This window comes from Alnus glutinosa, chromosome 3 (genome assembly GCF_958979055.1).
Source record: "Alnus glutinosa chromosome 3, dhAlnGlut1.1, whole genome shotgun sequence".
Lineage (NCBI taxonomy): Eukaryota > Viridiplantae > Streptophyta > Magnoliopsida > Fagales > Betulaceae > Alnus > Alnus glutinosa.
The window spans coordinates 6,516,446-6,659,201 of NC_084888.1; the positions used below are offsets into that span (position 1 = coordinate 6,516,446).

General features: G+C 36.6%; 15 protein-coding genes and 1 pseudogene across 18 annotated transcripts; 11 read left to right on the forward strand and 5 right to left on the reverse strand.

The window, feature by feature from the left end:
- Positions 1-5,168: 5,168 nt before the first annotated feature.
- LOC133864295 (WRKY transcription factor 22) lies at positions 5,169-6,898 on the forward strand. Its single transcript, XM_062300579.1, has 3 exons — positions 5,169-5,788; positions 5,900-6,010; positions 6,148-6,898. The coding sequence occupies exons 1-3, from the start codon at positions 5,373-5,375 to the stop codon at positions 6,617-6,619; spliced, it is 999 nt and encodes a 332-aa protein (XP_062156563.1). The 5' UTR covers positions 5,169-5,372; the 3' UTR covers positions 6,620-6,898.
- An 8,109-nt stretch (positions 6,899-15,007) lies between these two features.
- Positions 15,008-17,904, reverse strand: LOC133862239 (pentatricopeptide repeat-containing protein At3g61520, mitochondrial). The gene has a single exon (XM_062298013.1). The coding sequence runs from the start codon at positions 17,811-17,813 to the stop codon at positions 15,519-15,521; it is 2,295 nt and encodes a 764-aa protein (XP_062153997.1). The 5' UTR covers positions 17,814-17,904; the 3' UTR covers positions 15,008-15,518.
- Positions 17,905-19,382: 1,478 nt separating this feature from the next.
- Positions 19,383-22,902, reverse strand: LOC133864063 (3-methyl-2-oxobutanoate hydroxymethyltransferase 1, mitochondrial-like; annotated as a pseudogene).
- Positions 22,903-33,831: 10,929 nt separating this feature from the next.
- LOC133864907 (uncharacterized) lies at positions 33,832-41,632 on the forward strand. Its single transcript, XM_062301349.1, has 10 exons — positions 33,832-34,194; positions 35,469-35,605; positions 35,693-35,866; positions 36,266-36,502; positions 36,645-36,745; positions 36,835-36,907; positions 36,998-37,066; positions 37,168-37,272; positions 40,708-40,833; positions 41,032-41,632. Exons 1-10 carry the CDS (start codon positions 33,864-33,866, stop codon positions 41,224-41,226), a joined length of 1,548 nt encoding a protein of 515 aa, XP_062157333.1. The 5' UTR covers positions 33,832-33,863; the 3' UTR covers positions 41,227-41,632.
- A 728-nt stretch (positions 41,633-42,360) lies between these two features.
- Positions 42,361-46,147, forward strand: LOC133863898 (uncharacterized). 2 transcript variants are annotated; one of them, XM_062300036.1, is made up of 7 exons: positions 42,361-42,426; positions 42,575-42,736; positions 42,985-43,050; positions 44,503-44,577; positions 45,270-45,399; positions 45,464-45,589; positions 45,737-46,147. In XM_062300036.1, exons 2-7 carry the CDS (start codon positions 42,582-42,584, stop codon positions 45,878-45,880), a joined length of 696 nt encoding a protein of 231 aa, XP_062156020.1. In that variant the 5' UTR covers positions 42,361-42,426; positions 42,575-42,581; the 3' UTR covers positions 45,881-46,147. The 2 variants fall into 2 exon arrangements, with proteins under 2 accessions (XP_062156020.1, XP_062156021.1); XM_062300037.1 differs by having other exon boundaries at positions 42,362-42,426; positions 42,515-42,736.
- A 1,780-nt stretch (positions 46,148-47,927) lies between these two features.
- On the forward strand, positions 47,928-50,294 carry LOC133864500 (probable WRKY transcription factor 43). Its single transcript, XM_062300849.1, has 2 exons — positions 47,928-48,385; positions 49,952-50,294. Exons 1-2 carry the CDS (start codon positions 48,039-48,041, stop codon positions 50,127-50,129), a joined length of 525 nt encoding a protein of 174 aa, XP_062156833.1. The 5' UTR covers positions 47,928-48,038; the 3' UTR covers positions 50,130-50,294.
- Positions 50,295-53,381: 3,087 nt separating this feature from the next.
- LOC133862617 (E4 SUMO-protein ligase PIAL2-like) lies at positions 53,382-64,352 on the reverse strand. Of its 2 annotated transcripts, XM_062298460.1 has the most exons (17): positions 64,117-64,352; positions 62,862-62,934; positions 62,107-62,172; positions 60,004-60,069; positions 59,781-59,863; positions 59,171-59,222; positions 58,910-58,981; positions 58,291-58,358; positions 58,129-58,177; positions 57,893-57,977; positions 57,700-57,804; positions 57,508-57,559; positions 56,675-56,726; positions 55,806-55,922; positions 54,797-55,732; positions 53,874-54,405; positions 53,382-53,756 (listed from the first exon to the last, which is right to left on the reverse strand). In XM_062298460.1, the coding sequence occupies exons 1-17, from the start codon at positions 64,290-64,292 to the stop codon at positions 53,707-53,709; spliced, it is 2,634 nt and encodes an 877-aa protein (XP_062154444.1). In that variant the 5' UTR covers positions 64,293-64,352; the 3' UTR covers positions 53,382-53,706. The 2 variants fall into 2 exon arrangements, with proteins under 2 accessions (XP_062154444.1, XP_062154443.1); XM_062298459.1 differs by having other exon boundaries at positions 53,382-54,405.
- A 3,668-nt stretch (positions 64,353-68,020) lies between these two features.
- Positions 68,021-68,649, forward strand: LOC133863797 (desiccation protectant protein Lea14 homolog). The gene has a single exon (XM_062299896.1). The coding sequence runs from the start codon at positions 68,073-68,075 to the stop codon at positions 68,526-68,528; it is 456 nt and encodes a 151-aa protein (XP_062155880.1). The 5' UTR covers positions 68,021-68,072; the 3' UTR covers positions 68,529-68,649.
- Positions 68,650-76,099: 7,450 nt separating this feature from the next.
- LOC133864004 (desiccation protectant protein Lea14 homolog) lies at positions 76,100-77,398 on the forward strand. Its single transcript, XM_062300186.1, has 2 exons — positions 76,100-76,415; positions 77,021-77,398. Exons 1-2 carry the CDS (start codon positions 76,210-76,212, stop codon positions 77,268-77,270), a joined length of 456 nt encoding a protein of 151 aa, XP_062156170.1. The 5' UTR covers positions 76,100-76,209; the 3' UTR covers positions 77,271-77,398.
- Positions 77,399-84,551: 7,153 nt separating this feature from the next.
- Positions 84,552-85,320, forward strand: LOC133864646 (uncharacterized). Its single transcript, XM_062301045.1, has one exon. It carries the CDS (start codon positions 84,612-84,614, stop codon positions 85,266-85,268), a length of 657 nt encoding a protein of 218 aa, XP_062157029.1. The 5' UTR covers positions 84,552-84,611; the 3' UTR covers positions 85,269-85,320.
- Positions 85,321-97,659: 12,339 nt separating this feature from the next.
- Positions 97,660-98,514, forward strand: LOC133864309 (uncharacterized). The gene has a single exon (XM_062300596.1). The coding sequence runs from the start codon at positions 97,730-97,732 to the stop codon at positions 98,390-98,392; it is 663 nt and encodes a 220-aa protein (XP_062156580.1). The 5' UTR covers positions 97,660-97,729; the 3' UTR covers positions 98,393-98,514.
- A 6,303-nt stretch (positions 98,515-104,817) lies between these two features.
- LOC133863103 (uncharacterized) lies at positions 104,818-108,886 on the reverse strand. Its single transcript, XM_062299098.1, has 8 exons — positions 108,824-108,886; positions 108,320-108,601; positions 108,161-108,226; positions 107,530-108,000; positions 106,339-106,956; positions 105,965-106,117; positions 105,682-105,907; positions 104,818-105,404 (listed from the first exon to the last, which is right to left on the reverse strand). The coding sequence occupies exons 1-8, from the start codon at positions 108,884-108,886 to the stop codon at positions 104,818-104,820; spliced, it is 2,466 nt and encodes an 821-aa protein (XP_062155082.1).
- Positions 108,887-111,855: 2,969 nt separating this feature from the next.
- LOC133864755 (RING-H2 finger protein ATL67-like) lies at positions 111,856-112,856 on the forward strand. Its single transcript, XM_062301168.1, has one exon. It carries the CDS (start codon positions 111,968-111,970, stop codon positions 112,553-112,555), a length of 588 nt encoding a protein of 195 aa, XP_062157152.1. The 5' UTR covers positions 111,856-111,967; the 3' UTR covers positions 112,556-112,856.
- Positions 112,857-114,770: 1,914 nt separating this feature from the next.
- On the forward strand, positions 114,771-117,257 carry LOC133864754 (probable methyltransferase At1g29790). Its single transcript, XM_062301167.1, is given in 3 exon segments — positions 114,771-115,656; positions 115,658-116,306; positions 116,395-117,257. Coding segments are annotated over 3 exon segments (1,422 nt in total). The 5' UTR covers positions 114,771-115,365; the 3' UTR covers positions 116,877-117,257.
- A 2,977-nt stretch (positions 117,258-120,234) lies between these two features.
- LOC133864537 (reticulon-like protein B5) lies at positions 120,235-122,610 on the forward strand. Its single transcript, XM_062300907.1, has 5 exons — positions 120,235-120,548; positions 121,204-121,384; positions 121,517-121,658; positions 122,013-122,082; positions 122,176-122,610. The coding sequence occupies exons 1-5, from the start codon at positions 120,347-120,349 to the stop codon at positions 122,340-122,342; spliced, it is 762 nt and encodes a 253-aa protein (XP_062156891.1). The 5' UTR covers positions 120,235-120,346; the 3' UTR covers positions 122,343-122,610.
- Positions 122,611-125,748: 3,138 nt separating this feature from the next.
- On the reverse strand, positions 125,749-137,455 carry LOC133863687 (golgin candidate 3). Of its 2 annotated transcripts, none has more exons than XM_062299735.1 (15): positions 136,988-137,455; positions 135,863-135,961; positions 135,625-135,753; positions 132,197-132,394; positions 131,707-131,839; positions 131,557-131,621; positions 130,627-130,794; positions 130,383-130,496; positions 130,052-130,195; positions 128,713-129,009; positions 128,522-128,587; positions 127,765-127,967; positions 127,470-127,524; positions 126,518-126,703; positions 125,749-126,199 (listed from the first exon to the last, which is right to left on the reverse strand). In XM_062299735.1, exons 1-15 carry the CDS (start codon positions 137,213-137,215, stop codon positions 125,861-125,863), a joined length of 2,424 nt encoding a protein of 807 aa, XP_062155719.1. In that variant the 5' UTR covers positions 137,216-137,455; the 3' UTR covers positions 125,749-125,860. The 2 variants fall into 2 exon arrangements, with proteins under 2 accessions (XP_062155719.1, XP_062155718.1); XM_062299734.1 differs by having other exon boundaries at positions 130,052-130,198; positions 136,988-137,454.
- Between the last annotated feature and the right edge of the window lie 5,301 nt (positions 137,456-142,756).

Genomic DNA, 142,756 nt, shown 5'->3' on the forward strand with positions numbered 1-142,756 from the left:
ACTCTCCATCAATGTCAATACGTTACAAAGTGCAAAGCAAAAAGAGAACCCCAAAAAACAAAAGGGCATGATGGCCGGCTGGTGGTCACAACTCCTCTACAAGTGCTCTTTTTTATTTTTATTTTCCATCTGCATGCTTCATCAACAAGAACTCCTCCTTCGTTAACTTCCTTGCCTCAACTGAAAAGATGGTATGATTGGTACGACTAATTAGGCCTAGCTACTGGTTTTGCACCCAACTTAACACGCAAAAAGACCAGATTTTTGTAATGATCATAACATGCAAATCTAGGCAGTACTGTTCATATAAATTGTTAAACATATTTTTGTTGGTGTTTTCAAATGTAGCGACCGGCCACCTTGAGAAAAACGCATTTGTATTATCATTTTAAAAAGACGAGTCAATTTAAAGCTTTTTTAGAATCTCTTATAAATCTCAGTTTCACTTAATAAATAAAGTAATGTGAGACTTAGCACTCATGACTATTTTTATAAACTACCCACTCTGTGTGGGCTACTCTTCATCTTCCTAATGTGGGACAATGGTGTTACAAACCCCCACCCTTAAACACCTGACGTCATTGTCAGGACTACGTCATGCAGTATTTCTAGTACCACAGAGTATGATTAAATAGCTCTGATATCATTTATAACGACTAAGTCATTTTGGAGTGATAGCGCAGATATGACTAGCTAGCATTTTTTCCTGGATCATTACATAAAATTTCTTATAAAAAGAAAAAAAGAGCAATATATTATTGAACATGAGATTCATCTATGTATTATATTTTGGTTAATTTACTCATGTTTGATCTTTTATATATTGGATCTCCCCAAGGGGTAGCTCAATTGGCTGAGAACCATGCCTCATGAAGCAGAGACTACTAGTTCGAATCCTCTCTCCCCTTTTTGTGTGGACATGCCAAAAAAAAAGAAAAAAAAGAAAAGAAAAGATCTTTTATATATTGGACTAATCCCTGACCTCTTCTTTTATTATTTTCCTTTTTTAGGGGTGGATCATGACATGCTTTACTGCTATCACACCACGCCTTCATCCAAGAACAGAAATTTGATAGTATTTTATTCTCAAAATATTAAATTAACAGCTTATGCCTTCATCCATGAAACAAGATTTTTGCCATTTTTTATTCTAAGAATATTGAAGTTGTAATATCTTAGTAGCAACTTGCATGAAGAAATATCAATTGGGCAGGAGTCAGCACAAACAAATTGCTTAAATAACGAGCAATCCGACGGCCGAGCCAAAAAAAAGAAACAAATAAAATAATTAATTAATTTTTTTTAAAAAAAAAAAAAATTAAAAAAAAAAAAAAAAATTAAAAAAAAAAAAAAAAAAGAAGAAGAAGAAGAAGAAGAAAAACTCAGCTTTAAGAAGCATTTGGCTGAGTCAACACGACCAAATTGTAGACTTGCACCCATGACACCGTCCCCACACGCTCGCATCAAAGCCTCGTGCAACCCACTTATATGGACTCGAGATTAGCATTCTATTTGTACTGCTTAATTATTTCCTGGCATTTTCATTTTAGCCTCTCTACTTTTACTTCTTTTTTTTTTCTTTTTTTCTTTTTTTTTTTTTTTTTTTCTTTTTTTTTTTATCTTTTTTTCTCCAAGCAAATAATACAACAACAAAACGAAGCAAAAACAACTTAACAGAAAAGAAGAGGGAGGCTTACAACTCTTTTATAATTTATTCATACGTGTCGACGTGTGATTGAAACCACGTTAGCCATAAAAAATAAAAAAAATAATAATTTAACACCTTTTAATGACATGCTGGACCGCTGGTGTAGACCAAATGTAGGTTTACAATTTTTCACATCATTGATAAGTACAACAACAATAAGAGAGGGTGGAATAAGTCCTAAGCCTCAACACCTTCCCCGGTTAAAAAAAGAAAAGAAAGAAAAGGCCCTATAACCCTTTTAAAATCAAATTTTACCCTTTAATTTTTTTTTTCTTTTTTAGTTTTGCTCTCACACTTAAAATTCTAGTTCTGTGTTTCTGAATAAGAAGAAGAAACGAAATAAGAGTCTGCTTGGATTTGCGATTTCAAAAAGTACATTTAAAATAACGATTTTAAAATGTGTGATTTAAAAAAATGATTTTTCAAAACGCATTTAAGCGTTTGGCAAAATCTCAAATTAGCCTTTAAAATTTTACATTTTTAAAAAAATACATTCTTACCTGAGATTTGAAAATGCAGATTTTATGCGTTTTCAAATTACAATTTTTAAAAATGCAGTTTTCAAATAATTTATATTCTGTGATTTAATTTAAAATCGCACTTATTATTTACAAAATTACAATTTCAAATACACTCTAAAAATATTTTTGTTAAAGACCGATAACAGCCGTCAATCTAACAAGATTGTGTACGAGTCAATTGAGACGGCAATGAACTTTTCGAAAGAAGTATAAAATTAATTAGTGAATTAAAAACTCTAATTGTAACGTAGAGATGTAAAGCATGGAATTAGGGAGGTTTGATAAATTTGTGTAAAAAAAAAAAGAAAAAAAGAAAAAAAGAAAACCGTAACCATAGGATTCGAAGTGAGAGAGAATCAGAGAACACGGTTTGGCATTTAAGTCACAAGCCACGCGATGCTGGTAACTCTCAGACTCTTTTCTTAAAGATGTGGGCCCCACAAAATCTGCAAGCTGTCACGCGACCTCACCTTATCTCGTGCACCCCTCAATCCACGCGCTCGATCAGGTCAAGGTATGAACTGTATTTCAGCCGTTGATCACTGCTCAAAATTGGACCAACACTTTTCTGGACCAACTACTACTTGCTCGAGTGGAGAAAGGTGCACAACTCGCCGCCTGGAATAAACACGTGGCAGTAGGTTAAATAGCTCCTTATTAAAGGGGAGCAAATTAATCCCTCCAAGTGTATATATACAAGTTTTTTTCTTTTTTTTTTCTTTCTTTTTAGTTTTGTGGTGATGGTCAATTAAATCCATTACATAAATTAGATTGATTATATTTCCATAGAGGTTTGATTTCATAAATAGTTTTGTTCTTGCATTCAATTGAAAGATTCCCATGTTAGATTAGGTTGATTCAAGATCTTATCCAAAAATAAAACATCTTAATATATTGATAAACATTTTTTTTTCCATTAATTCATTATGAATACAATCCTTCATTAATGTAAGTTCACAAAGAGATTGTCTTTACAAATTAAATGATTGGTCATGCCTAAAATATACAAGTAATGCTACATCAGCTTTGAGGGTACACAATAGGAACTCTAATTCCACTACTGGTCCTGATATATGTCATAATTACGAATTACTTAGTTTAAAAAGTTCATAGAAAGTCCTGATAGTAAACTATAATTACAAATCGATTCATAGAGTCAAATTCCGTTAAAATTTTTGATAGATTCTATTAAATACCACGTCCGCGCCACATTAAACCAATAAGATGGCGACATGTGTCCATCTGAATAAAAAAATATAAATTTATTAAAAAAAAACAAAAATGAAAGGGGTGGCCTAATTGCCACCCCAGCCTCTGTGTAGGCCGCGACCACCCCCAGAGGGGGGGGGGGGGGGGGGGGTGGCTGCGTGCTACCCCTTCCTTTTTTGTTTTAAAAGAATAACTTTATTTATTTTAATTTTTAATAATTTTTTTTTATTCAAATGGACACGTGTCATCATCTTATTAATTTAATGTGGGGCTGACCTGACATTTAACAGAATTTGTCAAAAAATTTAACGGAATTTGACTCTAGGGATCGATTTGTAATTATAGTTTACCACAAAGATTTTCCATGAACTTTTTAAACCATATGGAATGATTCGTATTATGCCGTACCTTAGGGACCAGTGATGTAATTGTCCCTTAAAATTAGCTACAAAACCATGTAAATGGGTTGGAGTCTAGTTTTGAGGTTTTTTAGTTTTTTTTTTTATATTTTTAAAAAAATAAATTAAAAGAGAAAAATATGGTCAATAGTTGTGTCATATGGGTTGGCAAAATATCATTTTTCTTAGAATTATTTGAAATATATAGAGGTGAAAACGATTTTTTCCTTTATATTTTGTAATAACAACCATTAAAATATTTTAAATGAACTTCATTGAGGAATTCCCAATTGGGGTTGATTCGAGATTTTAAGTAATTTGATTGACAGATTTTTTGAGTTATTTATTGTAATAAAATCCTAGCCTTCGTCAATGTAGTTTTTATTAAAAAATATATATATATATTACCTTGCAACTTGAATGGTTTACAATCAAATATCTAAAATAAAATTCAGTTTTTAGTATGAACGAACCTCATTTTTTTGTTTCTTTTATATTACAATAAATTTGGCAATGAAAATGGCACTTGATTATAATAAAAATAGATTAGTCAATCACTCAATTTTATTTTATTTTAAAAAAAAATGCTATCTTTATTTGAATAATGATTAAAAATTAAATAATCAAGATTGAGACAAGTTTAGAATAAGTCAGATTTAGGAATTGATTTCACTATGTTTATTGTTTTATTTGTTCGAAAATATAAATGAACTTAAAAATGTTGATTTATACATTCAAATACTAAAAGAAAATAAGAATAAATTTGATCTAATTCTCACAAAAACATAGATAAAGCACTTATTATGGAACTTCCTTCTAATCAAGTGGATATGGGAGGCAATTGATTGGATTTCAAATGAGATATTTATTACTTGTATAATAAAATGAATCATTTTCATCCCAAACTCATCTTATTATTATTGCCGTCTTTAACTCCTAATATGATGAAAGGGAAAATAATTGCAGCACGTTGCAGGGGGCGCGTGAGGAACGCGGTCTTACCAACCCACTAACCCAGAATCGAAATTTTTTTTGATGAGGGCACCCGAATTCAATTCACTGGCCTCCACTTTTTCCACTCCCCTCTCTTTTCGTATTCTTTTCCACTTTGTCGGTATAACTCACGAGACGCACTTTGGTAAAGCGCGTGTGGGACGACAATTTTTTAGTCATTCGAAAATCTAGAGCCCAAAACACCCCTTTGACATTTTCCCAAGTCAAACCCCCTTGCCCCAAAACTTGTTTTCAATAGCAAAGAAAGCAGAAAAGATAAGCATAGAGTCATAGAGATGCCAAATTGCCTTCTCTCTCTCTCTCTCTCTCTAGACCTGTGAACACCCACTTTCTCTCTCTATATATACATGGCTTTATGTAATTCTTTTCCTCTCATTACACTCTTATCGCCTCACTTTTTTTCTCTCTTCTCTCTCTCCCACCAAAAGTCAGCGCCTTCTTTTGTCCCTCTCTCTATCTCTCTCTTTCCTCGAACAGTGGTAGCAGAGACAAAGGTACAGATTCACAGGAATTGTCCAGGCCATGGAAGAAGATTGGGATCTGCAAGCTGTGGTCAGAGGTTGTGCCTCCACCGCCACCTCCTCCACCACCACCGCCAACAACAACAACAACAACAGCGCTTCTTTTCTGGCAAATTTTCATCCAAACTCTTGCTTTTCTGCTTTTGGTGGCGAACAAGGAGGCCAGCTTTTCTCATTTCCAGATCCTTTTGAAGAAAGAAATGTTTTTGAGGAATTGCATGAGCTTTACAAGCCCTTCTTCCCCAAATCCGAGCCTCTCTCTCCACAAGCCTCGCCCATCTCGCCCATCTCGCCCTTCTCTTCCCTGTCCTCTCTCGCTGCATCCAAAGCCCAAACACAAAGACAGCAGCAACATCAGCAGCAGCAGCCTAAGCAGTCTCAAGCAGGCTCTGTGACCAACCCGAGGTCCAAAAGAAGGTAAATTAGCCTTACTTTCGATCTTAGTAAGCAAAAAAGCAGAGATTTGAAAAATACCCATTTCGTAAAATACGATCTTTGGTTGATAATTTCTTGATTTTTCCATTTCAGGAAGAATCTTCTTAAGAAAGTTTGTCAAGTACCAGCTGAGGGTCTCTCTTCTGACATATGGGCTTGGCGTAAATATGGCCAAAAACCCATCAAAGGCTCCCCATATCCACGGTTGGTATCTCAATCTCACCCATATTTTTTTATATAATTCATCATTAGAAAGATTAGCTATAATCATGTTTGTTTGGTACACTAAAATCATTTTTTCTTCTTCTTTGTTAATAATTTTGTTCTTCTTTGAATAATAGGGGCTACTATAGATGTAGCAGCTCGAAGGGGTGCTTGGCCCGGAAACAGGTGGAGCGGAACAAATCCGACCCGGGAATGTTCATAGTGACATACACAGCTGAGCACAACCACCCTGCCCCCACGCATCGAAACTCACTCGCTGGGTCCACGCGCCAGAAGCCCCTCACGCCCCAAACGGCGACAGCCGATGACTCCAAGAAACTCAACTCGACCAAGCCCTCTTCCCCGGCAACCTCCATGGAGGAAGAGCTTGTTGTACCCCAGATTACAACCACTGACAGCAAGGAAGAGAGAGAAGATATGGTGGAAGACGAGGAAGAAGACGAGTTTGGGATATCGGATGTGGCTCTGAGCGATGATTTCTTTGTGGGTTTGGACGGCTTCGCCAGCCCGGCCGCCGGAGACTACTTTCCCGATCACTTCCCGGCGACCTTTGCTCTTCCTAACTGGGTTGCCAACAATGCTGGCTGACCCTCAGCAATGTCAAATGCTGACGTGGATTAAGCTTTTTGTGACACAAACTTCTTAGCAAGAGAGAGAGAGAGGTGAATTGTGTAACGTTCTAGTGGAATCTAAAATTTAACGATGCTGAGTGAGTGTTGTAGATCGAGTAGGGAAAAAAGGAGTTATTCTCTGTGAAATGCAGAAGTAACGAGGTAGATAAATCATCATTTATCCTTTTTACCTCTTGTTTTGGTGAGAGTAAATTGAAGCTAGTGATTAATTCATTTCCTTTGTATACATTATTAATTTCTTGTGTTCTTGATTTTTGTGTATGCTTTAATTTGGTTTTGATTGATTTTCAATTTGCAAACAAGAATCTGTGGAAATGGTATACAACCATATGCCCCATTGAATAGCTAGATGAATTGCTGCGAGTGCCACACGACCGAGTGCCCATTTCCTACACTTTTCCATGATGGGTTTACATCTTTTTGGAGTATAGAGTAATGCTACCCATATCGTGCGTTTTATGTGTGGCTAGGTAAGCACGTATAGGAAAAGAAATTGTACACTCCCTTCTTGTTGGTGCTACTCTTGACAATTATGCAATAGCGGTTGGGATCGTCAGACCTGGTGGTCATGACCACTAGATTCGCGAGGTCCGATGGTCGTGACCATTATATCTTACGAACACCAAACTTGGTAGTTGTGACAAATTTTGATGGCTCAAAGGGTATTTTCAAAGGTGGTACTTGCGACACCTTAAAAGTTTGGTTGGAGGTGACCGAATGTTACGATCCTTATGTCCCATATGAGTTAAAATATATACATATATAAAAGTTCTTGGACGCCTTTCTCTTGCAAGTTGAATTTCAATAATGAATTCTACCCAAAAGTCTGTATTACTGAATAGCCCTAGCCGATCATGATAGAAATCAGACAATTTTTTTTTTTTAGACATGATAGTGCCAAAAAAAAATGAGCACAAAAGCTAACCACAAGTAGGTACATATGGCTAGCATTGCTCTTTGAATTATGTAGTTCAGTCAATTTTCACCACTAAATGCAAAATTCAACATTTGGGATCGTGGCCCACTGGCCCATGTTGGTAAACATATAAAAAAGGAGTAAATTTTAATGGAAAAGAAATGGTGTGCTTTTTGGATGATTTGGCATGATTTTGATTGTTGAATTTTTGGGCAGACGGGTGGCCAAATTCTAGGCTAAAGGGATCCGGACCCCTCATTGGACATGGTTATGGACACAAGAGGGGTCCAATGGAAACCCTCTGGCTCGTCAACAAATTGCTAGCAAGAAGTGAATGTTGTCATGTCAGCATCTTTCCAACATGAATTCTACAGCCTTTTTATTTATCCTCATATATAGTTGACGATGCCTTGCTACCATTGTCAAGAGACGAGCTACCAGAGATCGCGAGACTAGATGGGAATTTAAAGTCACCTACTGTTATTCCACCTTTTGTCAAGGACAAATAGCTGACATCCATAAAAAGGCCAACTATTTATTCTCTATTGATTTGAAGTTTTTTTTTTTTCCTTTTTTTTTTAAAAAAAAAAACAAAAAAAAAAAAGGTAATCATGCACGTAAAAATCTTATGCATTCTAAACATATATCAGCTTATTCACTATCGATATTCAATAATGATCTATTATAAATCAAATGACAATTTGAAAATTACATCATTTTTGGAAGATACAAATGAAATTTTTTAGGGTTACTCAATTTAATAGACTAAATTTAAAAAATAATAATAATAATAATAATAAATTTGTTATATCAGCATGGTACTAAACTAAGGCATGAACTATTGATTTGGTTAAAAATGTCATACCATTATTATAAAGATGTAAATAAAGCGTGAGTATGTTGGATTTTAGGGTTCCACAATTATCATCGGCTTCAAAAACCAAAATAAAGTTGATTTGACTAAACTAAACTCTAAACACTGTCCTCTACTGCTAACACATGAAAAGATGCACAGAAAAGTTTTGGCTCTTTTCTGTTTTGTTTATTCTCGGTGAAATGACAATAAATATATGAGCCACATGACACTTTTGAGGCCATTAATATAAGTTAATTTTACTTATTTAATTAAAATGGTTAGACTTTTCAACCATGGCTTACTAATTTTGTGTCGAGTATACAGTTTGTATCAAAAAATTATTAACTATAAATGTCACGTGTCATGTTTGAGTTATATTGAGACATAAATATACAACTATATAGATCAATCATAACCTGACTTATTTAATTAAACAAATTAGACTTCTCAATACTAGCTTTCTAATTTAGTGTTGAATTCACGGATCATATAAAAAATTAACGGTCCTAACCATTCCTAAATATTAGTTTACATCCAATATGTTTATATATTCTCGATCTTTTATCACTTCTAATTCTTTTAATTATTCTATTACAATGATTTTCAAGAATTTTCCAAAAGCTCCACTTTTTTATTTTTATTTTCTAATAGATAAGAATAAGTGTATTTAAAAAATCATCCATAAAACCTGATAAAATAACTATTTCCTCCGCATGTTCAATTTCTTTCAAATTCACAAAGATCAGTGTTGTGTAATAATTTGGTATTTACTTCAATACTTTCATAGGTGATAGGTCTCTTTATAATTTTTGTTTGACTACATGAATCGTATTTTTTTAAAAAAAAATGTTTTGTTAATTTTTAGAATTAATATTAAACTATTTATGAGATTCCCACATATTAAATATTAATATGAAGCAGGCGATATATAATATAATAAACATATAACAATAAACCGGCCTTGTTGATTAGAAAACTCGTTCCTCAAGAATAAGCACAAAGAGAGCATCTTCCAAAGTCAACACCACCTCTAAAGGTGAATTTTGGTTCAATCTCACCACTCCCAAGTGTCTTTAAGTTTTGCCGGTGAGCAACATTAAATTAATCAATACCATATTAATTAGATAGGTTTAGTTTGGATCCAAAGTTCTGAAATTGGAACTGTTGGGATTATAAGATACCATTCCCGTAATAGGATACAAAAGACACGTGTTCTAATTTCAACAAATTTAGTTCCAACTCGAACCATGCCCAATTCGAATTCATCCCGTCATTTTTCTCCATATTAGACTATGTAATAAATGTTTGTAATCTTCATCACAAGTGACTTTTTGGCAATATATCATTTAAAGAAAATTGTAGCTTAGTGGTGGATATTAAGATGTTTGGGTGTGCGATTTTTTTTTTTTTGATTTTTTTTTTCAAAATTTAAAATACCGAGAAAAGAAAAGAGTAAAAATTATGTTTGGGTAACAATTGTTTTTGTATTATATTTTATTATTTTTTAAAATCATGTTTGGGTTGTTTTTAAGAATTCAAATTCTACTCATATTTTATTCAACTTCTTATAATTTTGTCTCAGGTTTTCTAAATCATCCAAATATAATTTTAAAAAATAAGTTCTCTCGATATTCATAATTTTAAATATAATTAAAAAAAAGTCGCACACCCAAACAAAGGTCGCGACAAAAATTAGAGTTGAAGTCTTATTAGGGTTGCCTCTTCATGTGATATTTGCTCTATAATGCTTTTCGATTTTTTTTTTTTTTAATATTTTTGTTTTGGGTAAGGAAGAAGTAATATCATAATAATCATAAAATAAAGGGCGTGGGTGTTGTACACGCACGTGTGTGTGATATCATGTCCCATCCTTTTTTCCCTCTCCCACGTGTGTGGATTGATGAATATTATTATTGTCGGAATTAATTATTTAAAAATAATATTAATTTCTCATTAGTAACCTCATTAAGCCATGAAACCCTCACTTTTAATCAACTAATTTATTATTTGTCATAAATATCAAATTTAGTAATTATTTATTTATTTTGTTCAAAAAAAAAATTCATTATTTATTTATCAATTTTAGTATTAAAATACTGTTGTAGTTGGAAAATCAGTCATGTCAATTTCACAGTCCACACCAGTACGAGCCAATATATATATATATATATGATATGGAATAACTTTTTTAATTTCCCAAAATGTCCCAACAAAATGGCAAAGAGTTGAGTTGAAGAACTCGCAAAAAAAATAGACGTTATTTCAACAAGTAAAATGGTTGGCTCCGGAACCACCCTCTCATGTGGTGGACACACAGCCATTCATTTTTTGAATATTCCCAAAACTTAACTATTACTTTTTCTTTTTCAAAAAAAAGAAAAAGAAAAAAAAAACTATTACCTTTTCTTCCTTACACCATCTCCAACATATGCTCTAGCTACAACCACGTATTAGTATTAGCCGACCAAGGCTCTTATAGATCAATGAAATCTATTTTCTCAAAAAAAAAAAAAAAAAAAAAAAAAAAAAAAAAAAAAAAATACAACCAACCACGTATTAGCTAAATATAATTAAGGGAGAATTTTATTTATAATTTCTAAACTTTTACCCATTTTGAAAGAATGTATCTAAACTTTAAAACGTCTTAATTTTGGGTATTCATTTTAGAAAGTTTCAATCTCAGTCTTTGTTAGAATTTTTCGTTAAATTTTGTCAAAATTTTTAAAATACCCATTTAAGAAAGAAAAAAAAAAATGCAAGGATGTAAGTATTTGTTAGAATTTAAAGGAATTCGTAAAAATACCTATGCCTGAATCTTTGAAAATTTTTATACATTTAAAAAAATAATAATAAACACAGGAATATTTTAAAAATTTTGATAGGATATAACGGAAAATTATAACAGAGGACTGAGATAGAAACTTTATGAAAAATGAATATCCTAAATTAAGATGTTTTAAAGTTTAGGTACCTTCTTTCAAAAAATAAGAAAATTCAAGAGTTATAAGTAAAGTTTTATGTATAATTAATTTGCGAGCTATTTTTCTTCTTCAACAAATTAGTTTCACAGCATGTAAAATAGATTTTGCGCTACTGTAAATAGCTAGAGGTTGTTAATTACTGTAGCACACCAGTTGAATAAAATATCCATTCTTATTCTTTCTCTTCTTCTCCAATGGAAGTCCCCTACCCTCCCCTCTCCTGTTGAGTCTTCAACGTACACTCCAATCAACACAATCTTCCAGCTGAGCTCCAATGGCGAAGTCAAACCCCTCCCGGCCCCACCAATTAAAACCCTGATCGCGGCCAAGTCCCTGGCCCGCTTCAGCGTGCATGGACAACACGTTCTGCCGGCTTATGGAGTATGGGCCTCCCACATGTGCATGTATTTACTTGAACTCGTTGAAAACTCGTTCTCAGGTCAAATTGCGAAGACAATTGCCGGAGCAACAAATCTTTCACTTTTAATCATGTCGATTGTCGAACAAGAAGTTTTCTCTCAACTTGAGTTGGAAGGATTAACACGTGTCTTTAGAGTATGTGATTCTCACATATAATTTTTCTCATATGCTCGAATGACACACGTCAATTTAATAGTTTGGATGAAAACTTTTATCTTTTAATGTTTTTTGTTGAGAATAATCTTACTCCAAGTCGAATTGGGGTAGTAGTGTCCCAATTCGAGTCTAATTAGGACTCTTTAAAGAATTTGGTTAACAGTCCAATTTCCAGTTGAATGAAGATAGGACTTTCAAAACAAATCAAACTCCAGACACTCATATTTTATGCATAGAGTATACTTTTCCTATAAATAGGCTCATACCTCAGGTATAAACGACCGACTAAATATTTTATGTATAGAGTATACTTTTCTCTCGGAAGCTAATTTAAGCATTAAAATGAGACTTCCGAAAGGGTGAGACGTCTCTTAACACGCAGTTCACACCGTACCGAAAACTACGTAAAAGAATACGATTTAAGTAGGGTAGGATTTAAGGATTCAAGCAGTACCATGAGACCAGAAAATGGCAGTTGTCTTTTCTTTTGTGTGTTTGGTTTAATGAATTGTCAACACTATCCACCAATGGTTGCCCCTATACGTGTATGATAATAATTAGGCAAATCTTCTGTTGTCAATATTATGAACAAGACGCGGAATCTCGTCTAAAATGACTCATGCCGTGTCCTTACGTAATGTTAAGAGTTCACAGAACAGTAAGATGCCATCCCTCGGATGCCTTTTTGGTTAATTGAATGATTGACCATTGTAGATCAAGGACTTACCACCATCTTTCAAAGATTAATTTATCATGTTTTAGCTCTTCTAATGTCTACTACAATTAGCGAACAAACATTTTATTAGAGATACCTAACTTTTTTTTTTCTTTTTTGTCAATTTCAAGTTTAATAACTACATTTTGTGTTCATAATATATACATAAGTATGAAAAAATAAAAAATAAAAATTGGAAAACTTTACTTATAATGCTTGATCTTTTATCACTCTTGCAATTAAGGTATCCATCTTTCAATTTTTTCAAATTTCAACCCTCCGTTAAAATTTTTCGCTAAATTTTATCAAAATTTCCAAAATACCCCTATTTTTTTTTTTAAAAAAAAAGAATCAAAGATTCAAGTATGAGTATTTTTGTAAATTTTGACCAACACATAAATCATTGTAATTTTTTCTTTCTTTCTTTTTTTTTTTCCCTAAAAAAATGGAGGTATTTTGAGAATTTTGACAGGATTTAATGAAAAATTCTAACGGAATGTTGAAATTGAAAAAAATTGAAAGATCGATACCCTAAATTGACACTTTTTAAAGATGTAAAACCTAATTGCAAAAGTGATGAAAGATCGAGAGTTATAAGTGAAGTTTTTCCTAAAAAAAAATTAGAAAAATCATCACAATCTTAATTTGCCCTCTAAAGAAAATGATGCCTCCGCAGTTGTAGTTCTTACTAGTTTGTTCCTATAAAGCTTCACTGTTGTCGACAGTTTAGTATGGTTGTTTGTGTTCTGCTTCTGTAGTTCCCCTGTTTTTTGCAGCCATTCTTGTATCTTCTACGGGTTTTAAACAATAGTCCTAATTAATTAGTTTTTATCAAATTCGTATGATTTAATGATCCCCACATCAACCCCTTACCCAGTTAGTGAAATAGTTTTGTGTATATTTTCTACCTGAAGTCTCAATTAATCCTTTAAAATAGCAGGGGTACAGATTTTTTTTTTTTTTTTTGGTTTCAATGGTCAATTATGTTGCTCAAATGGCACAATAGATGCTTAAGAAGCCTTGATCTCCTTATAATTTCCCATTAAGAGACCATTTGCTTTTAATGCCTTATTTTGTCTTGTAACCTAACATGTGATAAGGGGACAAGAATTCTCTCTATTTTGTTTGAAATTGATAGCATTTATTTTATGATCAGAATTTAAAGTTTGAGCGTTTAACAGTGTACATGATGTCACATTATTTAAATTTTTTAAAAAGTGTGCTAACATTGACATCATGTATACTGTGTTACCGTTAAATAAACAAACTTTAAATCATAACTATAAAATAAACTACTATCTATTTTATTTGAAATGAAGTGGATAAAGATGGTTTATGTATATTTAAGTAACGGAATTTCATTAAAAAGCTCAAATACGCAACTTTTTTTTTTTTGAGATCTGCTGAAATGCACAACTTAAGTACACATGATGTATGTAAGATTAATACAATAATAAAATGTCAAGAAAGAGAATATGTGAATGTGGTGTGATCCAAGAGTTCCAACTCTTTCCAGTGAACCTTAAACTGACTGTACTAACTAACAAAACAAATGATGGAGGAAAAAGATAATAAAGAAAACTAGAAGGATCTGCCTTTTTACTATGGATCTGGCTTCCATGCGGTAAATGAAAGTACCGCACATCTGCGGTCATAAAAATTGAGGGTCCAGATTTTTTAAGGCAAACGACGTCGTGGAAGTGAAGAGGCAAACGGTGAAAACAGACTTTATTTCTCCTAGGTGTGCAGAACTTCCACAAAAGTAGCAATAGGAAGAAGAAGAAGACGAGGAAGAATCAGAGAGCTACGTATTTTAACTCTCTTTCTATATTTTTCTTTGATAATATATGGGATTGTATGGTGGAAACTCGATTTTTGTGCCCTGCATCTTGCTTTATTTTCACGATTAGCTCAAGATTTTTCTCCTGGGTCCCAATCTTTGTTCTGAGTCATTTTGCTTGCGACCCAAAAGGGGCTAACGTTGGGGGTCTTTGTTTAGTGGGAGAGAATTGGGCGTGGAGATACTCAGAAAACAGAGTAGGTTGAGGAAAACCCAAATGCACGTCAAAACGTAAACGAATTGAGAGTACCGTTTTCTTTCAATTGCCTTGAAACAGTTAAACGCTTGTTTTCACCGTTTGCCTTAAACACTTAAAACACAGTTAAATACTTTTATTTACCGCATGGAAGCCGGATCCCTTTACTATATGCTAACACCTGGTAAATTTGATGGCGACGTCCATTTCAGCATAATAAAGATGAAAATTAAAGAGGGAAAAAAAGTTCTTTAGGCAAAAAAAGAAGAAGAAAATAAGCCACATTCATAACATAATTTCTAGTCACGCAGACCACCAAAAAGGAAAGAGTGCGCTATACGATGAAATGGCTACCAAATCAAGCATGTTTAGATATTTCATAGGTAAGGTCAGAGAATGAAGCTTCAATAGTAGCCCTATAATCAAGCATTAAATGGCATGTACCTCGCAACATGGAGATGTCTCGACTGCATATAAATTATTAGCAACACGCAATGGAATACACCTACCTCCTTGTTGGTTAGTCCAACATGAAAGGATGGAACCCACCATGGACATGCATGGATACTGCAGCAACGATGTGCTCAGATAGACCCCCATGAGAAACTGAGGTTCTTCAAACAATGTTCTGTGTGAAGCCCAACAGACGTTCCAACCAGAACACAACAATAAGCCCAGAAGATCGAACAAGATAGTGCTTCCTTCTGAGTATGGCCAACTCATAAATGCAACGGAAAACTTTAAATAATCCCATCCCCCAGCTGCTAAAGCCATCCTATCCAGAAGAAACAGAAACCTCATATCCTTCAACAAATTTTTTCAACTTTCCTGTTTCACCAACTGCAGAAAGCCATTCAGTAAGCACCTCCATGGTTATATAATCAGGATTGCACGCCTGTTCAACCATTCTGTCCATAAGTTCAAATGCTTTCTCTAATAAATTTTTCTCCCTAAGGCCTTTGAACATAGCATTGTATGTGGTAATATTGGGCCTCACCCCCTTAACTTTCATGTCGTCCATCAGAGAAAGAGCAAGTTCTACGTCATTGTTCTTGCAGAGAGAATCTATTAGAATATTATATATTACAGTGTTGGGAGCAACTTTTGACGCAGAACTCAAATCTCTGAAAATTTTCATGGCTTCGTCAATTTTGTTGTTTAAGCAATACGCATGTATCAGTGCTCCATAAGTGACAACAGTGGGTACTAGACCCTCCTTAATCATCTTTCTCATCACTGTATGGGCTGTTGTGAAACTCCCAGTTTTGCTCAAATAGGAAATCAAAATGTTATATGTGACGCTATCAGGCTTAACTCCAGCTTGCTCCATTTCCTTGAGCATCTCATAAGCTTTATCCAACTTCCTCCTCTTGCAGAACCCACCAATGAGAACATTGTAGCAGACAGTGTCAAGGCAGAATCCAGCTTCTTTCAACTTTGATACGACACAGCTGGCATCATCCATCCTTCCAGCTTGGCTCAAACCCGAAATCAAGGTATAATAAACAATTGCATCTGGGGTGCATCCAGCTTTTAACATTTGATTGAAAAATTCCATTGCTTTATCAATATTGTTGACATTACAAAATGCATTAATCACGGTTGTATACGTGACTGCATTACCTTTCAGACCTTTACTTTGCCTGTCATTGAAGAACTCAACTGCACTATTGATCCTCCCATGTCTGCACATACCATCAACCAAAGTATTAAGGGTGATCACATTGGGAAACACTCTTTCCCTGTTCATCTGATCAAATAGCTCATGTGCCCTCTCAATTTCACCAGCTTTGCAGAACCCGTCAATCAAGCAATTATAGGTAACAGTATTTGGCACACATTTATTCGATCTCATCTGGTCCATCAAACTCAACCCTTCTTCTTGCCTCCCAACTTTACAAAGTCCATCAATCAGAGTATTGTACATGATTACATCAGGTTCAACAGACACCCCCCCACTCCCTCCTTTCATTTTCTCCAAAACCTCCAATGCCTCATCAACCAACCGAGACTTGCACATCCGATTAATAAGAATCCCAAAAGTTACCACATTGGGTTGAATATCCATCTGTTTCATCTCCGCAGTAAGCTTATTCATCCTCTCAAAATCCTCATCCCTTGCCAAGCCTGTCAAAAGCGCATTGCAAGAAACAGCTTCCACCGCACCACCAGATTTCATCACATGATGTAAAACATCCCAAGCATGACCTATGTTTCTATTCCTACACAATTTAGTAATCAACTGCGTTAGTTTAAAGCTATCCGGAAGCACACCACGTTCACCAAATTTCGACACCAACCCAACAATCTCCTCGCTATTGAAAGTCCTCCCCGGCCACTCCCTCCTCGACAACGCGGCAAAAACAATATCACCCGTAATATCATTGGGCGGACACTCTGCATTTGGTTGAAGCATTTCGTCAACCATACTATGTGCATAATCTGCGCACCCCAATCTGAATAGCACATCAATCACCACATTGCAAAAATGCGTATTTTTCAAAGACGGGTCTAGTTCGTTAACCACACCAAGCACCTCGTCCACCATCCTGGCCCTTCCCCAGCACCGAACAAGAAGTGTTGCGCCATTGATGGTAAGCGGCACGTTCCGCTCTTTGGACGTCCTATACAGCTCTAACAGCTTCTCCTGCCAATCGGGTTCGCGGCTCGCGAGCTCGAAAATGGCCTGGAAGGTCGAGGACAATGCATGTAAGTCTTGCGAAGGTGCATTCGACTGAATGTAGTCGAAGAACTTGAGCGCTTGGGAGGAAGAGGCCAAGCGGCGAGCGATTTGGCGAAAAAGGCCAGCAGAGGAAGAAGAAGAAGAAGAGGAAAAGAGGAGCTGGTGGAGTTGGGTGGAGCCAGAGTTCTCATTCTCTGGGGCTTGGAGGAGTTGGACTGCTTTGGTTATCAGCGAGTCTTCGTCTTGTGGTGGTGGTGGTGGTGGTGGGTTGGGTTCGGTGCAGAGGCGGCGGAAGAGGGGGTACGAAGGAACTTTGGGGGTTCGAGATTCGAGAAGGCGGAGGAGGAGGAGTTGGGATTGTTTTGATGAAGAGAGTGATCCGTTCATTTTGTTGGGAGAGACAATCAGGATTTTGCTATTTCGCCTTTTGTTGCTTCACTCTTCGCTGCTTAGAAGACTGGGAAAGAGTGTTTGAATATGGAATAATTTTTTTTCAAATTTCAATAATTATTTCTAAATTAAATCATAAAAAACTAATCATATTGTTTGTAAGTGATAAAAAATTAAAAAATAAATAAAAAATAAAAAATAAAAACTATCTTCTCAAAAGTATTAGCAAACGAGTCCATATCGTATTAACATTAACCTGATCTGAAAGTAGGCATTCAAATCAATACCTCTATTACTTTTCCATGTTAAAGAGAGATGAGCAGTGTAATTTTATTTTTCTACAACAGCAGATGTGACATCAGAGACACTATTTTGCTTAAAATTAATTTTTTTAAGCAAAAGAGGTGGACAAAGAAGGGATGAGGAGAGAATTTTTAGCATTTCCCATTTATTATTATTGTTCTCTTGAAATTCTCGGCAAAGAATTTGGGCAGGCAATGAGAAATGGAGGTGTAGGGTACGGGAGGTGAGCCATGCATCTCGAGTTGCTTAAAGACCCACCAGGGGCACCCCAGTGCCCAGTCCCACACCCTCTCTCTCATTTCAGGAGAACAGGATCCAGCACAGGCATTGTTAAGGTTTTCATTGATGTGATGGGACTCGTTACAAGGAAAAATCCCAAAAGAAAATGGGACCAACAATAACCGATTTTCCAGGTATCCAAAAACATGCACTAAAACGAAGCCATGGCCCGACGACTTTTGAGATTATGACCAGGACACAATCATCCGGTCAAGCTGTGTGCACATGATTCTTGTGATGCGCATAAGCATTGCAATCTGTGCGTTTTACCTCATGCAATCATTTCATCAGTGGAGCCATTATTATAATATTCTCTATAGTGAAACGAGCAGGTCGGCCACTAAACTTTTTTGGCCTACCTCAACTTGTAAACAATGGCAGTGCAACTGGAATAGGTATCGGGTCCAAATCTAATGCACAAAAAGAGAACATCACAATTTCGCTTCAGAATTATATATGTATATAGCTTTCTGAATATTGCAATTTCTACAGTTTATTTTTGCACAGAAGATTCACCGGAGACAAGCCAAACTCCAGAAGAATAATCTGGAGAGAAACCATATCAAATCCATGCTTCTAGATGCTATGACTTTGGAATACTTGACATAATAAATCACATTCCATGACAGTAGGTTACAGATCAGCACTGGTCAATGAAAGTAGTAACAGAAGGAACAAAACAAAAAGGAGATCCTATCTACCTGTTTGATGGCAAAACGTTTTGGCGTTAAATACTCACTTGGGCTACTCGTATTGCTCAGTTATGAAATCATAATAGATATCATCTCGTAATCACCTTTTAAGCCTTTTTCCAACTACTTTAAGCAAGAATAACTTTTTGATCATGCCTAAAAGTTGGTTTCCAACGGCACATTTTCGACGCCTTTCTTCACCATTACAAAAGGAGAAAAAAGGAACTGGTAAAGGGTGGGAGCACTGACACTTCTTTAATTCCAACTGCTAAACATTAAGAAGACAAGAGCCTGAGTATCCACAGCTTTTATTGAGAATTTATATTTGACATGTTCTTCGAATCATAAACATGACAAAAAAGGGGAAATCATTTAACTGCTGCAAAAATAATTTTACTCACTCTTCATTTTCATCAGTTAAAGAAATGGCAAAACATAAAAAAAGTGAATCAAATTAAAACCCCACCACCGAAGAAGGCTGCCAGTAGAATTGCCTGAAAAAGTGAAAATTACTTGCTGGGCTTTTTACCAACACAGGATTAAGCAGTGCCAATCTTCTCAGCTGCTGCAAATGCTGCTTTGTCCAAACCTAACTTCTGGAGCTCATTTAAGAAACCATCGACATAACTGGCACTGATTTTATACGGGCCCAGGAAATGAACCATTTGTGACTTCTTCCTTATATTAATTCCAAGAGAGCTTTGTTGATGACATCTCCCACATGTGCATACTGCTTACAGAACTTCGGTGTAACCTGCAAAAGGAACAGTCTCTCTTGATGGAACATTCAAATGAAATGGGAAGGAGAGAAAATTTAGCCACAGTTGCAGTTCTGGAGGTAAACCTTGGCATGATGGGGATGCTGAAGCATTCCAAGCAAATCATGGTAAACTAGAACCTGTATCAATGATGAAGTTTCATTATAGTTGAACATAAAAATGTAGTGGAGGTACACCATTGTTATGGCAGGAAATAATTTGGATTTGGGAATTATCCAATGCCCACTATTATTTGCACATCAGAATGGGAAGCTAGGTCGCTTCTACCCCGATCTTGATAGTTACACAGAAAACAGTGAGCGATCATAACATCAATGAAACCAAAGTAAAGAAATTCATCACTAGCTAAATCACAACCAGGATGAATCTTCCAAGTGAATAAAAGGAAAAGAAACAAATGTGCCTAAAGTTCACTCTCTACTTTGCTTTCAAAACCAACTAGAACACTAAAAAGATTAATCACTTCTAAACTCTAACAATAGCTAGAGTAATCTAAACTCTAAAGGCCGCCCTTTGACACCTACTCTACTGTTTTCTTTTTCTTTTTCTTGCTTTAAGAGAAGGAGATCTTTCTTTTTATTTTTATTTTTTGGAATCTACGTCACTATTGGCATCATCTCAGTCAATGGACTAAAAAACTTTCTTTTAAGCACAAAGGAAAATCTTCCAATTATTGCAGGAGTTGCCAATTTAAGTTACTGCAAAAGCTACAACCCAAAGAAGCAAAAGGCCAAAACGCCAATGTAATTAACTTGAACAGACTTCTTACCAAACTCAAGGCCTCAAAGGACTGATTCACTTCTACCAGAAAGTAGGCTGCGACGTCTTCTCAAAGAACTTTCTAGACAATTTTCAATTGTTTTCATAATAATCTAATATACACATTATCATAATGTTTAAGCAGAGGCTGTTTCTTATAAAAGATGGTTCAAACACAGCTTAAAATATATCCAACAAATAAGTAAACAAAGAATAGCAACAACAGAAAAAGAAAGCCAAAATTATTATGGGCTCTACAAACAACTAGTAAGCTCTATACTAAAAGTTTAAATAAACTGATGGAGGCTTGAAAAAAATCAATGCCTATGCTCTATTTGATACAATCAAAAGTTTTTATAAACTGAAAACTTTTATTTGACCTTCTTGTATAAATAGAAACTCTTTGTAAAGTTGGACACCAGTATTAAAGGTACCATGACAGTCCCCTATTAACCATCAAGAGCCCTGCTATTACACTGTATTGCACAATGATTTTCTAAAGAACTTTGTCACAATCTTCACAATTAAAACCATATTTGATCTCTCTCCTCAAAACCACTTAGTAATAATCAGAAAATTCCAAATGCAAATACATATAAAATCAACATCTTTACTAACAAAATATAGGTAGAACCACATCTTGTTAAATAAACTTACTCAATTAGCCTACTATCTATTCAACACCTAAACAGAATAAATATATAGACATCTCAAGCATACATATACCAACCAAGAGTTATAGAGCTCGATCAATGATCTAACCTGCCCGCTGCAAAAAGGTCCAGCCCCAATACCAATGTTAGGAATTCGAAGAGCTGATGTGGCTGCAGCAGCCACCGGTGGAGGCATGCACTCTAAACAACAGAAAAACACCCCGCTTCCTGCAAAGCCAGCGCAGTCTCCACAACCTGCAGAGAACAACATCTTTCATCATAACAACAAAATGCACAAAACACAGTTCAAGTGGGAAGCATAGCCTCGATAAGCACATCGCATAGTGTAGGTTGAGAGTTTAAAATCCCATGGTCTGGTAATTGGCCGGTGCGTGTGGAACGGGGAATTACACGTGTGGGAGAATTAGTAGGGGCAGAGCCCCGACACACTCGTCCTAAAAAAGAAAAAAAAGAAAAAAAATACCAACACAACAAAACAAACAAATACGTAGGCGCGCACACACAAGTGAGAAAGTGAGTTAAGAGACCTTGACAACACTAGCAAGATTCTTGCCCCTGAGGCCTGAATGGCTTAATCCCCCAAGAACGCTAATGGCCTGAGGGGTGAGTACCACATGCCCCATCACTGCAATTCCAGCTTCAACAATAGCTCTCGCTGCAGTGATTCTCGAAGGCGACCCTCCTTCCAATTTTATCACATCCATGCCTCCTTCCTTCAAAACCTCACCGCCGTATCAACTGCCTGCCCACAATCCAAACTGCAACAATCACCAATCATTGCACACTTAAAATGGAAATCCCAAATCATAATCGTTAGGACTAAATGATTAAATTTCACCATTTCGTTTCAGCTTGAGGTTTTGGACAACTCTTCAAAAAACGAAAAGAAACAAACACGTCCTTATATCCTTAGTCATCCATTATTCTCAGCAACCAAACCGAAGCAATAACAACTTGGAAAAACAAAAACCCTTGAAAATTTTGGTTTCGTTACATTGATTCCCCCACTACCTGATTGGTGCTGGATTCGTAGGTCCCAAACGGCAAGTCCCTGATGAGAAGCGGGCGGGTGGCGCTACGCGCCACGGCGCGGCAATGAACAAGCATCTCGTCGAGCGAGATAGTGAGGGTGGTGTCGTGGCCGTGCACGACCATGGACGCCGAGTCACCGACAAGGCACACGTCGATGCCTGCGGAGTCTAGGTGCACTGCTGACGGGTAATCGTAGGCGGTCACGACAGTTATGGGCTCGCCCTTGCGGTGCTTTCGCTTCAAGTGAATCAAGTGGGTCAGCGTCACTCTTTGGTTGGGATTCTGGGCTTCGGGCCGCTGTAGACGGTGCTCTTGGGGACATTGCTCATGCGCGGAGAATGGCGTGGGGCTTCACAGCTGACTTGGCTCTAGAGAGGGCGGCGATGAGGCCCATTATCTATCTATTCCCTGAGGCTGAGAGTCTGAGACACTGTCAGAGAGGTGAGTGTGTGGGGGAGCTGTATTTTGTTTGGTTGAATTGATCGTCTAACATATATTTGCAAATAATTGGGGGGGGCAGGGCCGGCAGGCGTTTTGGGTGCGCCGCCTTCGCCAACTTGAATCGGTGGGAAGCTGCATTTTCTAACTACCTCTTTTGTTTTCAGTGCGGAACGCTATCCACGCGCTCTGTTGAAGCCTGCGAACGTCACTATTGGAAACCGTGACGGCGTGACTCTAATTCGAGTCAACGAATAACAAGTCAAATAAATAAATAGTATTGTTTGCCAGTGTTAATAACAAGAGGGAGCTAAAATTTGGAACATATATATATATACATGAATTTCTTTGAAATTTTCTACAACCTTTTATATATATATATATATATAAATAAATGATATGTGTGTTAGAATGTTAGCACAGTTTCTGATATGGTAGTTGATGAACCAGTTGAGCCTATCTTCGCTATCCTGCAAATGAAACAAACTACGTCGGGGGGAATCCGACAATCCCACTCCGATGCCTTTGTCAGTTTTTATCTTAAGTGTATATCACTCTTATATCACAATGAGCAATCTGAATTACCTGTCCCGTAGTGAGGTATTTATACATGTCGTGTTGCAAGCGATCTGGTTCCTTTATTGGACCACGTGTCAGGTTTGGAGTGGGATCAGGGCACACGCTTAACAATCGTGGCCAGGTTGGTTTTTTAACCGTCTGGAGATCGTGGAGAATAATGCTTTACGACCACTACTGGAATCTGTTCTCAACCGCCGACGCGATCGTGGTCTAGTCGGTCTTCAACCGCTCTTAGATCGTGGGGACACCTTCCTAAGTAGTAGCGGTCGTGCAGGTAGTGGGGTTTCCTCCCTTGCTGGTATAAGGTCGGTAATTTACCGTCCTTAGCCTTATCGTGGCAGTCGGCAAATTACCGACTTTAAATACGCATACTCGGCTAATTAGCCTCAGTCGCCGAGAGGCACTTTAATAATGGGAGTGAATAACCTCGGCGATATAGAATGTTGGCACACAAGGCTGTACGAGCAGGCTACTATTGGCCGACGATGAATCAAGAGTCAATGGAAAGGGTCCGAAGGTGTGACAAGTGCCAAAGGTTCGCCAAGTTACAAACAAAACCACCAGCAGAACTTAGCTCAGTTTCTTCACCGTGGCCGTTTGCCCAATGGGGGGTTGACATTGTAGGGCCCATGCCCACGGGAAAGGGGAATTGCAGGTTCCTGGTGGTTGCAGTAGATTACTTCACCAAATGGGCAGAAGCGGAACCTTTAATGACTATCACGACCGGGGCAATTAAACATTTCCTCTGGAAGGCAATCATATGCAGATTTGGGATACCTTACGCCCTAATAACTGACAATGGAACGCAATTCAACTGCAAGCCATTCCAGGAGTGGTGCGATGAGCTCAAGATTCGGCATTTTTTCTCGTCGGTATATTATCCACAGTCAAATGGGCAGGTCGAAGCAACAAACAAAACTCTGGTGACGATATTGAAGAAAAAACTCCCGAAGCGTAAGGGAGGATGGGTAGAATACCTACCAGAGGTTATGTGGTCATACCGGACGACAGTTAGCTCAGCAACTTCCGAAACTCCTTATTCACTAGCCTTCGGGGTCGAAGCAGTAATACCAGTCGAAATTGGTTCCCCAAGCTTCCGCATCCAACACTATAATCCCGGATTCAACAACACAGGATTAAAGCTACACCTAGATCTTCTGGAAGAAAAACGAGGAGATGCGAAAGTCAGAACTTCAGCTTATCAAGAAAGGGCAGCTCGGTATTATAATAAAAGGGTGAGGCCCCGCTCGTTCAATGATGGCGATTGGGTGTTACGGAGGATCACTGCGGCAGCTAAAGACCCCACGGAAGGGAAACTAGGGCCGGTCTGGGAAGGGCCATTCCGAGTTATTAAAAGCAATCCAAAAGGAGCGTACCATCTTGAAGATACAAATGGGAAAAAGCTGCAGAGACCGTGGAATGCCGAGCATCTCCGGAAATATTATATGTAATTCCGCTTATATTATATGTAATCTGTTTATTTTTAGACTTAATGTTTATCAATAAAATGCAGATTCAGACAGCATATTATATCCGAGTACAACATTCGCGATACCGAGACTTGAATCACGTTGAGGGGATTCAAGTCGGTCAAGCTCCGAGTTTTGAATCACGTTGAGGGGATTCAAACCGGACCAATTCCGAGACTTGAATCACGTTGAGGGGATTCAAGTCGGTCAAGCTCCGAGTTTTGAATCACGTTGAGGGGATTCAAACCGGACCAATGCCGAGACTTGAATCACGTTGAGGGGATTCAAGTCGGTCAAGCTCCGAGTTTTGAATCACGTTGAGGGGATTCAAACCGGACCAATGCCGAGACTTGAATCACGTTGAGGGGATTTAAGTCGGTCAAGCTCCGAGTTTTGAATCACGTTGAGGGGATTCAAACCGGACCAATGCCGAGACTTGAATCACGTTGAGGGGATTCAAGTCGGTCAAGTTCCGAGTTTTGAATCACGTTGAGGGGATTCAAACCGGACCAATGCCGAGACTTGAATCACGTTGAGGGGATTCAAGTCGGTCAAGCTCCGAGTTTTGAATCACGTTGAGGGGATTCAAACCAGACCAATGCCGAGACTTGAATCACGTTGAGGGGATTCAAGTCGGTCAAGCTCCGAGTTTTGAATCACGTTGAGGGGATTCAAACCAGACCAATGCCGAGACTTGAATCACGTTGAGGGGATTTAAGTCGGTCAAGCTCCGAGTTTTGAATCACGTTGAGGGGATTCAAACCGGACCAATGCCGAGACTTGAATCACGTTGAGGGGATTCAAGTCGGTCAAGCTCCGAGTTTTGAATCACGTTGAGGGGATTCAAACCGGACCAATGCCGAGACTTGAATCACGTTGAGGGGATTCAAGTCGGTCAAGCTCCGAGTTTTGAATCACCTTGAGGGGATTCAAACCGGTCAAAGTCTTAGATCCGAATCAAATTTGAGAATTGTCTAAGTATGAAATCTAAGAACAGTATGAGTATGCTGGAAAATAGAGTAAAACATATACAACACTAATATAGAATTTCCGAATGTTATTAATATGGAAAAGTAAAGGTCAACAAAAACGCCGAAACAAAAGGCGCCGAAACCAAAAGCGTGCTAAGTCCTATCTGTATTCGGTTCCCTAGAAGCTGGGCTATCAGGAGCCTCAATTTCAGCGGCCTTAGTCGAAGCACCCAAGTCTGCCGGCTCAGTCACCTCATCAGCTGTTCCGACGTCTTCACCAACCCAGTCCGGGACATCAGGAATCAAGTCTCGGCCAATTTCCCGTAACTCCAAGATAGCCTGCTCAGGGACATCCATAAAGTCGGTATAATTCAGCCCGGCAAAATTCGGGGAAGGCGTCGGAGGGTTAAGCACGAATTCTTTAAGGGAATCGAAACCCCAGCTAAACCCATTGACCCAGGTTCGATCTCGAACTCGGGTGAAAGCAAGGATCTGACTATGAAACCGATCGGCCTTTGCTTTATAATGAGCAGCCTTCGACTTGTAGTGCTTGGACTTCTTCCGCAGCTCGCTGGACTTCAGTTTAGCCTTTTGCAAGTCGGCCTGAGCAGCCTGCAAGCCCGATTCGGCCTCCTTCAATTTTTCTTCAAGCGCCTCCAACTTTTCCCCCGCAGTGCTCCTAGCCTCTTCAGCTTCCCGCCGAGCATCTTCGGCGATTCTTCTCTGCGCCTTCGCCGCACTCAGATCCGCTCGCAACGCAGTATTGCTACACGATGTGGCCGAGTATCTTGTCTCGACAGCATCCGTATGAGCCTTAAGCGCAAACAGTTCGCGAGTCCGCGCATCGAGCTGGGCGGATAGACCATGATTGGCTACCTCGGCCACATTTCGCCTGAGCTCGGCGTCAGCAATCAGCGCGTCATAACTAGCAAGCTCCGATTCCCGCTCAGCAAGAAGCTTACTCAACCGAGCCACTTCGGATTCCAAGGATAACTTCCGGGCTAATTCAAGCTCAAGCTCAGAAATCCGTTGTCGAAGTCCGGCCATAACCGGGACCTGATTTCGGTGGAAATCCCTATGCTGGTCATAAAGAGCAAGGGTATCCACCAATTGCTGCCGAGCAAAGAAGAAACTTAGAAAACAGAATATCAAAAGCCAAACACAAAAAGAAAAGGGAAAAGCAATTTACCATGGTTTGCAGACGGACTAACGAAGCAATCATGTCTTCGGTCGGTATGCAACCAACGGTACTTAACCCCAAATAGTCGGCTGGAGTCAAAGCCCGAACCGCGTCCATAATTGGCCCAGCTAAACGCTCTTCCAAAGAAGCCTCGTCAAATTCATACTCCTGGGCCGGCCTAAAAAACCCAACAGAATCACGAGTGGGTTCCCTCACTGGCCCGTCTTCTCCAAGTCGAGGCTCGACGAAAGGCGTGCTAGAACTCGGCCCTGCCCCGTCCGCGACGGGCTGAACTATAGGTCCAACACTTGGCCCTATGGCTGTGTTCTCGGCCTCTATTTGCGCAGAGCCCGTGTCTTCACCAACCTCAACGCCCATTCTTGGTGGCGATATTTGACAAGGCTCGGTATCGGTTTCCACTCGTGCATTCAACAACTCGGGTAAAGCCGAATCTGTTTCAGAAAGGGCGGTCTGGAACACCTCTTCCCTAACCACAGGCGGAAGGATCGCGTCTTGGCTTACGGGTTCCGTGCTGACCACGTCCTCGTTATGAAGGGCCGGTACTTCCCCTCTTGTTGAATGTTAAGGCTCAGCCTCCTCCTCGGTACTTCGGGGTGGGCACTCAGAGGCATTCAGGGCGGCCACTGGATCCGAGTTGGGAATGGCCTCATCACGAAGTACTAACACTTCGCCTAGGGATGGGCACTGAGGCGCTCCCTCCTTCTCGGTACTCCGATGTGTGCCCTCAGAAGCAACTATTGCTGAAGGATCGACGCGAAGGGAAATACCCTTAACCGCCGAACCAATCGACTTGAGGTATGACCGGGCCTCCTCGATCCTCGGTCTTTTCCTAACAGATTCCCTTTCTGCCTCTTCATCTGGTTGAGGCCTTTCTTGCAAAGCCTTTGATTTTTCAGCCGGCTTCTCAACGACCTTCTTCTCGGCCATTTTCTTCTTTTCTGCGGCCTTTTTGGCTTTAGCTTCCTGTTCAGCCCCTATCCGTTGGGCATCGGCGAGAAGCTTCTTTACAGTTTTTGGAACCTCTTTTGGCTCCTTTGACTTCTTCGGTCCGTCAGAGACCTTCTCTTTACCCTTGAGAGTGGTAGGCATAGGATCTTCTCTCGGTTTCTGGGCCTTACCTTTCCTCTCCTTCAGAAAAGGAAGGTCGGAAATCGGGATTTCGTACCCGAGCATGTTCCGCATATTTTCATTCGTGACAAGGTGGTCGAAATCCAACACCACCTTAGCATCCTCGGCTGATGTAGCCTTCACAAAGGCAAGTATGGTGTCGACATTGTCGATTTGCTCATCATTTAGATCAGGGGCTTCCGACGCCCCGACTCTCATGCGACCCCAATCTCGGGGAACCCTCTGATCCTCTGACAATAATAACTGTTCCGGCTTTTCCCACTGGCCAGAAACTCGAAATGTTTGCTCCTTCCACTCTCTATTGTTTGAATATCTCCAGGCTAGATGGATGATAGACGGCTTCTTGTGAACGGTAAATTCTACCGTACCGTCTCGGCGGAAACCAGCTCGGTAGATTGTGAAAAACTCGTCTATGGTCATCCTCTTCTGGAGCTTAGTCATCCAGAGAACAAAAGAGCCGAACAGGTACCTCCATCCGTTCGGCTTTACTTGGGAGGGAGCCACCCCAAGCCGTACTAATAATTCCCGAGCTATATCGGGAAGAGGAAACCGACATCCGGCCATCAGCATTCGCTCTGTAATGGTTACATCGCCGCCGACGATGGACAGTTGATCGGAATGCTGGAAATGAAGACTTACGGAAGACGGAATACTATAACTCCGGCGGAGGCGTCTCTCCTCAGAGGCCAGAATCAAAGACCTGTATCTGTTCTCATGAGGAACGAGAGTAGGGTCGCCCCCGACTTGAGCACTGTCAGACTCAGAATCAGAACCCATGGCGTGACTAAGGGTTCGAAGGAAGTCGGTAAAATATTCGAGGAAAGTCGGTAAAATGTTTGAAGGAAGTCGGTGAAATGTTTGAAGGAAGTCGGTAAAACGTTTGAAGCAACTCGGAAAGCCGCTTGAAGATAATCGGGGAATAGAAAATTTCGCCGGAAAGAAGAATTCTCGCCGGAAAACTCAGAGACGTTTTACGGAATAGTAAATGGTCAAATGGGAGAATGAGGGGTGTATATATATATACTCCTCCTGAGAGTAGCTGAAAAGACGCTAATTAAATGCGCCGGGATAAAAGATTTTATTACCGTCGGGTCTACAGCTGGCCTCGGAAGACAAGCCAACGCGCATCTGGCGCGTGAATCAGTTGTCACGGCGAAAAAACCAGCAAGTGTCGACACGCGCAGCATAGCAACCCAAATCAACCTAATCATAACCCTGCGATTCAAGGATATGAACCGACTTGACAGCAGGTTTCGAATCTCATGATGACCAAGTCCATTATTTGGGATGGCTCGGATTTCGAAAAAAAAAAAAAAAAATTCTTTTAAATGTCCCGATATTCTAACGGCTTCCAGCTTACTTCAAATTTTGAACTAGGCAAAAATGTACAGAAAAATTCCTTTTACCGAAACTACGTCGTGCAAAAGGAATTGGGGGGTAACTGTTGGGAAATAATCCCGATCTTGCCCAATGGGCCAGATTCACGGCCCATCAGAATCATACTCGGCTAATTAGCCCATTGGGCAAGATCGGGATTATTTCCCAACAATGTGTTCTTTAAACATATGAGAAACACACATTATTTTATAAATCATATTAAAAAGGCATATAAGAAGTACATATTATTTAAGTAACATGTGTTTATCACATGTTAAGAGACACATGTCAATCTTATATGTAGATTGTAAAAAATTTTCAACAAACCGGGTTATAAGAAATTTCTGTCTTATATATATATATGTCGGGGTGGGCACAAGTCAGGGGTTGGGTTTCAACCTTTCCTTGAACCCGCCCCGTGATGGGCAAGTTCCAGAAAATGGTTCCGAGCCCATTTAAAAATATAAATAAATAAATTCTTTTTCGTCTAGGTATCGAGTTCTCGGGGTGGCCCGGAAATTGGCTATTTCCGTACGGGTTAGGGCATTGCGGGTATCTACTTAGAAACCAATCCAAATCCCAGAAAATCAAGAGACAAACTAAGAAAAATATAAAATCTTGAACATCCCATTTAAATCGAAGAACAAATTACTATACTTTTTTTTTTTTTTTTCTACGTACCTTTTAATGGATTTTAAAACCAAAGAACAAAATACCAAGCATATTACAAACTTACAAGAAATATCGAATACTAGTTATTGTAGAATATAAACTTGAGTCGGCTGTACTAGTAACAGAGAGAGAGAGAGAGAGAGAGAGAGAGAGGGGATTGTTATGAAGAACCCATTTCAACCGTATAAGGAGTTTCTAAAACCGGAAGGCAGAGGGTTAGAATTGGAAAAGACCGTATGAAGACAAGTTGGAAGGTTGGAATTAGAAAGTCAAGCTCCTTCTACGAGTGGGGGTGCGCCGTTTGGAGTCTTGGAGAAGGATTTTCAAATTCTATAGAATGTGAGATGTAATATATTGCCACTCTAAGGTGTAATTTTTGACCGTCTCTGCTCACATGACGATTTTTATTTTGACTTTTTTTTAGAAAAAAAAAACCCTAAAACTAATTAGGAGACTATCTTGTTACATAGACAATATAATCAAGAGTTGTGTTTTGAGAGACAAAATATCATATCTCCAAGAATGCATAAGATCAAGGTTTGAGAAAAATAAGTAGAAACGCTAGCCTCGGGGCGGGGTGGGTTTACGGGTAGGGGTGGGCATAACCCGCCTGAACCCGCATACCGGCCCCGCCCCGCACCACACCAATATATATATAGAGGAATGCTACATATCATCCCCTTGTCCTCTTTTTGTCCTCCCAAAATTGATGTGGCTCTTAAAATCACCATTGAATTTATGATAGATCATTGTTGGATTTTGATCCAATGGTGATTTTAAGAGCCACATCAATTTTGGGATGACAAAAGGAGGACAAGGGGATGATATGTAGCATTCCTCATATATATATATATATATTAAAGAACCCAGTCTTTTTTAAAAAAAATTAGAAACAAAATTAAATATTCACGTTAATTTTGGAAGAAAATAGGAAAAAGTCCACATAATCTTTTTCAAACTACCACCTAATTGACAATATCCTTCAAAATTATTAAAAATTTGTCAATGTACCCTAAAGCCAAGAAAAAGATAAAAATGACCTTAGATTTTTGTTCAATAAAACAAAAATACCCCTATGAATTTTAAAAAAGAAAAAAAATATATAATTTTTATTTTGAAAAAAAAAAGAAAAATATTATTTGAAAAAAAAATATAAAAAAAGGAAAAACTTTTTTTATTTTAATTTTAATTTTTTAAATTTTGCCACCTTTGGTTGTTTATATATATGTTTTTAGTTTTAGTTTCTTTTATTTTTTATTTTTTTGAATTTTTAGTATTTTTGAATTTTATTAATGATATTTTTGTCATTTAGTAGAACATTGACAATTTTTGATAGTTTGGGAAAAACATCATTTATATTGAAAGTTTTTGAAATATTATTAATTGGTGATAGTTTGAGGAGAGTATGTGAACTTTATCCAAGATAATATCATAGTTATATATTTGAATTGTTATTATTAATTTTTTTTTTTATTTTTTTTTTATTTTTGTCAATAACACAATTTTCATCGATCAAAACGTACAGTCATACATTTAGACTCCGTTTCCTGACAAAAGTCCCAGGGCATTGTATATACCAAAGTTAATCAAAGAATTTTGCTCAATATGAATGGTATAAGCTATTTTTCGAATTGATTTTGGAACTGAAATGAGATCAATTGCATAATACTAGATCCTTGTCCTTCACTAGGATTTAATGAAGGACTAGGATTTCAGTTCCAAAATCAATTCGAAAAATAGCTTATACCATTCATATTGAGCAAAGTTCTTTGATTCCCAGTCCTTCACTATATTCTTCTATTCCATGTGCTCCTTTAATTATGTATGATAAAACTTTTTTTTTTTTTAAAATTTTTTTTTTTCTTCTTTTCAATTGCCAAAAGCTTTAAGACAAAGGAGTCTCCATTGATCATAAAGAAAATCTTGATATCTATTTAAGTGTTTTGTTTTTCAACCTATACTCCGTTTGTTTTGACGAAAAATGTTTTTCGTCGTAAAATATTTTTAACAAAATTATTTTTCAGGAAAAAAATAAATTTTTTGAAAATATTTTTCGACGTTTGGCTTGTACAAAAAAATACCAATAGCGTAAAACGGAATCAGGTGACGTCCGGTCGCTGTCTCCTGATTTCGGCAAACCAAATTCCGACCATTTTCACTGGAACTTAGTGGAAATTTCTGAATTCCGACCAGCGCCACTGGATTCCGGCAATCGGATACAAAAATTCGGGGATTTTTCGGCGATAGAGTTGGGCTACCAACAAACTCTAATGCTCAGCGATGACGGATTCCATAAACGTGTGTGAAAAAATGAAAAGTTTAAATCCATAAAACAATTTACGGTTTTCAAAATCGTAAATGAAAACCGTAAATCGTTTTATAAATATTAAAGATGCTGTAACGGTCAATCTAAAAATGATTTATGTTGACCATTATTTTTTGCCCTCACAAAGCACCGAAAATTATTGAAAACATTTTACACCGAAACAAACAAAATAGAGCATTAGTGAATACATAAATAACCAAAATTAAAAGAAACTATGTAGCGCCACAATTTAGGTTGTTATAAAAACTCTTAATAGTTAATATCTTATGCTTATTTGTATTATGCGACAACTTAAAAGGTCAATTCTACGTTGGACGAGTAGATTATAAAAGTGTTTATTAGTGTATAGTCTCACATTGATTTTTTATTATGTGAAATTAGACTTTATAAATAGTTATAAATAATTTCAATTGTAATTTGACTAATCATTTTAAAATAATAGTATAATGTGTGCTAACATTTTTCATGAGTGAGCAAGACCACTGAAATTTAAAACCTACCTTAAGTAATACAATACGAAAAATATATCATATTAGAGATCTTTCTCCACACTCTAGCAAAAGTATAAAACTTTTGAATTTTAATATTCAGATCAAATTGTTGTTTTAATATTTCTAGTTTTTTAATGAGACATAGTACAAACGTTAGTTTCTTAAGGGTGTTGACATAAATTTCAGTCAATTTTTAGACAGATGTATTATATCTTTTTTAGCCATAAACAAAATATTATTAATAATACAAAATAAAGCAAATGAAGCTAAAAATAAAATTATTTTAACCACAAACGATATACTACCTATAATACAAAATCAAACATAAAAATAAAAAATAAAATTGTTAAACAGAGTCGGACAAAAAAGTATTTAACCTTAAAATTGTTACTCATATGCTAAGTACAGAATCTACAGATAACGCTTGAGACTTATTTCAAGAAAATTCCTCCACCCGTGAAGGAGAGCTTTGTCCATATATATATATATATATATATGATTTTTTATTTTTTAAGTGATATATATATATATATATATATATTTTAACAGTTTTTAAGTGATATATATGAACTCTATATATGATTATTTGATTACTGTTACTTTGCGCTTGTCACGTGCTCTCTGCAAGCACTGAGCTACGTTCATTTCCGCAGCTTACTAACAAAATTTGACCCGCAACTTAATAACGTTTGCGCTTATTAGAACAAAATAAATAAAAAGCGTATGCATTTGACGATCAAAAGTCTTCATATTTAATGACTCAGGCTATCTCACATCATCTCATCTCAAGCCCCAATCGCTCAGATCTACCCACGTGTCCTCATCTATTCAAAGTTAAGCGCCCGCATAGCGCTATTACACTCTCCCCATTACCAAAATGTTCGCGACTCTGACTCACGCGCCACCCTCCTTGATAAACTCACTCCACCTCTCTCGCACATATTCTTTGTCCGCTCGCAGTGTTTTGCTGGTTGCAGCCACCAGATTTCTCTGCTTCCAGTACCGCCGAATTAGAGCCCGTACGGTCACCTCCATGGCCGGAGATAACTCGAACGACGGCGAATCCTCGCTTGACCACGTCGCTGGAAGCTGGTACTCAGTGCCGGAGCTCCGGCTCCGAGACCATCGCTTCATTGTGCCCCTCGACTACGCTCTCGATCGTCGCGCTTCCCCTAAGATCTCCATTTTCGCTCGCGAAGTAGTCGCAGGTATGTACGCCAACCAAATCGTTGAAGCGAAGCTTTATTCGTATTACTATCTGTTAATTACTATTTGATAAGTGTGCTAGAACGTAATTATTAGACTGAGATCTATTCTATCTTTGAGCTTTTATATTTGGTTGCTGATAAAGGAAAGTAAAAGAGAACGAAGGTTCGATTTCTGTAGTTGTTTTGAATTCAAATAAGGAATGGTTAAGAAAAATCCAACGAATTGCGGTGATTATATTAGGATTTAGTTGAGTGAAATTTTGTTTATGGAACATGCTATGATTTATAGTTCTTTGTGTTTTTTTTCGGTTACATTTTGTTTCAGCAATCAAATGTGCATGATTTTTGGTCGTAAATGAACCAAAATTGTCAAATTGCGTGGACCCCACTTAAAGGAAAGTCAAATTCTCTTGATTTTTAAATTCAGACTTCTTCTAAAACTGCTTTTGTCAATGTTTGATATGCCTAGGTGCAAAGCTATTAGCTTTGGTTTGTGAAGTAACTGAACTGCTTGCTTTATCTCTATAACTGTCTTAGACCAAAAACTTCCAAAGCATATTGACTCCATAACTTTCCATCAAATTAGTGAACTTTTTGTGCTATTAGCAGGTTATTTTCTGTTGAATGTGTGGAATTATAGATATTATTAAGGAAATTAGTGGGGCAAGTTCAACAGTGTTGCTCTCATTTTGCTCCATTTTCCTTCTCTCTCTCTCTCTCTCTCTCTCTCTCTCTCTCTCTTTTTAATCTAATTTTTACAAGGTGTATATCTGGGAAGCAACATTTATATGAGTCGGCAGGCAGTTAATGCATTTTATCACTGGACAGGCAGTTAAATTCATTTTATCGCTGGTATTCATACGAAGATGTGATATACTGGTCTTAGTTATTTTGCAAACTGAACTAAGAAAGCTACACTGTTGCATACTGGCAACTGCAGCAGGAATGCATACCTGTGAAATTCGAGATGAATGGATATCTTTTGCATAAGCGTGCAAGCAGTAACTGCCTATGGATTACATATATGTGAAGCTGCCATTTTATGAACTTCACTGACTATTTTCTCTGTTTTACTTATCTAATCCGTTTCTTCTTGAATGGTGGATATAGATGTGTCATTGTCAAGGAAACTGTTTTTGTAGATTATAATTCCATAAAATGCTTATATGGATGATTATTTGGTTTCTACATGAACAGTATTTTTAAATTATTTTAATAATTTAATCACTAATGTATGTATATTGTCTGTTGCTAATTTAGAATCTTTATTCCAGCTGGGAAAGAAGATCAACCACTGCCATACTTATTATTCCTACAAGGTGGACCTGGATTTGAGTGCCCTCGACCAACCGAAGCTAGTGGATGGATACAAAAAGCTTGTGAAGAATTTCGTCTAATATTGATGGATCAAGCACGGTTTTCTGGATGCTTTTTTGTATTTCATAACAATGTATAGTATGGTTTTCTCCTGCTGAGTGCTGATGATATTTTTTTGCAGCGAGGAACAGGCTTATCGACTCCTTTGACAGCATCATCTATGTTACAATTTAAGTCCGCAGAGGATTTGGCTGACTACTTAAAACATTTTCGAGCTGACAATATAGTAAATGATGCTGAGTTTATTCGAGTACGTCTGGTTCCTGATGCTGGACCTTGGACAGTTTTGGGTCAGGTATAAAGATTACTATTGCCTTCTGGTGTTTGTGAATGTGTGTGATCTTTCAGGATACGACCATGGTTCTGTCCCTCTGCAGGGGCTTCAATCTGCTTGCTAGTGTTAGACTGAGAAAGGAGAAAAATATACTAGCAAGTAGCAAGAATGTTTTATTATGTGTATACATATCTATACTATACATATATGTATTTGTATAAATGCAAAGATCTATGTACATGTGTAAGTATATGCGCGTTTATACATATGTGTATGTGTATTAGGATTTCTCCTTTTAAGCTAATATATTCCTATTGCCCTCATTCCTAGCTTTTTGTCATTGTCACAATTTTGCTTGTAGTTCATTGAAGCCAATCTGACTTATTAATTAGATGACAGCTCATTCTTTTTCTTGTGCAGAGTTATGGTGGTTTTTGTGCAGTTACCTATTTGAGTTTTGCACCACAAGGACTAAAACGAGTCCTTCTAACTGGAGGAATCCCTCCAATTGGAAATGGATGCACAGCAGATACCGTGTATAGGGCATGCTTTGAACAGGTTATGCATCAGAATGAGAAGTACTACAAGAGGTATCCTCAGGATATTGAAATTGTTCGCGAAGTTGTTAACTATTTAGCAGAGTCTGAAGGAGGCGGGGTAAGGATCTGCCATATATGATTTTTTTTATTTTTCCTAATGCGGAAAGCTCATGCTAAATCTTTTGAATGTCCCCCCTCCGTTCTCCCACTTCCTTGGTTTTTTTTTTTTTTTTTTTTTTTCGTCTTCTCTTCTTGTATAGGTGCTTCTTCCATCTGGGGGTATCTTAACCCCAAGGGGACTGCAAATTCTTGGTCTCTATTGTTTAGGATCTTCTGCTGGTTTTGAGCGGTTGCACTATATGTAAGGCACCATGAATACCGACACAGATATTATGAATTTACAATTTTACAATATTTTCAACTCAACTCTATTTTTACTATGACACATAGGCTTGAGGGGGTCTGGGATCCTGTAATAGTTCCGGGAGCACCAAAGCAAATGAATTACTACTTTTTGAATGCTGTAAGAGAATTACTGCTTTCTTATTGATCTGGAATCCTAGGCTTTTACTCTCATTCTTAGAATCAACCTTAAGTCATTCTGTTTATGCAGTTTGAGAAGTGCTTAGCTTTTGATACAAATCCACTATATGCGCTTCTGCATGAGTCTATCTACTGTCAGGTAAAACCTATTTATTATCTTTAATTCTCCAAATCAAATTATGTTTTACAAAAAAAAATTATTGACAATGTCTAATTCCTCTCCGCTCTACTCTTTATAAGGGTGCTTCATCAAGGTGGTCTGCTCAAAAAATAAGGAGTGAATACGAGGAGAAATTTGATGCAATCAAGGCTTCAAAAGGTTGCCCTGTACTTTTCACGGGAGAGGTACACACCACAATAACGTTTTACTTTAGAACTGACAAGCAACCATAAATTTCCCTGCAGTTATTGGAGTCGGTTGTACAGAAAAAATGTGTTTGGTAAATGTTAGATGTTGTATGGATGGTGATACAGGTCAGATTACGAGTAGACTAGTCATAGTAAAACAACCCTATCTTGTGATTCAAATATCGATTGAAGACAATATTGGTGGCGCTGAAAACCTTATTCAAATGGCTACAAATTTATATTTTATGAAGATTTTCAAATTTCGATGTTTACTAGGTCAAAATTGCCTGTCAATAGAGACAAGAAAGTCTGTTTCAGTAAATTCGGTAGATGCTTTGGTTGAATCTCGATCAACTGAGATGATCAGGTCCCTTTAGTATTAATTCCCGAGAGCCTCAGTCGAAGTTCGAATGAGCGAGGATGTTTCTCTAGGTTTTTTGTCGTGCGATGTCAAAGTTCATTAGACCGAGGTTAAGGTTTGATTGATCGAAATTGTGGCAGGTTATTTGTCCTCTTCTTTTTTTCTTTATTTTTTTTAGTAAGTTTTTCTATAAGAAACTTTCTTGGAGTGATTTTTCTTCTGTTTCCCTATAAGTTCTTGAATTTTCTTGGTTTTGTGGAAGAATTGTGAGATGTGTGTTTATTAATTTTGCGACCCACTACACAGGGGCGTGGCTAGCCTCCCCAACTTTGGGGGGGGGGGGGGGGGGGGCAAATTGAAAAAAATAAATAAATTGGAGGGGCCAAAATTAGAAAAAATAAAAAAATTAGGTAAATTTTTTTTTTTTTTTTTAGAATTATTATTATTTTTTTTGGGGGGGGAGAACCTTGGGGCTTGGGGGGGCCAGGCCCCCCCAAGCTCCTTAGTGGCTCTGCCACTGCCACTACACTACGCTGTATCAATTGGTATCAGAGCTTAGGTTTTCTTTCCTACCATGGCACGCGGAGGACCATGTGGAGGTGGAAACAAACATGCAAGCCTTGGTGAAGTGCGTGAGCATGAAGAGATAGCACGTGATAAACAATTGACAGCATGTTTGCAACGATTGGAGGAGCAAGTTGATCGGTTTGGAGATCAAATTGGTGCACAAATTAAGGCATTAACCGAACAATTTGCCGCCATGGGTGATGGTAATGGGCGTCCTTGTCAACTAAATCCGCATTATGTGGAGGAGGATAATGCGTTTAGCGTTGAGGATGCACGATTTCGACGGAGGGAGGCAAGGATTCGCTGCTTGCTGCCTTGACTGTTATTAACAAACCTCAAATCCATCTACTAAATCCATCTCATGTGGAGGAGGAAGATGAATTTGTTGAGGGAAATTCTTTAGTAGATTGGGACTCCCCATCGATCTATGACACCTATAATGACGAAGAAGATCTATTGGAGGAGGTAAGTTTTTAGGTTGATACCGAAGAAATTTTTGAAGATAACGATGCCTATCATGTGCTCGAGGAAAGCTCAAAGACGGAAGAATCTCAATGGGGTCTTGAGAAAATTAATTATGTTGATTTTCTTGGAGTTAAAAATTTTCTGTCAAGTTTTCCCGATCAAAATCTTGATGTTAGAGGAAAATTGTTTTTTAGTGGGCAAGAAATAATTGGTCATTTTTGAGAAAATTTTATGGAGAGTGAGTTGGAGAGAATAAATAAAAGAAAATTGATTATTTCAAGTTGTTGTGAAGAATTTCAAAACTACTATTCATAGTCATGTTGTGGTTAGTTGCAAACTATTTCTGTTTTAGTATCAAGTTGTTTTGCTATTGAGAAAGAAGGGATGAAAGGAATTGATGGGACATCCAAAAGATCGAGGTAAAGATGATTCGAATTTGAGGATTTTGGCTAGATTACGAGCAGGCCAGTCATAATAAAATGACACTGTATTACTTATCAAAAAAAACAAAACAAAAGTATATTGTAATTCCAATGTCGGTTTAAAAAAATATTGGTGTCGTAGGAAAGCTTATTTCAAAAGGGCTACAAATTCATATTTCATGAAGATTTTCGAATTCCAAAGTTTATTAGGCAAAAAATGCCGTCACTAGAAACAAGAAAGTCTATTTCAAAAAGTTCGGTTGATGTCTCGGTCGAATCTCGATCGACTGAGATGATCAAGTCCCTTTAGTCTTAATTCCCGAGAGCCTCAGTTGAAGTTCGATTGACCGAGGATGTTTCTCTAGGTTTTTGGTTGTGCAATGTCAAAGTTCATTAGCCCGAGCTTGAGGCTCGATCGACCGAGATTGCAGTAGGTTATTTTTGTCTTTTGATTTTCTCATGGCTGCGATCCTATTTCTATTTAAAGCCTCGTAAGGATGGCTTGGCCACCAATTTATGTTTTATTTTATTATTTTATTTTTTATAATATCAATTTTTCAATAAGATACACTCTAGGAGTGATTTTTCTTCGGTTTTCCAGCAAATCCTTGAATATTTTTGGTTGTGGAAGAATTGTGAATTGTGTGTTTGTTAATTCTTTTACTCACTACACTACATGAAGGATTTCAGGGAATCATAAACTCAGAAACTTATATAGGAAACCATGAACTGAAATTTTATTCACATATCCGAGATATGGATATGCTTACCTCTTTGTTTGGATGCACCAATAAAAAAGGGATCTTTTGCACCTAATCCATGTACTTCACCACTACCTCTGTCTTATCTTATAGCAGAGTGGGATGTCTTTATGCTCTTTGTACTGCTGCGATTTTTCTGTCTTGCGTTGCTGATGGGAGTGGGAAAGTTCTCTTTATCTTATATTGGTTATCTTATTTAGAGACGGGAAACAGTTGTAAATATTGTTATTTAAAACTTCTGTCGAGTTAAGATTTGCTTGCTCTGATGCATCCAATATTTTTACAACTGTAGAGACTAGAACTGGTTTATGGGTGGATCTGCTCGCTATGACCAAATACATTGAGAGTGTTTCTTTCTGCCTGTAACCTTTCCCTTTCATTCTTAACTTAGAAATTCTTTTGGAAGAAAAGAATTTGCATAAAAAAAACAGCACACACAAAGATAAACTGATTACATGGTGCACAACCCATGCTAATATTATGGAACCCAAGGGCGATGAGTTTTCTTTTTCCCTTTTCCTTTTTTTTGGTCTACCTTGTGAGCATCTGCTGATTTTTCTTGACCATTATTCATGATATGGATATTGTTGTGCACTTTGAGACTTTGAACATGTTAACATTCTGTTGCATCCAATATTTTAGTCATGGGTTTTTAATTTGGTTGCTGTAAATGGGCGTGTCTTTGTGTAGGTATTAGTGATTCTAGTCAGTGGTATGCCTTATAATAGGAAACAAATTGCTAAAGTTAATTTTTACGGTGCAAAATCTGAAGTTCATTGGATTTGGCCTTTGCCATGGTATTGCTTGTGGCGTTTGATTATTACCTGAATGCATACTTTCCTGGGTTGTTCTGCAGATGATCTTCCCCTGGATGTTCGATGAGATTCATGCTTTGAGGCAATTCAAAGATGTTGCTCATATATTGGCTGAGAAGAAGGATTGGCCTCCACTATATGACGCCACTGTGCTGAATAATAATAAGGTGGGCAGTCTTGATATTCTAGTCATTTCTTCTTAAATTGTTTTTGGCTGTAGGAATTTCCAGTGGAGATTCGAAATTTCGAGCAGGCCAATTTTTTTTGTTTATTATATGCCCCCTTTAATGATGGAGAAATAAGGTATTTGCATTACTTGGGTTTTGTCTGTTGGTTAATCAAATTATTTCTTTCCATGGTGACAGGTACCTGTTGCAGCTGCTGTTTATTTTGATGATATGTTTGTCAACTTCAAGCTGGCCATGGAAACAGCTTCTCAGATAGCAGGGATTAGGCTGTGGATCACCAATGAGTACATGCATTCTGGTCTGCGCGACGCAGGGGGCCGGGTTTTTGAGCACTTGATGGGAATGTTAAATGGAAAGAAGCCTTTGTTCTGATCCCCATTTCCGCTCCTAAATTACTACTATTATTCGAGTTAAATTTACCCGGTAGCCTATTTCCCTCAATAAATTAAATTAACATGTTCCAATCGGTGGATCAAAAATCATGTCTTTGAGGCACTCTCTTAAACTGATCAGAGTTCAAGATGAAGCTTGTATATTGTCTTGGAATATCGTTTCAAGATATTGAATTGGCAACCATTGTATATATGGATGCTCTTTATAAGGTACATTCACAATTTGCAGCTGGACTAGCAAGCAAAGTATCAGAATGTTTAAAGCTGTTGGGCTGTGAGTGTGCTACATTTGAACATATTGAAATATGACAAATGCTACACAAACTTGAGTATTTCAAGAGAAATACTTTTGAGAGACTACTGCAGGCTTGTGTATTCTTTTTTCATTGCATGAGATCTCGAAAACGTTGCTTAAAGAATGGAAGAATTTTATTTTTGTATCACGTAGAATTTAGATATGTAGTACTAGTATTTTTAATGCTGAAAGCAAGAATGAGTAATGCTAGCCATATTCTCATTTTACTCCCACCTCCAACCACAATGCGGGAGTTGTTGCGACTACCTCCAATGTCTGTCTCTAGGGTGGTACGGTTGACATTAAAGGTTTGCTTCGGATGGTTTCATTGGAGAGACGGGACAATTTTTTTTTAGGTTGACACAACATTGTCACATCACACTAAGATATTAATAATTTTTGTTGGGGCTGACATGAGAGTAAAGGGTGGGAGCATGCGACACACAATTTCACTACTACACTCTAAATTGCAAATTCCTTGACGTGGCAGAGAAAATCACAATTAGATTTTGATGGATCACTCTTGAATTTTGGATTGAGTGGACCGCCACATTAAAGAGCGTGAACTTGAGAGTGTAGGAGTGGGAATAAGAGTGTGTCACTGTGTGTGTAGCATTTCTTCTAGTTCTAGTTCTAGTGCAAATGGCTTCACAATAGCCTTTAGACCTTTAATCCTACCCATAGAAAACGGGCCAAACCCATTACTTTAGACCACCCAAAATTCCAAAACCCCCCTCCCAAAAAGTCTCAATGGGCCAAGCCCAGTAGTCGAAAGGTAACCAGCAAGCCCGGTTTCTTTGGAAAAAAAAAAGAAAAAAACAGATCCAAGAGGAAAACCCTCGCTCCCAGTCCTCGCCATTGCCAGTCACTGGCAACCCCTTGCAGGTAGTAAAACCTCTACGCCTCTTTCTTCTTCCTCCATTTCGCTTTATTATTATTACTCTTTTAAGCTCACCTTAGGGCAATCACACAGCTTCAAGTAAAACAAGAACAAAAATCAAATTACAACCAACCTTGTGCTTTCCTCAAACAGATCGAGAATGCAGAGATCGCTAGCGTCGTTCGCTAGGCCGCTCGTAAGAGCGCGAGGGTTCTGCACGAAGCCCGAGAAAATCGTGGCGTCCGTACTGTTCGAGCGCTTGCCCGTTGTCATCCCGAAAATCGACCCTGTGGTTTACGCGTTTCAGGAGTTCTCGTAAGTCTCTTTCTGGTCATTTTCAATCTTAGTTTTTTGAGCATAGGGACTCTCATATTGGGACTATTTGAGCCTAGCTTGACATGTTAGGAAGACTTAATAACACGATGTGGCCACAAGTGTTGGGTTAATTTACTTTGTTTCTTCCATTTAGCTGACAAACAGAGGTTTCGGACAGAGAAATGAGAGATTTTGTTCCTTTAACAGTAGCTCATAATGGGATTTGCTTTTTCTTCTCTTGGGTTTAGGTTTCGTTGGGGACAGCAATATCGACGGAGATATCCAGATGAACTCTTAGACAAGGCTAATTCTAGGTAAGATTTATTTTATTTTTTAATACGTGGGTTATTAAAATGTACTGCATATTCTTAATGGTGTTCTGATTTGGACACTTGACCATATATCTCAATGATTTGTTGTTTGCTGGTTCTAGCAATTCTTAAAAGTGTACTCATCGTAGTTCTGTTCCTGAGTGTCTTGTCTCTCTCTCTCTCTCTCTCTCTCTTTTTTGAAAGAATGAGTAGAACTATATATTGACAAAAAGAATCAACTGTACATCAAGAGGTTTACCAACCAAAACAACAAAACACATATCAACCAGAGAAAAACTCTAGGAAAACCCACACTTCACTCAAGAACCTAACCAACACACCCCAAAATACCCTGCCAACAAAGGAACAAACTAAATCAGAATACAGACATCAATGTTCCATTTGTGACAAAGGATAACATTCTCCATAGTCTTTGGGAACTTGCCCTTTCCAGAGATTCTACACCGAACTTCCCAAAAAATTTGCTTTAGAACCTGCTCTTCAGTGAGAGGCTGCCCACCAAATTTTAACTCATTTCGGACTCGCCATAAACAGTACACAGCAGAGCTCAAAATTAGTCTACAAATTGTCCCCATCAAGCTTTAATTCTTCCAGTTTCGGCAACCTTCATCAATCAGATCACTCCAACTGGTAGATAGATTCAACAAACCACACCGCTACAAGCAAGTTTTCCAAACCCGGGAGCTAAAACCACAAGAAAAGAAAATGTGATCTCGGCTCTCGATTCCAGCCCTGCAAAAACCACAGCTTGCATCCCCTTTATAGCCCCAAGCAAGCAACCGGTCCCCAGTAGTTAGCGTATTATTAGTAGCTAACCATAGGATGAAAGCCTGTTTGGGAATATCAAAAGAATGCCAAACCAGTGGCCACCAACTCACAGCCATCTTTTTCTTCCTAAGGCGATTCCAAGTATTTGCACAAGTGAACAAACCAGACCTAGCAAGAGTCCATACAGGCTTGTCTACTTCACCAATCGGCACATCCATCAATCTACTTTGAATAGCAACAAGATCTTCAGAACGCGCCGGCCTCCAGCACCATTCACCCTGCTTAAGGACAGTATCTAGTTTAGCATCCAGTCTTCTATTTGAGTCATATATAACTCTAAAGCCAAAACTGTCAAAAATTGCTCCAAAGCTGAGGGTATAAGTAAAGCACATTCTTGACTGACTTTGTTAACATTAGCATGTGAATGTGACTTGGGTATCAAAATCCATTTAGTCTGTTACTTCTTGGAAAGTACTCGTTTAAGAATTTGCTGGTAAGTCATAATTTACCTATGGAAGACTCTCTCTATATCTCTCACTCCCTCCCTCTCCTCTTTCTTCTCATATAAAGATATACAGAGACAGATGCTGGTAGGATTTTTTTTCTTCCCTTTTTTTTTTTCTCCCTCTTGACAACTTTATATGTGACACTGAATTTCATCGACAGGGGCAAAGGTGACTACCAAATGGATTTTGAACCAGCTCCACGGATCACTGAAGCTGACAAAAAGAATGATAAGAAGTACGAAGCAGATTTATTACGAATAGATCTCTTTCCATTTTTTCTGGTAATAGAGCATGAAAATGTGATGTGACGTGAAGCAATCTTACTTCTTTTGGACTCTCTATATTCACTTTAAAGAGACACATGATTCTTTTCATCCTCCTCTGCCTTGGTCCCAATGCTACATCGTTTCATCAACAGTAGAACATACTTTTGTTTATGAGATAGCAGGCATTCGAGTAACAACTATATGCTTATGAGATAGCAGGCATTCGTGTGACAATTTCTGTGGTATTGCAAATGGAGTTTGTTTTTGGTTGTTGCTTTAGCTTTTACCTTTCAGTGAAGCAGCATCATCTGTTAGTGTGACATGTATAAGGCCTTGTTAGATGGATTTGTGTCTGTATGTGATTGATGAGAAGTTTTGTATAGTTTTACTCTTGATGCCTCCTAGCTCATTTGGACTATGAATAAGCATTGTAAAAGCTGACATATTTCCTTGATGTAGCCAAGTTAAAACAGAAAAATCATTTTGTGTGTATATCTTTAAACAAAAATTTACTTCAATGCATGAGGATGGTGGTGAAGGACACAACCAATCTCTTTCTGGCTGATTGTTAAGCTAGCATGTCACATTCTCTCCCCCATTTTCTACTAAAGGGGTTTCTAGAGGCCATATATGTTGCTAATATCTGTCTTTTTTGCCTTAGGTCATTACAGAGAGCACTTGACAGAAGACTTTATCTCCTTCTCTATAGCAAAGCGTATGGAGCTCCTAGCGAGAAGCCTGTCTGGCATTTTCCAGAAAAAGTTTATGAATCTGAGAAGACATTGCGCCAGGTGAGTTGTAATTTGTTTATTTTCTTCTTCTTCTTCTTCCCAATATAAATTCATAATTTTGCAGTGTGCAGAGTCTGCATTAGAATCTGTGATTGGAGACCTTTCCCACACATATTTTGTTGGAAATGCTCCAATGGGTCATATGGTTATACAACCAAAAGAGAATGAGTCAGACTTTCCATCTTTTAAGGTACATTTTTTAAGATTAGTTTTACTTTGCTCTGGTGTTTGCTAATGTGTGTATGGCGTTATTCTTGATATCTGTGTAGATCATTGAATATTGATAATGGTTGCAACTGTTTATCTTAAGCCCTTGCTTGCCTTTTCTTTTTGTCAGCGATTCTTCTTCAAGTCCCAAGTGATTGCAACCAACAAGTTCGAAATTGGGAAGTGTGAGGATTTTGTTTGGGTGAACAAGGATGAACTTTTGGAGTATTTTCCGGAGCAAGCTGATTATCTTAACAAGATGATCATCAGCTGACGCAGCAATCCTATTCAATTTCCAATCCACACAAAGGGTTTTTTTAGACGATAGTAATGATCAAGATGTATCTGTTGTGGCTTAAAAATTTTTGCAATACAGGCTAACATAGGATGAGGCTGCTGGATGCAGTTGAGATTTGCTAGGCCAACAAATGGGATCTTATACTAATTCAAATCGGATGCATGAACTCCGTAGTTTCCATGTGCTGTTTTTGTATGTACTTCACTCCCCTCTACTGCAATAAGAAAATGATCAATTTCAGCAGTCTTATGTGGGTTCATAGACATTGTCAAGTAGTCTCATTCTGCGATTGTGTATCAACAACTAGGAAAGTGGGCTTTTAAGGACTCATATTTTGTTTATTTTCATCATCAGATTGCCCATTAGGCCATAGTAGAGTACGAGGTCAACTTTGATGGTTAGGTTAGAAGTCCTTGTGGGTGACCTAATCACCATCCCATAAAGAGCATTAGGAACCCGCTCACTAACACGGATGAAGAATAAAAGCCTTCGGATTTTGTTTATTTTTAACTTTTAGTATTCTTTTAATTTTCGAGAAAATATTAATTAAGTTCTGTTGCACACTTTCATCGTCAGAATCAAATGAGTTAACGTTGTGGTTACGAGCCTTTGATAGCTAAGGGACAGGAACACACTTGTTCCTGCTATCCAAACCAAGATTGGAGATATTGGCTTGGGTGGATAAGGATCTTCTCCATATCGTGGTCCAGATTGAATTTTACAGATTTAATATTATATATGTTGTTATATCATTTTAAATTAAATATAACAAAATAAAATTTTGACCGGAGGAAGGGAGGATCCTATTCTGGCTTGGGTGCACATCTCTTTAGTTCCAGCACCATCCATAAATCTAGGTTACCAAACACGCTTGACCTTCCCAACATCCGACTCCAATGGACAAAAGTAGGAAGAAATAAATAAATCCCTTAAAATGATACAAAAGAAAAAGGCGAAAAAATAAATAAATATATCCCTAAAAAATGTTTAATTTACGGTTAGTTGCGTTATAGAGGCACCAAGAAGACTGGCAGATGTCTGGATTTTGATTTGCAAATGCATGTAGATGCTATTAGATTTTATCCAACTTTTTCTAAACCATCCAATTTAATATATAATTTCAAAAAATAAATTCTTTCGCTATTCGGAATTTTTTAAAAATTCACACACCCAAACTAAGCCCTAAACATTTATCACCCATATTATATTATAGGGCTCGCTTTGTCCAATGTAGTCCTAATACTATTAACGTTAATTCTTTTTTTTCTTAGCCTAATACTATATATACATTCACAAAGCAATATCTATTTCGGCTTAAGTAGGAACAGTCCATCCAAATATGGTGAAAGTACTGTGACCATAATTGGGGCGAGGGATGGGAAGATTTTGCTTCTCTTTTGAAAGAAAATTGGAAACTGAAAAAGAAAAAAAACCAAGCAACTCAGTACGGTTTTTGGATTATTTATGAATGAAAATATGCCAATCGTCATGACATATGACACCTCAATTATGAGTTTTCAATAATTCTGAAAGTAGTTAAAAAAAAAAATAAAGAAAGAAAGAAGGGAAAAGAAAAGGTGCTGCAGATGATCCCAAATATTCGTCAGGATAACCTTAATAGTCCGGTTTGAAATAAGTTAGTAAAACAGTAACTAATTAACGAAGCTAAAATTTGTGTCTTTTCGAACATGTGTCGTAGTCGTATAGTTCCACAATTAACGTTAAACCTAACGTACGCACACCATATATATTATACTTTTTGTAAATATAAAACGTGTCCCAATTATCCCGGAGAGAGAGAGAGAGAGAGAGAGAGAGAGAGAGCATGCAAATGCATGCATTGATGATAACGATATACATGTTGGGGCACGTCTCCTTCCGTTTGCAGTAGTGGCAGTTGAACAGAAGTAGTTGAAATGTTGTTGGCTTTACGTTGGTTGCAAGGCATAGGGAATTACAGAGAGAAAGACCACCCTAGCTAGCCTCCTTTTTAACCCTACGCATCTATCTCTCTCTTTGTGGGTCAGTCCAACCCCTTCTCACCTTCCACCAGCTTTTCTCTTTATAAATTAAACCTTCGATTCTTCTCCAACCTCTTCATTTCCTCTATCATCATCATCATCGATCAATCTCAATGGAAGGCCAAATTCCTCCCTTCCTCTTCACGCCCTCCCTTACATCCTCCTCGTTGCACCCTCCTTTAGACCCAGAAATAGACTGGGTCAGCCTTCTCTCTGCGGGTCAAGCCGGGCACATGACTGAGAATATGCTGATGATGGAAAGTTCTTCCACGGTGTCTGAAAATGCGAGTTTGGAAGAAAAGGGTAATAATAAGGCCGATAAGAGAAGAGGTGGTAGAATGAAAAGAGCAACACGGCCAAGGTTCGCGTTTCAGACTCGGAGTGCCGACGACATACTCGATGATGGCTACCGGTGGAGAAAGTACGGCCAGAAAGCTGTGAAGAACAGCATTTATCCTAGGTATATATATATATAGTGTGCTTGCTACTCATTCTTAAAGATTCTCATGCCTTTTATATATCGTTTTTACGTTGCATGGCTTCGTTTATATATATGTAGCGCTTCTATATATAAGCTTTAATTTGTCATCCTGCTTAATTTATCTCTTACTAGAAAAGTAGATCATCTCACCAAAACAACAATCTAATATCATTTTGTACTAGGAAACTGAAAAAGAATCACTTCTCACAATTGAAAATACACAAATCTCGTTGCTTTTAGCAGTCTTTGGATCGTCAAGAAAATTCAAGGGATCAAACCAATACTAATATGATTCAGGGACATGGGTTACTCGAGCGTTAGGTGATTTAGGCGGTCGTCTAAAGCCCCCCATTAATAATTATATAATAAATTTATATATTCTTTTAAAAAAAATTAAGGCTTAAAAAAGCATTTTAAAGCTTTAATACGGTAAAAAGTTAATAAAATACTCTTTAATTAAGGCCCGAACTTAATAATTGTATAATAAATGTTAGTTTCAAAACACATTTTAAGACTATTATGATAAAAATTTAATAAATAATTTTTAAATAAGATCATCAATCATGGTAAAAGTAATTACGAATTGAAAGTTTCATTATTCTCATTCAGAAAAAAAAAAAAAAATAATAATAATAATCCATCAATTCTTGAAAAGTTCAACTTATTTTCTCTTTTTAAAAGCCCAATTTTTACGTTCATGAAATTAGTTCAACGTGCATAATTTTTTCTCCAACGTTTATTTGAATTGAATGTTTAGAAAAATATGAAAAGTATTTAATGTGCATAAATTCTCATTGTTTGCATTGTGCATAATAGATAGAATTACACCATCGGTGAGTCTTCAATGTCCATCAATTTTTTCTGCATTATGTTTTATTACACATCAATCTTTATATAACTTATTTTCATTTTTCTCTTTATTTTTCTTTAAATCTTAGTATTTCATGTCTTTGAATCAAGTGATAAGTTATTCTATATCTAATAAGTTACTAAAAAAAAAAAAATACATTTTATAAATAGAAGAAAGTGCTCTAATTGACATATTAAATTAAAATATATAATAAAATAAATTTAATTTAATTAATATTTAAATATAAGAAAATTGTCTCATTTAAACTTGTCGTCTTATGCCTCAAAATTTATCAAGCCGGCCATGTTTAGGGATCAAGTAAAAGATGCCTTAATTTTCGTTCAAATTTACTTACTATGATTGTTAGAATTAATTAATTTTATTAACATTTTCTAATCATGTTGTATTATTTGCTGAAACCATATATAGGGAGTTGTCATGAAATTATATATCCATATTAATGAAGCGATATATATATATATCATGAACTTGCAACAAATTAATAAAACGACTTGAGACAACTTTCGATCAATTATAATTAATAAGAGAATATATACTGCATGAGTTCTATAACTAGAATTCAACCAGCTGTATAAATATGAAAAATGTGCATGATGTATATTATATATATGCATGTATTGGTTAATTTGAAAATAAAAAATGTTAATTAATGTGACTTTAATTTGGTTATTAAGGAGCTACTATCGGTGCACGCATCACACATGCAATGTGAAGAAACAGGTTCAAAGGCTATCCAAGGACACGAGCATTGTGGTGACCACATATGAGGGCATTCACAATCATCCCTGCGAGAAGCTGATGGAAACCCTAACTCCTCTTTTGAAGCAAATGCAGTTCCTCTCTAGGTTCTGAGATCAGCAGATCGATCGATCAACTGTCTTTGTTCTTGGCAATATTTCAAAGTTAATTATAACCCCAATACTACTTGTGACATTGTGTAAATTAAGGAACTGTAATCTAGCTCTCTGCCGTGTCAAATATCATCAAGTAATTAAACCTTTGTATGTTAGTTTGCCACCTACCATCTTTATCTTCCATCTTTATCTTTTACGATAAATCTGATGATCATGCCAAAACATGTGACGCAGCACCAGGGGAATTGAAGCATATATGTGCAGCAAACAAATAAACCAAATAAAATTTCCATAGGAGTCTCACCAATGACTAGAGAAGTCTCCTATATGAGGATTGAGTATTAGTCATGTCAAAATATTGATTAAATAATTAAATTTATCTCTTTCAATCAGTTTAAGCTTTTAGGACAATGGTGATTTAAAATAATATCAGAGCAGAAGTCTTGAATTCGAATCATGTCTCCTTCATTTACCTCACATTTCAATTAAATATTTCACGTGTTAAGCCTCGGCTATTAAAATGGAGTTTGAGCCCACAATGATCTCTTCCTATCAGCTTAAGCTTTTAAGATATATAAATGATGATTCAACATAGTATCAGAGCAAACAGAGGCGGAGCTAGGATTTGGGATTTAGGGGGGCCAATTTTATTTTTATTTTTTAAAAAAAAAAAAAAATAGGGGGGGCCAAAAATAAAAAAAATTAGGGGTAAAATTAATTTTTTTTTTTTTTTTTTTTGGGGAAACCCCGGGCCTTAGGACAGGGGTAGCTCCGCCTCTGAGAGCAGAGGTCCTGAGTTCGAACCTTGTCTCTTTTATTTACCTCCCATTTTAATTAAATATTTTACATGTTGAGTCTCACCTATTAAAAGAGAGTTTGAGCTTACACGTGAGGAGGAGTGTTAAAATATTGATTAACAAGCCAAATCTGTCGATCATATCATCATTTTTTTAGTACATCTCCATATAAAGACAAATAAATGGATAAATGCAAAATTGGTCCATGTGATTTTAATTTAGGATTTTGACAAATAGGCAAATAGCTAGCTTCCTAGGTTTGTGGTTTGTTATTTTTTGTGGGACGAAATGGGTACATTGAAAATTTTTATAGTTTGGAGGGATATTGCAATTTGAGTATTAGTTTTTTTTTTTTTTTTTTTTTTGGAGGTACTATGTGTATTTTTCCCTAACTTAATGTATACAATGCATTGCATAGGCTAGATAATTATTATTATTATTATTATTATTATTATTTTAAGTTTTCAAACTTTCAAGATATACAAAATCCTAGTACGGAAAATTGGAAAGCAATTGGTAGTCTTTGGGTACCTTAAAAGAACTATTGGATTAGGGCTGTATTATATCAGTTTTCTATTAGTACGTACTAGAAGGATACACTGATACTAGTTGGATCACTAGTGCAAGTGATAACAAGGCTATACATGGTTGGGTGCTTACCCTTGGTGGTGGAGCGGATTCATGGGCTTCTAAGAAACAAACATGTATTTCACATTCTACAATGGAATCTAAATTTATAGCATTGGTAGAAGCGGACAAAGAGACAAAATGGTTGTAAATGTTGTTATTGGATATAAAGTTGTGGCCACAACTGATGCTAACCATTTCCTTTGTGTTGTGATAGTACTAAAGCTACCATGTTTAGGGCATATAGCAAAGTTTATAATGAAAAATCTAGACATATTAGCTTGAGACATGAATATAACAAACAATTGAGAATAGATGATATTATCACTATTGTGTATGTATGATCAAGTAAAACCTTAGCAGATCCATTTATTAAAAGACTCTCAATAGATTTAGTGAAAAGTACATCTAGTAGAATGAGTTTGAAACATTTTTTTCTAAAAATAACTAATAATCGGAACCCAAATCTTATACTATGTATAAATAATTTAAGGTTTAAAAGATAATAATAAGTTACAGTTAAGTGGCTAATATAGCACTGAGATTTTTTATTTTATTTGTCGTGATAAACCTATTTTATGATGTTTTGCCTACGATAAATGAATGATGAGTCTTATCCTCTTTTTGACCTAAAATAAAAGAGATAGTTAAGGAACTTTACCGATATAAACATAAGAAGTGAGACAACTTCTAGCAAAGTTTAAGGTTGACTTTTGCAAATGTTCATGAGAAAAAAACCAAGATGAAGCACGTGGCTTAGTACAAATAAATTTGTGAGTTTTTTTTTTCTTTTTGGCTAAAATTGGATGGAATCATGTGTAAATTTCCATTCCAAATATATAAAGTATTGGTTTAAGTTGGCCACCACTAACTTTGTTAGGAATTTGAAATGCTTACACTAAGAAAATTAGAATAATGTCACTCTTCTTCACACTCTTTTTCAAGTTAATTGCCTTTTATTTAGTTATTTTAAAATGATTGACATAAGAAGTTATTTAAAATACGTCAAGTAAGCCGGTATGAAAAGTAGCATTACTTTTACACTAATTAAAGATTGAAATCGAAAGATACGTAAGTATTTAATTATACATAAGGAAACATGTTACTTTTTTAAGGCATGAGACGTGGACTTCCGTCAATTTTTGGACGGAAGTTAGACGCCATAATTCAAGTACTATATACAATACGAAATAAACCATAAAGGACAAAAAATAAAGGCGTTAAACTATAAGGGGGATTAGTCGTATTTAATCCTTAAATAAATTTGTCCCACGTAGAAAGACTTCAAAACTTTCCTTTAATTTTAGCGAGTTTGAACCAATGTCTTCTAGTTGGAAGAGCTATGCCTTAACCGTTAGGCCAACTGCACACTTCATATTAGCCGATGTGACTTTTAATATCTTAACCGTTCGTTACAATTGAAAGGTTGTGACTCTTCATAAGTGCTCCTTCAAAATCTAAAAATAAGGAATTCCTCTTACAAATCTCTAAACTGAATTTCTCTCATTATTTTTTATCAAATACACAATTTCTTAGAAGAAACTCCTAACAATGAACCTCAAAATTGTTGTTTGCAGTTAGTGACTTTTGTATTATGGAGGTGACTTACTTGTAACTTATAGCCACAATCTCTATCGATTGGAGGCCACTATCACCTTAAAAATAATGTACACTTTTCTAATTTCTGTTTTGGCACAACTTCCTCAACAAGGATTTGATGAAAAAGGCCATGAATTTTAGATGGTTGCTTCCTGATTGACATATAGCATCTCTTTAATACCGAAAAATGAAGACTACTAAGATCTAATTTAACTTACAAAAGATGTAAAGCCACATAAAGTTCATAATCATTAATTTCTTCTTATATAGTGACTAGAGACGAAGAGTAAAATTCTCTTGAATATTGGATAACCCCTATAAAACTACAAGTACGAAGTACCCCTCCAATTCTGTGACCTTTTAACAAGATATACTCGTATAACATGTAAGTACACTATAACTTTAACTTCACAAGATGTTTGCATGCACCTTGGAAACTTGGCATGCAGACCAAAATTTTGATTACAGGAAAGCCCCCAACTACCGTGTGAAAATTAGCTAATCAACGCGTCCCTATACACCGTTCAGGTAAAGCAGCCCAACCTCCCAGCCTTACTGTGCCTGAAGATTAATTCGAGCGTTGGTGCTGCTTGAGACAAGCCCTTCCATTTGCAATGCACCGTGCGGGGTTGACATCAAGTCAGATGAAGTTTGGGAAAATTGAGCAGACTGGATAGGTTGAAGCATGAATTGGTTAAAAGCAGCAGCATAAGTCTCACCTGTCAGGCTTCCCCTCATTCTGCCCGAGGGCTGCCAGCTCTGTGCTGATGCCAACGTTTCTGAGCTATTGGCTGGTAAGACCGGATGTATTGTCTTACCCACACTCCCCGTCCACTCGCTAGTTGTCCTCAGCCGCTTCCCAGCCATCGAAAGAGGCAATGATGAGTCCTTCCTAGATTGTTGGAGTTGAACTTGCACAAATGGTGGTGTTCTTGACATCTGGGGCATTGGTTGAGAAGCAGCCCCGTGATAAGTTTGAGTGCTATCATCATTTTGCATGCCATGACCACTACCATGTCCTTGCTGAAATTGCACTACTGGTTGTACATGAAAAGATGGACGGACAATATTTTGTGACTGAGTCATAGCAGAATTTATCCTCGGGTGAGAAGCGCTAGATTGCAATAGGTTTTTATGCCCAGAGGAGGATCTAGAGGAGATGTGGTAAGCACCTGGACCTTGGGCAGGAAAGCTAGCAGCCTGTTGGACTGCTTGACCAGAAATGCAATGGTGCTTGTTAACATCCCAGTTCTGTGATGAAAATAAAAAAAGATGTCAAAGGAAAAAGAGTCTATATAAATGAACACATCTTTCCTCTCTGATCAACTGATTTCCACATAGAATGCAAGGAAAGAAAGAGTCTCCTTAACAGTTCCATTTACACTAACCAAAACAACGTATTTCCCTTTTAACTAAATCCCCTCTCTTTTTTCTTTTTTATTATTATTTTTTTATTTAATATGAATCCTTTTAACTAAATCCATATTGAAAGGGCTAGCCAAAGAAAAAAAAACATTTGAAAGAATAGAAACATCAAGCTATTAATTTGAAATGAAGAAAGCTATTTATACATGGATGTGCCAAGTTGACAGAGCAAAAGAAAGTCTGGCAGGCTACAAAACAAAGTAAAATCGAATCAAACCTGTGTCGAGGAATGATCTCGCATGGAAGGTGAAGCCATGTCTGAGAATGATAAAGAATTCACAAGTGGCCTGAGTAATTGCTGACTGCTATCCATGCCCCCATGAAATGCATAATATCCATTCATATTGGGTACCATAAAAGGTGTGCTCTGATAATTAGCAGAAGAGTTACCGTTGGGCATCAATGAATTCAAAGGCATTTGTTCAAATGAACTCCTAAATGAAGCCTGGGCTTTGAGGCCCTGGGGTGCAGTTGAAGTTCGGCCAGCATTTATAGCTGTAGATGGCAACATCCCATTTTCATTTCTTGTAATCGATCTTGCAAAGCCAAACTGCTGTGACTGCAAGTTACTGGGACCTAAAAGTTGGGTTTGCAGTAATGAGAGCGGTACAGTTTTCCCATTTACATACACTGATCCATTCAGTGCAGGAGAAACAGCATTTGTTAGGACAGGGGAAGGCATTGAATTGCAAGAAGAAAATTCAGAAATGGCAGCAGTTACATGGCCAGGCCTAAGTGTGCCATCTGGACATTGTGGAGCAGCAGAAACGGACAATGGAATTCTTGAGCAGATATTTTCCTCTATTTGAGTAGAACCATTTTGGTCCACTATATCTGAATTCCTGACTTCTGTTTGCACAAGATTTCTTGAAACAGAAAAACATGGAGGATCATCCAGGAAATGTTGCTTGCCAGTACATTCAGATTCACGGATGGCATCGCTAGCATTGGCCCCTTTCATGGTATGATCAACAACTTCAATTGGCACAATTGACAAACCATTGCACTCACGCTGCCGAGGTCTTTCTTGCTGACAACTTTTTGTCTCATAACCTGTTTGGTCAGTATGATCTTCATTTTCCAAAATAGCCACCCAGGATCCATCTGCTGATATTATCACATCAACAACAGTCTCTGAAACCTCTCCCAAGATCTGAACAAGAAACAAGGGGTTCACTTAAGTGGTGATATTGTTGGATGAAAACATTACATCCAAAACTACTTGCCTTAGCTATATCCTGATCAATGCGTATGTCTGGGTGGCAGATGGACTGGTTACAAAGAGGGCAACGCCATGATGGCCTTCTTGAGTTCATTTCCATGAAGTTCTCATAATCAAAGCACTGCATTTTGCCAAGAAAAAAAAGAAAAAACAGATGATACAGAATTTAAACAAAGAAACAGAAGACCATTAACTATGAGAATATCTAAGGCACTAGCATCAATCAAGTCTGGCAATCTACGAAGGCATAGAGAAAAGGGATTTTTTTTTTCCCAAAGGTTGGACCTTTTGAGCAGTTGCACCAGTGTCCCCACACTAGCCACATGAATACACATGGGTGCTTTTGGACTTTGGAACAAGCAAAATTAGAATACTAAGCAAGTATAGAGCAAGAAAACAAGGAAGAATATGAACATTTCTTATTTGCATAAGGCCTCTAGCGCTCCAGTGCAAGCATGTGCATAATAATGAATAGGTATATAATGTTGTGTTTTCCATATGTTAGATATAACTCCAAAGTTCCTTAAGCATAAATGGAAAATTGTTGTTTGTTTATTAGTAATGAGCCGATTGTCTTGCAGTGGCAGTTTGATGGAGAGGCTTGAATTAGTGCTTTATATCCTGTGATAGCAACAAAGAATTTGCAATTGAGAAGGATGCTTTGATTTTGACACATCAAAAGTTGAAATAGCAGGCTGATTTCTGGTAGACCATATAAAAGAAAGAGTCGGGTTCAGGGTATATCATTTTCAACCTGATCCTAACTTAAAATCGAGCCAACAGTTGTAAAACATAAACTATTTCTGGCTGTATTCAAGCGCACCTCAGAAGAACAAGAAATTTCCTCTAATCTTTTACACATCACACTCTCACCTGATAATGCTTGCAGAGATGTCCTTTTACGGGAGTTTTAATACGTTTGTGGCTGTTAAAAATCAAAATAAAAACGAAATCATTAAAGACAGCAACCGCAGAAGCCAATATTAATGCTAAATTCTTATGGTTTACCAAGGATAAAACACGTTGTTCAGAAAGAAATCATGAGAAAATAAACCACATAGTCAGAAGCGCGCACATTTTTTCTTGAGAAAGAAATCATGAGAAAATAAACCACATAGTCAGAAGCGCGCACATTTTTTCTTGATCCTGGCAATTGACATGATTTGTACAATTGTTTAAATTTTTTCTTTGATCTTAATTCATTGTCTTGTGGTTCATTGATACAGAAAATGAAGAGTACGAATAAGTATCAATTCATAATATACGTTAACTTATCATCCAATCAATAATAAGGAACAGATATCCAGTGCCTTCTGTCTAGAAGGATATATTGCCCAACCAAGTAGTCCTTTTCTCAATGCCATTGCTCTGATATGCAATAAAAAGCAACTTCAACTAAATTCCACATAGCAGTATTAGAAGAAGGTTCTAGTTTATCCAGAACACAGGAGCAGTCTTATCTAAGTAATTATAAACTTTATGTTGACATAACAGATGACTCTTCAAATTGAACACCTAGCTGCTCAAATGGGATAACCAAACACTTAACCTTGATATTTTTCTTAGGTCTAAGACACTAATCAAGCTCGTACAAGTCATTAACTATTCCAGCCTCTGTAAAATACAAACAAGAAGAAGAGGCGAAGAACAAATCCCACAGACCAGTATGAGTAGTTAGTAACAGCAAGAATAGTATAACAGTATACCTTATTGGGCAATTTAATGAAACACGTGATGGCCCCTCGATTATCTCAGAATCTGATATTTTCAATGTTAGTAATACAATGTCTTAGTTATGTGTCTAAACTTCCAAGAAAGAATGTAAAATATAGTAATTCTAAGCATCAGAAAACAAGATAACAAACAAGGATAGCGCTTTTTTTTTTCATTTGTCTTACTAGAATCAAGGGAAGCAACAACAGGCTGAACATAATGTTGAAGTGTTGGAATTTCAGAAGTTGATGACATCACACTCATGAAAGCTATAACAATGAGATAATCACCTATAAAATTTCAAAACTCACTGTATTAACAGAGGACATTGAAACAAACAGGTGTGCTTTAACAAAGGAAGCTTTTGGTTGGGCATACCGTTAAACTGCCCCACAGCTTGAAAAAGATTGATTCCATATTTGAGCATTGCAGTAATATTTGTTGGCAGCTGTGGTCCAGTGTCCTGATACAGGTATGGAAAACATGATAACATTACTAAATTTTACTGCATCAGGCTTTACACATTAAAACACCATGCTTTGAATATAAATAAATAAAATATATATATATATATATATATATATATATATCACTCCAAGTAGAACTAAACAAACCATGGAAACATTATTCCTTCCTCGTACACCTTTCCCATTGAATAGAAAGCTACAGAAGACGGACAAAAAAGAAAGAAAAGAAAAAAAAAAAAAAAAGGATTCTGATTAAGTTCATTCCTTGGATTAAAAAGGAGAAAATAAACCAAACCAAACCAAACATACTTTGCTTGAGGTGGAGTCACAATGCAAGAGGATGTGTCCATATTGTCCCTTTGAGCAACAAACAGACCCTACATGAAAATAAAGAGAAAAATATGAAAGGAAGAGAGAGATCATAATGTTTAACAGAGCCAGCCCTTCTAAATATGCATCTTCTCCTAACCTAAAACAAGCAAGTATTTATCTTCAAACCTGGCACAAGCCACTTGGAACTACCATCAGGCAAATTTGACCAGTAAGAAAAAAACTATGGCAAGTAATACATAAACTAGACTATAGGACATACCAGAAAATCCTGCATATAAACTGTACAGATAAAGTAAAAATGAATAATAACTGGAAGCTACAGAATAAGGTAATAAGGTTATAATGAATAGAGCAAGAGCAACGCATTGAATTAAATATGAAAAATTGGTAGAAAGTAGAGGTCAAGATGCCATCCTAATAAATGAAGATGAGTACCAATTAACCCTGACTAGGGGTTGACCAGGCAAATACAAAAGGACAATGTTTGATTTAAATGACAAATATAATCATATACTTCACCGGTGAGCTATGCCAGTAAGTAAAGTGTATTGGACTCGATACTTATTATGGACAATACACTTAAGGACATGCTTACTATCTGTTTTTGCAAAGAAACCACCGTATTCTTCAAGATCTGGAAGTCAGAGACAATGGTCCTGTACCCAGCCTAGCAAAAAGATCAGATAAGTAAAATGTCAGAAATTTAAACTATAGAATGTGTGTTTGTGAAGTATGTGTAGCTAAATACACTAAACCTACCTTTTTTTTAATAAGTCACAATACCAATCTCATTGCTAAGTACACATGAAGTATACAAAAGGAACAACCTAACAAAAAAGAGCAACACGAAACCTACCTTGACCTCAAATGAAGCTAGTATGTGGCCCATCTTTATGGATGGATAGAATCTGACAGATATGAAAAGATAAAGAATATATTAATAAGCTACTGAGACTTGAATTGGATAATAAACTCAGTTTCCGGAAGAAAGGTCATAATTTCCAAGTAACCTCTAACTAACTATTCAGGGGGGAAAAGCCTCTACTTGTTTCGGTATCTAGGTAAACCTAGAACTTCCATGTCCAATAGATGGGAAAAAAATAAACCCTTAATTTCAAATAATCATGTACATACAAGTTAGGAAGGAACTACAGCTTGTGTAAGTTGGCTTAACAACTGTTAATCAAGCTTCAACTACTATGTTCTATTCTAAAAGGTCCATAAATACTGGAAACATCTGTTACATGGATTCTGCCACAATGAGGAAGTCATTTACTTGGGAAAAAAATCAACAACACCCAATAAAGAAGACAAATAAAGTAGAATTGGATTTGATTTTAATCCCCAAAAACTACAGATGTCTTGACAATAGTGGCCTTTAAGTAGAGCAGTGATAACACCAACTCAACAACACATTAACACTGTAAAGACTATTCAAGAAGAGCAAAGTATTGAGAAGTTTATACCTAGACATGATTTTTGAAATGCTGGGGAGAGCATCGCTTGGTTCAATGCAAAAATCCTCAGTATTACTGAAAATTTTACCTATCTAAGTATGCACAAAAACCTGGTGTAAGGGACAGGCATGAAAAATTAAAGCCAAAAAGAAAAGGGGAAAAGAACAAAAAAAAAAAAACCAAATTTCCCAACCAGAAAGGAACAAAAACTTCAAAGATTAATTCTACTAACCTCCTTAGCCAATGTAAGAAGATCATCTGCATCTTTGTTTTGAAACCATCCAATCATACAAGCATTCTATGTCAGACATCAACATATCGAACAAAATATTCGTTCAATATTCTTTGTAAATGAAGAATATATCTTCTAGGAATAATAAAATTAGAGAAGGCAATATATCTTTTGGAATGAACTTCACAGAGTAAACTTATTCAGATCCTCTCAAGCATGCTACCCTATTCCTGAACTAGGCTTCATAACATATGTGCTTCAAAGATGGTTGTGCAGTCACTTAGGTCTTTCACATAACTATCCTAGCTGCCAGGTGGGTAAGGCAAGATCTTTAAATACATGGCTTGGCTCTTGACTCTAAGCAAATAGTAACCAATGGTGAAGCCACGTGGGGTATGGCAAATTATGAGAAGCCAAAGCCATTGCATCCCCAATCATAGCAAAAAACAAATATTTCAAAGAAAAAAATCTGGGCATTGTTTGGCAAAATTTTAGAAAACCGTTTTTGCTTTTCAAACGCTAAAAACTCTTATCAAACATGAGTTATCTAAACGGGTTTTCAGATATGGCCCTACCAGTAAAACACTTTTCAAAACAAACTACAAAACTCTTTTTAGAAAGCAAAACATTTTTCACAAAACACTTCTCAAAAAATAACCGAACACATGCTCATTTTTTCATGTGTGGAGGCTGCCTTGTCACACACACACACACACACACACACATATATAAAATAAAAAAGAAATTGAGGCTATCTATTTTTTTAGGAGCTGTCAGCCCAAGTGTGACTAGGGTTTAGTTCTCTAGTCTATTTAAACATATTTTTGTACTGTTGTCAGCACACTTTAAAGAATAAAAAAAATTTGAACAGCTATTTTTCCCCCTCTGCCTTCTTCCTCTTCCCCGATCCCTTACTTCTTTTCCCTCTTTCCCCCTTTCCCCTTCTCACTTCAACTTTCTTCTTTGCTTCTACTGACCATATGGCATCATCAAGTCATTCATTCAGTCAACTGATTTTGAGAAGTGAGGTAGATGGTTCTCTTGTTCCCCTTAAAATGAACACAGTATGATGAAGATGTGACCGCCATTTTTTGTTTGGGAGGAGAGCCCACTCATGCTGAATGTGCAAGGGATAATACATTCGAACCCCATTAAGGGCCCAACGAGGAACCTACTTCAAAGCCAAACCACTAATTTTATACTGTAACACAGTTTTCCATCCATTATCTGCAGCATCTTATTAGTTATGACAAACTATAAGCGGTCACCATCATGAACCTTGTTCCTCCACTTCATTCCCTTTCTTCAAATCTCAAGAAGCAATTTGATAATCCATTAGTAAACCTACCAACAACTGAAGTGAGAAGACAATAATTCTAATAGCGACCGCTAAGTTCCAATGAAAACTAACATGTTTCCATTTTTGTTAAAAATTCTCTCTTAAAAGGGTAAAATAGTACAGTACATAAGCATTGGTGAATATATTGGTGCAGAAAGAGGAAGAGAGCAGCCTGTCTTCTTCTTGTCATTTCGAAGAAGTGGGAAGAAGTGGGACTCCCATGAACAAGGCCAAAGGAGACTGTCATGCCTGACAATTTGACAAGAGTGCACTATTGATTGTGTCCACTGCCCCCTTTTTTCTAAAGACCAGAAAAAGAAAATCACTGTTCTTCCAATTACATACAATAAAAGTGGACCTCTCATCCTTTCTAAGATTGATAAGAGGGTACAATTATTGTAATGCGAGTAGTGTATGTATATTTGTCAATTGTTGGCTAATCCAAGATGTTCTTCCTACTATTTTTAACCGTGAATTTCTGGAGCAACTCATGTTGCATGCTCAATAAATTAATCATAAAAAAGTATCAAACATAATGAATTTCAAGGGTAACTCAACATTTCACTGAAGGAGAAAACAAGGAGCATATAACACATATTTCTCATAACTCCACTTGGCAATGCACTATTTTAGCTTTTATGACAAAGCTAACAAACAGAAATTATTGAATAGCTATCAACAGTCAATTATCTGAAATCAATTCAAGATCCTTACTTGTTACAAGCAACAATAGATTCAATCAAACGACTCAAGTGACTGAATACCTTGACAGAAATCATAAGTGCCATTACAGCTGCTTGAAGGGGAGAATTATTTTGATGCTTATATACCTATGTGATGTAAAACGAAGTAGAGATATTAGTTGTTTCAGAATATAATTCAAGAACAAAATTTACAAACTGTTTTCTTATTCACACAGTAAGATCTCAATGATTAATAAGAAAATAATTCCAAGAAGTAAGCAACTGTGCAAACTTTGAAGGGGTAAGTTTTTTATATGCAATCAAATATAGGAATCTTATATACCACTTTTAACTAGTCAACCAGAAGCATTAACATCAACATCACACGACAAGCATGCACATATAATATCTGTATTATGCATGTGATAAATCGCAGGGGGGCGGATTAGATGGAAAAGGAAACATCTCAGTTTAATTGTAAATAAAATCAATGGTTCAAAGTACTGTGTTCAATTATCAGGCAAATTCATGTGATTCCAGACAGATTGACACTATAGAGCCGGATTGATCTGATTCCTAAAAAGACCCACAACTTTGAATTATATTGTGAACCATGTAAAATAAGAAAAGATTCATAACCATCATTGATCCTTTGCAGGTAAAGTTCTGAATTATATGGTGTCATTATGTGTATCAATTGTCGACAACAAATTTCAAAAACTCATTTTGGAGCATTTACGTCAAAATCTCATAATAGACTAAAATGCAAACAAAATATAGAAAGAGGTCCACATGTCAAGTTACCATCACACACCTGCACGAAAAGGAAAAGTTACCTGTTTAACCAATATAGGCAAATCCTGTGCTTTTAGTGGAACCTCGTTACTCGCAACTGCATAATCAATCGCTCTGTATATGTTAAAGCAATAACTTGTCAAGCAAGTTAGAACAAAACCAGTGTTTATAAACACAAATTGAGACAATTAGGAGTAAGTAGAGAGTGTTAAAATACAATGACATAACTGTTAGAACATTAATTAAATGATTAAATCAATAATTTCTTATCAGCTTAAGCTTTTGAGATAGATGGTAATTTAATATCGTATCAGAGCAAAGATCTTGAGTTCAAACCTTATCAACATCATTCACCTCCCATTTTAATTAAATATTCCATGTGTTGGACTTCACTTATTAGAAAGAGTATGAATCCACACATGAAGAGAGTGTTAGAACAATAATTAAATAATAAAATCAACAATTTCCTATCAATTTATACTTTTAGGATAAGTGGTGATTTAACAATAACCAAAATGAAACCTAAAAGTGATATACTAAATCAAAACCAAAGTTCAAATGCAAGTACTATTTGAGAGAGATAGAATTAATAATACCCTCGACCCTGTTTCTAGTCAAGGTGCCAAAATTCCTTGAGTTGCAACCTTTTCTTTGTTACAGACACAGGCACTAACCCACAGTTTTGCAGAAAACTTGACAATTCTCAATTTAATCGTAAAATTCTCGATCAGAAGATACGCTCAATATATAAATGTTTGCTGACATGTTTCTGCCCTGAATATCAGTCCTTAATTTTTCCACATGCATATCAAGGCATACTTTCAAGATGAACTCCTGAAGTTTGATCTATATGGCTCCTAATCAAGAACTATATCACGAAGTTGGCACTACTGCCACTACACTGCAATGGTATTCACCACATTTTGTTATCTAGAGTTTAATACCTCTCATAACTCGTCAGCTTCAACTCCATACTACTCACGCTTCCAGTTCCAAATGATAACCCATAATAAATACCAACCCCAGTTACCATTCTAGGCCATTAGCACTTTAACGATTCCAATAACACAAGTTCAACAATCATACCCATTTCCCCCCCCCCCCAAAAAAAAAGTGTATGACATATAACTTGAAACTTCAAAATCAAAAAAAAAAATTAAAAAATAAAGAAAGAATCATTAAGACATTAACCAACAGCGAAGGAGCTCAGAAATCTTATTCAAACAGGAAAAATAGAGAAGGCCCATAACGTGGTTTTGGGCTTTGAATGTAAAAGATAAAAGGTGAGGAAGAGACTTGGCCAGGGAGAAACAAATATCGGAGAACGCAGAGGGATCACTGAGATGGCCGGACCGAATGTGCATGGCGAGTAAGCCCGCTAGCCTACCCACCAAAACCGACGCCGTCGAGCACTGCTCGCTTGGGCCACCACCAAGTGATGCACCGACGGGCCCCTTCGTATGGCTTTGCATTGCCCCCACTTTCTTCTACTTTCTCTCTCTCTCTCTCTCTCTCTGTGGTTACTTGGTGCCGAAGCTTTTGTTGAGCTTAAGAACAGGGACCTTTTGTAAAGAAAGCTGCTTTACTTTTTGAATAAAGTAGGGTAGGGCACATTTCGAACACGAAAATGATCCTATTATTATTAAAAAAACAATTCCCTTATTTAAAAAACAAGGAGGTCGATGACGACACGTAATTCTCTCACTATAATTGAATTACAATTTATAATAATTAAAAAAAGAGTTCAAAACATTTTACTCATAGAATGTTTTTATTTTTTATTTTTTTTAAATACTCTTTAACAGATTTTTTATTATCTTTTCTATTTTCCATTAAATATTATTTCTTTATTATATTCTTGCCAGCAGTTATATTTTCAAACATTCATCTTTTCCCACTGTCATATTTTCAAGAGATTTTTTTTTTTTTTTTTGTTTCTTTTTTCTGTTAGGTGCCGATTAATCAATAATTTTGAGTTATCCTATGAACAATCTGCATATTCATTTCAATTTTCAACCTACAGATTCGCATAATATGCCAAATTGTTGTAGCTAATGCTAATCGTGGTTGATTAGCAATTTAGCATTAGCTATAACGATTGCAAATTGTTCTTGCACGTTCACTATATATGCAACCACGTGCAGGTCTACTCCTCAAATTTTTTGTTGCCACATTGTTCACCTTTCAAGAAATTAAAATTAAAAAAAAAAAAAAAAAAAAAAACCTACAGATTCCAAATTAAGAGGGATCAAGAAACGATGAATAAGATATTAAAAACAAAAAGAAAACTTAGAAAAGTAGAAAACCAATTAATGTGTTTCGATAATAAGTATGTTTGGGAATAAGAATAATATTAATTCTATTTGCTACAGTATTTAATTTTTTAAAAATAAATCAAATTTTATCTCATTTTTTATAATTTTATTTCAGAAAGTCAAATTATCTAAACATTTTATACAATTTTATTTGCTTTAGAATTCACGCACGAAATTATTGTTGAATTCAAATTTTAAAAAATTGAACACCCAAACGTACCATTAAATATTTTGGGGGAAGGTGGATGAAAAGGCCGGTGAGGAGAAACAATAAATAACCAAAAATTGATGGCTGAGAATTATTATTTTATATATTTATAACTCAATAAATATTAAAAATAGTATTTATTGAATAAAATATTATTCAATAATGGAAGGGCAATTTCAATGAAATAGTTGTTTTTTTTTGTTTGTTTGGTTGTATACCATTCTTACGAGTAATTATTCTCTTTCGAATACATATTGGTTTATCTTTAAAAAATAAGAGAAATAATTATTCCTTGAGAAATGTAATTAGTTTTTCAAAAAAAAAAGAAAAATCATTATTTTTTCTACAAACCTAAATTAATCACAAAACTACTCGATTCAATCTTTACAAACCCTAATGCGATCGATCTACAATCCCTTCTCTGTTACAAATCCCAATAATATCACATTACTTTTGCTATTCAGAAGCACACCTAGGCAAGTTTTGGTAATACGTCCTATGTCACGATCGAAGTCATGTTGGGATCTGCCATGGATGTTCTTAATATGGAATTTAGGGTTTATTTCAATGCATTTGTTATGGAATTTATATTGGTCGGCAAAATTTTCCTATATATATATATCTTGGATATTTTATTAATTTTAGTACAATTCTAGTGAGAATACATACATTGTTATCAAACTACTAATATGAATAACTATTTCATTCCATCTGTTTTTATTCACAATAATAATTATTTATTTTTCTAATAAAATATCAATTTCATACAAGGAACGGACACTTAATGTGCTACAGTAAATAAGAAGATATTGCTATTTACCGTAGCAAAAATTAACTAAAGAGCAAAAACTCATCATATTAGGTAAATATAGTCAATATGAAGAGTGGTTCGAATGGGTGGTTCGATCCCCCACGGCCCACGGAAATACTAGGGCAAATGGGAAGCCCTAAAAGGGGTGATTTTTGCTAATGTGACGAGCAATATTCACATGCAAAATATCTTTCCCAATCCCATTTCATTGCTAAAACCATTAATAATCTAACTGTCAACATATTCACTATGTGAATAAATATGTAAAATTTAATCTAAATTATAAAATAATTTATCTCCATAACTCCATTTTATTTCAAATAGAGAAATTTAGTGTTAGAGTATATTTGAGATATTGATTATAATCAAATTAGATTTGAATACATTCGATTCTTATTTGATTTGATCTTTTATATCATTTTGTAGTCCTTTGAACTTTATTTTGTGGACGGTGACGTAAGTCATAGATCAAATCGCGTAAAATCTCATATCCATTTTATATTATTATGTTTTCTTTCATTTAGTGCATGCCCAAATTTGTAAGTTAATGAAAACTGTTCTATGTAAACGAAAAAACAACAAAAAGGAGACAAAGCATGCATACACTCTAATTGGGGTACCATTTGATTTAGAGAAATGCCATATGTCACTTTTTTTTATTTTACAACAATTTAAGACTTGTTTGAAACTGTTACGTTTGTATTGTGAAATAAAAATGTAGATTTTAGCATTATATTTTTTTATTATTTATATATTGATCAGTAATGCTGCATATTATATTTTTATCACATAACTATTCCACAAAGCTGATGCGTCAGTTCTAACTAATCTTTAGATTTTTTTGTTAAAAAAAAAAAAAAAAACACCGATTCAAAAGGTTAGTTAAAACTGATACATCAATACTATGAGATAATTATAAGATAAAGATGTAATTTTCAGTATTATTTTTTTATAGTTAGCTGGGCAAGACCATTTGTTGATTAAGAGACCAAAATGCTCACCTTAAAAAAAAAAAAATTATGTAGCGAAAATGCCTCAAATGCCGAGGACGCAATGCACCAAATGTACAAAGTCATACAAAGGAATGTACATGCGGATGTAAAATCATATGCAATATTACCAAACACATCTGCAAAATGTAGATATCACTGTTAGGTATTCGCATCATGTTTTTGTTAACCGTATCAGTACGATTATTATGGTTATTAAATTCGATTACTCCACATATTAGATAATGAGCATTCTTTAGACCTTTATTAAGCTCTATTTTAAACGATTTTGAAAATAATTTAGGTCAATTTTTAGCGTTTTGAGTTTGTTTTAAAGTCCTAATCTTTTAAAAATATAATGATTTCAAATTAGTTTTTTTTTTTTTTTTTTTTTTTTTGTCCAAGTATATATTATACAAAGAAAACAATATATATATACGGCTAACCACACCGATGTAAACCCATATAAATTAAAATATTATCTGCATTCTATACAAATAATTATTTTTACTATCTCATCTATATCCAAATATGCAGATATTAGATAAATGTAAATAGTAAATAGTAAATAGCTAATGCGATCCATTAATATCCGCGGTGGTGAACACCCATAGTCACACCATCTGAGTCTGATTCCCAAAACGTTGAAATTCCCGAAAGCGAATAATCAAATCTTATCCTGTTATCCTCACTCAACTGTCGGTCAGGTAGCGTAAAAAATGAATCCAATGACAGATATTTAAACACGAAGAAAGCGCGTGACATGCGCTATACCGACACGTGTCGCGACCACGGAAACAAAGTGACAGACGTAACAAGCCCACAAGTTGTCACCTAGCCTCTTGTTATTATATATAAAGCAAAGGATGACTTACGATTCATATATTGCGATTTCTCTAAATCTGTGTTTTTCTTTAACCCAACATCAAATGGCTCAGTTGTTGAGCAAGGCCAAGAACTTCGTGGCAGAGCAATTGGTGAACGTAGAGAAGCCGGAGGCCAGCATCGATGACGTTGATTTCAAGCAACTCAGCCGTGACTCGGCGGAGTACCTCGCTAAGTTGTCCGTGAAGAACCCCTACGGACATGCCGTGCCCATTTGCCAGATCTCTTACACCCTCAAGAGTGCTGGCAAGGTGATCGCATCAGGGACGGTGCCGGACCCAGGGTCACTGAAGGCCAGCGACACGACATTGCTGCAGGTGCCGGTGAAGGTGCCACACAGTGTATTGATGAGCCTGGCAAAGGACATCGGTGCAGATCGGGACATAGACTATGAGCTGGAAGTGGGTCTCACCATTGACCTCCCCATCATTGGAAACTTTACCATTCCCCTCTCCACCAAGGGAGAGATCAAGCTACCCTCCGTCTCTGACATCTTTTAAAGCTAGTTTGCTTGTATTTTCTTACGTTTGCTCTACCGGCCTATTATAATGGCTGTGGAATAATTTCATACCCTTAATTAGCTCGAAATGGCGGTGCATAAATAAATATGGACCTTTTCAATTCTGCGTTTGCATGATTTAGAATTTACAGCATCATATATATATATATATATCAGTAAAAATCAAATCAAAAAGGCTTTCCAAACACATCCAATTAAGGCGTGAGGCGTGGATGATTTAAGAAATGTGAGAAGATCTTCCAAAGTCGAATAGAGTGATAGAAGTACGTAGAACTTTAACAAAAAGACAAGAACCTAGGACCAATAGAACTCTGTAGAACTTGAAGTCGTGTGAGGCGTACGTGAATGATTTAAGAGATGTGAAGATATTCCAAATTCCAATAGAGAACTCTGTAGAAGTACTTCAACAAAAAGACAAAAACCTATGTCGACTAATTCAAGACTTTTCCAATACAAACTCTAGAACTCTGTGGAACTTTAAGCCATGTTGGCAAATTAATGAGATAAAAGAACTTATCAAAATAAACAACTTAAAAAAAAAAAAAAAACTTTTCTTTTTGTTTCTCGGGATGTCATCAGCCATCTGTTCATGCGTGTGTAACTGTGTCGACTGTTGTCAATTGTCATACTCGAAAGATTGAGAAAAAGTTTGTTGTTTTCAAAGTTACCAGGATCTTTCTATAACAGTTTTGCATGTATGCTTTATAAACTAATTACTGGTGCGTTTGGGTATCGAATATTTCGAATATGAATAATATTCAGAATCTGATCACGGATTTCAAGGCAATGAAAATATGTTTGGATGTTGAATATAATTTAGATTCTTTTGAATATGTGTTTGGGTGTTGAATTTGGAAGATTGGAAAAAAGTGTTTTATAATAGTATAAAGTGATTGGATTGTATGAAAAGTTGTGTATAATGATTGGTATGGTAAAAAATAATAATAAAAAATATATGATGGGTTTTAAAAAAGTGTTTTATAATAGTATAAAATGATTGGAAATGATTGGATTGTATGAAAAGTTGTGTATAATGATTGGTATGGTAAAAAATAATTAAAAAATATATATAATGAGTTTATTCAAACTATTCAAACTTTATTCAAGTGACCCATGGGTTTTATTCAACTTGGATCCGGGTATGGGTTTTTGAATAAAAACCCGGTTCGAATATTGAATATCACTACGAACCAAACGCACCAGTATAACAAGAGGCTAAGTTATGCAACATGCCATCGTCTATAGCTTATGTAAATAAACTATATCAATCTAATTTAGGTAACAAAAACACGTTGACTGTCCCTTTTGTTTGTCTTGATCCTTCTGTTGTCTTGATAATTGTGATTGGCTAAAAGTCTTGAGTCCTGACATTCGAGTTGTGGCTGAAATACTACCATTCATGTTCATTCATATATGTTATTATAATCAAGTTAATTAGTATTTTACTACATATTGATAATATGCAAATTCTAGACTCCATAATTTTTGAAGAAGTTGTCCAACTAAAACCTTATAAGCATGGTACTCTTTGTCAAAAATGTTCTTACGACCTTCTCATCTCCCATCAAATGGTCAAATGCATATGGGAGCTAGCATAAACTCATCCTAACCTTCCACCTTCATTAATTCATCATAAGGGTGATCTGGATCGACTCCAAAGCTTTTTATCCTTCTACAAACAACACAAAAATAGAGTCAATCCCAAGTGAGAGAAGCAATAAGTAAGGAAACAAAAGTTCCACAATTCAGGTTTTGTTAAACTATTAAGTTGTTAGATAGTCTTCCGTTCAAACAATATTCAAGAAATCTGCCAATATAAGCTATCATTACGAGAGATGCTTAATCCAAAAAAGGAAATACCAAACAGGCCAGGCCACGGCTTTGAGTTGATTGGGATGGCAAGGGGAAAAAAGGATAATAGCAGAGTAATTTCTCTAACTATTCTGATAATCTCAGAGTATTCCTATGCCACTCAACAGATATAAGGAAGGAAACATACAAAACCACATGTTTGACTCTATCAAGCATGATCTTCAAATCTGACTCTTTTTTCTTTCTTCCTCTTCTTTTCTGGAGGAAAGACAAAACCGAGGCACAGAGGCCAAGCAACAAAAGGGAACTCTGTTCCACTTCTTTCCAACAACAGTTCCTATGTACATACATCTTGCACGCTTACCAAACACATAGACAAAAGCATGTTGTCATTGCTGTGTACAGGACTTAAACCTCAGATGTCCCTTGACACTTGTAAGCTTAAAAATAAAATGTTGTTGTGTCATTAGGCTTTTATAATCTCATGAAAGTGATTCTTCCAAAACGAAAATAAGCTAATATCTTTATCCAAGTGGGTCTTGATAGGAGACATATTCTCATCCATTAGAAAATATATAATGGATAAATCTAACACTTAACTCTAGGAGATGCTCAGCACACAAATTCTAAGTGATCTCAATGGAAAAAATCCATAATCATGACCGAAGTTCACTCACATCTTGTAGTTATAGATACATATATAAGCAAAAGCACAAGTATTGATTTTTTTGATGAATAGCACAAGTTTGCTAAAAGCTGAGACAAGGATTAAACTCAAGAAACCTATGAAGTATGGATCATTTGAGCTCTATATTCATCAGTGTTACAACTTAGGAAAAAGCATTAGTCAGATCTGCGCTATCACCCCAAAAAGAATTAGTCAATTTAGAATTTTCTTAGAATCTATTATAAAACTCAGTTTCACCTACTAACTAGGCAATATGGGATTTAGCACTCATAAGTATCTTTATAAACCACTCATTCTATGTGAGTTATTCATCTCTTCCCAATATGGGACTAGAGTGTTACAAACTCTCCCCCTTAAACCCCGGACGTCCTCGTCAGGGTTACGTCATGCAGTGCTCCAGTACCACATGACTTGGCATTACTAGGTGGCTCTGATACCATTTGTAACGACCCAGGAAAAAGTACTAGCCAGATCTGCGCTATCACCCCAAAATGACTAATCAATTTAGAGCTTCAGTTTCATCTAATAACTAGGCAATGCGAGATTTAGCATTTATGAGTATCTTTATAAACCACTCACTCTATGTGAGCTATTCATTACTTTCCAATATGGGATTGAGGTGTTATAATCAGTGTCATCGGAAGTATCACAACAATTCAAGAGATAGCAGAAACACAAGATCCGTAAATCAAACTACCCAAATTAGTACGTACAGAGCACAAAAAAATAAAATCTATGTTCTTCCATTGACAGAAACCAGTAGAGGTAAACAACAGAAAGAAAGAGAAAACCTTGGGAGATTTGTACAACCAGCAAGAACCTAAACAATAGCAAATCAAAAAATCCAAATTCAGAATTTGTTGTCAATGTTCCCCTTAAACTACCACATTATTGTTAATGTCTTCTCAATCTACCAATTGTATCAATATCCTCCATAAACTACCAAAAAATATTAATGTCCCCGTAACAAAAATACTCTTCATCAAATTAAAAAAATAAATAAAAGAAAAAGGAATCAAACCCGGTTTTTCATTTTTCTTTCGGTTTTCTTTTTTTTGTTAATTTTTTTTTTCTATTTGATAATTTCAGTTATTTTTTTCTTTTTATTATATATATATATTCATTCATTTTTTAATGTTTAAATTTTCATTTTAATCATTTTTTTAAAAAAAAATTTATAAGGACATTTTTTGTCTTATTTTAAAAATTGGTTATTTTTGTATTTTTATTGGTCTTTGAGGAGATACTGATTTTTTTTGTGGTTTAAGGAAGACATTGATACAATTGGTAATTTGGGAGAGACATTGACAATTGGTAGTAGTTTAAATGGAGTAATGCTAGAATTCCCTCTTGTGTCACTTTTGCGTCCCTCCAAAAATGATGTAGCTTTTAAAATCATCATTGAGTTTGTGATTGATCACTATTGAATTTCGATCAAATTGTGATTTTAAAAGCTACCTTATTTTTTAAGGGACACAAGAGTGAAACATGATGGACTTCTAGAATTACTCATTTGAGGGGATGGGTAATTCTAGTCGTCATACTCATGTCCCTCCAAAATTGATGTGGCTTTTAAAATTACCATTTGATCAAAATCTAATTGTAATCTATCATAAATCAAATGGTGATTTTAAAAGTCACATCAATTTTAGAGGGACGTGGGTATGACATCTAGAATTTTTTTTTTTTTTAAATGACATCTAGAATTACTCGAGAGGGACATGTATACTTTTCTCTTTCTTTCTTTCTTTCTTTTTTTCTTTTTTTATAGATGACTTGGAATTTGCTCATGTGACATTGACATTAGGTGTTGACATAGACGCCGATGTGTCAAATGAAACTGGTGGTAAATGACAAACCGTTAACTTTGACAGTAAAATGATAAAGAGACCCATGCATATGAAATATGTGCAAAACCTAAGGGCCTTGTTTTTTTTTTTAAAAAAAAATAAAAACTGAAAGACTAAATTCAAATCAAATTAAAACTTAGGATTTAAATATGACATTTTTTTTCTAATTTTATTATTATTTTTTAATAAATAACAATCCTAAGAATGATAATTTTTCTTTTTAAAATTTCCACTAGTTTTAGATAGTGTGCAAACTTGTGCATGGACTAAATCTCCTTATTTCAAAGATTTAGATTAGGTGTTAAAAAAAAAAGAGGCTAAAGGACATTACTTTAGTTTTTTCAACTGTATAAATTTAATTTCAAAATTTATATGAGAAAGAGAGAGAGTGAATCGAATATAAATTATTGGAAAAATTGCAGGATATCTTATGTAATTTTTTTTTTTAATAGCATTTAAGCCAAGTCCCTATCTCAAATGAGATAAAGATAAATTATTTTATAATTTAAATAAATTTTACATATTTAATATTATATCTGTTGTCAGATAATGAATACATTGGCGCAATTAACTTTTTAATGGTTTTTAGCCATGAAATCGGATTGGATGGATACTTTTCATTTGATTGTTTTTTACAATTTAGGGGTGAAAATGCGGATGCGGTTATTAGTAATATCTGCATTCACATAATACGGTTACCACTTTTTGGTATCTGCAACTACATTATACGATTATTATCCGCATCCAAGCTGTTATTGCGGTTATTATCTGCTATCCGAATATGAAGTAATACGCGTTTTGAATTATTATATAAATCTATATGCAATATTAAATAATGTTTTTATTACTATATGCATGTTTAAATAAATTAAAAGTTTACTTGTTACACAATTCACGATTATCAATCATAAATGGTCATTGTTTTATAGAGTAATCTGGATTTGAACTACCAAAAAAAGAAAAAGAAAAAAAGTAAATGTAGTGAGGTATGACTTTGACATGATAGTGAAAAAAAACTTTACATAACCTTAAAAGTCATAAACTTACCAAATTCAAAACGACCTCATTTTAATTAGTAAATTCAATTTTATATATATATATATAGTTGCATATCGATAACGAATGCGAGTAGTTATTATCCGCCCCGCATTTTCACCCCTACGTACTTCGCATGACCACTTGTCCAATTGCAAGTCATTCTGTCTTCCAGTTTCATTGTTGGCATCTCTATGATATAATTTCTCCACCAATATCATATTTCTCCATATATACGAGAGATTATAATTAAGGATACAGGTCGACGAATTGTATTAAGAAATTGCATTTACGTGGAACAAATAATTAGAAGAAATGAAAAAAAAATTAAATTAAATTAATTGACCATGAAAAATTATTTCAGTCAAAATGAAACTAGAAGAACTTTCGATGCCTTGGGGATGGAACTACAGTCCTGCTTGGGGCAGTACTAGCTGGTTCTCTTAAAATTTCAAAAATTCCTATGTTTTTACCTCCCTAAAAAGTTTTTGTTTTAATTTTGCCTCCATGCTGATGTTCCGCCCGGCCAGATTGGGATACCATTTGATTTTTATATGAGAAAAATTTATATTTAGTTCTTAGATTTTCATTCATTTTGAATTTAGTCCTTATACTTTTAATTTTAAAAATAAAATCATCAGTAGGCTTTGCCGATGTTTCAAATAAGCAATTTTATCACTCTATGTCAAAGTCAACAATTTGTCATTTATTACGCGTATCTCGTTTAACATGTTCATGTTTAAATTAACCTTGGACATTAATGCCATGTCAGCAAAGTAAATGCCACATAAGCAAATACGCGTCATTTTTTTAATTTTTTTTTTAAAAACGTACATACAAAACATGGTTCGAAAAGGTAATCGATCTAATAAGAAACAAAATAGGCAGCCCCACAAAAATGGTCCGCTGATTGATTATTGGGCATCTATGTGTACGTATATATTCCATCGCTCCCTCGTGCCAAGGATGCTTGAAAAACAAAACAACAGCTGCTGCCCATCCTGCTGGTAGTGGTGGTGCCGTTGTCAATTCAGATGATCATATGATTCGACTTGTTACGAGGTACTTACGGTGACTGATATTCTGCAAAACGTGAGGTCGAAGAGGGGTACTTTTTTTTAAAAAGAAAATAATAAAAGAAAAAGAAAAAAAGACAGGCACCAATATATTCACTATTGTGTTGTGATATCATGTGATGTTATTTTTATTTATTTATTTTTTTATATTTTTCATACAGGCTAGGTATCCTGATTTACTTATAGTCGAACAGTACTTCGAGTTAGCCCACATACAGTACTAACATTAACGAGCGTAGAGGCCCAATCAGAACCCGTAGACTAATGTAGATGATTGGTAGTTATTGGTTTCTTTATTTTAATGTAGATGATTGGTGGAGATGCCAAGGACTCACGTGCGTAGTCTACTTCTCTTTCTTTTTTCTTTATATATATATATAAATGGTGTCATTGGTGTGGCATTGACATGTTAAATGAGACACGCTTAATAAATAACAAATCATTAATTTTGACGATAAAATAAGAGAATGGTTTATTTAAAATATAAACAAAATGTGAAGATCATCACTTTATTCTTAAAATTAAAAACTTCAAAACTAAATAAAAATCTAAAGAGTAGTACTGCACATGATTTTTCCTGTATATATTTGGCTTGGCAAGACCATTCATTGATTAAATGCTCAGAAAAAAAAAAAAAAAAAAAAAAAAAGAAAAAAAAAAAAAGAAAAGAAAAGGAGGGGCCAATTAAAATGCCAAGGCCGCAATCAGTACCAAATGTACACCGTCACACCATCTGAATCTGATTCCGAAACGTTGAAATTCCGGAAAGCGAATAATCAAATCTTAATCCTCACTCAACTCCCCGTCAGCCGTCAGGATAGCATAAAGAGAAAGTCCAACCCTTCTTCTTCTGTCATTTTTTCATACAATTTTTTAAAAAAGTTGAATCCTACGTACAAATTTAATGGCCGAAAAAGAAATAAGAAAAAGATAAAAATAGCAGTTGTGTAGCCTAAAATTTAATCGGATCGTAGATCTTCAAACACGGAGAAAGCCGAAAGCGCGTGGAATGCGTACATCGCACGTGTCGCCACCGCAGAAAGAGAGTCATACACGTCACAAGCCCACAAGTTGTCACCTCGATCGTCCATATAAGCAAATTAAAGGATCGTTTTCCGATCCCGATTAACGGTGTGCGCGCGAGAAGGTCTCAGGCTGGGTCTAACAATTTCTTTGAATCTCTCTGTTTCTTTAACGCAAATGTCGCAGCTTTTGGACAAGGCCAAGAACTTCGTGGCAGAGAAGTTGGCCAACATAGAGAAGCCAGAGGCCTGCATCGACGACGTTGATTTCAAGCGCCTGAGCCGGGACTCGGTGGAGTACCTCGCTAAGGTCTCCGTGAAGAACCCCTACGGACATGCCCTGCCCATTTGCGAGATCTCTTACACCCTCAAGAGTGCCGGCAGGTTTCATCTCATTTCCTATATACATTCTTTTATTTGGTTTTCGTTTTCTTTTTGTTATTGATCGGAAGACAACGCAAACATGAAAGCGCGCTCAAAAGAATATATGTAGATGACGACATGATCGAATCCCTTCTTGTTAATTAATTCAATATTTGAAAATTATGAAGATAAATAATAATACCCTTTTTGTTCTATTGATCTTCTCCTTAATACCACCTTTTTCTTTTCTATTGAATATTCAACAATCGAAGAAACTTTCTTTGAATAATCTACCACGAGGATATGCTTAAATGATAAGGATCCGATTCAACATTGGTATTTGATTGAGACTTTATTATAGAATTTATGAGGGTTCACACTTCACAGCTTATAAGTTTGATATTCCTTTTTATTTTTTCTCCATTCTCTGTAAACATATATCTATCTGTGGGTTGATAAATCTAGTTTTTTGGTCTTATATATAGTAAATATGATGGGTTTTTTTAAGCATTATCTAACGAAGATTTGTGTACGTAAAGGAACAGAAGATTAAAGATTTGTACGTACATAAATTGAAGTGGTGGCATATATATTTTGTGCATGATTAATTTGTGTGTGTGGATCAGGGTGATTGCAACAGGGAAGGTGCCGGACCCAGGGTCACTGAAGGCCAACGACACGACATTGCTGGAGGTATCGATGAAGGTGCCACACAGTGTGTTGGTGAACTTGGCAAGGGACATCGGTGCAGATTGGGACATAGACTATGAGCTGGAAGTGGGTCTCACCATTGATCTCCCCATCATCGGTGACTTTACCATTCCCCTCTCCACCAAGGGAGAGATCAAGCTACCCTCCATCTCTGACATCTTTTAAATCTCTGTCTGTTTTAAAGTTTGCTTGTATTTTCTTACGCTTGCTGGCTCTACCTATAATGGCTGTAGAATAAGCTCGAAATGGTGCATATATATATAAATAAACAAGGAAATTTTCGATCCCTTTAATTTGTTGTCTTCATGCTTTTGCTGCTCTTCCTTATCAATTTTATCTGATAACTGTGGTACGTTGTTGCCTAACAGTACTCCATATATAGTATAGATTTTCGCATTCATCTATCATATTTATTTTGTTAATATTTTTGTATTTTTAGAGTTATTTAAAAAATAAAACATGAACAAAATGTGATAAATGAGTACGAAGAACCGATAGCATTATTCAAAACTAACAACAATTAAAAAGGCGAAAAAGAAAAGGAGAGAACATTGGATTTGTAATTATGAATATGAATAATTTTGATGGCCATGAGCATCAGTACTAACATCACTAGCTTATTAATGGGGATCGATATTTCGCATCTCTCATTTTTATTTTTATTTTACAGCAAAATTGTCTCTTTACGAAGCCAACTTTGTGTCATTTTGTTGTACGTGGTCCGACGTAGACCCAGGTGGTTGGAAAGATTCATTCAAAATGTTGTGCAAAATATGATTCCTTTTGTACGTGTTGGAAAAACAACCATAAAAACATAGAGTTATATAGTATGTACCTTTTCTTGAAAACTTACGTACGAACCATAATTTTTTGTAAATGATCTACATTGTAATATAATGCCTCTCGCGTCTAGAATTGAAAGAACGCAAACGGTAGTGTTTTATATATTACAATAACAAAATACATATGCCACAACCTAAATTCTATTTGAGTGAGAAAGATGAGATAATTGAGAGATTCCGAATTTTAAATTATAAAATGATGGATTGAATAATCAGTTGTTTAACTTCCATCACATGGGTTATTTATTATATCCAACCAAGAGATACAACTCTTGGTTATTTAAGTTACATATGCAAGAAATACAACTTTTGGAAATATATGGATCGTGGGTATATTAAGGTTCATTTACTAGCATTTAGTAATTTCTCAAGAAACTTTTCACAAGAAGCATTCAAAAGTCATGCATGCATAATTAATGTTGAGAATAATTACACTAAGGCCGGCCCATCTGAAGAATCATGGGCCTTCAAGTTAGTACCAGCCCAATGAGAATTGATGACCTTAAAGTCGAGACAGCAGGACTCTTGGGAGATAGACACTCAAACTAGTCTTCCCCGGAAAAACTATTTCCAAGAATACACAACATGAGGTACATTCTGATTGAGTCTTGGGAATGCAGACATTCCAGGACCAAGAGTCAACTCAGGTCTCATTCAGCCAATACCTGGGACAAGCATATCTCGGGAACTCAGGTCTTTTTCAACTAAGGCCCGGGACAAGCATGTCCAAAGAACTTAGGTCTTAGTCAGCTAAGGCCCACGACGAGCATGTCCTGGAAACTCAGGTATCAATCTCATCACAAGAAATCCGGATTAGAACCATACTCCAAGTTGAATTGAGGTAGAAGTCACAATCCTGGTCCAATTAGAACCCATTGAAGAATTCGGTCAATAGTCCTATTCCTAGTAGAATTGGCATAGGACTCCTAGTCTAAATCTAATCCCTAAAGATCCGAGAATCCCTGAAGATTCAAAATCACTCTAAAGATCCAAACTAGATCCTGCGTCTATTAAGGAATCCAAGTCTAAATGAGACTCCGATAACACTCTTAGGTCAAGAAGGAGCAAAAAATCTAATTCAGGTCGACCTCTACATCTTAGCCTATAATAAGCCTCTATACCAGGTATAAAAGCAGACTGAATATTTTATACATAAAGTAAATTTTTCTTAATTTTATTTATTTTGTAATAATCATGGGAGCGTAAAAAAAATAAAAAAAATGTATCTTCACACCGAACTAAAACTACTGTCCCAAGAAACTAAAACTACTGTCCCAAGACTTACTTTTCAACAAAATGTTCCCAACTGCCTTTAATCTTTTCCCATAACATTAAAAAAGTACCCATCTTTCATACCTCCCAATAGGAGGGGAAAGAGCAAGTCAATCTTTTCCTTTATTATTTTTCTCATTTTTTTTTCCTTGGAATAGTCTCACATTTTTAATGTACTGTGACTGGATAGTATGGATCTGATTCTTATAAGCCACAAGCATCTAGTTTGGCTTAAGGTTAAATAACTAGTTTAAAAGTTTAAGGTGGTAAGAAATAATGAATTTAATAATTTTATTAATATTTAACACTCCCAACCCTTAAGTGTGAGACTAGATAACATATAAACTATTTTAATTGAAATCAAGATAAATGACAGATATAATATTCAAACTTAATATTTGTATTCTGATACAATGTTAAATCACCAAATGTACCATGTTACGGTATATGTCAACCTCATTGCATAAAAAAAATCAAGTAAATGATATATATGTGTTAGATCTAATAAAACTTTTTAGTTAATAGAGAATTCATGCTTATAAAATTTGCGTCATTTTGATGAGCAAAGAATTTAAATACATTTAAAAAAAGCAAAATCAAGGTGGATCATCTACCACTATGGACAGAACCAGGGGGCTGGAGGGTCACAGCTAGCCCGGCCTCAAGTTTTGAATTTTTTTTTCCTTCATATATATATATATATATATGGACATAAAAATTAGGCTCGACCCTTATTAAAATTAAGTTTAACCCCTTATTCATATAATTATGACCCCCCCGATGAGAAATCTCCATTCCGTCTGCATGCACGTGTCTACCACAGCAGCCTCTTACCTCTAGTCATGCAATAAGTTCTACTTCGTTAGACAAATTGAAGCTTGGAAGTTTTTGGCCGGATGTTTTATTTTATGCTCCTCGATGCAGAACAAACACCTGTGTTTGTGTTTGTTTATAGATAATCAAGCTACTCGATGAAGGACAAACGCCTGATCACAACAATAAATTGTGAAACTAGGGCAAATTAAGAGAAATAAAAAAGTTTAAAGACGAGAGATAAAGAAGATAGAATAAGCTAGAAATTAAGAGAAGAGCCGAGAAAGAGAGGAGAGAAGAAGTTGGGGAGAGAAATAGAGTGAATAGGGGAGAAGAGAAATAGGAGAAAATCACTTTCTCGTAATTTTATTTTATCAAAGGTCTTTTTTCATTGAAGTACACTTAATGGATGTTTAAATAGACTTTGACTAAACCTCATCGCAACACCCACAGGTAAAAAGCCGCTTCGGTTTTTAAAAGTGTAACAGCTGAAACTTGCCTTTAATGAAAAAACTTAGCTGATACTTCCATGTAGATTCCATCCAAATTTTTAACGGCAGGCCACGCCACCCTACTAAAATGCTGACACCTGTCCCAACTTGTAGAGATTTTGTCCAATTCGGATTATCATCCCATGTGGCACATGTATCACATGTGCTACTTAGGGTTTCAATGTTACTTAGGATTATTAAAAATACAAAATAATAATAATAATAAGATATTGGAGGTGATTGGCTACCCCCTATTTTGGCTAAGGTGTAGCTTGAGCCACCCTCTATGGCTAGCCAGGGGGTGGCCGAACCACCCCCAGGGCAAAATGAGGGTGGCTGGCCACCCCATGGCCAAAAAGGGGTGTGGTCGAAACCACCCTTGTTTGGCCTGGGGATGGGTTTGACCACTCCAGACCAGCGGGTCTGGGGGTGATTTAGACACCCTCATGGCCCTTGAGGGTGGTCAAGGGTCAACCCTAAAAAATAAAATTAAAAATTAAAAAAAAAAATTGCTTTCGTCTGTTGGAGGTGGCCGAACTATCCCTATTTTTGGCCTTGGGGATGGTTCGGCCACCCCAGACTAGCCATAGAGGGTGGCTCGAGCCACCCTTGGCCAAAATGGGGTTGGTCAACCACCCCCAATATTTTCTTGCTAAATTATTCTATTTATTTCTGCCGTTTAAAAAATTGACGAAATCTAAACAGAAGTATCAACTTCATTTTCATTAAAGACATATACCATTCGTGACACGCACTTTTTGAAACCGATGTGGCTTTTTAATCCAAGAGTAACAACGTGTACCTGGCCACAGTAGTGATGTACCTATGAGGCATTTAACACATTTATTAATTTGCTTAACATAATTGTATTAATTGACTTACCTAACATGGCAATGCCTATTATTGAATTACCCAAAATAATTTCAGGCAACAGTACTACTTAATAACATTGACTCTTAAAAATTAAATTAAATATAAAATTAAATACTAATAAGGTGTGGCGCATGCATCATACTCGACTAATATTTATCTTTGGGTTTAAGACTAATCAACTTGGGTTGATCAGCAAAGTCAATGCTTTAGCCCTGATATATTAATCGTGAATTTGGAAAAGGTCGTTGGACTGATCGAGATCAGAAGCTTTCTGTCCTTTGTTAAGTACACCAACGAAGGCAAGGCTAGCTGGTGATCATATATATATATATATATATATGCATGTGTTTAACTTGAGTTGACCAGCAAATTAAGTTTGCTGCTCGTCAGAATTTGAACACTTAATCAAATCAAAGTTATACCCTTTGATCGATTGACTTGGAATATACAAATAATTTCAACTATCTTTATAGTTAATTAAAGGTGTAATCGTGCATCCAATTATCATTAATGGCGTGGGATGCATGGTCCTTTGTGAAGTCAACCAACCTTGCTCTTCAAGTAAGATAGAAAAACTAGAAAATGGTTATGACTTATATATGACGATGGTAATGATATTGCGAGATGCCACGAAATTATCAAAGAGTACTAATTTGAGCTATTTGGTTAATGATCAAAGTGCACACAAAAGTTGTTGAATGTGGCTAATAGTTAGTCTTAGGGCTGTGTTTGTTTCAATGTAAAATGTTTTCTGTTGGAAGATATTTTAAATGAAATTATATTTCAAAATATTTTTTTGGAAAAATATTTTTAGGATTTGACTTGTACGGAAAATCAATAATGGCGAAAAACAACTAGTAACTTCTGATAACGTCGATTGATGAACACTAATAGAGGATTCTTGCAACTTTCGGTGGCAGATTTCGACGAACTCGAGCGACTAGTTGCAGATTCTGATGAACTCCGACGGCAAATGTCAGCGGCAATAGAGGATGAATGGCGAGAGAGGGTGTGTGCAAGGATGAGAAGCTTAAGCTCAAAAAATGATTTACGATATTAAAAAAGTGAAACCATTTTACGAAAATTACAGAAGATTTTCCTTTTCAACTAAAAATGCTTTTGATTTGATAATAATTTTCAGTCATACCAAATATCGGAAAATTGAAAAAACATTTTACATCGAACAAAACAGAGTCTTAGTTCAAGAAAGGATACATATATGCATGACAACTCTTTAAGAACATTTACAGTAGCTTTCCTATAGGGGTTCTGTTCCCTAAATTTTAAGAAATTTTTTAAGAAAGTCACAAAAGGCCATCCACAGCAGCTTCCCTATAATTTTCTGTTCCTTAAGAAAGCTATAGTACTTCCCGATGCATTGGGAAGCACTGTAGCGTTCCCATGGTTTATTATATTCATAAAAATCTATTCTCTCTCCTCCCACAGTTCTCGACAAGGGTTGCTGAGTTGCTTCGCCTTCTTCCATCTTCGACTTCTTCCATGAAAACTGTTCAACCCTGCCAAATAAACGTAGATTGGAGCCTGTCCACACAGATCTTTACCGTAGGCTGGAGATCTTCTAGCGAATGCTCTCAATTATCTCTGTCGAGAAGCTCTCCCTCTGTAGAAACCCCAAACACGGCTCGACCGCCTCCTCCAAGGCTACCCCAGCTCCAGCAATCTGCAGCCCAGAGCTGGCCTTAGACAGAGGAGCATCCCCACCCGGAGCTATTCTCACCAAGGCAGGGACATCCGGTCTAACAGCCAGCGCTGCTACCCCTGGAAGGACACAGAAAAAAGCCGAAGAAAAAGCTAAACGAGAAGCCTCCACCGAAACTAGCCCAGACCCTACCGAAATCGAACCAGCCTTGAACGTGGGACTTGCGGAACCCCCAGAATCAACCGCAGCAGCCGTACTGGATGAAGCAGAAAAGCATGCCGGAAAAGGAGCAGACGAGAAGCCGAACGCTTCCGGTGCCGAAAAACCCAATCCTGAAAGTGCAAAACCCATACCCGCAGCGGACGGCTTGGTGGATGGCTCAGTTGCGTGGACGACAGAGATGCGAGTGGGTTCATGATGGTTTTGGTGTGACAAAGTCTGGGTGTGAGGACGGAGAAGACGAGAGAGGGAGAGAGAGAGAAGAAAAGAAATGAATAAAAAAGGAAAAGGAAAAAGTAAAAATTAAAATTTTAATGATATAAGGAAAAATGAAAGAAAGCTACTGTGGAATTTTTTTTTATTTTATTTATTTTTTTTTTTTTAGGAAAAAAAAAAGTAGTATTGTTCCCTACATTTAGGAAAAATGATTGAGAAGCTGTTGTGAATGCTCTTTTAAAGCATTCCCAACAGCTTTTCAACCATTTTCTCTACACATAGGGAACAAAACCACTTTTTTTTTCCCTTAAAAAAAAACACCCCACGTTCCCTTCATTTTATCCTGTATTATTATTATTATTTTACTTTTACTTTAATTAAAAGTGAGAAAAAGAAGATAAAGTAGGAGAGATATAATATATTTTTTACCTTTACTTTAACTTAAAGTAGGAGAAAATTAATATATTTTGTGAATAAACAATTGAATGGGAAGTGAATAGTGCTTTCAAATGCACTTTCCAGGAAAATAAAAATTTTAGAGAAACTGTTGTGGAGGGATTTTTATAACTTTCTTAAATTTTTTCCTAAAACTTAGGAAATAGACCCCCTTTAGAGAAGCTGCTGTGAATGCTCTAAGTAAGGATCGTCTCTCTTTAGGAATGTGTAAATAAGTAAAGGACCATGGTACGTATTTTATGGATGAATGGAGGACCAACTTCATTTATGCTGAGATATAACTAAACTTATTGATTTTAATTCCACTTAAATTATATAGAATAAATCAGAAGGGTGAAGAGTTTAATATCAGTAGAGAGAGAGAGAGAGAGAGAGATCCTGGCACCAAATACGTACAAACTTGAATTATTTGTTATTATATATATATGGTGGTCCAAAGAGATGAATCTTATTGAAAAAAAACTTAATTTGATAATGAATTGAATAAGACTACTTTATGGAATATTATTAGATGAAACAATTAGCCACGTCCCTTGTTTTCCGCTCCTCCCTTTCCTCTCTATAAAATTATAAATTAAAGCAGAAAACAAACACTAAAAAGCTCCAAAGAAGGATTCCCCACGTACGTACGACACATCCCCCACCCTCTTGCACAGGAGCCGCCATGGGACATAAGGAGGAGGGCAGTCCACGACCCCTGGCTGCCGATCGTTCCAGCAGCGAAAACGACGATGCCGCCACATACCCACACAAATCCCGGCATACAAATTGCGACAAATATTGTTGCCGCATCACAATCTGCATGCTAATCGCAAATGTTCTAGCCATAATCCTGACGTTCACTGTCTTCCACATCGAAGACCCTGTTGTCGAAATAAATGTGGTCCGGGTCACTAAGGTGGAGCTAATGTACGGAACCATCCCTAAGCCCGGGACGAACTTGTCGATGACAGCCGACGTGTCCGTGAGAAATCCAAACGTGCTGTTATTATTTGTATACGGTAACACTACCACGACTTTGTATTACCACGACATAGTGATCGGAGAGGCCCAAGGGCCGGCCGGGCGTGCCGGGCCGAGGCGGACGGCGAGAACGAATATAACGGTGGATGTTAGCATGGACCGGCTTATCTCCTACCCGAATGTGAACGAGGATATGAGCTCGGGGCTATTGACTCTGAGCAGCTATTCAAGGATTCCAGGTGGGCGAGTTGAGTTGTTTAAGGGTTTTAAGAAACGTATTAATATTCTGAGTATGAATTGCACCATCACATTTAATATTTCAACCCAAGCGATTGAAGAACAGAAATGCAAGCCCTAGGGCATGGTTGCTTATCACTGGGAGTAAAATTTCGACTTTGCCTTTCTTTTTCTTTCTTTTTTCGTTTTCCTATGTTGGTTTTGCAATTTACTACGTACGTATCGTACGTGGTCTTATGGTTTTAAAATCTCTCCAAATCGGTTTGGGACAGTTTTTGGTACGACGACACATGCTTTTATAAAGTCTGTTATTTTACTCTGCAAAATAATAAATATCAACAAAAGAGTTCATTGAGTACCAATTAGACCCACTCTGATGCCTAAATCAATCTTTTAAAAAGAATTTAGATCAAGACTTTATAAAAAAAAATTCATGTCTTATACTTGGTGGTTTGCACTTATTTGTAAATGGAATTTCAATCGTAGGTGAAAATTGATGTTTTGACTCCGAGATTCCTTCCCAACATATATATTCGGGATCCATATCTTCAACGTACAGCCCTAATATCTCGGGATTTGATACATTTGAAATATTTCTAGGCTAGCTTCTATTGAGGTCGATCGTTGCCTCTTAACGTACATGTCTTTATCTTTATTAGTTTTTCATGCAATATATTGATGAGCTTACATCGATTTAATAAGTCCATCTGCTCACTGTTGAGAATATTTCCTAAGTGATCACAGATTTTTCTCTTAGAAAAAGACTTGTTAATTTTGGAAAAAGTCATGCCAAAATTAACCATCGGGGAAGTGGTGCCAATGTGGATTTGTAATAAAAGATAAAGGTGCTATATATAATATATAGCACCTTTTAGAAGTATATGTAATCGATCAAGATCCTTTCACAATTTCTAAGGTAATTTACTGTGTAGATTCCCTCAAATCTTAACAATTATTTTCAAATTAAAATGGTTAACATTTTGTTATATCAGTATTTTTTGTAATTGGGTGATATAAAAATGGTAAAAAAATCCAAACTACAGATTATGCATCTCATCTAGTAAGCGAAAAAGATAATTTTAAAGTAGAAAGATGACCTATCAAGGTACGGATTGAATGGAACTTAATAATTTCAAAATATTTTTGAAGCCCTTAATTAGTTATTGCAAAGATTAGAAGAGTTGGTTCCAATATATATGGGATATGTGCTTTATATTAATTAACACTAAGCAAGTATAAGTTATAAGTTATAACATAAAGACAAAGAAACGTGGTTCACAAACACTACAGCTCCATGCCCCTCCATGCCTCCACACCACAGTACCTCAAACCTTCTAACATTTCCCTCAATGGAATCTGAATTTCAATGGATGTTATTATTTTCATGTTTGAAAATGATTAGGAAATTGATAGGTTTCCCGAGAATATGAGATTTTCATATTTAGTTTACTCTTAAACATCCTTTAAAAATTATTTATTATTTTCAAAATATTCGTATGTTTCTTTCCATCAAGTGCATAAATTTGTTTGATACAAAATTATTTAAAAATTAAACAAAAAATAAGAGAGAAGAAAAAATATAGATAAACCATGGTTTTTTATTTCATTTCTCAATATATAAAATGTCTATATCATTTGGTTTATTTTTTATTTTTAATCTATAACTAAATAAAAGCTGTTAATTTCTGTTTTTTGTGGAATGAAATAGTTCCTCACTTTTGTATACAAATGGAAATGGTCACAATCAAACTCAAAAAATAGCATTAAAAAAATAACAGCTTTAGCTGGCACACAAGAAAAGGCTTAGCACCTTATTATAAATGTTGAGAGAAAAGTTGTATATTGAATCACACATAATGATATACATAAAGGGCCTATATATATATATATATATATATATAGGCTAGTAACTACAGAGATACACGTCAATAACCCATGTGGGGCAATACATAACATAATATAATCTAACATAATCTAACATCCCCCTTCAAACTCAAGGTGGAGTGCGAGAGACCATCTTGAGGTTGGACACAAGGTCGCGGAATCGCTCTAGAGGATGAGACTTTGTGAAGAGACCCGCGAATTGATCATGAGATGTAACAGAATGAAATTGTAGAGAGCTCGAAGGAGATGATGACGGACAAAATGACAATCAATCTCAATATGTTTGGTCCGTTCATGAAAAATATCATTATAGGCAATCTAAATAGCACTTCTGTTATCACAGCAGTCAGGAGTAGCTGAGGAAAGAGAGACACCCATATCTTATAGAAGGCATCGCAACCAAAGGAGCTCCGAGGCGGTGTCAGCTAAAGCACGATATTCTGCTTTGGTGCTAGAGCGAGCAACAACAGATTGTTTCTTATTGCGCCAAGAAATAAGAAAGGTACCAAGTAGGAAACAATAACCAGTGATGGAGCGACGGTCTGTAGGATCACCTGCCCAATCTGCATCAGTATAAGCATGTAACTGAAGAAGGGACTGAGAGGAGAAGTGGAGCCCATAAAATTATGTCCCCTGGAGGTAGCGAAGGATGCGAAGGACGGTAGAAACTGCTTCAGCTCCAGAATACCAATGGAATCATCGCCAGCAATAATCATGTCATCAATATACAACAAAAGAAGAATGATGCCTCGATTTGTGAGACGAATAAACAAGGCGGAGTCATAGGAGCTGATGGAATAGCCAAGACTAGAGACAGTAACACTAAATTTAGCAAACGATACTTGATGAGCCTGCTTTAGGCCATAGAGAGCCTGACGAAGGTGACAAACCTAGTTTGGAGGAGAAGAAAGGCCAGGAGGTGGCTACATATAGACCTCCTCATTGAGATCGCCATTAAGGAATGCATTTTTTACATCCATTTGAGAAAGTGACCAATGTCGAGAGGCTGCAACTGCCAATAGAGCACGCACAGAAGATAGGCGAGCAACAAGAGCGAAGGTCTCCTCATAATCCACACCATACTCCTGAGTAAAACCTCTAGTCACAACTCGAGCCTTGTATCTGTCAACAGTACCATCAGAACAAGTCTTAATTTTGTAGACCCACTTACACCAAACAACAGACTTCCCTGGAGGCAAGTCAACCAGATCCCATGTATAATTCTTATGTAAAGCATCAAGTTTCTCTTTCATCGAGTCCTGCCAAAGAGGGTTAGTGGAAGCCTCACGATAGAAGTGAGGTTCATGTAAAGCAACTAAAGCATGAAAGCAATGAAAATCCTAGAGATGGGATGGAAGAGACTTTACTCGAGTGGATCAGCGAAATTCAGGTGGGGAATTATGAGTGGGAGCCTCGGATTGAACAGAATCTGGAGACCCGAGTGGAGCGGCTTCGTGAGCATCTGATGATTGCGGCTCATGCGAGAAAGACTTTGGAAAAATATCACCAATGGTAGAAGGAGAGGGAGGGATAGAAGTGTGGTAAAGGGAGGGAAAGAAGGCATGCAAAACTTTTCTACTTCGTGAAATAACTTATGCTTCCAGAAGACCACATGACGAGAGATGTGAAGGCTGTGTGACACGAGATCATAACACCGATAACCCTTTTGTTCCACCAAATACCCAATAAAGCAACATAACCGAGAAAGAGGCTCGAGTTTGGTGCGTTCATGAGGTTGGAGTAAAACAAATCAGGCAGAACCAAAAATACAAAGTTGATGGTAAGTGGGAGAAGAGCCAAACAACTGCTCGTGAGGGGTGCAATTTGCAAGAATAGGTGTAGGCAACCTGTTGATAGTGTAGATAGCTGTGAGAGTGGCTTCACCCCAAAAAGGAGTAGGAACCAAAGAGGAAACGAGAAGGGCACGAACAATGTCTAGAATGTGCCTAAGTTTACGTTCAGCTCTCCTGTTTTGTTGAGAGGTGCCAGGACAAGACAAGTGAGAAACAATGCCATAGTGTTTTAAGATGTTTTGAAAAGCATGTTGAGTATATTCTAAGGCATTATCAAAACAAAATGCTTTAATGCGTTTAGAAAACTGGGTTTCAACCATTTTTGCAAAATTGCGATAAATATCCAATAATTCATAACATGATTTCATTAAAAACACCAAGGTGTAACGTGAAAAATCATCAACAAAAATCACAAAAATAACGTGAGCCACTCATACTAAGAACAGGGGAAGGCCCCCAAATATCGGAATGAATTAAATCAAAAGAAGCAGATTCAATAGACTCACTATTATTAAAAGGCAAAGCTGGTTGTTTCCTAAATTGACAAGAAATACAATCAAAAGAACCATTGGACACTGAACCTAATAAACCTTTAGATGCTATAACTTGTACCCGAGACACAGATGCATGACCAAGGCGCGAATGCCAAAAAGAAAGAGACGGTGGCAATGAAGCGGTAGCAGCAGAGACACCAGGGATGGAAAGGTGTAAGGATGAAAGTTCAAACAGTCGCTCAACTCTACTCTCGGTCCCAAGTGTCCGGCCTGTCTGAGGATCCTGCACATACACACTAGAAGAGTAAAAAACAAGTCTATAACCCAATTCACACAGTTGCCTAACAGATAGAAGGTTAAAGGACAGTTTAGGCACATGAAAAAGATCAGGAACAGAAAAGGAAGGTGTATGGACAGTACCTATGGTTTGAACAATTATAGAAGAGCCATCAACTGTGTGAATTAAGGAGGTATGTGGTGGAGGGGCAGAAGTGGTAAATGAGGAGGCATAGGGTGTTATGTGATTGCAGCAGGCAGAATCAAAAAGCCAAGAGGAAGATTTGCCTGGCAAAATGAATAAGACAGAGGAAGATGCATTACCAAATCGAGCGAGGACCTAGTTGATAATTGCATCAAAGTTAGCTGGAGATAAGGTGAGAGTAGATCCTGGAGAATTGCCAAATGGAGCAGCTGGAGCAGCCAGAGAAGGAGCACTCTCAGTAGTGGTAACAGCTGCAGCAGATGTAGAAGATTTGGCCTTGCGCCAACATTTGTCAATAGTATGTCCACGACAACGACAATAGCGACAATAAGTGTTGTTATGATTCTTGGAAGGAAGTCCACAACCGAACCTGTCAGAGTGCTCGGTCTAAGAAGATGAAGCACCAGGGAAGCAAGCAGCTAAAACTGGATGAGTATGTGGAGTGTGCTGAGAGCGCAAAGTAGACAATCTAGTCTCCTCTCGAACAAGCTCACAGACAGCCTGGTCCAAAGTGGGAAGAGGAGCATGATGCACAAGTTGCTCACGAACAGGCTCAAAATCATCACGCAGAGCCATCAGAAATTGATAAAGATGATGTTGATCCCTTCGTTCAGCATACATCTGAGCATTGGTATGATCCTTCCAAGCAAGATCAGAAAGAGCCAACTGGTCCCACAAGAATTGCATGCGAGCAAAAAAGTCAGTAATAGTTTGATCTGGCTCTTGCTTCAGACGATAGAGATCAATAATAAGCTGGTACTCCTGAGAACCATTAACAGGAGAGTAACGAAAAGCAAGCATATCCTAAGCACCCTAAGCATTATCAAAGCTGCCAAATAATGTCGCAATAGAAGGAATGGTGGTGTTACGAAACCATGTAAGAATCTGATGATGTTTGCTGTCCCAGTCAATAAGACTATTGTGGAAAGTGTCATCAGTTTCAACAATGACTTTAGTTGGCTTGGGGATATCCACAGTCACATAAAGCCAGAGTTTACGGCCTTTGAGAAAACTTCGCATAGATTGAGACCAAACAATGTAGTTTGTGCCATCCAATGTAGCATGAATATGAGTAAGAATTACGTTTTGTGCCATCTGGAGATGTCAAATGCAGAAATAGACCAGAAAAATGAAATCATAACTAAAAAATAAGTAAGAAACACTTGGTCAACTGATGCAGTGGTCAAAGTCAACGGTCAACAGGTGCTGACGTGGCAGTAGAGCTGACGTGCCACCAGGGCTAACGTGCCACTAGGGCTGACATGGTGCTAGGCTAACGTGGCACAACAGAAGGAGACTGGCACATGTGAGACACGCGCGACTGGAGGCAGTGCGTGGACGCATGAACCAGGAGGCAAAAAGCTTCTACTGGCGGGTAGAGGCATGTCCTCCGTTGGATTGGGACGTTATGGGTGGCTCTGAGCAGGAATGCAGCTGATCTATCAATCTAAGTGGCAACAGAAGCGATTGAACGGCTATAGTGGCTGGCGGCGGGACGGCAATAGCGTTAGGTGGCAGAATCTTCAGACAGCGCGTGGCGGAGTGTGAAGACTCTGATCGGGCTGTTCTCGACGGCTCTGACACAGTTGTGTCCCAAGGTTTCGAGGGGTATATGCACCAGCTCGAAATAAGGACTGGAAGAAGAAGAACCGAGGAAGACAGAGCGATGAGGTATGGCGGCGCCGAAAAATTGCTTGAAGAGACCAAAAAAAAAAAAAAAACATAAAAATAAGGGTGATTCAGAACCTGTGCTATGATACCATGTTGAGAGAAAAGTTGTATATTGAATCACACATAATGTTATACATGAGGGACCTATATATATAGGCTAGTAATCACAAAGATACATGTCAATAACCACTACAAAAAACTCTTCATTTAGTGGCGTGTCTACAGTAAAATACTTTTTGACACCTCACTAATTAGTGGCGTGTTAAAAAGTAACACCTCACTAAAATAATTAGCGGCGACTAATTTGTGGCATGTCTAGTGGCGTGTTGGACCGACACGCCACTAATTTAATGGCGTGTTAGTCAGACATGCCACAATTTTGTGGCGTGTCAGTCAGATACGCTACAATTTTGTGGCATGTTATCCAAACACGCCACAAAATTTAGTGGCGTGTCAGGTGTCACACGCCACTAAATTTTTTGTTTCCCCCCAACTTTTTTCTTCCACTCCCGCTAACTCACCCCCTATTTATTTTGGTTTTCCCCCCATTTCTCCTTCTAAAATATCTTCTCTCTTTTCCTCTACTTTTTCTATCTTCTTTCTTATCTTCTCTCTCTCTCTCTGTGCAGTGACAGACTCCAAGCTTCGTGAAATTTTCTCTGTTTCTCCAACCCCCTCTCTCTCTCTCTCTCTTTAGCTTCAAAATTATGCATACCCACTTCACAAAACTGACACTCACAAAATCAAACCCAAGAACACATACGACGAGAGCCTCCCACAGCCGCCGAAGAGAGGGCGGATCAAACGTGAAATTTTCAGAGGGTTGGTGGTCTCAATCGGGTACCTGGTGGGTGGGTTTGGACAAAAGCAGTCCGAAAGTGGAGGCTTTCTCAACTCAAATTCCGGTGATCACTAAGGTTCAGGCAGAAAAGAAGCCGAACTTCTGAAGCTGTCATTTCCGGCTTGTTCACTAATTATATTCTTGTAATTTTTTTCTTTTTGTTCCTTTCATTTTTAGTTTTTTCCTTTAGAAGAAAAAGGTGTGGGGAAGGGTTGAATTGAATGGCTTCAAGATGGAAATTAATATTGTAAAATGGCTATATCTAATTATGTTTATAGTAGAAATCTGCATTAATTATTGTGGTGGGTGATTTCCGTAACCGCATTTTGAATGAAGACGAAGGAAAAGGTCATTAAATGAAAATATAAAAAAACTGTCATGTATAGTGTGAAGAAGTGCATCTCTGTATCTTGTTCATTCATTCATTGCATCTCTGTATCTTGTTCAATCAATCCATTTTTTTTTTTTTTTGCCACGCCACAATTAGTGGCGTGGCCAAATTTGCCACGCCACTAATTAGGGGCGTGGCAACTTAGACATGCCACTAAATGAAAATTACTGACGAACTGATTAGTGGCGTGTCAAAAGTGCCACTAACAGTTAGTGGCGTGTCAGACCGCCAAAAAGGCCACTAAATGCATGTCACTAAAAAACAGTTTTTTTGTAGTGAACCCATGTGGGACAATACATAATGATGTGGTCTTTTGTTTACAAAAATATATCAATAATAAATAACCACTCGCAATAGGACAAGTCCTTGTAGGATAAAGCTATAGAGAGGGTGTCGAACCTCAAGGACTGCAGGAATTGCTATCAAGTTTTTCAAGATTAAATATAACTTAATTAAAAAGATGTTTGATTTGGTTTTTGTTTTCTAAAAATAAATACATAAAAGTAAAAGACATAAAAAGAAAGAGAGTTGTGATGAGATAAAGAATATGTGATTGATTTCACCACTCACCACATAACAATGGTCAATAATAAATTAATAAGGAAAATTCATACTATGTATAGGGCTCGTCTCACTCGAATAGTCAATAAATTATTTATAAAGAATAAGTATAATCCATCTTCGGTTGGCACGAACCGTCCACCTAACCACTAAGATGTGGTATAACCCGTCATCCCTAGGTATGGATTAACTACGTCTTTAATAGGATACACACAATCAATCGAATAGTATAACCCATCTTCGGTTGATACGAACTGTCTACCTAAATTCCATCAATCGAATAGTACAATCCGTCTTTCCTAGGCATGGTCTATCTAACCTTATTGATTATATGTCAATTAAAACCGTTGTATAACAATCATTTACATAATCACAGAAACTATGAAAGATTGAGTTCAATCAATATAAAAGACTTTTTAAGACAATATAAGAAATTCATAATGATTGAATATAAATATTAAGATAAATTCTCACAGTCATACAACCATCATCCATATAGAAAATACCAAATTAAAATACAATTAAACCATTGTTAGTTAGAAAGGACTACATCAACACCCTTGTAAGAATTTAGCCGCTCATCGTGGTGCAGGGATGACCTCCTACCATGCTCTTCTCATTTTTAACTTGTCAAGCCTCCAAGAAGAATTTTATATCTAAAGCTAAGCACAAGCACACATTCTCTTGAAGCTTAGGGGTCTATTTATAGAGACTATGAGAGACCTAGAAGCTCTTGAAATTACAGAAAAATTGTCTGTTGAGTCTTCTTGTTCAAGTATGAGATTGAAACTTCAATCCAAGTAGGAAAATGATTCCAAATTCATCTAGAATTACGGTCTTTTATTGCAGGGTAATTTTGGCATAGTAAATGTCTGAATTAGGAAAAAGCTATTTATGATATATTTATTTTATTTTTTATTAGCTTTTCAACGCCACCAATTTCATTGCAATCCAATATCTGAGCCATAAGTTATGATCAAAACATTGAGACATGTGCAGAATCTAAATTTGAATCCAATCCGATTTTGACTCTTAGTGGAGAAATTCTGATTTAATTCTTCACTTTATTTGATTAAACTTAACTACATTATATATGTCTTCTATTATGATTGGTTAAGCTTACTAATATCTTCTAGGTCTTCTCAAAGTGTACTTTAAGCCCAAAATTAATAGAATTAATTGCATCTTTATTTACAACCTGAAAACAATAAAACAACACAAAATCAAACAAATAACAATGCCACGGAATTAACATATGCAAGTTAAGGGGTTTGAATGTGCAACATTCAACGCTTATCACATAACATAATATAATCTAACATAATCTAACAATAAAAATATATAGGTAAGGGAACACTACAAAAAAGAAGGAAAAAAAAAAAAAAAAAAAGGCACTTTTTGGCATTTTTATCTTGACATTTATAACAAATGTCGGGTTGATAATTTTCTATTGTGGCATATTGTTGGAAAATGTCAGGTAACAAAAGAATAATTCTCGGTGTTTTATAATGGGCCTGGAATGTTCAACTTTCTTGGCACATAATTTTATTTGCCAGGAAAATTGTAACAATTTTTTGGTGTTTAAATATGTGCCAGAATATTATAATTTAATGTCATGTATATAATTTAAAATTCCTGCCATTAAGGTGCTGTGACTTAAGTCTTAGGTAAGGAATTAAAGGTCAGGAAAGATTTATTGACTTTTAATATCTACTTCCTGACACAAAATAAACGCCAAGAAAAGCTTCTTCTTTTTTGGGGGACCAGCCATTGTCAACATGTCCCATGAACTGACACTTCGACTAAAAGAGAGTATCCAACTACCATCTTTACATACTTTGGCCCATTCCGTCAAGGAATCCGGTTAACTTGGACGGAATATGCCTTTTAGCGTTAATTTTGGTTTAAAGACCAAAATGTCTTCCAAAGTAATTAATAAAAAAATATTTAGATTAATATTTTTTTTAAAAAAAAAAAAAAAAACCTAAGGGTAGCAGCCACCCTCTTTGGTGAAGGGGGTGGCACGCGAACCACCTCCAAAGTGGCTCGCGGCCACCCCCGACCTAAGGGGTGGCCGCACGGTCTTTTCTACAGTGGTTGCGTGGCTACCCAGCTTTCGAGGTGACCGAGAGCCACCCTAGAGGTGGCTCGCGGCCACCCTATTTTTTTTTTTCTAGGGTGGCGGCGCATTTCGGGGTGGCTTGTGGGCCACCAACGGCCTTTGGGGTGGCTCGCAAGGCACCCGGCCACCTCAGGGGGTGGCTGCCGCCACCTCTTTTCCTTCAGTGTTTTTTTTTTTTTGTTAGATGAGGGTATTTAGGTCATTTTTAAAATTGAGTTAGAGCGTTTAAGTTTTTACATGAATTAGACTGACGGAATTGGCCAAAATATGTAAAGATGGTAGTTGGATACTCTCTTTTAGTCGATGTGTCAGTTTATGGGGGCATGTTGACAATTGCTGGTAGTTAATGGGGGTAAAAGATAATTACTAATATTTTTTATTTTATTTTTTTGGTAGTCGAATGTGAGCATTTTGTCATTAAAAAAAAAAAAAAAAAAATCCGTTTCAAGGCCAACGGAATGTGGATTCTCACCTCTCTAGGGGAGGGAATCCACATTCCCAGCAAAAAGTAAATGGGAAATTCACATTCTCTTGGGTATCCAAATTCCCTCTATTAAGTGAAGTAATCTTTTAAAATTCTCAAAAATTACCGCATCCAAACACCTAATTATAGTTATATAGGATCATATATATTGCACAGCGTCACAATAATTCACAACGAATCTCCATGAGAACTAGCCAACTTATTTTCATAGCTGATATTCAATACTTTAATCTCCTACTTAAAGAAAAATAGCCTTCATATATATAATCATAGCCTACTGACTTCAAAATTCTTGCGACTAATTGAGCTATAATTAACAACTGTATATAATAATTTTCATAATACATCAATTATGAGATGGATGAGATTCACGTGTAAGTCCTATACATTTAATAATTGATTTGATAAAATAATAAACTGAGATAGATGGGAGATGCATAGTACCAAGTAATATGAAATAGAATTTCTCATAGATAATATTTACTAACTTTTTTTTATCATAATTGGAGCCTTAAAATTTTATTTTTTATTTTTTATGGAAAGAACCTTTATTATAATTATTGTTTGGAGTCCTAATTTAATTTTATCTGGGGCCTTAACCTAATGAAAGAGACGCCTTGGTATGTCATTTACTACAGTACGTAGTTACTTAACAGGAACGATAAACTCATAACAAATAAGGATTTATGACAATTATCAATTCTGACAGATAATTTGAAAGAGTTTATATGAAATTTACTGTTTGGATAGGTAAAATTTATTGGGACATGTGAGTCTCTTATAAACTCTTTTACTTTATAAATCTGCCAATATTAAAGTACAGTAAATATCATAAATTTATTGGGACAAATGAATTGGAAGTACAGTAAATATCACAAATCAGACATGATATTATTGAAAATAGAATGATATCGTTGAAAAAAGAAACGCCGGCGAGGGAAGGTTGTTCCGTCGTTATTAAATGTAAAGGACAAAGTGTGCAGTGGTTGGTGGCGTCGCACTTAAGCATAATAATTACGTTGGTGACTATTTTTTGTCAAATCCACGAAATAAATAGTTATCTCGTGGATTTATTTATTTATTTATTTGATGATTTGATCTGATCATCAAAGGTATGCTCCACCATAAATTGACATTCCCATTAATTTCCTTTTCCCAGTGAGAAAGCCTGTGTATTGGATGGATTTTATATGAAGATAATAATAATTATTAGTGTCAAAAATAATAATTTTTCTCTCAAAAAATTTGTTCTTCATTTTTTAAGAGATATTTTTTTCTCCATAAAATTAGAAGACAGTCTTTGGCTCAAACCTTTTTACAATATAAAGCACAAAATCTTGATTAAAATATATTTAATTCTAGCTCATCGATAAGATGGTACATTTTTAATAAATAGCATTTTTCAAACTTTTAGATGCAAGAAACGGACGGCTTGGATCCTTGCCGGACTTATTGTACTTTACATTAACACAAAATTCAATTTACATAAACAGATCGATCCGTTGCTTTCAGGCCCCCACCATTGGACAAATCAAATTAAGAGAAATATCTTTTAAAGCTTGCAAAAATAAATGTGAACATCATTCATATCTAGCTTATAATATCTTCTGCACATGTATAGACAAAAAAAAAACAAGCAAAAGTCAAAAAAGCTCCCTTAAAAATGACCCAGAATTCAATATTCAACAACCTGAAAAGTAATTGGGCAGAACAAAACACAAAATAATCAGCAATTTGTAGAAAATAAGCAATTCCCCACTCACTTTACAACCTAACTTTCTTTATAAAAGCACGACTAGACTCTTCCCAAACCCCTCCCCCCCCAACAACTCCCCGGACCACTAAACACAACCTCTAGCCATGGTGGAGAAGGACCAGGTCAGGCCACTAGCCCCAGCCACGGACAGCATGAGCAGCGACAGCGATGAGACCAAGCTACTAGTACAAAAAATCCGGCGTAAGCGGTGCATCAAATGTTGCGGGTACATCACAGCCCTCGTGCTAATCCTAGCCGTGGTGATCGTAATCCTAATATTCACCGTTTTCCGCGTGAAGGATCCTATCATAAAAATGAACGGGGTGACAGTCACGCGGTTGGAGCTAATCAACAACACGACTATTCCTAAGCCCGGGGTGAACATGTCCCTGACAGCCGACGTGTCGGTGAAAAATCCGAACGTGGCATCCTTCAAATATAGCAACACCACCACAACTTTGTTTTACCACGGGACGGTGGTCGGTGATGCCCGAGGGCCTCCGGGGCAGGCCAAGGCACAGCGAACCATGCAAATGAATATCACAGTTGATATCATCACGGACCGGCTAGTGTCCAGTCCAAATTTGCCAGCGGACGTGAGCTCAGGGCTGTTGACCATGAGCAGCTATTCAAGAGTACCAGGGAGGGTGAAAATTTTGGGTATAATTAAGAGACATGTTGTTGTGAAAATGAATTGCACCTTGACGGTTAATATTTCGAGCGAGGCTATTCAAGAACAGAAGTGCAAGCGGAAGGTTAGCCTTTAAGATATATATATATATATATGTGTTAGATTTATAGTAAGATTAATTAGTGTATATTATGTGTTCTAGTTTTATATATGGATAGTACTGCTGTTTGTACATTTTTTTTGCACTTTTTTTTTTTTATATATTTTATGAGTACTTTATATTCCAAATTAATGCCACCGATAAAGAGCATGCAAAATAAAAATAAAATAAAGAAAAAAGTATTTTTTTAGTTCTATTAATTAGTGGAAAGATAAACCATTTTCACTTTTCTTCTTTCTTGCTGTGGACTTTAAGATCAACTATCGGATATTCAGGGTCCACATGTAAAAAAACAGATTTAATATATGGTTGATTATAAAAATAAGAATAAAAAATAAAAAAGTTGTAAAACAATCATTTCTCTTAATTATTTAGTATGTGATATTTTTGGTACCATACAATCTCTCCGTATAATCATTAATCAATTTTTTTCCTCCAATGTAAAACCCTTGCCATGAGAGATTATGTGAAATCATTTGAATTGGACATGATTCATTTTTTTTGAAAAGGGTCAACTTCTCCGGCCATTTCGTAATATTTGAAATCCCCTGTTTTCGCGAGAAAAATCTCCCCTGTTCCACTGGACACGATTCATGTGTGAGAAGTGTTATACTTACCAAAAAAAATTTCCTAAAAGTTAATGAGAAATGATACACTTACATATTTTATATATTTTTTTGTATATCTTCATACGTTTCAAATCTACCATTAAATTTGTAGGTCCCATAAATCAAAAAGTAGATTTAAAAATGAAATGTGCAAAAAATATATATATAAGATACCGTCTCATATGATTGTGACATATCATTTGGGAATATTTTTTTGAAAAGAAAAAAAATAGAAAGTAGATTAATTTTCCTTCATTTGAACAAGATTGTCCATACATGCAAAGCAGATGTGTCCACAACGCAAAAGGCTAGGGGTTTAGGGTTTAAAAACCCCAGATAACCCATTTCCTTCCATTTCGCCCGCGTACCAGGCTACCAGCAATCAAGGAGAGAGAAAACGAAAGAGAGGGAGGGAGAGAAAAAGAGAAAAGGAGAGACCTTTGGGGTTTTTTAAGAAAGGAGGACAAGGCTTGAGCCATTTGGTAAGAATCTTAGCCTCTTTCCTTTCTTTTGGCATACAGCCAAGCCAAGAAGTATAGAAACTAATAATAAAATAAAGAGATAAATGAAAGATAAAAAATACAAAGATTAAGGTGAATTGACCTATCGCCTACATCCACATCCTAAAGCTTTATTGGCTATATCTTTCTTTGATATTTGATTTGAGTATAATGCTCTAGTTATAGAGTTTTACATGTGATTTGAATAATTTCAAATACAATCATATCCCTTTGATTAAGGTTAACAAATCTCTTAATTTACGGTAATCAAATTATCGAAATTATTTGATTTATGAAATTCAAAGCAACATTTATCACAAAAGATTTCTATCATTTAACATGACCCAGCAAGACGAACGGTCGTTAGTGATCATTGATCTTGAACATCAAATAACTGAAGAATGGCTACTATGTTCTGAATTGGAACATCGGTTGCTAGCTATAACTGGAACTTTGACTTTGACAGTTTTGACTGGTATTGGTTACTTTGACCGGATTTTGACCTCGACGACTTTGGCCAAAATTTTGACATCGGAGACTTTGGCCGGAATTTGGACATTGGCTTCTTTTGGCCGAAACGATGCTAATTATGGGCCTGAAATAGGTACGCGGGCTACACATATGCCTCTTGAACTTTTTTTTTTTTCTTCTTTTTTTTCACTCCTTGAAACACGAACTTTTAAAAATAAAAAATAAAATAAATGCATGCAAAGCCTGTTGGAGGTAGCGTCATTGTGAAAGAGGGTTTGTGTTTGTGAAATTGAGATTCGTGCTCTCCGATCTTCTCCTTTTTCTTTTTCTTTTTCTTTTTTTTCACGAACTGAGTGAGACCCAGCGACAAAATCATGCCAAATAACAACTAGAACGACAAAATGACAAAATGAGCTCAACAAAGGTGAAGCACAATAAAGCAACGAGGTGATTTTTTTCTTTCTTGCTTATTTTTGTTTTTTATTGATTTTTTTTTTGCTCCCATCCGATCAAATACAAGTACGCTCACAAGATCTATAGTGAGAAGATCTGCAAAATATTGACTATCAAGAACAAGACAACAAAGAAAAAAAAAAAAAACTCTCATATCTCATTTTGTTCACATAATGTGAAAATCAAAGACAAAGCGATAAGAGATTAAATGGAAAAATAAAATAAAATAAAAATTGAAATCTACATAATCGAAAACTGGGGTTACCTATAGACATCATAGAAACTGAATATAAAATATAGAGAAAAAAACACATAGAGATTAAGGTGATTCGACCTAGGACTAGCAATTATTGACATGACTTACGAATTCAATATGAAATTAAAGGATTATGGTTAAGTTTTTTTAACATTTCATTAATTATTTATACACTAAGATTAAGATGGTTCGGCATAAGACTAATAACTATTGACACGACCTACAAATTAGACATAAAATTAAAGGATTATGGTTAAGTTTTTTCAACGCTTCATTAATTACTTTCAGTTTCACCATTACGTACAAAACTCAAGACAAACACATAAAACACGAAGTAAATTGACTATCAAGTTTTCACTTTTCACCCGGTTTCCAACCCAACTGGATTGGATCAAGATCCACGGCAATTTTTAAAAATTGTCGTGGCAGCAATAGTTACAATATTAGCCGTTTATTTATATAAACGGCTCAAACAGGAACCACGTCATTGATCTGCGTGAAGAGATTTAAAATTCTAAAAACTCCTCAATTTTTAATTTTTCTGAATCCTCTCAGCTCTGCCGTACTCCAGCCCCCATCTCTTCTCCTCCAAAAAAACTCTCCATTTTTTTTCTTCTTCCATTTAGCTCTCCGAAGAAGAAGAAGAACGTACAAGGAAGTCTAATGAGTGACAAGTGCAGATCTTGTCTTCTTCTTCAGACAGTTCTCAACCCAGCTCTCAAGGGATCCAGCACGGAACAGGAAAAAGAAGAGAGACCTAAAAAAAAAACCAGACCACCAGAAAAAGTCCCTCTTCCTCGCCGGAATACACCGTTTTACGTCTGCCGTCAAGCCGCGGATAGGAGTTGGCGCGTCTTGGCACGGCAAAGATCGCAAGATGCACAGATCTGGGCAACGACGAGCCCAGATCTGTGATATGTGACAATCGTTTGAAAAAGAAAAAAGAAAAAAAAACTCATTAGCATGGAACTCCTGTGTGTTTTGGATCCCTTGTTTATTTGGCATTTATTGGGACTAGAAATTCCAACACCTTTGATGGAGCTCAAAGAGTCAGATGGGTCCCAAACAAAGAACCCCATACCCATGGCTATCTTTTCTGAACCCTGAAGAAAAAAATCATACGTAATATGAAAAACTAAAGGCAAGAAAATGAGAAGAAGAAGCGTGGAGAAAGTGAATAGAAAGAAAGAAAGAAACTGGTCTGACAGTCGGAATTTTTGTTTTGCATGTAACTTAACGTGGCATAATTCTGGCCGTTGACGTTAAAATTGCTGATCCGGCAATTTCTAGAAATTGCCGTGGAATTGCCTATCGAATATCAATCAGTCTATCTCTGATCACCTAGAGCCTTGTTTCACGAAGACTACGTCCCTACACAATCTCCTAGCTGAGACTCTTCGATCTTCTTCTTTATACTTTTATTTCATCTAAGTTTGCAACCTTTCCCTTTAGTTCTTTCTTGTAAATGCAGCATAACTCAGAATTCAGCAACAAAAAGAATAAAAATAAAAAATAAAAAAAAAATTAACAAAGTTTTGCCTTTACTTTAAGCTGGGAAAAGTTTCCCGCAACTCGCAAGGAAAACCTCCCTAACAAAAAATCTAAACATATATTTTCTTTTTCATAGCTAGAGGTCACTTTGAAACACATCGATCTTCCCTAACCAAGCGGATTGTGTCGTGTCAACCCGTTATTTAAGTAGGTCATGTTAGGGTTGAAGAGTCTTACCCTTTTAGCTAAACGGGTCATTTCAGGGTTAACCTTTAACGAGTCGAACAGATTGACTCAAACTCGACACGTGAACCCGTTTTGCTAGCCCTAGTTCGGCCTATCACCCACATGCACACGTTAAAGTTTTATTGGCTACATCTTTCATTGATATTTGATTTGAAGGCTCTATTTATAGAGATTTACATGTGATTTGAATAATTTCAAATACAAACATATCCATTGAATTATGGTTAACAGATTTCTTGATCTACGTTAATCAAATTATCTAAATTTTTTGATTTATGGGATACAAATCAATATTTTATCACAAATGATTCTATCCTTTAACAATGAGAGAGAAAACGAGAGAGGGGGGAGGAGAGAGAAAAAGAGCAAATGAGAAACCTTTAATTTCGAACGTTTTTAAGCAAGGAGACCAGCCAAGGCTCAAGCTTTTTGGGCATGAATGAGAGAGAGAGATAATTGGTCCCAAAAAAAAAAAAAAAAAAAAAAAACCTAAGCTTTATTGGAAAGGTTGAAACTTAGAGTGCCCCAAATTTTAATCTCCGGACAAATTATAATGTTTTATAGACACAATAATAATCTCGGAGGTGTTCAGAGAAATACATAAATATTCATGAAAATAAATATTGATCGATGGAATTTAATTCATAGGCCCTCATTTTATTAGTAATGAACTTATATTAGGTTTTGAATTTATTCCGGGGATACAAAAAAAAAATGTTTGTTCCGGGAAAATCTAAAGTGATAAAGGATTTTAATTAAACTAGCACGATGTTTAGATATTTAATTTATATTTAAAAATCAATAATAAGATTAAGGTAATAAGAAATTAACAATGAAAAATAATAATAATGATAGTGTGATAGTAGTAAATAGTAATAATGGAATTAAAATAGTTAGAGTAATAAATGTTTTAAGTGGTTAGAAATAAGTTAGCGTGATAATTAATGACATAAAAAAAATATTGGTTAGATAAGTTGTTACTAACTTACTAAATAAGAAGTGGGTCGGATGTATTAATTAAAAGAAGTGGTGTGGGGTTAACATGAAATAAATAAAATAAAGGAATAAATGAAATCGGGGCTGTTATGATATTAAGAGAAGGTTGGGGGTTAAGAGAGAATTTTCAGAAATTAAAACTTGATGGCCAATTGAATAAATGATTTTAGTGTGTGAGTGGATAGATGCTACAAGCATGATGTCATCAATGTCATGAATAACAATTTATTCAGGGAAAAAGAAAACCCAAGAAGAAAAAGTACGAATTATGATGACTCGCTTACGTAAACATTGTGTCAGCTTCTTGATACATGTTTTTTTTTCTTTTTTTCCTTTTTTCTTTTTTTTTTTTAAAAAAATTTAGGCCAACTTCGCTTTCACGGGTTACTTGATAATTTCCAATTAGATTTGATATTGTAAAACTGCCAAATCCAATACTATTATTTTATTAGAAAAATAATAGTGGTTAACCAAAATGACAAATAAATGAAGGAAAATTTCATAAAAAAATGGGGCTTTATCAACCCAACTTTTGACTTAAAGGAAATGAATTAAGCAACCAAAATTATATATATATATATATATATATTTTCAAGTTTACAGGTGGTGTCAAATATTGCTAGCCTCAATTTCTTTCCATTAAATAGTTGTTACACAATTACGTGTCCATTACGAAACGGAAAATAGGAAAAGGAATACAACTCCAAAATTTTGAAAAAATAAATAAATAAATCAAGAACTACCTTGTAAGCATCATGATACATGTTTTAATTATTTTTAGCCAACCTTCCTCTCACGGGCTACTTGATAATTTATAATTATATTTGAAATTGGAAAACTGCCAAATCCAATACTATTTACTTTATTAAAAAAAGAATAGTGGTTTAGCAAAAATGGCAAATAAATTAAGGAAAATTTTCCCGGAATCATGTCAACTTTTGACTTATTGGAAAATAGGAAATGGTTTAAGCACCCATAGTTTGATTAATTCCTATCTTCGGGCCCGACAAAAGAAAAGTAGATTATGGAAGCATAGAATGACTTTTTGGACAAATTAGACTCAAAATTTAAAGGGAGATGTTATTTGATATTCTTTTAACTTTTTTTCAGTTTTTTTATTTTTATTTTTTATATGACATTGTCAATTTACCTTTAAATCAATCTCAATTAAAAAAAGAAAAGAAAAGAAATCGATGGAGAACTGACAGTGCCATATTAATGAAAAATAATAAGATAATACAAAGTAGCATTTCTCAAATTTAAATATATATATATATATATATATATATATATATATATATATATATATATATATATATATATTTTTGAACAAAGTAGCCAATCTTCATAGATGTAAACAAATTGATCCCAGAACAGGATCTAGGGAGAGGAAATCTCCCTAAGTACAACAGGCAAAATAAAATTAGGACAATCTTCAAGCCAAACAAAATCCATCTCCTTTGAAGAGGCTTCTTTCGCTAGTAGATGAGCAACATTGTTAGCATCTCTTCCCACATGAGAGATAGAAACTTGTCGTAGCCCTTGCATTTCCATAATTATTCCTTCCACAAAATGTCCAGCAACATCATGGTTGGGGCTTCTTGAATTCACATCATTTACAACTTGTTTTACATCCCCTTCCAACATAATCTCATAAAATCCCACTTCTTTACAAAACACCACTGCCTCATAGGCTGCCATAGCCTCCGCTAACTTTGGAATAGCAACAACCTTCTTTGTGAGGGACTTTGCTCCAAGGACATTCCCTATAGAATCTCTCGCCACAACACCGATACCAATGCACTCCTTTGTAATATTTATTGAAACATCCCAATTAACCTTTATAAGTCCACTAGGAGGGGGGCACCAACCTGCTCGGGGCCTAAAAGGGTGCGGCATCAGATCCCCAGAAGAAAGAATATCCTCCTTTTTGTTACATCTTTGATACTCCTCAAGATGAGCCAAAGCTTATGAGACAATGATATGTGGGTGAGTAAACAAAGATTCAAAAATGAACTTATTTCTCATTAGCCATATTCGCCTTACAATAATAGTCATTAAATTTAGATCTTCAGCCCTCAACCGGTCCATACAAAATTCCATAAATTGCATTATTTGTTTCGCCATTGAAAGCACATTTTTGGAAAATCATAGATCCACTACTCCACACATCTTGGGCAGTAGGGCAAGACCATAGGACATGTACAACCGTTTCCTCCTCTCTGCAGCAACAAGGACACACACTCTCCTCCATCATCTTCCTCTTTAACAGGTTACATTTCATTGGGAGAAGATCATTACAAGCACGCCACATGAACATTTTAACAGAATTTGGAACCTCAAATGCCCAAATAACCTTCCAAATTCTGTTCTCTAGAGACACACACGATGCACTTCCTTGACCCTGAGAATTACTATCCATGCCCATATGATAAGCACTCTTCACCGAGAAAACCCCATCATTGGTACCCTGCCATACAAGTTTATCCGGAGGAAGAGAATAACACAAAGGCATAGAAGCAATTACCTTAGCCTCCTCTGGCATGAAAATAGAATTGATGAGCTGTATATTCCATGCGTGAGTTTCCTGATCAATAATGGCCGAGACTAGAGAATCTGCAGGAATGACCCTGGGAGGGGATTGTACTGAATAAGTGCTGGGTGTTGGTAACCACTTGTCCTGCCAAATTTTAACAATACTCTCATCACCAATTCTCCAAACCAAGCCATCATTAAGCAAATCCCTTGAAGATAACAAGCTTCTCCACACAAAAAAGAGGGCCTATTTCCCATATCAGCTGCCAAAAAAGAATTATGAGGGAAATATTTGGCCTTTAGCACCTGAGAAACAAGGGATTGTGGATCCTTCAAAATACGTCATCCCTGTTTAGCAAGCAGCGCCTTATTGAACATAATCAGATCACGAAAGCCAAGACCTCTCATAGCTTTTGACCTTCCCATCTTCTCACAACTCATCCAGTGCACCCTTGATTCATTTGCCATGTGCCCCCACCAAAATCTTTGCATCATCCCTTCAAGATCCCTACATAAAGAAATAGGAAGAAGAAAAACATTCATGCTATATGTAGGGATTGTCTGCACCACTGCCTTGAGAAGGATTTCTTTCCCTGCTTGAGACAGGAATTTGATCTTCCAATTATTGAGTCTTTGCTGCACTCGGTCTTTAATATTGTTAAAGGATTGAATCTTAGACTTCCCAATAAACAAAGGCAAGCCAAGATATTTATCAATCCGTTGAACCTTAGAAAAGCCCAATGAACTAAGAATCTCCTGTCTTTCAGCTTCACTAGTATTGCGGCTAAAAAGGATCGAAGTCTTTAGGAGATTTAGTTTTTGACCTGAACCAGCTTCGTAGACTTCTAGAATCCTCATTATGCGTCTCCATTCCACCGAATTAGCTTTGTAGAAAAGTAAGCTATCATCAGCAAATAATAAATGACTGAGCCGGGGACCATGAGGTGAAGTAGGTACCTCTGTAATAACACCCGTTTCCACTGCCTGGGAAATCAAAGAACTCAAAGCTTCAGTACAGATCATAAAAAGATAGGGTGAGATCGGGTCCCCTTGTCAAATCCCCCTCGAAGGTAAAATGTGGCCCACCGGTTGGCCATTAACCACCACAGAATAACAAACCGATCAGATACATGTCATAACTAGATGAATCCATCAGGCATCAAAGCCAAGTTTTGTCATCACAGCCTCCAAAAAAGCTCACTCCACCCGGTCATATGCCTTGCTCATATCCAGCTTCATCCCCATAAATCCAACCTTACTCCACATACGGGTCTGCATGGAATGCATGATCTCATAGGCCACAATAATATTATCAGTAATTAAACGCCCAGGAATAAAAGTGCTCTGAGAAAGGGAAATAATTTATGGTAAAATCTCTTTAAGTCTATTGGCCAAAACTTTAGAAATTAGTTTGTAAATAACATTACATAAACTAATAGGTCTAAAGTTTGTAACACTACAAGGAGAATCAACTTTTGGAATCAAAGCAATGTTTATGACATTAATCTTGGGATCTAAAACACCAGTTTGAAAGAAATATAGAATGGCATTGCAAACCTCCATATGAATGGTGGCCCAGTTCTGTTGAAAAAACCCTGTTGTGAAGCCATCTGGACCCGGGGCTTTTAGGGCTACCATCTGGTTGAGAGCAATGCCAATATCTTCCATTGAAAAATCTGCTAGAAGTTTACTGTTCATAGCCCTCGTGACTTTACACTTTATAAATCTGGTGCTTTCCTCCACATCTAGGTTGCTTCCAGCTGTAAACAAAGTCTGAAAGTAGCGCACAAAAGCATCTTCAATTACCAACTGAGAGGAGCACTGTCGCCCATCTTGATCTAGTATACACTCCACCATATTCCTCTGATGTTTTTGACTTGTACTAGCATGGAAGAATTTGGTATTTTTATCACCCGATTGCAACCAACTCTCCTTTGCCCTTTGTTTCCACTTTAAATCTTCTTGTTCAAGGAGATTTTGTATATCATCTTTAATCTGGATCTCCTTTTCAGCATCAAAATCGGCTTCCTGCATTTGAAGGAGCAGAAGTTCCCTCTTTCTTCGCAATTTTTTCCTCCACTTTCCCCCCATCCTTCTTAACCCATTTCTGGAGAGCACGTTGACAACAATTCAGATTATTCCTAACATTTCTCCAGGACGGTTCAACATTGTTTCGGACCCTCCAGACCTGCTTTACCAATTGGGGATAATCACGATGTTTTTCCCAGCTTGCCTCATATTTGAATTGCTTCCGCTTCCACCAAACCATATCATTATTCTATGAGAAAAAAACTAGAAGAGGATTATGGTTAGACTTGGTTTGGGGCAGGACTTCCACAGAGACTACATCATAGATTCCACACCATTCATCGTTAGCCACTGCTCTATCCAACCTTTCCCTTGTAATACCATTACCCAATCTTCCATTACACCATGTATATTTTGGCCCAGTAAAACCCAAATCCAGCAAACGACAGTCATCCAACGCCTTTTGGAAAGAAACCATTTGCCCCCGAGGACGAACAGTGTTACTTGATTTTTCAGAATTAGAGACAATCTCGTTGAAATCGCCAATACAAAGCCATGGATGAGGAGCTAAAGAAGCTAGGTGCCTAAGCAAACTCCATGACTACGGCCGCAATTGAACTTCAGGATGGCCATAAAAGCATGACAACTTCCACTTAACACCTCTATTAGGAACTTTAACCACATCATTTATATGACCACAACTAAAATTATGGATTTCAACCAAAGCCAAGGACTTCCACAGGAGGATTAAACCCCCACTTTTCCCACGACTATCCACAACAAACATGCTATCCATTCCAAGCTTCATAGGAAGAGAACATACCTTCTTCTTTGTCACTTTGGTTTCCATGAGAAAAACCAAAGAGGGCCTTTTATCCTTCACCATTTGGCGAAGGGATTGAACTGTCCGGGGGTTGCCAAGCCCCCGGCAGTTTCAACTGAGGACAATCATTGATCACGGCGGGGTTGTTCCACAGCCTCCGCCAAAATCCCCCCACCCGGATTGCTACGTTCTGCATATTTCCTTTCTTTGTTTGAGGCTCCACCTTCATTAACCTCAGTAAACTTTCGCTTTCCATCTTGAGCTTCTTCCAAATCAGCAGTTTTTCCGACCGGAAAGTCTACCTTCAGCTCACTACCAGTCCGCTTCTTCCAATCTTGTTGTCTTCTTTGATTAGAGTCATAAGAACGACCCCCACGAAACCTTCGAGAAGCTCCTTTTTGGAACTTTGAAACTGAACTTGAACCTTCCACTTTTCCAGATTGAGATAAGGCAGTCTGTAGCTTACGCGTGGCCTCCTGTTTTGAGCAGTTTGGTACAACAGATGGGAAATAAGATGAGGCCTTCGGATCCCAATCAAGCTGGACTTCATGCAGCCCATCTCCCACAGTCTGCCACTTCATCTGACCCACCTTTGAATCCCAATTTCCCACATACCGGGTTGGAGGCCCACCCACGTGGCCTTTCTTTAAGTCCTGACTCTTTTCCTGGACTTTCAAAATAAATTCACTAGACGGTAGATTAGCTACCCTGTCATTTTCCATAACCGTTCCTTCCAAATGACAATCACTCAAAGCCAAAATCCCTATTTTTTCACGCCCATTAACCTCCTTTCCCGTTTCATCTCCCTCAGACTCCACAATCCCTAAATACTTAAATAAGCAAACATAAATTAATTCTCACTCCATCGATGCCCGAATTTTCAAATTGGTTTTCCTCCACATTTTTTTTTTTTTGGACGACAAAAGTGGACTTAAGAACAAAGTATTTGAGTAGGACTTTTCACATGCAAAACTCGGCAATAAAAAGGCTCTATTCTCTCTCCTGCCTCCCATAAGCAAATCTCCCCTAACTGTCGATGAGGAGGGAGTGAAACCCCCTTCACCCTTATCCCCATTTTCCTTCTCTCCCCCTTACCTTTCCCGCCTCTTCTGAAACTCCAATTATCTTTGCGAAGGTCTCACATGCATTCTTAAAAACTCTAACAGCCTCCATGAAAGCCCTAGCTACATCCTTGAATGCCTTATCAGCCTCCTTGAAAGCCTTATCTCGGTTTATTTACTCTGTCAGCTTTGATTTCAACTTCCTCATGCCGTCCACAACCTCAATTCTACCACCTTTTTAAAACTCTTGGATTTGATTTTTTTCAAAATCATATCTGTCAACTTCAAGAAGCATCACCGCCACACCCGTCATTCCATCGTGATCTATGCTCTCTCAATTTTGCTCTGCCATCAGTTGTGCCATTGTTCAGTCAACACGCGTCGTTGCGTGAATTGCCCTACTCCATGCGTGGCGGCTCTCGCTGCCATCGACTTCCCGTGGTGGTTCCCTCTCTCCTGGCAACCATTGCCGACAAGTGGCTTTCACGCGCCTGCACTCTCCACCCTCCTCCATCACGCTAGCTACTGGTGTTCTGTTCCATGATTTTATTTACTTTTCCTAGTTTACTTCAGGTTGTTCAAGCCATCTCCAGTATAGGCTTCGTTTAAACTCTCATCAATGTCTTCTTTGCTATGGCGGTTCACCTTTAGCTCTTTTGGCGCCTCTCGGCTGCGCCATTTATGGTGCGCCTTGCCAAACCGTCTTAATTGAGATCACTTTTCTTAGTATTAGTGCCAATAATATATAGAGTTGGATCATCCATTTGATGCATTCTCTTTTATTTTTTGTTTACTTGCACTTTTGAGATTAATTCAAAACTCTTTGCCCGGCATATGTTTTTATTTGTTGACATACAAAAAAAGAAAAAAAAGAAAAAAGAAAAAGTATTTGAAGTCGCTGACGTTGAGTTAGAAAGCTCCAAGAGTGTTGTGACATCTCTATAGCAAGTTGGACCTATGTTGACACTCACACACAACCTGTCCATTGTTGCTGGTTTCTCTATCACGGCAAGAGATGAAACTTAGTGGGCTTTTATCCCTAAGCTCCATTACCGCCTCTCCATGCCCACATTTTTTTCCCATTGCATAAAATTTGTTGGTATGCATGAGTCGAATTTAAGTTAATTGTTTTTTTTAAAAAAAAAAAAATTGGATTGGAAATTTTTTATTTTATTTTAACTCTAATAATCCAATTGTTTCTTCTATTTTCCTGAGCTCTAATCAGAATAGTTGGCCCCAATATATCTGGCTTTAGCGAAGTCGACCCCTTCCAAGCACTTTCCCAACACATTCCAACTTGCTATTAATAATAATAGAAACGACAATAGCAATACTCTAGATGATTTAACTATCTTAGAATAAATTCTGTTTGGATATGTTGTTGTCGGGAGTTCATCCTCTCTTTGTTTTTGTTCTCATGTAACCCTCTTTCTATTCTTGAATAGACAAAAAAAAAAAAAAAAAAAAAAAAGGTCCCAATTTAGATGAAAACAAATTTGATCACTCAATCTATCGCATTATTTGCAATGTTTCTCTAATCTTTTAATTAGATTAACGTGCCCTAGACTCACGGTTTGATTATGGGTTACAAGATGACCTGCCATATGTTAGTTTTTTTTAATGTCGTGACTAGTTAGGTCTGGTTGATTTTGTCAAAAAAATTTGCCTTTTTTTATAAAGGTTTTTAGGAGTATTTTTACCTTTATATTACAATTATTTTGATAAAATCGATATGGAAATTAACTAAATTAACAAAAATAATTATAAATTAAATGATAATTTAAGGGGAGTTTTTGTATGGTTGAATACAAATATTAAGAGATATATAAGGAAAGGCTTAAGAGTGAAAGAGTGTAAGGTCCCATCGAAGGGTCACCCAAAACTGAAGCCCACCAGAACATAAAAACGAAAAATAAATGCTCCTCTAGTGGTCTCTCTCACTTCCCCAAACCTAAAAGAATTAAATGCAGCAGCTGGACTACTCACCCACCCTCCCTTCCCAAAAAAAAATCTCCCCTCCCTAACCCTCCCCTCTCCCCCCACACATGGCTAAATCTCCTCCTCCTCTTCCCCTCCTGTCCCAATGTCCACCCCACCCCAAAGTAGCACCGGCTACCTCACCAACCTCGGCCTCGGCTACGCCATCGCCGTCGCCCTCGGCTTCCTCGTCCTCCTCTCCACCGTTCTCCTCGCCTCCTATCTCTGCTGCCGCTCCCACCGCTCGCCCAATGCCCCCAACAACAACCACCACAGAAGCGGCGGCGGAAACAACAACAACCCCAATGACGGTATCATCCTACCCCGCATAATCTTCGTGGCCGAGGACGACGAGGACGAGGAGCAATTGCGCGATGAAAACGTCGCCGTTGGGCTCGACCAGAGCGTCATCAACTCGTACCCCAAGTTCCCATACTTTCGAAAGGATGGGAACACGGGAAGCAATAGCACGACGTGCTCGATCTGCTTGTGCGAGTACAAGGAGTCGGAGATGTTGAGGATGATGCCAGAGTGCCGGCACTACTTCCACATGTTCTGCCTCGACGCCTGGCTGAAACTGAACGGGTCGTGCCCGGTTTGCAGGAACTCGCCGCTGCCGACCCCGCTGTCCACGCCGCTCTCGGAGGTCGTTCCGCTCTCGCAGTACGCCGCGGATCGGAGGCGGAGGAGGTGATAAGATTTGTGGGTTTTCCTTTCTTCTTTTTGGGTTTTGGGTTTTTCTCTCTCTCTCTCTCTCTCTCTCTCTCTTTCTTCTTGGGTGGTGGGTGGTTTGGGGTTTTGCCGTTTGGTGTGTTTGTTTTTTGGTTGCCATGGGAAAAATGTATATTTTTGGATAGGTAGGTATTGGGGTTTGTGTTTTACTGAATTATGGTTTGTGTTTGATGAAATTAGAGCAGAGAGAGTATCTTCATCTTATGAAACAGATTACAGATGGGTGTTGATCTTTCACATATATTGAATTCTGGAATTAATCATTTTTGCCAAATGCATGGGATGTACAGATGCATCACCTGCTTGATTCTCAGTCTGTTCCAATTGGTTTGCATTGGTTTAGTGCTTTGCAATCCTTGAATGGAAATTCTTGCACTTTTGTGTATATTTCTAAATTTCGTTCTGTTTATTTTTTCTCCTTTTTCTAATTCTACCTTCTTTCAGTGTGATATCTGGTCATGCACAAATCGACACAGTAATTCCAGTATTCCAATTCACCGGAAGTCGTTCATTTTTATTTTCTGTTGGGAAATACTATTCCTTTTTAGTTCATTTACGTTGTATTTGCAACAGGATTTTGCAGTTTTCGCAGCAGAAAACGACTAATCTTTAATGTAACAGTTATATTATAGAGGGAGGATCCTGTTACTTAATTTATTCACGTATTTTGTTAAACTCTTTATTTTCTTTTCTGTTCTCAAATCCAAAGCATTAACAAGCTTTCAAAACATAAAACAAATACAGCAAACACTTTTCAAAATATAAAACCAATTTTACTTTCAGGTAACATAATACTTTTTTTTTTCTTTTTTCTTTTTTTTTTTTTGGGGGGGAAAACTTTACTTACAATGTACCAAATTTTCACTATTTTCTATTAGGAATCCTCTGTTAGAATTTTTCGTTAAATCTTATCAAAATTTTTAAAATATTCATGTGTTTATATTTTTTTAAAAAAAATATTATAAAAAGTTTTAAAGATTTAGGCATAGGTATTTCTACAAATTTCGTTAAATTCAAACCAACACCAAAATCTTAGCAATTTTTTTAAAAAAATAAAAATAAAAAAATTGATGGGTATTTTAAAAATTTTGATAGGATTTAATTAGAAAATCCTATCGGATGACCTTTAATTAAGACTTTTCAAAAAATGGATACCCTAAATTAAGACGTTTTGAAGTTAAGATATATTCTTTCAAAAATGGTGAAAGTTCGGTACCCTTAAGTGAAATTTTTTCTACTTTTTTTAAAACAAAAACAAAATACAATTTTCAAAATACATTAACAAATAGAGTCATGCTCAAAAGCATTTTTTTAAATGCATGCAAGCATACTATGCTCTTTTAAATTTTAATTCATCAAACAAAAAAAAAAAGCTCTTTTAAATTTTTAATACTATTAAAAATGCCCGTAAAAATTACATTTTTTAAGGGACAAAGAATATTCTTGACTACGTTTATTAATATGTTTTAGAGGTGTTTTTGGTTTAAATATATATATTTTTTTAATATGAGATAATGGTGAAAGGATTTTTTTTATTTTTTATAATGTTTTATATTTTGAGTTGTTTGTTAATATTTTTATTTTGATAATAGAAAGCCAAAAGGCAGAAAACTAAAATTTTAACAAAGCCTTGAATTGGTCAAAATATGGAGGCATCAAGAAAGTAATTGGAAGTTAGAACATTCATATTGGGCAAGCCAAAATAGCCAAAAGATTATTTTGGGTGGCCCCTAGTAAAAAATAGCAGAAAAATCTCATAAAAAAATCAATTGATTCTCTTTAATAGTAAAAATAGATAAATAATATATATTTTTTAAAATAAAATAGTAAAAGTGTGATAGCAAAAATTATTATTTAACTAAATATTTGTTAAGCCGAATGCGAAGTTAATTGATTCTGGCGTCTGGCAGTCACATACAGACTTTTGAGCACCGGACCATTTGAAATACCTTGAGGGGCAATACTTGTGGGAAATATGGTGTTAAGGAATTCAATCAGTTAAACACGTCCTTCTTCGAAGTGACCAGTAATTGCAATAGAGATGACACATTTTATAGTGAAAAATTTCTTTTGTTGCATTAATTATTTAATTATGTAAATTTATTATTTAAAAACGTCCATACCTGTAAAATCTTTCATTGACCATGAAAAAGGCTTCTCCCTATTTCTATTCCAGGAGAAAAGCTGCGATTGCTTTAATGGTGCTTGCCCAAAACTAAATTATGATCAGGCCTCTAGATTTGTATCGGCCGGCCAGAGTAATGTAAAATATTGGGAGGTTTGACTAGTTATCTTGAAGGACTACAAACTTAGAATTGGAAGTAAGATTTACGAAAAAAGAATTTCAAATAAACTACTGCAAGTGCTACTAAAATCCTCCCAAAATAATAAGAAAATAAAATTAATTAGTAGACTCTGATCTCAATATCCTCCATTACCCATTTCTTCAGCAACACTTAAATATCTATAATATATATTACTTGAGTCAAGATCAATCCCCTCCCCCACCTGTTTTTTTTCATTCCAGCCAAAGCTTTCAGCTTTCATCTCTCAGGTACATGCCATTTTGCCCATTTCACAGTATTTATTGCTGTAAAGATCATTTGAATTTCCATAAATCCGCATGTTAAATCATCTTGTTCCCAGAAATTGATATTCTTAGATGAGTTCTCCACGAAATTCATGATTTGTTAGAGTAGCTCTAGAACTGTGGCTGTTCTTTCTGCTGAAGCGAACCTCAGAATTTTCAAATTCTGTCTTGGAAGGACAGAGATGCGAAAACCAAACATTTTTATGAAGTTAGGCGCGTGGAGAGGGGCTCGAAAGCCATTCTTTATATTGGTTGTCTTTGCCATTCTCATCTCTGTTGCCACCTTATCCAAATTCTACTCCCTCAGATCACTTTTTCTGGCTGATACCTTCTGCCACCACGTAAACCATGTGAGCAGCCAAACTGGAAGTACTGGAAGCGAAGTTAGGATTACCATCCAGACAGTTGTTCAGAAAATCCAACAGGAAATGAGTACGATGAGAGATATGCGGACTGAATCATCCTCTTCGGCATCTCGATCTGTTGAGATACAGTGCTTTTCTTGCTGATATCTTGGGGCTCATTGAGCCATTCAGTGAAGAAGCTCATCAGCAGAACAGTGAAAACAGCACTGTCCATCCTCTAGTAAAATGGAAGCGACAACCCAATGAAGCTGCTGATTTTTTCTTCGTTGAAGAGATTCGTAAGTATGTCAAAATGAAACCCAACAGATTAGGAAAACAGAACTTCATGGGAGCGAATGGAACTTTCACTAGCATTGGCCACGCTTGTTTTGACATGAAGAAAGAGATCGAAGAATACATGGATTATGATGTTGGCGAAATCTGCAATGATGACTGGAAACTAGCTCAAAAGCTGATGGTTCATGGGTGCGATCCGTTACCAAGGAGGAGATGTTTCTCGAGAGCCCCGCAGCTATATTGCAAGCCATTTCCCATCAACGAGTCCATGTGGAAACTCCCTGACAGCAGAAATGTCCGATGGAGTCAATATCGATGCAAGAACTTCACTTGCCTGGCAAGAAATTCCTCTGGCAAGGGATTCTTCAAATGTACAGATTGCTTCGACCTTTCTTCCCACGAAGTGCCCAGATGGATTCAACAAGTAAACTTGCAGCCAAATTCGAATCTGACTGCAGATTTCCTTATACCTGAAGTGCTTGGTATTATTAAAGTTAAATCATCGTTTATTCTAAAATCTTAAGTTGATAGAAAGTGATAAATTTAATTATTGAATTTATATTTTAACAGGTATTAAGCCCGGAGAGATCAGAATCGGATTGGATTTCAGTGTTGGAACGGGGACTTTTGCAGCGAGGATGAGGGAGTTCAATGTCACAATAGTCTCAGCAAGTATCAATCTAGGGGCACCCTTCAATGAAATGATAGCTCTTCGAGGACTTATCCCTCTGTACTTGACAATAAATCAGCGGCTCCCATTCTTCGATAATACTCTGGACATGATTCACAGCACAAGATTTCTGGATGGCTGGATTGATTTTGTGCTCCTGGACTTCATATTGTATGATTGGGATAGAGTTCTAAGACCAGGGGGTTTGCTGTGGATTGACAGCTTTTTCTGCTTGAAAGAGGATCTGGATGATTATCTAAAAGCCTTCAGGATGTTAAGGTATAAAAAGCATAAATGGGTTGTGGTTCCAAAGCTGGATAAAGATGATAGAGAGGTGTTCTTTTCAGCTGTACTAGAGAAGCCGCCTAGACCTTTCAGATAAGCACATAAATGGAGTGGCATCCTGTGTTGAGGATGATAATTTTACATCTTTTGATTTATATCTCACAGCCATAATATTGTTGATACTTCAATATTTGATATATGGCAGCAAGCATATCTGGCTTGTTGTGTCTCCTTGATATTGTTGATTCCACAATATCAAGGAGACAAGCCAACTTGACCTCTGCAATCTTTCAACTTGATATTGTTGAATCAGATCTATTGTCAAATAATACCAAGTGTATTGCAAAATAATACTAGCAACTAGGTCTTCCCTCCTTTCTTCTCTCTAAAGGTGGTTGTCAGTGAGACAAGCCAAAATTCTCTCACAAATGAAACTAGGGTTTTGTGTATTTTGCAGAGGAGAGGACCTAACCTATATTTAAAAAAATCATATAGAGCCGCCTACCCATCACGGACTTCTTAATTCTAAGAGCATTTCCAACATCAATATGTAAAATATTTAGTGAAAAAGTTGAATTTTCTATTTTAGTTACTGTTTTTTTTTTATATATACTTTCAAACAGATTTTCTATTTGTTTTAAAAAATTATCTCTCTTTTTTTATTGGAAACGAAGCCTCTCCATTTCATTTAAAATGCAGAGGAACCGGTTAGCTATAAAATAAGGGGTAAAATTGTCATTTCATTCTTTTGGTAAATTTGGCCTCTTGTTTAATAACTAAACATTAAATGGAGAGGATCCTATTCCTTTATCTAGTGTGCTACATTGAATGTAGCACTTTATGCATTTTACCTCGTCTCTAGTTACTTTACTGGAGGAGAAAAAATGGTAATATTAGCTATATTTAACTAATATGAAAGTTTTACTTATTCTGCTGGAGATGTTCTAATAGGGTTTCATGCATACATATTGTTTATTACATCCAATTCCTACACAACTAAAAGTGTATAAGCCCAATAACTCAACGATCACTCAACATATTTGGGCCTAACAATCTAGGTTGTATTTAACCCATTTTAGAAAATTAAAACCACAATCAATGGAAGCCCAATAAAGAAAATATTCTAACACAAGCATCCAATAGATAATAAATTTTTTTTTTTTTTTTTTGTTAAAATTTGAGGATATATTAATAAAATCAAAAGTTAATTAGTGTCACTAGCTAGAACCAAACATAGACAGAAGCGTGGGGAAAGAGAAACAAAAATTGTGCTAAAGTTTTATATAATGATGGATGATAGTAAACATGTACAAGTGAGAAACTGGCATGGGCAGCTGTTGGTGGAGTTCTTGCTCCTCCTGCGAAGACCACGGATCCGAAAACACTGAGTCATATCCAATAATCTCAGATGAGATGGATTCCAAGTTGCAACCCGTTTCTTAGACCCCAAAAATCAGCGATATTGTCGCTTCTGATACCAAGATGGAGAGCCAAAACCAAAACCACCAATTGAACATTCTTAATTTGCTTTCCCTAATCATACTTCCAACTCATCAAAATACTATTTCCTTCACGCTTTAGCACCACCATCATTTTTAAGCTTCAAATCAAGAGGAATGAGAGCAGACATTTTGAACCAGAGTTTGTTCAAGTCTTGCCCGATGTCATCTAAAAGTTTGGATTTATAGTGCGTTTTGCATTGTGATTTCGTAGACAAAGAGTATAATTTTAAACCAAATCACAAAAATTGTGATTTGAAAACGTTTTTCTATTTTTTAAACCACATGTATGAATGTATTTTTTTTTTTTAAAAAAAAAAAATACAATTTTAAAGAATAAATTGCAATTTAAAAGACTAAATTGTAATTTTGTTAAACACTGAAGTTTTAAAAATCACATTTTCAAATCATAAACCAAACTAACCCTTACAAACATAAAAATAATAAAAATAATAATAATAATAAATAAAACAAAAAAACAAAACAAAATTTCAAGGACAATTTCTGAATTATCAACCAAAGTAAAAGGGGAAAAGAAGAAGAAGAAGAAGTTAGAAGACAGATTAGGCTGATCAAACAATTTATTTTTATGATATTAATTAAACTAGTCGGCTATTTTTGAATGGACTCTATTTCCAATTTTTTTTAAGCGTACGATTTTCAGAAACCTTATACTAAAGAAATCTCTAATCTTCAAATTCATCAAAAAGTTGTTGTGTAGCAGATTTAGGCCATCTCCAGCAGTTAGAGTTAAAATAGCTATTTAAAAAGTACAAATTTCTACTTTAACCACTGACTATCTTAAAAACACTTCATTTTCTTAAAATATTGTTTTTTAATCTTTTTCTTTATTATTATTATTTTTTTTCACTTCTTCCTCTCACTCTCCGATCTCCCCCAACCCCAACCCGTCTCATTTCTTGAGCTGATGAGGATCGGCGAGCGTCGAGATGATCGGCGACGAGGAACCAAAACCTGGACGAGTCGAGGATCTGGCTGGCTCCGACAATGACGATGCAGAGATCAGATCCGACGGTGACGGCGTAGTCGACGGAGACGTGGATTTTGGTGTGGGGGAGGAAGGCAACAGCGTGCTAAAGGTCGAGCATCTTCCCCCGAAGCTTGTTGGGCTTAGTGTCGACGAGGACGAGCTCATCGGCGAGGTCTTGGGTAAGAATGACGATGTTGCTGGGGACGGAGGAAAGAAGGGCAGCGGCAGTGAAGGAGAGGGAAGGGGTTGGTGGTGTTGACCGAGAGGGGCGAAGGGTTTTGTTGGGCATCAAGACTGGAAGGGACGAAGAGGGAGAGTGAGAGATTGAAAAAATATTAATAAAAAATACTTGTAGAGTTGAACAATGAATAGTTATCGTTGGCTATTTACTGTTTATTAAGAAAAAATAGTTAACGTAGTTAATCTGTTGAAGAAGAAAAAAAGGCAAAAAAAAATAATTAAATTTAACTTTTTGACTAAAGTAAAGCAGACGCCGGAGATGGCCTTAGAATCTGCTTTTGAATATTTCAAAAGTTCGAGAATCCGATTTTGAGTATTTCTATCTGCTTAGCGCCAATTAGCCCCTAACGTGGAACCCACTCAGATGTAACCCCACCCCACCACCCAAAAAGTACCAGCCGTCCATGCCACCATCTCTCCACTTGTTCTCAGCCACGTGTCCCCCAACCGGTCACTGGGCCTGTGACTTTCTGTAACACCCACCGTCCACCGCAGCCCCCAGGACCCCCCCCCCACCCCCCGCGCGTACACGTACAAAAATACGCCGTCAAATCTAACGTCGTTGATCCTCGGACTTATCAAACCCAACGCCGTCAATTTGGCTCTCAAATTCCCCGAAGCACTAGCTAGGCTTGGAGCACAAAGCTCAGGCAGGGACACATCACCATCTAACGGTCACGATCTCACCTCGCGCTCGCTCTATATAAATCCCACTCAGATTTGCTCTGCTGCAGCCCTATTGCTCACTCGCATAATAATAATTTCAGCATCAAAAATTTCAAATTCTTTTATTTATTTTTTTCGGGTGGCGGATCGGAACTTTGGTGTCCGAAAAGAATGGCGGAGCATTCCGAGAGTGCGGGTTCGGCAGCGGAGTCGATGATGGAGAAGATAAGCGAGAAGATCCACGCGCACGATTCGTCGTCGTCTTCGGATTCGGATAACGAGAAACCAGTCTCTCCGTCGTCGGTGAAAGCCAAGATTTTCCGGCTTTTCGGCAGGGAGAAACCGGTTTACAAGGTTTTCGGTGGAGGAAAACGTACGATCACTCCTCTCTCTCTCTCTCTCTCTCTCTCTCTCTCTCTCTCTGTAGGATTACATTTTTTATCTGAGATCTGTTATCGGATCGGATAGGCGTTGTTCAGCAGTGTTTGATATTACATTTTTTCTTGAAATGTGCGTGTTTGTTTTGAAAACATTGGTTGATGCGATTTCTGCTTTTCTTTTGAAAGCAATGTAAGTTCTTTGGAAATGGAGGAAAACAACGCGTTTCGATTTGTAGGAGTACAAGTTGCGTTTAGGTTTTTGTCAGATTATTGTTTTAGTGATCTGTATGGGTATTTAGGTTAATTGGGGTATTTTGTTTTTTAATTTCTATTTGAAGCTTATAGACTCTGTTTAGTTGCTGGTAAAATGTGGAAAGTGTTATGCAAAATTTGAGTTTTGAAGTATGGTTGCTGAGAATCCAGGGGAGCGTAAATTGAAAGTTCATGCAGTGAGAGGGTTAGACCGTTAGAGAATGATACCTTTCAAATTGGGTCATTTCCAATTATATGTTGTGACTTTTTTATTTTTCCCCTCAAGAGCGAAGTTGTAAATTTTTTTTTTCCCCAAGTTAATGCGAAGCAATGCTAAGTGTTGATCTATGTTTTTAGATTGTGTTCTTTCTCAACTTCTGTGATGATTTGGTGCAGCTGCTGATGTGTTGTTATGGAGGAACAAGAAGATTTCAGCCAGTGTGCTCGGTGGAGCCACCGCAATCTGGGTTCTTTTTGAATTAATCGAATACCACCTACTTACTCTTGCATGTCACGTTCTGATACTCTCTCTTGCAGTCTTGTTCCTGTGGTCCAATGCTCATACGTTTATCAACAAGTAAGCTTTATGGGTTTTCACATTATCAGCCCTTAGTGTTAATCTGTATTAAATTCAGTTCTTAGGTAACTAGGCCATGTTTTCATCTATATATATATTTCATTAATTGCCTAAGATGATGTCTGTTTCTAGGACTCCACCCCGCATCCCAGAAGTTCATCTTCCTGAGGAGCCATTCTTGGAAGTTGCCGCTGCGCTGAGAATTGAAATCAACCATGGTTTTGCTATCTTGCGTGATATTGTAACTGGAAGAGATTTGAAAAAGTTTCTCATTGTATGTGTTTTGTCTATGTTTCGTTGGTAGAATATTCACCGTTTAGTTTAAATAAGCATATGAAATTCTTTATTGGTTTAGGCTGGTCTAACCTCTTAATTCAGTGCTCACGCTGGTTTAACAAGTTAATATTTCTATTGTTTCATGAAGGTAGCTGATTTGCTAGATTTGAGACTCTGATCTATACTACTAAAATCTAGAGTGTATTATAATACATGTCCTGTAATTGCTAGTCTTCAAAAATGGGATATTCTGCTAAACAGTATATCTTTAACATGATTTTGACTGGCAATTCAGTATGGAAGTTTATTTTGTTATCTGATTTTTCTGATAAGGTTATGTTTTCGATGTCAGGTTATTGCTGGCTTGTGGGTTCTTTCAATTGTGGGGAGTTGGTGCAATTTCTTGACCTTGTTCTACATATGTAATAACCACAAAACTTTTGTTTATGCATATTCTATTTATAATCAACTTAACATTGTGTACTGAACTTTGTTAATATCGATTTGGAGAACAGCTTTCGTTTTGCTGCACACTGTGCCCGTTCTGTACGAAAAGTATGAGGACAAGGTTGATCCATTTGCAGAGAAGGCGATGTTCGAGCTTAAAAAGCAGTATGTAGTGTTTGATGCGAAGGTTTTGAGCAAGATTCCAAGAGGTCCATTGAAAGGGAAGTTGGCTTAAAGGAGGTAAGGTGTTCTTCTGTTAGTGGTGGACAACCAGCTAGCAATGGGTTTTGTAGTTTTTGTCTGTGGGTGCGCTCGCACTTTTTATATTTGCTGGAGCCTTTGCCTTGCTTCTCTCCATGCAGTTGTCATTGTTTTGGTTTGCAATGCTGTAGGTGTGATTTTTGCTTTGTACTGTTTCCGTAACTTTGAAATGGCACCTTAACTATAGGTGATTTTGTGAGCAACTTTATTAGTCGATTGGATATCACATTGTGCCTTGTTAATTCATGCTTTTATTGGGTTTCTATAGCGAGAATGATCTCCTTGACGCAACATGTATGGGCAAAGGATGAAAAATATAGCGGTCTCTGCATTGAGAAGCATGAAACTTCTGAAGTTAATGAGGAAGTGTTATGTGGAGAGCTTCCTTTTGAAGCATGCTACTAATAACGGTAAATTGGTAATGATAACAAACGAAAATATGTAGGTTCTACAAATTTAATGGTTGATTAAAAAGAGATATATCGGAAAGATATATAATATGTAAAAAGATCATTTTTCTTTGACAAAAATATGTATTGGAAGTGTTAAATGCATAATTGGTAATTGTGGGTTATCTATTATTAAAAAGATACTTGAATTTTTTATTTTTTTTTGGTAAGATACATGAAAAACAAAATTACAACAGTAATGGAAAAGAACAAAAACAAGGGTTGGGCAACTCAAAATTTAAACTATGAACGAAAGTACGTGGAGACAATGTTTTTGAAGATGCGAGCCATGTGATTCGTGACACGGATGCTAAAAATCGAGGCCACCAGTTAAGGTGGTAAAAGATGTATAAAGAGTTACAAGAACTCAAACACCGATACAGGAATAAACAGAGAGAGATTACAACAAAAAAGCCCAAAACAAAACATATCAACACAAACAAGAAAATAATTAACAACATAGGCCTGAATGAGGGTAGGGGAGTGGGAGCCACTTCTGGTGGCGCGTGAGAGCCATGCGCGGCTAGAGGAAGGCCTCTCGCCAGTAGGAGATGCTGGAGTTGATGAAGTACGCCGCAAGTCGTGGTGGGGAGAGGCGGTTGGATGAGATGTGGTCCACACAGGCCAAGAAGGTCCCTAGCGCGTGCAGTGGACACTTCGACAAGTGGGCAGTGGTGGGGAGCATGACGACTGTCGGTGGACTCGGATGACACCGACGAACCTACTGGTGAGGTGCGTGTGGTGCGAAAAAGGGCTGGAAAGTGTAGATTTAGATCCTAAGATTTTGACCCAAAAAACCATCCAAAAAACGATCAAAACACGGTGGAATGAGATGGGATAAACTGATGAGCTAAGTATTGAGAGCAGAGCCAGAAGATAAAGAGCCAAAAAAAGATCCGGCATGATAGTAACCTCAAAAGAGTTTTGGGTTGGTTGGTATGAGAGAAAACTCTCAAGGGTTTTGGGTGGTTGGTTGGTTGGGCGGATAAAGTAGAAGGAGAGAAAGATGGGGTTGCAAGGAAGGGGGAGAAGGTTACAGGAAAAGGGGGGGAAGCTTCCCTCCCATGTCGGCTTGCACAGGGAAGAATTCACAAATAGGAGAGAGAACGAAGCTTTTCACGGGGACATGCAAAGAGATAGATTGTAAAATGAGCCATGGAAAATTGAAATCAAAAGATAATTTGGATTTTGAAAATGACAAAATCAGTATTTGTACTTTATTAATTTAATATTTTCTTTCATTTATCATTTAAAAAATCTATTGAAATTTTTTAAAGCGTATGAAAAGCCAAGTAAGAGGTAATCCAACCATCACTTGGAATGGAGTCCAACCATCCCTGAAAATGGTTTTAAGTGTAATTCGACCAGTCTTATCGAATAATCTTAAGAGGTGATCCAGTTAGGGGTGGCTCACAAGTTAAGGCGTGGTCTAGCAACCTTTCAAAGCCTCTTTCAATAGTTGTCAAACCACCACTCAAGCGAGATACAATGACTTGAGCCACTCAAAAAATTCTTTAAGCCCTCCTTTGTCCAAGCTACCCGTTTTTCTTTTTCTTTTTTTTAAAAAATAAAAAATAAAATTGAGTTTTGTAACTTTTGTTATTTTTTTTAAAAAAAATTGTTTGTTACGTGTCAAGTTGATGTGATATTTTTGTACATGACAACATTTTCTGTCTTACATGGTTTTTTTCACACGTGACAAAAACCCTGTAAAATTTTTAGACGATAAATGAACAAAAGTATTACATTGTTAAAACTTATAAAAAGGTATCAATTAGGTCACTTTTTAAAATTTCAATACATTTTTTAATAAAGAGGTAAAACTATAGGAACCATTTATGCATTTAATCCTTGTTGAAAAAGTGTTAGTAGAGCCCGCTCCATTATCTTTGCTCCTTAATGATTGTCCGCATGAGAATGCACCTAACAAAATTTGTTATAATTTAGGGTTAAATATCTAATTGCCCAAGTGGTTTACAAACTTTATTTTTTACCCATTGAATTTTCATTTTTATCATAAGAGGGTAGAATACCTAATTGTCTCATGTGGTTTGCAAACTTTATTTTTTGCCCCCCCGAATTTTCATTTTTATCATAAGAGATACCTGTGCTATGGGAAAAGAAAGAAATGGTATCTCCATTAATTTTTCCATCCAAAACTAACGTCTTACCATGTCATCCTACACGTGCTGGCTTACATGTACGACACTTGTTCCTAGAGTTATGTCAGTGCTGACGTGGCTACTATATATATATATTTTATTTTATTTTAACGACTAACTAAAAAAAAATCTAGGTGTGACTGGCCACCCACATTTTGGCCAAGGGAGCCACCCCCAAGGCTAGTTTTGGAGGTAGCCGAACCACCCCCATAACCCTTGGAGGTGGTTCGGCCACCCCAAGGGCTAAAATCTATTTTCTTTTTCTTTTCTTTTCTTTTTTTCACTTTTACCCCTAAGAGTGGCCGAACTATCCCCGTGGCCCTTCGAGGTAAATCCAATGTTAAATTGGTGCACATGGTTCAAGGTTTTGATAAATAATATAAATTTTTAACTGCTCCAACTCATTTTGTTATCCTTTGACAAATAGCTCCGCGTGATTAAAAAGTAACTAAACACTCATAAAAAAAATTTGACATAATCTGTTAATATGCCACGTCAATACCAATTACATTGCGACAATAAAAAAAAAAAAATTAACTAACAATTTATATAATGATCTTACATTACTTAAATTTTTTAAATAATATAACAAGATGTCCATTGTTAAATGCAACAAAATAATATGCGGAGTATGAAATAGCTTCTTTCCATTTCAAGCAAAATGGAGATAATCCCTTTTCCCCCGTAGGGGTGGCTGGTTGGGTCATCTCCAGAGTTAAATACAAAAAATTGAATATTGGGATCTGAAAATCGCAAGTGCAAGCAGCCAAACCAAGAAACTCGTTTTATTTGAGTGTAAAAGAATTAATTGAAAAAGATTGCATACAACATCAAGAAATAGAAATCTATACCTTTGATTAATTACATAATCCAACATATTTTCAGTACTTTGGAAGCAGTCTTGAGATCTGTTGAGTGTTATCTGACGATGTGAGAGGAACCGTTGAGAACTCAGAATCAAAATGTTCAGAATGCCGAAAATTTCCATGAGAGGGAAACTGGCTAGGGTTCTGGCCCGGTGATAAATTTGATCTTGAGAAACTTGATGCAGTACCAGCAGAGTTTGTTGTCTGGTTGGCCACGGGTGGGCCATTAACTGCAGCATTTGAACCTATTCCATGTGAATCTTCCTTAGATCTACCGCCATTATCTGCCAATTCCCTTCTCTCTCTTTCTTCAGTTTCCTTGAGAAGAAAATCAACCCACAGATCTGCAAAGGACTGGCAGAGAAACATATGCTTTAAAGTCAAGTATTGCCCTTGCTTAGTGGAACAAAATTCACACGTGCATGCTTGGTAATAGAAACGTTAAAAACAATTCGATCAGCCTCAATTTTCAGAATAGGGCATTTTTCAGGTCTGTATTTTTTCTTTTATATGTATTTTAAAGGTCTTTTGGAAAACCCAAACAAAACCACATCTGGTCCGAAGCATGCGTTAATGCACCACAACATGCAAATAGTGGACCAAAAAGACTACGATCAAGCAAAATGCAATTTTATAGATATCAGATACTAAAAATTTAGATAAAAAGATTACATGGTTTTCAGATGCCGCATTTGCAGGTGATTCCGTTGAACCACCTCCCAAGATTCCACCAACTAGGCGGCCGGGTAGCCCTAGTACTCCACGGACAACACCTTTGCCTGCACCTTGTTGAGCAACACCTATCCTCTGTTTGTCTTCATCAGAGAACCCCAGCATGCGAACCATAAGATCCAGAACCTGCCCACCCATAATAAACAGCATGAGCTAGTGAGATGAAAAGTTTTATTTTTTGTTTTGTTAAGTCTAGTTGATGAAAAATACTAGGAGGACAACTACTTCAACCAGGATGGAAGAACTGTAAGCAATTATCTATCTTCAATGACAGTCAACACATGAGACTGGTGTTGGGGTGGTAGAATTTATGCATTCAAAATTACTTACATGGTTGAAGAGTTGCCACATCAGCCCATTGGGCTTGTTTGGCAACGCTTTTCAGGTAGCTTTTTGCTTCTTCTTTTTTCGCTAAAAAGAAAAAGCATTAAGAACCAACTCAAAACACAAAACACTCCAAATTACTTTCACATTTATGTCATATCACAACCAAAAAGCAAAAAGTACTCTAAAAAGTTTTGCCAAATGAACCCAATTCTTCTGACGGTGTGGGATCTCAGTCTAGTTGATGTATTTTCTCCCATCAGTAGTTCTTCATATTTCTTTTATAGTTCTTTTATATTTCTTTTCCCCTTTGCTTTCCTTCCTTCCATGGGAAGACAGCCTTTGTATCAAACTATTCCTCAACAAGTTCATTTCTTTTGTAATAATAATGCCCACAATATATCAACTTAGAAATCCAAACCATCAGAAATGAGAACTAGATAAATCAGGCAAAGGCCTTGGTTATATCCAGATTCAAGTCAGCCACCTAAACGAGGCATGAGCAATTTGGCACATGTACAACAGAGGCATCCTGAAGCAATTAAAACCTTAAGATGAATATACATACCTCTTTGCTGTGGTTTCTCCTGAAGTAGGTCACCAGTAACTTGATCACAATGCGCCTGCCAACATTACCAGTCATATATTATTGTGAAGATGATATGCCAATTATGAACACAACCAAAATTTATCTACAATAACACAATGATGACCAATCAAAAGAAAAGCCATTAGTTGAAAGAGGTTTTTTTTCCCAAAACTTGACAAGCTATCCTCAGATTTTGTTAGCAACAAGAAATATTGGGACACCCCAAATAGTAAAACATAACCAATGTCATATCTGAAAATTAAATCTGGCTAACCTGTCAACAAGATAATCTGAATCCACTGACATCCTATTAAGCCTTGTCATACTCTGCTCAACAGCACGCCGTAGTTTTGCATTGTCTTCCTCAAGCTTATTTACTCGGATTTTCCATTCTGCTAGTGTCTTTTCAGCTTGGGAGAGTTTGGCCAAAATTTCCTCCTTCTCCCCCTTTGATACCTCTTCCCTTTGATCAGCATCCTGGAGATGACATAGAAAAAGCACACCTAAGGCCAAGAGTAGTGACGTTAATGGCATGAAAAAAAAAATCAGGCCTATAGATACCTGTAAAAGTCCTCTCTAACTTAAAAGTTTCACATAAGTGGCATCCTCAAGAAAATTCTTGACTGAATTATCATAATTCACTTACCATATTTAACTAATGGTATACTACAAGTTAGGAGCTAGCTGCATTAGGAGTGAATTCCTATACTAAGGACTGGAGCAAAAGGGTAGAACACACTTTGCCAATTAGTTAATCAGGTTATTTCCTGTAACCCTTTCGCACGCTCATAATTCTTTTTTAACTAAGCCCCCATGTATGGTGTCAAAAATCCAAGGCTATCCTCTTCAAGCCACCACGCAGTTGCCACAGAGTGTGTTTAGAAAACCCATTCAACAGAAGAAATATACGATTCGTACAACCTCATTATGTGGCATCCAGATGTGAATGCACTTCAACTTGCTTAAAAATCTAAAAATAAAGAGTTCACGAAACAAAATCATAAGTAACGTTGCAAGGGAGAGATTCGTACTTCCAACAGCTTAGAAAGTTTAGCTGACACTTCTCTTGCCTGCGCCAAATCTCCTTCCAAATGTTCCTATACAGAATAATCAAACTGGCATAAAAACCATATCCCAGAGATCGCATGGCTCTCACCAACACGTCCCTGTGGCTTTCTAATGAGTGAAAAACAATTAATGAATGCAGTATTCATTTGTTTACCTTGGCTTCAATTTCAGCATAGTACTGACCAAGAGCAGTTTGAAGATTAAGAAGCTCAACATTTTTGGCATCAATTGTGGTCATACAGTTGGCAAGTTTTCTATTCAAGTCGTCAATAATTTCCTTCGACTTCAGAATTTCATTGTTGTTGCTTGTCTTAATTTCCTCCTGATTTGCAATGGCCAGCTTCAGAGCTTTCTCCAAATGTAATATTTGAGCCCTTTGATATTCATTATTTTCTCGTAGTTGTTCAATGATTTTGCTGTCTTCATCCATTTTTTCAGACTCTTCCGATTCCTATATTATTGAAGCAAGAAAACTATATTCAGTTTTAACTGTGGAGAGTTTGAAAATAAAATATGTTGAGATGTAGAGGATGCTACATCCACCTAGAACCTAGCACAAGTAATACAAAGTGAAATTGATGCAGCCAAAAAAGTAAAAGTTAAGCATCCTGACCAGGGAAACTCATAGTGTCTATGAAGGCAAATTAGAAACATTTTCATTCACACAGATATCTAAGGGACAGAACTAGTAGGGGGTCGGGGGGCCATGGCCCCCCTCCCTTCTCCCCTCCCCCAGGTTTATATATATATAATTAAATATTTATAGTTAAAAAAAATTCCTTAAAATGTTTATATATAGTTAAAAATATATTTTTTTTCCGCCTAAAAATTAGGCTTGACCCTATCAAAATTAGACTTAGCCCCTCTTTCATGCTTTGGCCACTCCCAATAAGAAATCCTAGTTCTGTCCGTCTAAGGGGAACCATAATGCAGTATGGGTTAAAAAATAGGAAGCTTGGGGATGAAAAATCAAATATCAAAGTGGCATAAATCTAGAATGAAAGAAACAAGGTAGGTCACTGTATCTCCAAAATAGATGATGCATCAGCACTTTATACGCTGTTTCAGTTACACATTAAGGTGGTTTAAAAAGTACACTGACAGGACCACCCATTGACTCAACTAGTTATTTCTTCTAATTGTTACAAGTGATACATCAACATATCATTATTCTGAATGGTCTTTACATATGCCCATCACCATTTAGGCCAACCAAGAATATGTAATCTTAAAATAGGGATTAAATGTTAGAGGAAAGACTCAGAGAGATTGATCCACTGCAGGCCATCCTCAATTAAAACCACATTGATAGCAGTTTTAAAGATGTTTTAAAGCTAAAAAAATATAGTAAAGCTTAATAAGTAATTAAAAAATAAATCACTAGAAAGAAAAATTCAGAAACTTCACATTGCTTATAATTAATATGTCATGCACAGTCGACAAATTGGTGGTAGTTTCTACTAAAGATGATAGAAGAGTTAATGACATGTGACCTTTTCTAACAAATGCTGCTTAAGGCGGGTCAACTCTTGTAATGCTTTGTCCCTCTCATGGCGTGTTTCCTTCAATTCTTTATCCAAATTTTGCAAACTTAGCTCCATTTGTTCCTTTCCAGGGAAACTTCCGGATGAATCTTCCTTCTGTCAAGAAAAATAAACAATAATAGCAATGCCACATAACAGCAATATGAGTGGGAGCCTAGCATAAACAGCCAGAACAGTTATGTAAGATGGAGGGCAAGCCACTGTTGACGAACTAATATACAAGTGAACCTCACAAACAACAGAAAAAGTAAGGCATTGTGTTCCCCAACAATTTCTATACCTCGTTCAAATCAGTTGAATGATTATTCAGAGTCTGTGAAGCATCTGATGAGACCTTCTCAGCTAAAGAGTTCCTGCTCATTTCCAGAGCAACCTTCAGTTCATTTTTCTCCATCTATACAATACCATAACATTAGAGTAGATTCAAGAACTCAACATTCATAAATAGCAGAATAAAATGGTTTTAGTGAAATATGGTACAGTTCTCATGTGAAACACAAACTAACGATGCACAAATTACGAACCTTAAGACTACTGTTTTCCTTCTCTAGGCCCACAATTACTCTTTTCAAACCATCCAAAACGCCACCAGCATCATCATCCTCCCGTCGATTCAGTTCCATTTGCAGTCGTTTTATTTCTAAATTTTTTTCATTCAATTCGTTACATACTTTGCTCAGTTCCTTGGAGGTCTGCCAACACAGAAGATGACATGCCATACCAACTCAGATGCCAGAAACAGGAAGAAAACATAAAATACAAGGAATGAGAAATGAGAAATGCTCAAATATGCATCATTGTTCAAGACATGAGAGACAAAATCATTCCAAAACTTTAAAACTGCTAGGTGCTTTGAAATTAAAAAGAAAAAGAAAAAAAAAATCCTATTTTCCAATTTATGTGTTAGTGATGCATGAGTATACTAGAGGAGGACATGAGTGGACGAAAAAGAAAAATTCCTTCAATATAAAAAATATCCAGAAAAAAAAATTGTAAAAGGAATCATAATATAGAAATTCAATATAACAACATGTGCACGTAAGGTTAATAAATCTCTAAGTTTATCCATGTCTTTTCTGAAATAGCAATTTTTTTATGAATAAATTATTATTTTTTATGAATCTGAAACAGCAATCAATAAGTTGTCAACTAGGAAGTTCTATTAATCCAATGCCAGATCCTCATCACACACCATTGGCACTTCCCAATATATTTGTTCAATCAAGAAAGACTATGCTCACTCTCTAAAGCAACACCAAAATGATGAGACTCTATTAGTAACTTCAAACGGAGTAATGTACACAATTTTTCCTTTTCACCAAGAGTTAGAAAATTAATTAGCTTATATTTTATTAAAAACTACTGAACATATGACTGTGCAGGAAAAGATGAATGCTGTATAGCCTTATAAATGAAAATCAAACAAAGTAAAATAATACAATTTCAAAACTCACTTTGTCTCTGTCTAATTTCAGTGATTTGAGCTCCGCGTGGAAAGATTCATTCAATTTCTGTTCCTCTGAAGATGGAAAAAGAAAATAAGAGATCTCAAAACAACAAATTGTTGAGAATCATTTCTGGACCTTCAGACAGCAGAAATGTACCTAGTAGTTTTGACTGAATAATCGCCAACTTATCACGCTCTTTTTCAAGTTCGATCCTCAATTGTTTTATCTCAGGAGTAACTTGCACTGCTGCAGGGTACCTATTTTTCTCTTCTAACAAATCTGCAAGCTCCTAGAAGGCATTCATATCTCTGTTGTCAAGTTCATTCATCATTACGAAAAAAAAAAATATATACAAAATTGAAAAAAAAAAATATTTGCATTGTGATGAAATGCAGCAGAACACAAATCAAATCAAAATTTGTTTCATTCGAAAACATGTAAAGGAATAGGAAGTCTTCATTTCATCCCCCCCCGCGGCAAAAAAAAAATAGACAATTTTTTTTTTACAATTGTAGCATCAAGATCCAACCAAAAGTACAGAATAGACCAGGCATAGAAACTTCATAATAGACCAGGCATATTAACAATGAAGTTTCTCAAACTTGCCCAGAGAATATGAGTTTTTGAGAATAAAAGGTGCCATTACCTTCTCCTTTCCAAACAAATTTGAATGTTTTGCTTCCATCTTACTTCCAACGACATCAGATTGAACAGCATGTGTGACTCCATTGCTTATTGCATCCTGTTTAGAGACCACACCATTGTGTTTCTGGTTTCCAGCATAACGGTTTTTCACTGGAGGTGTGAACTTATGCTGTCGGTTGGCTGATTGATCCGTACTTCCCTGCACAAATTCCAAAACAACTCAGCCAATACCCAATACCACATCTTCAATTTTCTTTTTTAGATTAAGAAACAAAATGTGATACTTCTAGCAAAGTGGAAGCACAATTATGTTAAAAAACAAATATATATTTATATATAAACAATAATAAGGCTAAAACTGATAAAATTCCATAACATTATATCACAATATGTGCCGATCTCAGCTTGTGAAGGTCGTCTGTTGCTAGGGAGGTTCCCGGAGAAGGCACGTGTTTTACACGCGCCGTCTCCGGCAGTCGTTTCTTGCCGGTGTTTGTATTCTGGGCTGCTGTTTGTGTTTTTTTGTTGTATATTCCTCCTTTGTATTCACAGTCTACTGTTTTGGTAGCTGCTTCAAATCAGGTGTTCCTGGTTTTGTGGGTAGAGATTCATTATCTATGTTCACTGCGATGGCCTACGGGCTCTGCTTTCTCGCCTTTGGGCGATGTGTTGGTATCTTGTGCTGCTGTGATTGTATCGTTTTTTTTTTCCTGGTTATGTACCCCTTTGGGGATGTTTTCTCAGGAATGAAATAGAAGAAGGTACTGTGTTAAAAAAAATATATATTATCTTTAAGGAAGAATCAGGTTCTAGAATCATTTTCATCAAGAAACAGATATCAGTAAACGGTCTGACTGTCCAAATAAACTCTTCTTTTGTTGGATAGCACACTCTACATTTCTGAGGTGGGTGTGCATTGACCCACTCAACCTGCCCAGTCTGATCCAATCGGACACAATTTGGTTTGTTTTTCTGAGGGCAGCAGTTGGGTTCAGTTAAATTTTAACCCGGCAAATCGGTTTGGTGTTGAGTTCTTCATTTTTCAAACCAATAATTTATGAGGAGTTGGGGTGTGCATCAACTCACCAGGTCCGATCCAATCCAACAGGATTCTGTTGGTTTTTCTGAGGGTAGTGATTGGTTCGGTTAAATTTAACCAAAAGAATCGGTTTGATGTTCGTTCTTCATTTTCCAAACTAATAATTGCCCAGACTGACCCTAGTATATATACACATAAATTTAACTAAATATAATCCATATTTGTCAAGTTATTTATTCCCTCTCCACATTTTCAACCCTCTTAATCTCTGAAACCTGCTTCCTCTAACCCTAAATTTTCGGATGAGAAACTCGAATCATCTTGTTACATTTTCTCCATGACCCCCATGCAAGAGTCTGATCTCTCCCAAATCTTTTAAATTAAACCAGAAAGCCAAACCCTCAACCCCCAACACCCCCCAGGCTCCGCCAATTCAAACCCTCAGCCCTAATATCTCACCTTTCTAATCAACTGCACCAAAGTAGGACCCTAACTCCACTCACCTGCAGCAGTACCTCCACTCACCTGCAGCAGTACCTTCACATCTTTGCTTGGAGTTTTAATTCTTTAGAACATGTCTGCAGGTTCTTAGTTGAAGCATGTTTTCATTTCCTCTGTGCGTATCGATCTCTCAATCTATCAATTTTGGTTTTTGGTTGTTTTGCTAATAATAAAATTTGGGGAAAAGGGAAACCAAATTGATGTTTTGAACGCGAGGAACATTTTTCCAATGCAAAACTTACCGACACCGACAATTTTTTTTTGATAAGTAAGAATTCATTAAAAAGCACAGAGGGGCGCAACCCTAGTGCACAGAAAGTATACAAAAGTGCCCCTAAACAAAAGAAAGTAAAGAACAAGAAAGTAAAAAGTCAGCGAACAACAAACTACCCGGGCTATGCGCCGACACCCAAAGATATAACAAATTAAGCACCTTTCTACAAATAGCCCCAACTGAAAACTCCACATCCTCAAAAAGCCTAGAATTTCTCTCACGCCACAAGCCCCACAAAACAAATAAAGGAACTTGCTTCCATATACGAAAAACAGGATCACGACCCAGCAAAGTGTCCCAACCCCTCAATAAATCCACAACACTACTAGGCATAACCCACTCCACCCCAAACAAGCTATAAAAAAAACTCCAAACAACCCGTGCCACATCACAATGAAGAAGAAGGTAATCAACGGACTCCCCATGCTTTTTACACATAACACACCACTCAACCACCACAATACCACGCCTACGTAAATTGTCATGAGTTAAGATCTTTCCTAAAGCCGCTGTCCAAACAAAGAACGCCACCCGCTTCGGAGCTTTAACATGCCATATACCCTTCCAAGGAAAAGAGACCGCCTCGTGACAAACTAAAGCTTTGTAGAAAGTCTTCACTTCAAAATTCCTCCTCTTGGAAGGATTCCACACCACCCTATCAACCTCCCCATGCCGAACCCGAGTAGAGTATAACTAATCAAAGAAGGACATCACCATCTCCACCTCCCAATCCTGAGCATAGCGCGTAAAGAGAACATTCCAATGAACCACGCCACCAACCACGACAAATTATCCACCACCCAAGCATCAGGAGAACGCGCAATAGAGTCCAAAGCTGGAAAACAGAGCTTGAGAGGCTTGTCCCCACACCAAAGATCATGCCAAAAGCAAACCGACAATTTTTTCAACTCAATTAATTCAATTTGTGGGAGTTTGAAAGTTGGGGCTGCATATAAATTCCCCCCCCCCCCCCCCCCCCCCCCCGTGTGACCTATGCAGACCCCTATTGAGATGCACTAATAATATGATCAACTGACCATTGCTGCTGCGAACATGCGAACATAAGGAGAGTTCTATATAATCACCTATTAATTACATATGTCTCCTAAATGTAACTAATAGGTGATTTATATAGAACTCTCCTTATGTTCGCGGCAGCATTGGTTATATCATAAGGATGTTAACAACGCTACTATAGGAAAAGTTCTAACTACCCATTCATTTCATAATGTCAAGGGCTCTGCATTGCATGTACACCTCAGCTAGAATGGTGAAAGAGCAAAGGCGCCTCTTAAGTGACACAAAAGATCCCTCAACTTATTAAATATTAATATCAGGGCCACTCATATGGGCAAAAATCAAATATCCAGCAAGGAAAAGGGAAGGTTGGGAGGAAGGCCATATAACCATTTTCTGAAACATAAAACCACTGGCTTTCTATAATTTACCAATTGTCAAGCACCCTTAATTTAAGACTTGAAATGAAAGAAAACTAAATAACCAGAGATGACAAAGGTAGTACAAAACTAACAGCACAAATTCAACATTTTCTAACAAGCACATTAAACTTTCATATAAATACACCATAAACTTCACTTGACAATTAAACAACTACCTTGTGCACAATAACACCATTTGTTAATGCTTTGGCACTTTCGTTTCCAGACACATGCAGAGCTGCATTTGTTCCATCCAGATTTTGTTTCAAATTTCCATAATCCTTATTCAATCTAGAAATCTGATCCTGTCAAATTGGAGGCGGGGGAAGAACTTTTTAAATGTGAAAGGCCTTTAAAACTGTAGTTGATAGCTGATTGGGATAACTATTGAGAGTCTTCAAATCATTGGAATACCTCTTTTTCTTTCAACAAAGCTGCATAATTAACTGATAACGCTTTAATTTCTGCTTCAGATTCCTGAAGTTTCTTGATTTCAGCTTTGTACCGTTCAATCTGCAATAAGCACAAAATAAATAGGAAAAAAATCATATCTTTTAACCAAATACTCCACTTAATAAAGTGGCTGCATTCACAGCTAAATTCTGCAGCGTACCCACAACAGAAGCCAAGAAAAGCACAAACATGCAGATATGAGGATGATATAATAATTAAAATTTGCTGTGGCTTCTTCCAGAAGCATTTTGAGAAAATAAAATAAAAATGCATCTAATTGTTACCAAACCACCTGTACTGGGATATGGAAGCAAAAAGTGAGATCTACCCAGATCTAATACTCAATGCACAGATGCCTCACCAAAACTAGTACAGAGGCTGCAACGAGCAACATATTCTAAGTCAAAAGTTGACAGGACGAAAATTTTCTTATAATTGTGGACCTTAAATTAGCTGGAAGCAAATTTAAGAAATTGACAAAATTCCATCCATATAGAACTTTAAAATATAGACACCACTCTTGAAACTGCAACAGTAAAATTATGCGTAAATATTACCAGTGAAACGAATTATTAACTTCTTCACTGAATATTACAAATACGACAATCAACTGATTTGATATACAATTAAGCTTCGTGCAATTGCAAATAAGAATGTACCTGGTCAGTAAATATGTATCTGAACTCATATGACTAACCCATAACACGGTATTATCAAAACTCGCAGCTCACTTAAGACCAAAATATCGAGAACATCTTAAGCCTCACCGGTAATAATGTTATATATATATATATAAATGAGGTCACAAAATTTTGAAAAAGATTAAAACTGCGAAGGACTAATAAAACACCCATCCCTAGCTCCAAATCAAAAAATAAAATGTTTGCTTAGATACTAAGCGAAATTAAAAATAATTTCCTCAACGAATTGCATAATGAAAATAGCGAAGCCATTAAATTCGATGCATTCGTATACCTACAACGCCAAAATGCGTTTGCATATCAAACAAAAACAACCTTCTCAAGTAATAAATAATACAAAGTCACTTATCAGAAAGAATAAACAATGCAACATTCAATGCGAAACCTCGAAATTATACGCGGAATCGATCCCATTCGGCACTGGGGGCCGCGAGACCGACTTCGAATGCGCGAAACTGTGGGAGTTCCTCCGATCAGAGACCGAAGAATCTTCGAATCCATTGCGTGAGGCATAGATCTCAAGCTCGTCCTCGTCGTCGTCGTTGTCGTCGTGCACATCGAGCGCGATCTTGTTCAAGTTCTCCTTCAAATTCGCAATCGAGTTCCACATCATTAAAATTTTCCCAGACCCCAAACAACCCAAACCCTATTACTATGTACGGGTGTCGAAGCAAAAAAAAGGCGACGAATTCGTGAGTGACCGGATAAATATGCGTGCGATAGAAGATTCAATTGGAGGATGTTTTGGGGGTTCGATTTGTGAGTAGGTAATTTTGGTAGATCTGAGAATGATATATATTTGTGGGGAGGACACGTCATGTGACTGACTAATCAAATGAAAAACTCAGAGATTTTGGTTGATGAATCTACGTTTGGTGCGTTACTTCTTACTTGCAAATTTACGACCCCATATTACGCGTAGGCGTAAACCTTTACGGTGTCGGTTTGATAAATCATAAAACATCTGGGCCGTTTGTCCTTTCACTCCTACTGATGAGTCCTACATGACATGCCTACATGTCTCTTTTCTCTTCTTTTTCTTACAAACTTTTGAGGAAAAAAATAAAATAAAAAGGCAGAACGTCGTGTTATGCAAGGACGGTGCCAGAAATTTATTTTGGGAGTGTCGGTATTTTTTTATTTTAATGTTTTATATATTTACCATACAAAAAAAAATGTATAATAAACACAATCTAAAATAGAAATAAAATATTGAGTTAAATACATTTTAGCCCTCAAACTACCACCTTTTTTTCAGATGGCCCCTTAAACTACCAATGCTTATGGTGCGTTTGGGTATTGAATTTTGAGAATTAGAATTCAATTCTAATTCTATTTACAAATATCGAGGTAAGAAATTGTGTTTGGATGTTGAATTTTGAGATTGAAAAATATTATATTTTAATGGTAAGAAATGATTGATAGTTTAAAAAGTTGTGTATAATAATTGGTATTTTGAAAAGTTGTGTGAAATAATAATTTAAATAATAATAATTTATTATTTATTGATTATTTAATTAAAAAAAATAAATAATTTTTTTTAAAAAAAATAATTGAAATCAAAATTAAAAATTAAAAAAAAAAAAAAAAAAAAAAAGAACCAAGGGTGGCTGCCGGTTGGCAGCCACCCCTTTGGGGGTGGCCCGGCCACCCCCAGGCAATGGGGGTGTCCGCGCGCCACCCCCAGAGGAGGTTGGGGGTGGCCGCGCGGCCACCCCCAGTGGTCGGGGGAGGCCGCGCGGCCACCCCCAAGGGTCGGGGGTGGCCGTGCGGCCACCCCCAGTACTCGGGGGAGGCCGCGCGGCCTCCCCCAAGGGTCAGGGGTGGCCGCGCGGCCACCCCCAGTACTCGGGGGAGGCCGCGCGGCCACCCCCAGTACTCGGGGGAGGCCGCGCGGCCACCCCCAGTACTCGGGGGAGGCCGCGCAGCCTCCCCCAAGGGTCAGGGGTGGCCGCGCGGCCACCCCCAGTACTCAGGGGAGGCCGCGCGGCCTTCCCCAAGGGTTAGGGGTGGCCGCGCGGCCACCCCCAGTACTCGGGGGAGGCCGCGCGGCTACCCCCAAGCGTCCCTTGGGGGTGGCCGCGCGGCCACCCCCAGTACTCAGGGGAGGCCGCGCGGCCTTCCCCAAGGGTCAGGGGTGGCCGCGCGGCCACCCCCAGTACTCGGGGGAGGCCGCGCGGCCTCCCCCAAGTGTCGGGGGTGGCCGCGCGGCCACCCCCAGTAGTCGGGGGAGGCCGCACGGCCTCCCCCAAGGGGGTGGCTGCCAGCCGGCAGCCACCTCTCTGTCTTTTTTTTTTTAATTTCTTTTTTTTTTTTAATTTAAATTATTAATATTAATTTCTTTTATTTTATATTGATTTAAATTATTAATATTAATATTTTGTTAGTCAACTTTTTCTGCGCTGGGTCCCACCAGGAATATCAAAATTCGGGTCAAAATCCGGGTTTTTGGGCGGGTGGGTGGGTTTTAGAAAAAACCCGGATTGAATAATTATTGTATTCTGTTCCCAAACAGTTCATTAGATTCTGGCCCCACAAACTACCACTTTCTGATTTTTTGATCTCATCCGTCCATTTATGCTATCAATTCTAATAGAAATTGAGTCATGTGCATGGCACGTGACCCTTTTAGCCCAAAAACTCGAAAATACCCCTCCGTTAACCGTGGGAATTTCAAAGTGTATGAGGAGTATTTTCATATTTTTAAGCTAAAATGGTCACGTGATGTGCACATGACTCAATTTCTGTTAGAATTGACGGCATAAGTAGACGAATGGGGCCACAAAATCAAAAAGTGGTAGTTTGAGGGGCCAGAATCTAAGCATTGGTAGTTTAGGAGGTCATCCGGAGAAATGATGGTAGTTTAGGAAGCTAAAATGTATTTAATCCTGAAATATTTTATTACATGAGTATAACAAGAAATATACATGTGTAACAGTTGATATATTTGGCAAAAAAAAATCCATAAGATAAAAATATATAAGAAAAAAAAAACAAATAAATAAGGATGCATCGAGGTTCATACTTTTCAATTTGTAATCTATTATAACTTACAATATTTTTTCAATGAATATTCTACTGAGAAATGAAATAATTATTACCATGAATAAAAGAGACTAGAATTGAATGATTATTCATAATCTTTAATTTGGTAACAACTCGTCTACTTCAATTAGAATCCAATCAAAATTATTAAAAAAAAAAAAAAAAAAAAAAAAAAAAAAAAAAAAACCCCATATTATTATTATTTTTTTTTAAAAAAAAATACAAATTAAAAAATAATAATAATAAAATTGAAAAACAGGTGGGTGGCCTGGACACCCCAATATACTCATCGGGGTGGCCTGTGCCACCCCCAAATACTTCGAGGGTGGTGCGACCACCCCCAACGCCATATGTGGTTGGCCGACAACCCATGGGGTGGCCAGCTAGTCACTGTAAAAGAGGGTTGGGGTTTTTTTTTTTTTTTTTTTTTTTTGTTTTTGTTTTTGTTTTTATTTTTTCTTTATTGAAAGAAAATAAAAAATAAGAGTGTTTTTTTTTTCTTATGAAAAATGTAGTATGTTCCTATTGGAATAGTTATTCCTGTCATTTTTTTAAAGGAATATGTATTCCTCTTCGTAAGGGAATAGTTGTTACAATAGGAATATTTATTCCAAATAATAGACCCCTACAAAACAAATGAACAACTATTCCTATGGAATAGTCATTCTATTCACGGGGTCTATTATGCGTACAAAACGAGGCCTACGTGGCTAATAAAAAAAAAAAAAAAAAAAAGGAACAGCGTGTTGTGCATGGATAAATTACTTAACAGTTTTTCTTATAAAGTAATTTTTTTAAAACCAATTGTAGGGGTCACGACCCCTGCTAGCCTTAACGTGGCTCCGCCATTAATTGAATTTTTAATGTTAAGTATCACAACCATACCTATTATAGGGAATTAAAAATTAAACACATGCCTTTCCATTGCTACCGTGTTCTTCCAAAAAGATAAGTAAAACTATATTGGTTATAATTATTAGGAAGCAGTGATAACAAATATATATATATATATATATATATTACGGTCTTTCTTCCTCGAACTTACATTTCTTGTGACTCCCCCAAGGAGAATATGGCGGAGAGAAGAAGAAAGAGATGAGCACCACCCCAAGCATGTGCAAGAAAAAGGTAAAGATATTTATTTATTATATTTTATATTTATCAAACAATGTTTCAACTAAATCGAAAACAAAACATACACAATTTTATGTACGCTACTGAAATTACAATTGTTTCAAAATAAGCAAACATAACTTAAAGCAACTCATGGTATCATTGCTTCCTTAATTACAAATAGGGGAGGAGCCAGCCTCCCCAACTTTGGAGGCCAAATTGAAAAAAAAAAATTATAAAAAATAGGGTGGCCAAAATTAGTAAAAAATAAAATAAAATATGGGTTAAAATTTTTTTTTTATTTTTTTTTTAGGAGATAACTATGGAGCTTGGGGGCCTAAGCTCTTTTATGGCTCCGCCACTAATTACAAATAACCTAAAAAAGGATCAAAACATCATATTGTTCCGTTTGACGTCTTGATGAATATCAACCTTGCCAGGGATGGAGCCAGAAGTTCTTATGGACAGGGGTCAATGGCCAAAAAAAAAAAAATTGGTAGGGGCCAAATAAACTAAAATTTTATTTTTACCTTATATTTTTTAAATTTTTAGAAAAAAAATTAAAAAAATTTCTACCTAATAATTTTTTTTTTTTTTTAGGAAATTGTGGGGAGGGGGGCCATGGCCCCTGCCAGCCCCCCCTCCCTCCGTCCCTGAACCTTGTTCTATACCGATGAAATTCAAAAGCTACTCTAAATCGATCCTTCAGTCAGAGGAAAAAAAATGTTAGGGTCATCCATATAACACTCAAATAAATCGGTAATAGTCAAAACAATATATGCTAGTGAAAACAAGGAATAATTCATACCGTTTGTTGTAAAAAAAGTTGTACATTATTCAGTTCACATCGTTTGTAGGAAAATGTCGTTAGATTTTTAAACTTTGCGTCCTTTATAAGTAAATGACGTGAAAATGATGTCGTTTACAAAAAAATTACGTCAACTCACAAATTAATAACGCTTGTTTAAAACGACCCAAAATAAAAAGACATAAAATGACGTCAACTCCATTGCTACGTGTTCCTCCAAAAAGATAACTAATATTATATTGGTTATAATTATTTGAGTAACGTTTTATCTTATGTATATTACGTACTGTCTTGATCTCTTCCTCCAACTTACATCTCGTCTCTATTCCTCCAACGTCTTACATTTCCTGCTTGCAACTTACATTTCCGTGACTCATCCAAGGAGAAGATGGCGGAGAGGAGAAGAAAGAGATGAGCAACCCCCCAAGCATGTGCACAGAAGAAAAAGGTAAAATATTTATTTTTTTATTTTTCGACTTTTATTGTCATAAAAAAACATTTCTTTTTCTTTTTGAATAATATTTGTTCGGTTTTTGCGCGCAGTAGGGTTTTGAGTTTTCAGTGATCTGCATCGTTTCTTTTATGAGATGCAAGATGAAGACAAATTCAAAGAAAGTGATCATTACCTAATGAACTGAATTTGAGATCTCAATTTTGACGAGCTCTTATTGAGATCTCAGTGGGGGCGGAGATCAATTACTTAACAAATTTTGTTATAAAATAATTCTTTTTTAAAAAACCAATTGCCTGCGCCACGTCCCCTACTGGCCTTAACTGATTGAATTTTTAATGTTAAGTAACACAACAATACCTATTACAAGGAATTAAGAATTAAGCACATGCCTTCCCATTGCTACCGTGTTCCTCCAAAAAGATAGGTAAAACTATATTAGTTATAATTATTAGGGAGCAGTGATAACAATATATGCTAGTGAAAATAGGGAACAATTCACATCATTTGTTGTAAAACGTCGTAAATTATTTAGTTCACGTAGTTTGTAGGAAAATGACGTTAGATTTTTAAACTTTGTGTCCTTTATATGTAAAGGACGTGAAAATGATGTTGTTTACAAAAAAATGACGTCAACTCACAAATTAATAACGCTTGTTTAAAACGATCTAAAATAAAAATACATAAAATGATGTCAACTTCATTGCTACGTGTTCCTCCAACTTACATCTCATCTC

Coding starts and splice junctions, on each gene's coding strand:
- LOC133864295 (XM_062300579.1), top strand. CDS start 5,373: ATGGAAGAAGATTGGGATCTGCAAGCTGTGGTCAGAGGTTGTGCCTCC. Junction 5,789..5,899: donor AACCCGAGGTCCAAAAGAAG/GTAAATTAGCCT, acceptor TTTCCATTTCAG/GAAGAATCTTCTTAAGAAAG. Junction 6,011..6,147: donor AAAGGCTCCCCATATCCACG/GTTGGTATCTCA, acceptor TTTGAATAATAG/GGGCTACTATAGATGTAGCA.
- LOC133862239 (XM_062298013.1), bottom strand. CDS start 17,813: ATGAACGGATCACTCTCTTCATCAAAACAATCCCAACTCCTCCTCCTC.
- LOC133864907 (XM_062301349.1), top strand. CDS start 33,864: ATGTTCGCGACTCTGACTCACGCGCCACCCTCCTTGATAAACTCACTC. Junction 35,606..35,692: donor GTCTAATATTGATGGATCAA/GCACGGTTTTCT, acceptor ATTTTTTTGCAG/CGAGGAACAGGCTTATCGAC. Junction 35,867..36,265: donor CTTGGACAGTTTTGGGTCAG/GTATAAAGATTA, acceptor TTTCTTGTGCAG/AGTTATGGTGGTTTTTGTGC.
- LOC133863898 (XM_062300036.1), top strand. CDS start 42,582: ATGCAGAGATCGCTAGCGTCGTTCGCTAGGCCGCTCGTAAGAGCGCGA. Junction 42,737..42,984: donor TACGCGTTTCAGGAGTTCTC/GTAAGTCTCTTT, acceptor TCTTGGGTTTAG/GTTTCGTTGGGGACAGCAAT. Junction 45,590..45,736: donor CAGACTTTCCATCTTTTAAG/GTACATTTTTTA, acceptor TCTTTTTGTCAG/CGATTCTTCTTCAAGTCCCA.
- LOC133864500 (XM_062300849.1), top strand. CDS start 48,039: ATGGAAGGCCAAATTCCTCCCTTCCTCTTCACGCCCTCCCTTACATCC. Junction 48,386..49,951: donor AAGAACAGCATTTATCCTAG/GTATATATATAT, acceptor TTGGTTATTAAG/GAGCTACTATCGGTGCACGC.
- LOC133862617 (XM_062298459.1), bottom strand. CDS start 64,292: ATGCAAAGCCATACGAAGGGGCCCGTCGGTGCATCACTTGGTGGTGGC. Junction 58,178..58,290: donor GTGACTCCACCTCAAGCAAA/GTATGTTTGGTT, acceptor CGTCTTCTGTAG/CTTTCTATTCAATGGGAAAG. Junction 57,560..57,699: donor TGTTGCTTCCCTTGATTCTA/GTAAGACAAATG, acceptor TGAAAATATCAG/ATTCTGAGATAATCGAGGGG.
- LOC133863797 (XM_062299896.1), top strand. CDS start 68,073: ATGGCTCAGTTGTTGAGCAAGGCCAAGAACTTCGTGGCAGAGCAATTG.
- LOC133864004 (XM_062300186.1), top strand. CDS start 76,210: ATGTCGCAGCTTTTGGACAAGGCCAAGAACTTCGTGGCAGAGAAGTTG. Junction 76,416..77,020: donor ACCCTCAAGAGTGCCGGCAG/GTTTCATCTCAT, acceptor TGTGTGGATCAG/GGTGATTGCAACAGGGAAGG.
- LOC133864646 (XM_062301045.1), top strand. CDS start 84,612: ATGGGACATAAGGAGGAGGGCAGTCCACGACCCCTGGCTGCCGATCGT.
- LOC133864309 (XM_062300596.1), top strand. CDS start 97,730: ATGGTGGAGAAGGACCAGGTCAGGCCACTAGCCCCAGCCACGGACAGC.
- LOC133863103 (XM_062299098.1), bottom strand. CDS start 108,886: ATGGTGAAGGATAAAAGGCCCTCTTTGGTTTTTCTCATGGAAACCAAA. Junction 108,001..108,160: donor ATCCCCAATTGGTAAAGCAG/GTCTGGAGGGTC, acceptor CTTCAAATGCAG/GAAGCCGATTTTGATGCTGA. Junction 105,405..105,681: donor GAGGAAGATGATGGAGGAGA/GTGTGTGTCCTT, acceptor TTGTCTCATAAG/CTTTGGCTCATCTTGAGGAG.
- LOC133864755 (XM_062301168.1), top strand. CDS start 111,968: ATGTCCACCCCACCCCAAAGTAGCACCGGCTACCTCACCAACCTCGGC.
- LOC133864537 (XM_062300907.1), top strand. CDS start 120,347: ATGGCGGAGCATTCCGAGAGTGCGGGTTCGGCAGCGGAGTCGATGATG. Junction 121,385..121,516: donor GCTCATACGTTTATCAACAA/GTAAGCTTTATG, acceptor GTCTGTTTCTAG/GACTCCACCCCGCATCCCAG. Junction 122,083..122,175: donor CTTGACCTTGTTCTACATAT/GTAATAACCACA, acceptor TTTGGAGAACAG/CTTTCGTTTTGCTGCACACT.
- LOC133863687 (XM_062299734.1), bottom strand. CDS start 137,215: ATGATGTGGAACTCGATTGCGAATTTGAAGGAGAACTTGAACAAGATC. Junction 135,962..136,987: donor ATTCCGCGTATAATTTCGAG/GTTTCGCATTGA, acceptor TGCTTATTGCAG/ATTGAACGGTACAAAGCTGA. Junction 132,395..135,624: donor ATGGTGTTATTGTGCACAAG/GTAGTTGTTTAA, acceptor GAATTTGTGCAG/GGAAGTACGGATCAATCAGC.